The 144,179-nt window shown below is 40.1% G+C and overlaps 1 protein-coding gene across 5 annotated transcripts; it reads left to right on the top strand.

Moving 5' to 3' along the window:
- The first annotated feature begins 24,577 nt into the window (after positions 1-24,577).
- Positions 24,578-136,740, top strand: AKAP10 (A-kinase anchoring protein 10). 5 transcript variants are annotated; one of them, XM_036278310.1, is made up of 16 exons: positions 24,777-24,813; positions 39,341-39,361; positions 40,342-40,386; positions 42,942-43,124; positions 46,268-46,825; positions 78,610-78,708; positions 87,236-87,320; positions 88,124-88,247; positions 89,294-89,430; positions 92,400-92,544; positions 104,413-104,586; positions 116,802-116,911; positions 120,656-120,738; positions 129,455-129,507; positions 130,135-130,230; positions 134,619-135,972. In XM_036278310.1, the coding sequence occupies exons 1-16, from the start codon at positions 24,792-24,794 to the stop codon at positions 134,622-134,624; spliced, it is 1,941 nt and encodes a 646-aa protein (XP_036134203.1). In that variant the 5' UTR covers positions 24,777-24,791; the 3' UTR covers positions 134,625-135,972. The 5 variants fall into 5 exon arrangements, with proteins under 5 accessions (XP_036134204.1, XP_036134203.1, XP_036134205.1 ...); XM_036278311.1 differs by lacking the exon at positions 39,341-39,361 and having other exon boundaries at positions 24,578-24,813; positions 134,619-136,740; XM_036278313.1 differs by lacking the exons at positions 24,777-24,813; positions 39,341-39,361 and adding an exon at positions 41,585-41,704 and having other exon boundaries at positions 40,360-40,386; positions 134,619-135,971.
- The last annotated feature ends 7,439 nt before the right edge of the window (positions 136,741-144,179 follow it).

The raw sequence follows: 144,179 nt of genomic DNA, 5'->3' as shown, positions 1-144,179 counted from the left end.
GGTAGAACACAGGCAGTGGATGACCCTGCCCCAGAGCCAGCACACCCAGTGGACAGCTTCAGACCACATCGAAGCACCACCATCCAACCACCTCCACAAGTGACACACTCAAGGAGTGGACTCAGTGGGTACCAGAGCCCTGCTGAAGAAAGTCATGCTCTGTGTAGTGGGCCCCTGCACAGCTGATCACCCAAGGGACTCAGAGGCCAGTGGGCAGTGGGCATAGACAGTCTTTACAGCTGATAAGCCTGAGTAAATCCCTCCCATTGATGTGCCAACAGCAATCAAGACTCAATTACAGCAGAAGGGTATATCATCCACACTAGGGGTATACCTCAAGGGCCCAGCTGGGGTGATCAAGGAGGCTGTACCACCAGACCCTACAGGACACCTATTGCAATAGGCCACTCTACGAAGCCTAGGAGACATAGCAACTCTACCTAATACATAGAAACAAGCACAGGAAAACAGCAAAAATGAGGAGACAAAGAAACATGTCCCAAATGAAAGAACAGAATAAAACTCCAGGAAAAGAACTAAACAAAATGGAGATAAGCAATCAATCAGATGCAGAGTTCAAAACACTGGTTATAATGATGCTCAAGGAACTTAGTGAGAACTTCAAAGAACTTAAGGAGAACTCCAAGGAACTTAGTGAGAACATCAACAACACAAAAAAGGACCAGTCAAAAATGAAGGATGCACTAACTGAAATAAAGAATAATTTACAGAGAATCAATAGTAGAGTAGGTAAAACCAAGAAGCGAACCATCAATTTGGAATATAAGGAAGCAAAAACAATACCCAATCAGATCAGAAAAAAGCAAAAAGAATCCAAAAAAAATGAGGACAGTGTAAGAAGCCTCTGGGACAACTTCAGGCATACCAACATTTGCATCATGGTGGTGAAGAGACAAGAGAGAGCAGGAAACTGAAAATCTATTTGAAAAAATAACAGAAAACTTCCCTAACGTGGTGAAGGAAACACACATACAAGTCCAGGAAGCACAGAGAGTCTCAAACAAGATGAACCCCAAGAGGTCCACAGAAAATACATCATCATCAAAATGCCAAAGGTTAAAGACAAAGAGAGAATAGTAAAAGTAGCAAGAGAAACGCAGTTCATTACCCATAAAGGAGCTCCCATAAGACTGTCAGCTGATTTCTCAAAAGAAACTTTGCAGGCCAGAAAGGAGTGGCAAGAGATATTCAAGGTGTTGAAAAGCAACAACCTACAACTTAAACTACTTTATCCTGCAAAGCTATCATTTAGAATCAATGGACATATCAAGAGTTTCCCAGACAACAAAAAGCTAAAGGAGTTCATCACTACCAAATGAGTATTATATGAAATGTTGAAGGGTCTTCTTGAAGGAAAAGAAGAACAAAAATATGAACAATAAAATGACAATTAATACATTTCTACCAACAATTGAAACTACAAACAAAATGAGCAAGCAGAACAGAAACAGACTCGTAGATGCAGAGAACTTTCTGTTGCTTGCCAGATGGGCGGGGGGATGGGTGAAAAAGATGAAGGAATTAAGAAGTACAAATTGGTTGTTAGACTGATGCACCTCAAAGGGAAGGGGGGAAGGAAGGCGAGATAAGAGAAACCAAAGAACTTCTATGCATATATGCATAACCAATGGACACCGACAATAGTGTGAGGAAGGCGGAGGTGGGTGGGATTGGGGTCAATGGGGAAAAAAAGAGGGAACATCTGTAATACATTCAACAATAAAGATAAATTTTAAAATGTTATAAGTGGGCTAGTATATTTGAAATTTAGGCATGCCTACAAAAGTTGGATTATAGCCCTGGCCGGTTTGGCTCAGAGGTTAGTGTGTCAGCCTGCGGTCCAGAGACACCTGGGTTCGGTTCCCACTAAGGGCACGTACCTTGGTCGCAGTTTTTCCCGGCCCTGGTTGGTCATGCGGGTGGCAGCCACTTGATGTGTCTCTTTCATGTGGATGTTTCTTTCTCTCTTTCTCTCTCTCCCACTCTATCTGAACAAAAATGAAAACATGTCCTCGGGTAAGGATAAAAAAAAAATGCAAAAGTTAGATTACAATATATATATATATATATATATATATATATATTTTTTTTTTTTTTCATCCTCACCCAAGGACATTTTTTTTTCCATTTATTTTCAGACAGAGTGAGGGAGAGAGAGAGAGAGAGAGAGAGAGAGAGAGAGAGACATCGATGTGAGGGAGACACATTGACTTGTTGCCTCCTGCGTGACCCCAACCAGGGCCGGGGACTGAACCACAACGGAGGTACGCGCCCTTGACTGGAATTGAACCCACGACTTCATGGTCCATGGGCCGACGCTCTAACCACTGAGCAAACTGGCCAGGGCTATAATACATCTTTTTAAAAATCATCTTTTCAGTTGTTAACTTTTTATCTTGATTATGTTTACTTATAAAAAATAATTGATAGTGCCCGGCTGGTGTGGCTCAGTGGTTGAGCGTCGACCCATACACCAAGAGGTCACCAGTTTGATTCCCGGTCAGGGCACATGCCAGGATGTGGGCCCGATCCCAAGTGGGAGACAAGCAGGAGGCGGCCAATCAATGTTCTCTCCTATCAATGTTCCTATCTTTTTCTCCCTCTTCCTTCCTTTCTTTCTAAAAATCAATAAAGAAAAAAAATAATTGATAGTAACTTGATCAAGTGCTCATTTCTGAAGAGAATTAGCCTTTGTTTAGACAGTTGATGAGAACTGTAAGATATCAATCAATAAAGGGTGGGGCAAAAGTAGGTTTAAAGTTGTTTTGGAAATTGGAACCAAGGTTTGACTGCCTGCTGGGGTGTGGGGCAAAGTAGCAACACCCACCAGATCACTAATCCTGGGTTTATGATGAAACAATCCAGGGGCAGGGTTTTTGGTGGCCCAAGAGGGAATAGCTGAGTAATCTAATATCCTGGAAACCCAGGGATTAGTGTGATTTCATCTTGATTGTGGCTTTGAGTGACAAATGCAACACTGAATGTGGTTAGTGGTTGAGGCTATGGTCTGGGAGATTGTAAAGAAAGCCTTTTCTTCCAAGGCAGCTTCCTACGGAGTCAGAAAGAGGATGGAGAATCATGAAAATTGTGTTCTTATTGTCATTTAGCTTTAGTAGAACTCTTTTTTAAACAATGGTATGGAAGTTCTCCTTCGGGGATACAGGTCCAATTTTCTGGACTGGGGTGGTCCTCTTCAGGTGAGGCTCTCGTTGAGCGGGTATGATGTGTTCAAGGCTTGATTCCTGTTAATTGTACAGATGTATGGGTGAGGAGTGGTATGTCCCAGGGGCCAGTCCATTGTTTGGCAAGTTATTGTTCTGGTGCCTGGATCTTTTACATCTTCAGTAGGGTTTGGTCTCCCTGTTGGAAAGGGTGCAATGGCTCCTCTGTGGAAGGAAGACCTGGAAAGGGCCCATTTATGCAAGGTAATTAAAACTTGCCCTAAGTGTTGTGCATATTGCTTGATTATGTTGCTGTTAATCCTCACCTGAGGATATTTTTTCCATTGATTTTTAGAGAGAGTGGAAGAGAGGGAGGAACTGGGAGAGGGAGACAGAAACACCAGTGTGAAAGAGACACATAGATTGGTTGTCTCCCCCACATGCCCCAGGCACCAGGGATCAAACCTGCAACCCAGGTATGCACCCTTGACCAGGAATCAAACCTACAACCCTTCAGTGCGCAGGCTGACGCTCTAAGCACTGAGCCTCATGGGCCAGGAATTGCGTGATTTTTGTCTCTTGTTTTTTTTTTGTTTTGTTTTATCCTCACCTGAGGACATTTTTCCACTTTTTGTTCAGATAGAGTGGGAGGGGGAGAGAGAGAGAGAGAGAGAGAGAGAGAGAGAGAAACATCGACACGAGAGAGACACATCGAGTGGTTGCCACCCACACAACCCAACCAGGGCCGGGGACAAACTACAACTGAGGTACGTGCCCTTAGCGGGAACCAAACCCAGGTCTCTCTGGACCACAGGCCGACGCTCTAACCACTGAACCAAACCAGCCAGGGCTTGTCTTTTGTTTTAATTCAATGAGTGGGTTCCCTCGAAAGGGCTCAATTCGAGCCCACTTCCAGGTGCTACCTGAATCCAGAGAAGAACAATAGGAAGCATCTGACCTCATTTCAGATGCCTTTTGACATAGTTCTGTCATAGTTTTCAAGGTATGGTTCATTTTTTCAGTTTTTCCAGTAGATTGAGGTCTCCAAGATGGGTGCAGTCTTCATCAGATTTGCAGTGTTTAACATCTTTTGAGTGACTTAAGGAATAAATGATGATTTATTATCATTCTGAATGTTGTTAGGAAGTCCAAATCTAGGAATCAGTTTTCTGAGTAAAATCTTGACAATTTCAGTTGCTTTTTTGGTTTTAGTTGGGTATGCTTCAACCCATTCTAAAAATGTGTCTACAAAAATTAACTGGAATTTGAAATTCCTGGTGGTCCTGGGAATTTGGGTAAAGTCACCTTGCCTCTTTTCAAAGGGATATACTCCTTTGTATTGTACTCTCTTTGCAGCGGGGCTTTAGTCTGTCTTAGGGTTATTTTTAGCACTTAATTGGCAACCTATGTTATTCTTTGAATTGTCCTTTGTAATTGTGGCCCCTTTAAGTAAAGCCGAATTAACTCAGCTAGGGCATCTCACCCATAGTGTGTTCCTTCATGCAGATGTTTTAGGGCTAGGTATATTAGGGCTTTGGAAAGCAGAATCATGCCGTAAAGATTAGAGTCAGTATTAGTGAATCTCCATTCATGGCCCACTCTTCGTCCTGCTCTGTGTGATGAAGTCTGAAATTTGATAAATCCAGGTCATGTATTAAAGGTTCTATTAATGGAGTCTCCCAGACTTCTTGCTTTATTGGCTTCTTGATTTCCTTTAGTTGTTTAGGAACTGTCTTTCTGATGCCCTGGGCACTGCATAATGGCAACTTGAGTTGGTAATTTCCTGCTTCAAGCAGGTTTAAGACTTCTGATGGGTATTTAATAGTCTTATTTCCTGAAGTCCATAATCCCCTCTCTTTCCAAATTGCTTCCTGAGTATATAGTATTATAAAATTGTATTTGGAGGCTGTGTATATGTTAACCCTTTCATTTTACAATAGTTCTAATACCCTCATGATAGCAATTAATTCACCCTTCTGTGCTGAGTACCCAAGGGTAGGGCGTGTGTTTCTATTACCTTGTCAATGATCACTACTGCACATCTGGCTCTTTGTCCATTTTCCATGAAGCTGCTTCCATCAGTGAATAACTCCCAGTCAGTGTGCCAACGGCTGATTTGACAGGTTCAGCCAACTGGAACAAATCTGGTCAGTAATTTCTAAAAAGTTATGTTGGAGGTCTGAGCCTGCCTCTGTGGTTGGAAGTAGAGTGGCTGGGTTTAATGTAGCAGGTGCTTGCAAAGCAACATTTGGGTTGTCTAACAGGATGGCCTGATATTTGCCTATCCGTCCAGCTGTTCACCAATAACCCCTTTTCTGCTCTAACAAGGTTAGCACCTGGTGGGGCATGAGCACTGTGATGACTGTTCCAGGGTAAACTTTCTGCTTTGTGAAGGACACCAGTTTTCTGCCACCTCTCTAAGTCAGGGAGACCAGCCTTTGGTACTATGATCCAATTTCTTTCTTTTATTTTTATTTTATTTTTGTTGTTGTTGTTTGTTTTACTTTTTTTATCTTTATTGTTGACTGTATTACAGATGTTCCTCATTTTTCCCCCATTGACCCTCCTCCTCCCCCCTCCCACCCCACTCCTGCCTTTTCCCACACTGTTGTCTGTGCCCATTGCTTATGCATATAAGTTCTTTGGTTTATTTCTTCCCACCCCCTAACCCCTTCTTTTTGAGGTTTGTCAGTCTAGCAACCAATCTGTTCTTCTTAATCTCTTCACCTTTTTCACTCATTCCCCCAACCCACCTCCTATCTGGCAACCAACAAAATGTTCTCTGTATCTATGAGAATGTTTCTGTTCTGCTTGTTAATTTTGTTTGTAGATTCTATTGTCGATAGCTATGTATTCATTGCCATTTTGATTGTTCATATATTTTATCTTTTTCTTCAAAAAGACCCTTCAACATTTCATATAATAATGATTTGGTGGTGATGAACTCCTTTAACTTTTTCTTGTCTGGGAAACTCTTTATATGGCCATCAATTCAATTCTAAATGACAGCTTTGCAGGATAGAGTACTCTTGGTTGCAGGTTCTTGCTTTTCATACTCTGAATATTTCTTGCCACTCCCTTCTGGCCTGCAAAGTTTTTTTGAGAAATCAGCTGACAGTCTAATGGGAGCTCCCTTGTAAGTAACTAACTGCTTTTCTCCTGCTGCTTTTAAGATTCTCTCTTTGTCCTGAACCTTTTGCATTTTGATGATGATGTGTCTTGGTGTGGGCCTCTTGGGTGGGGTTCATCTTGTTTGGGACTCTCTGTGCTTCCTGGACTTGTATGTCTGTTTCTTCCACCAAGTTAGGGAATTTTTCTGCCATTATTGTTTCAAATAGGTTTTCAATTTCTTGTTCTCTCTCTTCTCCTTCTGGCACCTCCAAGATGCAGATGTTGGCATGCTTGAAATTGTCCTTACACTATCCTCATTATTTTGGATTCTTTTTTCTTTTTACTGTTCTGATTGGGTGTATTTTGCTTTCTTATATTCCAAATCGATGGTTTGCTTCTTGGCTTTACCTACTCTACTATTGAATCTGTGTAAATTATTCTTTATTTCAGTCAATGCCTCCTTCATTTCTAACTGGTCATTTTTTATGCTCTTGAGGCCCTCACTAAGTTCGCTGAAATTCTCACTAAGTTCATTGAACATCCTTATAAGCAGTATTTTGAACTCAGCATCTGTTAGGTTGCTTATCTCCATTTCTCTTAGTTCTTTTCCTGGAGGTTTTTTCTGTTCTTTCATTTGGGACCTGTTTATTTTTCTCCTCATTTTGGCTGCCTCCCTGTGTTTGTTTCTATGTATTAGTTAACGAGAGGTACGGGGCTAGCTGAGACCAGATGCTGCTTGTTTGAAAGAATTTAGGAAAACCTGAAGCAGGATCCAAGACAGGCCAATCCTATGGTTAAGCAACTGGCAACAGCTTGGGTGGGCCTGAAAGTTGGGTGGGCCTGAAAGTTGGGTGGCGCTGAAAGTTGGGTGGGGTGGGGCGGGGCGGGGCGGGCCCTCAGGGAATCACCAGGGCAGGGCATCCAGTGTGAGCCAGGTTGCTGGAGTCCTAGATATGGTGGCTGTCTGCCGCCCCAGGGAAGGGCTCACCAAAGGAACAAAGGCCTCTGACAGCATGTCTGTCCCGGAGAAAGCCCCCTCTCCAGCCCTCGCTCCAGTGCCAAACAGCTCAGTTCTTCCCTGTATGTCTCTGGCACCCCTTGAGCTGCCTCCCCTCCAAGCTCAGAGGGAGAGAGTCCGATAGGTCCGTGCGCGGGCCCTTTAAGGAGCTACCTGGGGCTCCAGCCACCTCAGCCTCCCTGAGCCTCAGTTCCCGCTGGTTTTTCCAGCCAGAAGTTATGGAGATTCTCTTCCTGGCACTGGAACCCTGAGCGGGGCGTCTGGTGTGGGATGGGGACTCCTCAGTCCTCAGGAAGGACCTTCCCAGCCGAGGGATCCTCCTGATTTTTATCCGCCACACGTGGGTGTGGGACCAGCCTGTCTACCTCCGCCTCTCCCACCAGTCTCGAGGTGGCTGCTTCTTTAATTTCGTAGTTGTAGGACTTCCATTCAGCTCGATTTCAGGCGGTTTTGAATGATGATTGTTTTGTAGTTTAGTTGTAACTATGATGTGGTTGTGGGAGAACGTGATACCGCGTTTACCTACGCTGCCATCTTGACTGGAAGTCATGATCCAATTTCTTAGAGAAGTATGCTATGGGTTGTGAGGAGCTTTTTAACATCTGGATAAACACCCCAAGTCCAATTCTCTGCTTTTTATGTACATACAATTTAAAAGGCTTTGGGGTGTTGGGCAATCCTCACACAGGGACTGAAATTAGTTTTATTTTTTTAGAGTTTCAAAAGCCCTCTGACATCCTGCATCCCATTGCAGGGGCTCTGTGTTGCACCTCTTCAAAAAGTCATAGAGTGCCTTAGCTCTTAAGTCCTTGGCTATAAAGTGAGGAATCCAAATGCAGCAGAATCCTGCCATTCCAAGGAAACCCTGCAGTTGCCTTCGGTTTCCAGGAGTCCTAGTGCAGCCATAGCTTGCTTGTGGTCTGCCCTAAGACCTCTCTTTCCTGGCTTCAAGTTGAAATCTAAATTAGATACTTCTTGTTTGCAAATCTGTGCCTTGTAAGGGGAAATTTTATAGCCATAAGACACAAGATGATTAAGAACCTTGACAGTAGTTTTCAAACAAGAGTTGCAGGTTACGAGCAGGTCATCAACATATTGTAAAAGTATTCCAGAATCTAACTGTAGGTTTCTGAAGTCCTTGGCTGGTAGTTCCCCCAAAGACCATGGGGGAATTCTTAAATCTTTAGTGGCAATATGGTCCAACAATATTGGGTAGTAGTCTTATTTGTTGGATCCTGCCATTTAAAGGCAAATAGCAGTTGGACCTGCTTATCAATTAGAATATAAAAGAAAGCATCCTTGCCCTGGACAGTTTTGCTCAGCAGTTAGAGTGTCGGCCTGTGGACCAAAGTCTTGGGTTCAATTCCAGTCAAGGTTACATACCTCAGTTGCAGTTCGTCCCCAGCCCTGGTCAGGGTCATGTGGGAGGCGACCAGTCGATGAGTCTCTCTCGCATCAATGTTTCTCCCTCTCTTTCCCACTCTCTCTCCCTCCTACTCTATCTAAAGATGAATAGAAAAATATCCTCGATGAGGATTACAAAAAAAAAAAAAGCAAAAAGCCAGTTCTTATAGAACCCTTCCAGCAGTTAGATATGTATTAAAGAATAAATAAATAAGATCAAATAAAGCATCCTTAAAGACAGAAAAACAGGTGCTGTCCCTTGGCATAGGTGTTAAAACCAGGTACTGTCCCCTGGCATAGGTGTTAGCAAAGTGTAAGGGTGGGGGACAGTTGCATGAATGTCCTGAGTAATCTCATTAATAGCCCGCAGGTCCTGAACAAAATGATATTTGTCTGAATTTGGCTTCTTAACAGGTAAGATGGGCATATTGTAGGGTGATCTACAAGGCCTAATCAGTCCAGATTTCAGGAACTTTTGCAAAACTGGTTGCAGCCCTTGGAGTCCCATTGGCCCATAGAGCCTTACTCACTTGTTTGGAGATCTCCGATGGAAAAAGTTTTCCACGGGCTCTTGGGTGTAGGGGAGGAGCACCTGTAGCCTTGGCACATGTTCTGGAGGTATTTGTAGGTGGAGCTGTTGTTCTTCTGGAGAAAAAGTTACCTGAGCATGCACTTTACATAACAAGTCTCCTCAAGCAGCGGGATGGACAGTCGGCTTGTAAAGAAAGCTGTGTGTTAGCTTGAGGTCTCCCAGTTGACATTACAGAGGCTTATTGTTGAGGCTTCTCCGAGACCCCGTCACTGCTACTGAAGTGGAACTGTATGGTGCTAATTTAGTATTCAGGACCCAGTAAGTTGCTCCTGTGTCTATAAGAAAGTCTTTTGGTTTGCTCCCCACTGTCAATTGTACCCGAGGTTCCTATGGGGCGGGGGGATGACATTGAGCCAAGCAATGTCTAATGGAGCCCCTGGGCCCCATCAGTCCTCATCCAAGTCTTCACCCCAATCTATTATTATCTTTTGGGGTTCATACCCTCTTTTCGTTCTGGGAGCATTCTTGCCATTATTCTCAGGGCATTTCCTCTTCCAGTGCCCCTCATCCTTACAATAGGTTGGTTCCCAGCGCCTTGGATTCCTTTTTCCTTTTTCCTTTCCATCCAGAGCCCCGAGCCGTCTCAAGGAAAATTGTTACTGCTTTGTCTCTTCATTTCTCTTCCACGGTAGAGTTTAAAGGCAATATCTACCAACTGGGAGGGGTTCAGTCCTATAGCCTCTTCAATTCATTGGAGCTTTCTCCTAATACCAGGGGTGCTCTGGCTCATGAAGGTCATGTTGACCACTCGCACATTCTCAGCCACTTAAGGATCTATATCAGTATACTTTCGATAGGCTTAATAGATCCTCTCTTGGAAGGTGGAGGGTCCTCGTTGGGCTATTGTTGTACAGCCTGTACCACATTTAAACTTTTCTGTTTTTGCACACCTCTCTTCAGGTGCTTTAAGAGGCATCTCTTATAATGCTCTAGATAGACGTGGTGGCCCCCCACTGTTGGGGTCCCGATCTGGTTCAACAAAATGTATGGCCCTGGCTGGGTTTGGGGTCCCATCATTATTCTCCTAAGAAGCCGTTGGGCCTCCTCTTTAGCTTTGTTTATGACCAGTCTCCTTTCATCAGCTGTCAGTAAGATGCTAAGGAGGGCCTGTTTATCTGCCCATTTTGGGTCGTGTGTGGCAAAAATGGATGTAATTAGATCAGTCATTTTTTGTGGATCCTCTCAATAGAAAGTATGCGAGTTTTTCCAACTAAGTACATCTGAGGTGGAAAACGGGGTTATGTGGCGAATCGTATCCCATAGGTTGACTCTGTTGCTTTCTACCTCCAACAGGAAATTACCGTAGAGGTTATTTCCCAGCTCGAATTTGGAGAGCTCCTGGTCCAAATTGGGTGCCCTGTTGGTCTTAGAAGGGGAGACAGTTCCCTCATTATATAAAGGAGAGGCAATAGCCTCCCCGCCGCCCCTGAACCCTGCTCTAAAAGTTCAGTTGGAGCCCTGGCCAGTTTGGATCAGCGGTAGAGCGTCGGCCTGCGGTCCAGAGAGACCCGGGTTCGGTTCCCGCTAAGGGCACGTACCTTGGTTGCAGTTTGTTCCCGGCCCTGGTTGGATTGTGTGGGTGGCAACCAATCGATGTGTCCCTTTCGCATCGATGTTTCTCTCTGTCTCTCCCTCCCTCCCCACTCTATCTGAACAAAAAATGGAAAAATGTCCTCGGGTGAGAATAAAAATAAATAAATAAATAAATAAATAGTTCAGTTGGAGGTGGAGGCAGTGCCTGCCTCGGGGTTTCAGGATTTCAGACATTAAGTAATGTCATTTTCTCTTTGTCTTTTTCCCCCCTGTGTCTTACTATCTGGGAGAGAGGCCTTGGTGAGTCCCCTTTCTGTACCATTAACTTGCTCTCCTTTTTTGTTGCATCCTGATTATGAAAAGACATAAAGGCTTGTACATATGGGATCTCATCCCATTTCCCAGATCTCTAACAGTACAATTCTGGTTGTAAAATAGTATAATAATTCAAAGAACCATTCAGGGGCCATCGCTTTTCAGACCCCAGAACATACATTGGCCAAGCTGTGTTACAATGGAAAATCATCTCTTCCTTGGTCGCTGGCTCATAGCCACAGGTGGATCAGTTAGCCAAAATAGGTCCCAGGGTCCAAAGGACTCTGAGGCTCCCGTGATGGAGAGTCAAGTGTTACATACAAAATGACTCATAGATAAATAGGAAGGAGCAAGCAACTATATAGCTGTATGATTCCTATGCAAATTTTTCTAAGCAGCAATATCCCAAATTTATTTTTTATTTTTTATTTTTTTTTATTTTTTTTGCATTTTTTTTGTTGTTGTTGTTCAGGTAGAGTGGGAGGGAGAGAGAGGAACAGAGAGAGAGGAAGAGAGAGAGAGAGAAACATCGATGTGAAAGGGACACATCGAGTGGCTGCCACCTGCCCAACCGACCAGGGCCGGGGACAAACTGCAACCGAGGTACGCGCCCTTCGCGGGAACCGAACCCGGGTCTCTCTGGACCGCAGGCCGACGCTCTAACCGCTGAACCAAACCGGCCAGGGCATATCCCAAATTTAAAACACAACTATTAAGGTACCCCACAAGCCCAGCTGTTGTGGCTCAGTGGTTGAGCGTCGACCTATGTGCCAAGAAGTCACCGGTTTGATTCCTGGTCAAGGCACGTGCACGGGTTGTGGGCCAAATCCCCAGTGGGGGGCATGCAGGAGGCGGCCAATTAATGTTCTCTCTCATCGATGTTTCTCTCCCTCTCCCTTCTTCTCTCTTTCTAAAAAAATAAAAAAGACACTCCACAAGATGTAGGCAACAAGAAAAGCAAACAATACCCCAAAATCCAAATACCAAAACCAAAAAATCACTCCAACCAAATTCCACATTGGGAAACTGGGATTTTTCTTAGTCACTGAGCCATACCTACTACCATGCAGTAGCTATTGATTCCTACAGAATCCCAAATGGTTCAAAGAACCCCAAGTGGCAGGGCAGGGGCTCCTGGTGTACACACCAGAGACTTACTGAGTTTAGGCTTGTCAGCCCACCAACAACCCATTTCTTTCCTCCAGCCAGGCATAGCAGGTGACCAGCAATGAGAGAGAGCGAAGGTCAGTCCCCAAGTAAATTCAATGGGCAGCTAGCTGCTAGGGACTCCCAAGTTCTCTCATGGGATTGGTCAGCCACAGGCAGCCTGGGACATCCCTCCAAGGTCCAGGGATTTCCTGGAGGGTTCCCATTTGCTCCTGGCTGGCAAACTCATGAGATAGGTGCTGGTTAAAAAGTAATAGGATGCCCTGGCTGGTTTGGCTCAGCGGTTAGAGTGTCGGCCTGTGTTCCAGAGAGACCCAGGTTCGGTTCCCGCTAAGGGCATGTACCTCGGTTGCTGTTTCTCTCTCTCTCTCTCTCTCTTTCTCTCTCTCTCTCTCTCTCTCTCTCCCTCTCTGCCTCTCTCTCCCTCTCACTCTATCTGAACAAAAAAAATTGAAAAATATCCTCGAGTGAGGATAAAAAAAAAAAAAGGAAGAGGTTAAGCCCTGACTGATGTGGCTAAGTGGTAGAGCGTTGGCCTGCACACCAAAGGGTTGTGGGTTTGATTCTCAGTCAAGGGCATGTACCTGGGTTGCAGGTTAAATCCTCTGCCCTGGTTGGGGTGTGTGTGGGAGGCAACCAATTGACTTGTCTCTCACATTGATATTTCTCTCTCTCTCTCTCTCTCTCTCTCTCTCTTTCTCTCTTTTATCCTCATCCAAGGACATTTTTCTATTTTTTGTTCAGATAGAGTGGGAGGGAGAGAGAGGCAGAGAGAGAGAGAAACATCGACATGAAAGGGACACATCGAGTGGCTGCCTCCTGCACGACCCAACCAGGGCTGGGGACAAACTGCAACCGAGGTACATGCCCTTAGCGAGAGCCAAACCCAGGTCTCTCTGGACCGCAGGCCGACGCTCTAACCACTGAGCCAAACCGTCCAGGGCTGTTTCTCTCTCTTTCTTCCTCTCTTTCTACCCCTCCATCCCTCCCTTCCACTCTCTCTTAAAAAAAAAAAAATCAATGGCAAAATTATTCTCTGGTGAGGATTAACCAAAAGAAAAAGAAGAAAGCTTTGTTTGAGTGCTGGCTTGTTGAGAAGATGGAGGACTCTTGTCCAAAGCCTATCTTCTCATCTCGGTCAGGCAGAGGTTTTATGAGGAGAGGGAAAGCAGAACAAAGAAACCAAGGGGAAGGGGTTGCAAAGTGCTCTGTGTGAAGGCCATATGGATTTCAAAACCGGTCAAGTGACGGTCTGGTGTCCGCCATCCCGGTCTTCGTCAGCTCGGTTCTACGTTTGAAGGTCAGCAAATCACCCGGAACTGGGTTGACTGAAGGTTGGAGTCTGTTTCTTCTGATGTTAGTCCCTAAGATTTTTATACAAACGTGCTGTATATTTACCAGCTATGTATTAGTCAGAGTCACCATTGACAGAAACAATGTCAAAGAATGGTGGAGCGGGTTACATTTGTATGAAAAAGAGTACAATAATTAATAATAATATAAGAATAAACTCGTGTTTCATGTACCCACAGCTGCTAAGACTACTTATGCCCCACCTGTATGTATTCTGGCTCTTGTCATAAATCTATGTTTGTTTTCATCTAAAAAAGAACACGGAACTTTCTTTTTCTATAATATCAGAAGATTTGTTTAAATAGTTTCCTTGAGGATATGAATGGTTGATATAGAAAAGTACATGTTAGAGTGTTTGTTATAGAACAGTTCATTAGATTTGTAAACAGTTTGTCATAGATTAACTTCACATGTAAATTAAAGTGACTCTAGCAAATTAACTTGAAAATGCAATGTAGAGTATTAGTTTGCCACAATTAGGTATTTGGGCTAAAGGAATATTCTTTTATTTTTGTTTATTTTTATTTTATTTATTTTTTTCTCTAATTTTTATTAATTTATTTTTGTTATAGATGTTTCTCTTTTTCACCCCCTAGACTCCCTCCTCCCCATCCCACCCCTTCCACCCCCCTAGCATTATTGTCTATGTCTATTGGTTATGAATACATGCATATAAGTTCTTTGGTTCATCTCATCCATCACCCCACCCCCACCCCCACTACTCTGAGGTTTGTCAGTCTGAACCATACTCCTTTCTCTGTCTCTGGGTCTATTTCGTTCATCAGCCCACCTTGTTCATTATATTCCACAAATAAGTGAGATCATGTGGTATTTGCCTTTCTCTGATTGGCTTATTTCATTTAGCATAATACTCTTGAGGTCCCTCCATGTTGTCTCAAAGGATAAGATATCTTTCTTTCTTACAGCTGCATAGTACTCCATTGTATATATGTACTACAGCACTACAGCTTTTTTTTTTAATCCATTCATCTATTGATGGACACTTGGGCTATTTCCAGATCTTAGCGATTATAAATAGTGCTGCTATGAACAGAGGAGTACATATATTCTTTCTGATTGGTGTTTCAGGCTTCTTAGAAAATATTCCTAGAAGTGGGATCACTGGGTCAAAAGGCTATTTTGTTTTATTTTAACTTATTTTATTTTATTAAATTTATTAGGGTGACATTGATCATATAGATTTCAAGTGTACATTTCTATGACACATGATCTGTGTATTGCATTGTGTGCTCACCACACAAAGTCAAATCACCTTCCATCACCATATATTTGACCCCATTTACTTTTCACTACCCTCAATTCCCTTCCCTCTGGTAACCACCATACTGTTGTCTGTGTCAATGAGTTTCAGTGTTATATCCCATAGATGAGTGAAATCAAATGGTTCTTAGCTTTTTATGACTAACCTATTTCGCTTAGCACAATATTCTCAACATCCATCCATGTTGTCGCAAATGGCAGTACAGTATTTCATCTTTTCTTATGGCTGAGTAGTGTTTCATAGCATATCTGTACCACATCTTTTTTATCCAGTCCTCTATGGAAGGACACTTTGGTTGTCTCCATGTCTTGGCTACTGTGAATAATGCTGCATTGAACATAGGGGTGCATATATGTTTATGAATAAATGTTTTTGAGTTTTTTGGGTAGATTTCCAGAAGAGGGAATGGTGAGTCATATGTAACTCTATTTTTAGTTCTTTGAGGAACCGCCATACTGTTTTCCATAGTGGCTGTACCAGTTTACATTTCCACCAGCAGTGGATGAGGGTTCCTTTTTCTCCACAACCTCTCCAACACCTGTTATTACCTGTCTTGTTGATAATAGCCATTCTAACAGGTACGAGGTGGTATCACATTGTAGTTTTGATTTGTATTTTCCTAGTAGCTAGTGAAATCGAACATATTTTCATATATCTAGTGGCTGTTTGTATGTCTTCCTGAGAGAGGTATCTGTTCAGGTCCTCTGCTCATTTTTTAAATTGGATTGTTCGGTGTTGAATTGTATGAGTTCTTTATTTTTTTTATCCTCACTTGAGGACATTTTTCTATTTTTGTTCAGATAGAGTGGGAGGGAGAGAGAAGAAGAGAGAGAAAGAAACATCAACGTGAATGGGACACATTGAGTGGCTGCCACCTGCACAACCCAACCAGGGCCGGGGACAAACCGCAACCGAGGTACATGCCCTTAGTGAGAACCGAACGCTTTTGGCTCCTTTGTCAAAAATTATTTACCCGCATACATGTGGTTTTATTTCTGGCATCTGAATTATGTTCCACTGATCTGTGTGTCTGTTTTTCTGCCAATACCATGCTGTTTTGATTACTATAGTTCTGTACTATAATTTTAAGTCAGGTAGTGTGATACCTCCAGCTTCTTTTTTTTTTTTTTTTTCTCTCAGGATTGCTTTGGCTATTTGGGGTCTTTTGTGGTTCCATACAAATCTGACAATTTTTTGTTCTATTTCTTTAAAAAATAACATTGTAATTTTTATGGGGATTGCATTAAATCTGTATATTACATTGGGTAATATGGCCATTTTAACTATGTTGATTCTTTCAATCATGAACATAGAATATCTTTCCATTTCATTATGTCTTTTTCAATTTCTTTTAATAATGCTTTGTACTTTTTACTATATAGGTCCTTCACATACTTTGTTAAGTTTATTTCTAGGTATTTTATTCTTCTTGTTGCAATTGAAAATGGATTTTTTTTTTCATTTCTTTTTCTGAAGTTTTATTGTTAGTATATAGGAATGTAGTGAGTTTTTTGTTCTTTTTTTTTTTTTTTTTTTTGGTATTTGCCCCTAACGGGAACCAAACCTGAGACTCTCTGGTCCACAGGCTGATGTTCCAACCACTGAACCAAACTGGCCAGGGCGTTTTTTGTTCTTTTTAAATCCTCACCCAAGGACATTTTTGCATTTATGTTCAGATGGAGTGGGAGGAAGAGAGGGAAGAAGAAAGAGAGAGAAACATTGATGTGAGAGAGACACATTGAGTGGTTGCCACCCACATGACCCTATCAGAGGCTGGGGACAAACTGCAACCAAGGTACATGCCCTTAGCAGGAACCAAACCCAGGACTCTCTGGTCCATGGGCCCATGCTCTAACCGCTGAGCCAAACCAGCCAGGGCTGTAGTGGGTTTTTACACATTGATTTTGTATCCACAACTTTACTGTATTTGTTTATTGTTTCTAACAGTGTGTTGGTGGATTCTTTAGGGTTTTCTATGTACAGAATCATATCATCTGCAAAAAGTGACACTTTTACTTCTTCCTTCCCAATTTAGATGCTTTTTCTTTCTTTCTCTTGCCTGATTGCTCTGGCTAGGATTTCCAGAACTATGTTGAATAAATGGTGAGAGTGGGCATCCTTGTCTTCTTCCTGATTTTAGAGGAAAAGCTTCAATGTTTCACCATTGAGTATGATATTGACTGAGAGTTTGTCATATATTGTCAAGCCTTAATTATACTGAGGTACTTTCCTTCTATAGTATCGAATCTATACCCACTTTATTGGGCATTTTAGTCATAAATCGATGTGTCTTATCAAATACATTTTCTGCATCTATTGATGAGATCATATGATCTTTATCCTTTGTTTTGTTAATGTGGTGTATCACATTGATTGGTTTGCTTATGTTAAACCATCCTTCTGCCCTAGAATGAACCCCATTTGATCACGTGTATGTGTGTGTGTGTTTAATATATCATTGTATTCCAGTTGCTAGTATTTTGTTTAGACTTTTTTGCATCTGTATTCATCAGATATTGGTCTGTAGTTTTCTTTTTTCGTGCTATCCTTGCCAGGTTTTGGTATCAGGATTATGTTGGCCTCATAAAATGTGTTAGGAAGTATTGCCTCTTCTTCAATTTTTTGAAAGCGTTTGAAAAGGAAGGATAGATATTTAATTTTCTTTAAATGTTTTGTAGTAAACTTTACTAATGAAGCCACAAGGTCCTGGAGGTTTTTTGGGGGGCGGGAGTTGATAGTTGTTTCATTTTCCTCACTGTTGATCGGTCTATTTAGATTTTCCATTTCTTCATGATTCAGTCTCTAGGCCGGTTACATATTTCTAGGAACTTGTCCATTTCTTCTAGATTATTGAATTTGTTGGCAAACAGTCTTTCATAGTATTCTAGTATGATCCTTTGTATTTCTGTGATATCTGTGATAACATATTTTCTTTCATTTCTGATTTTGTTTATATGAGTCTTTTCTCTTTTTTCCTTAGTGAGTCTAGCCAGGGGTTTGTCAATGTATTAATCTTTTCAAAGAACCAGCTCTTTGTTGTATTAATTTTTGGTACAGTCATTTTGTTCTCTATTTCATTAAATTCTGCTCTAATTTTTATTATTTCCATTTTTCTGCTGACTTTGGGTTGCTTTTATTCTTCTTTTTATAGTTGTTTAAGATATAATGTTAGGCCCTGGTCAGTGTTGCTAAGTGGTTAGAGCATTGGCCTGCAGACCAAAGGGCACGTACCTGGGTTTCAGGTTCAATCCCCAGCCCCGGTCCAGGCGTGTGCAGGAGGCAACCAATCAATGTGTCTCTCTCACATTGATGGTTCTCTCTCTCTCTCCCCCTCCCTTCCTCCCTCCCTTCTACTCTCTAAAAAGCAATGGAAAAAATATCCTCAGGTGAAGATTAACAAAAACATTTTTTTTTAATGTAATGTTAGGTTGTTTACTTTTAATTCCTCTTGCTTCTTGATATAGACCTGCAATGATATAAACTTCCCTCTTATTGCTGCCTTCACTGCATGCCAGAAGTTCTGATATGTCACACTGTCATTCTCATCTGTTTCTATATATCTTTTGATCTCACCTTTTATTTCTTCTTTGATACAGTCATTTACTGGTAGTATGTTGTTTAATATTCACACATTTGTGGGTTTCTTTACTTTCTTCATGCAGTTGATTTCTGATCTCAAAGCATTGTGGTTAAAGACTATGCTTGGTATAATTTCAATCTTCTTGAATTGGTTGAGGCTAGTTTTGTGACCCAACATATGGTCTATCCTTGAAAACGTTCCATTTGCACTGGAGAAGAATGTATAATATGATGTTCTGGGATGAAAGGCTCTGTAAATGTCAGTTATGTCCATTTGGTCCAATGTGTCATTTAAGGCCAAAAATTTTTTTTCATTTTCTGTTTGGATTATCTGTCTAGAGCTGTCAATGGAGTATTAGGTCCCCAACTATGATTATGTTTGTGTCTGTTTCTCACTTTAGTTTCATTAGTAGTTGCTTTATATATTTTGATGTTCCCTGATTGGGTGCATATATATTCAGAAGTGTTATATCTTCTTTAGATAGTGTCCCCTTTATCATTATAAAATGTCCATCTTTTTCTCTTATCAGCTTTGTTGTCTTGACATCTATTTTGTCAGGTATAAGTATGGCTACATCTGCTTTTCGGTGGATAGTATTTGCTTGGAGAATCATTTTCCACCTTTTCACTTTGAATCTACCTTTGCCTTTGCTTTTAGATGTGTTTCCTGAAGGCAGCATATGGTTGGGTTTTGGGTTTTGATCCGATCTGGTACTCTGTGCCTCTGTATTGGTGAATTCTGTCCATTGACCTTTATGGTAATTATTGATATATAAGAAGTTCCTATAGCCATTTTTTTAAATCCTCACTTGAAGATATTTTTCCATTTATATTCAGATAGAGTGAGAGGGTGGAGAGGAAGAACGAGAGAGAGAGAGAGAGAGAGAGAGAGAGAAACATCAATGTGAGAGAGACACATCAACCAGACCAAGGCCAGAGACCAAACCACAACCGAAGTATGTGCCCCTGACTGGAATCGAACCCATGACTCTTTGGTCCGCAGGCCAACACTCTAACTGCTAAGTCAAATTGGCAAGAGCATCCTATAGCCATTTTTATCTTTTGTTTTCTGGTAGTTCTGTGCCTCCATTGGTTCTTTTCCTTTGTGTTTCTGTCTGTTCTTTTTGCTTGGTGGTATTTCATACTTCTTTCCTCTGTTTTCCCTTTTCCTATGCTATGTGTCTCAGTGGTGTGTGTGTGTGATTACCATTAGATTTATAAAAAAGAATGTTTCTTATATACAGTAGCCCTTTTTCTTTTCAACACATCTGATCTCCATCCTCGTTGCACATCCAGACCTTCCCCCTCCCCTTTTATGTTTTTGTTGTCACAAATTATCCCTATTTATGCTCTAAGTTTATTGGTGATGTTATTGGTAGTGTTGTGACCTTTTCTTCGTTTCAGGTAGAATGACCCCCTTGAGTATTTCCTGCAATGGAGGTCTTTTGGTGATAAATTCCCTCAGCTTATGTATGTCTGGAAAATTCTTTATTTCTTCTTCATATTTAAAGGATAACTTTGCTGGTTATATCATTCTTGGCTGGTAATTTCTTTCTTCCAGTAGTTTGAATATTTGGTTCCACTCTCTTCTGGCTTGTAGAGGTTCTGCTGAGAAGTCTGATGGTAACCCAGTGGACTTTTGTTTATAGGTTACTTTCTTCTTTTCCCTGGCTGCCTTGAGAATTCTTTCATCATTTATTTTTGACAGTTTTAATACAATGTACTTTGAAGAAGGCGTTTTTGGATTAAGGTAACTAGGTGTTCTGTTTGCTTCTTGGCTTAGAGGGTATAGTTCTTGCCATAGGTTTGGGATGTTCTCATCCACTATTTGTTTGTTTGAATAGGATCTCCATTCTTTGCTCCCGCTCTTCTTCTTGTGGTATGCCTATGATTCTTATGTTGTTCTTTCTGATGGAGTCAGGTAGTTCTCGTAGAGCTCTTTCATTGTTATCATGCTCAGGGCTCCCTCTTCTTCCCTCTGAGCCATTCCTAGATTTCTATCTTTGATATCACCAATCCTTTCCTCCATTTGGTTTGCTCTATTTCCTGCGTTCACTAGTACATTCTTCATCTTTTTGTTGTTCTTGTTGTCACCCCAGGATATTTTTCCATTGATTTTTAGATATGGTGGAAGGGTGGGAGGGGGAGAGAGAGGGAGAGAAATATTGATGTGAGAGAGACACATTGATTGGCTGCCTCCCGCACAACCCCAACCAGGGCCAGGGATCGAAACTATGACCCAGCTCGGCTGGTGTGGCTCAGTGGTTGAGCATCGACCCATATACCAAGAGGTCACTGGTTCAATTCCCGGTCAGGGCACATGCCCAGGTTGTGTGTCTAATCCCTAGTGGGGGACATGCAGGAGGTGGCCGGCCAATCAATGTTCTCTCTCGATGTTTCTGTCTCTCTCTCCCTCTCTCTTTCTCTCGCCCTAAAAATCAATAAAGAAAAAAAAGTTAAAATGAAACTACAACCCAGGTACATACCCTTGAGTGAGAATCAAACCCGTGATCCTTTGGTTCAAGGGCTGAGTCTCCAACGACTGAGCCAAATCAGCCAGGGCAATTCTTTATCTCTTTTATTGAATTATTCATACACAGAATTTCTGTTTGGTTTTTTTGTATGTCTGTTTCTATATATTTGATAAAGTACTTGTTTTGTTTGTTAATTTATCTTCTGAGTGCATTAAATTGCCTGTCTGTATTTTCTTGCATCTTGTTGAGTATTTTCAGAGCTGCAGTCTTGACTTCTGTCACTTCTGTCACATATTTCCACGTCTCTGAGTTTGTCCTCTGGAAAAATTGTTTTCTTTTTGTTCTGCCTCACTACCATGGTTATTCATGGTATTTGATGGATTCTTTCTCAATGTAGGCATCAATGTGTGAGTGGCATTTCTCCAGAAAGAGGTATTTCTATTATTTTCCAGTAGGTGGTGCTGAATCACAGGTTTTCTTTAGTTCTGGGAAAACCCAGTGCCAACCGGCCTTCTCTGGCTGCTATCAGTGTAAACCTCAGGGGTTGGGAGGGCTGGGGAACCCACCAGATTCTTTGTCGTTCTGCCCTCCCAGTAATGGCAACCTAGGTCCTCCACAGGGTTGCCCCTACACCCTGGCCCCAGGACCGGTCACAGAGTACACCCTTTGCTCAGGGAGAAATGTTATTCTGTAGTACTAGTTCTTGGTTTCACAGATAATGTGCTCCACAACCCAACACCAAAGGGAGGCCTGTTCTGGGAGGTTAAGGGGAGGCTAAGAGGAGGTGGCCATGCTCTGTGGCTTTGTTTCTCTGTCTGAAATGCCAACTGCACAACCACCGCGGCAGCACTCTCATGCTGTGTGTCTTTACCCAGGTCTCTGGTGCTGTCCGCCCAGGGCTCTCAGCTCAGTTACAGCTCATACTGTTTACTCCTGCGGGAGTGCCACTGAGTCTCTTTGCTCCTCCTGGCTGAAAGGAGTGTCAGCCACAACCGAATTCCTCCTCTCTCCAGCAGTTTCACCATGAGCTCTGGGCTGCCAGACTGAATCCCTGACTGTATCAGCCTCTCTCCCTTTTCCCCTCCCTCTTTTGCTCCATTTGCCCGCTTTAGATGTTTCAGTGCATGGATCTCTCAGGCATAATTGTGCACTGAGCAGGGAGTCCTTTATGGAGTTACAGCTGTTCAAATTGTTGAAACTTCAAGGGGAGAGACCAAGGGGATCTTTCATGCTCCATTCTTTCTCTATTTTAATGTAATTCATATGTGGATCACCAAATTTCAAAAGATTAAATGACAAAACTATTAAAGCTTCTCTAAGTATATATATATACTTTAATGGGAGATGATTCAGAAGGCATCTGCACTGCTAGAAATCACTCATTCCCTTATATTTGCTCGATAAAATAGATCTCCCATGCTGGAATATTGGATAAATGAGTATTAGCTGGGGGTGGAGGGAAAGTTGGAGGCAATGGTATAAGGAAATGACTTTGGAGTCAGACTGACAGTGATTGCAATCCTGTCTCTATCCCTTACTAGTCTTGTGATCCTCTGTAAATTACTCTGAGCCTCAGGTTCATTGTCTGAAATTTGAGGGTAATGATGGTAGCCATCTCACAGGGTCTTTCACAGGGAAGAAGGTAAAGAATTAAATGAGATTGTGATTATAAAGCACTTAATACATTTGAGAGCATATAACAAGTATTTAGTAAATAACAATGGCGGTTATTACATGACTGGGATTCATCCAGCTGCCTGGGATAATAAAGGCAGCTTCAGAATTTCTGTTAGGAGGAGCTCAAGAGCAGCAATCACATTGGCAGGTGGGTAGGACATTGCTATTACATTGATTCTATGCTTAATCGGAGAGGAGGAGGAAGAACTTGAGAAGATTTTGCTAAGAGTGTCTAGATGCCTGTGTTTACACCAGATATCACTTCTCCCTTTATACTGACCTAGCAGAGAAATCCCACTTAGCACCCAGCGCTGCTTCTCCTTGACTTCATTGAAAGTCTCCATTTGGGGGGGGGGAGGGGAGGAAAGGGGGTTTGCTCTGTGGTTTTATTGGTCACAGACAGCAGAGTGGTCGCTCCTGAGCACAGGCTGGTTTCCAGGACCTTGTCTGACCCCCAGGGACACCAATCAGACCCTTCTGCAACCTTATCTGAGGCCTGCAGGACACAGCCGGACAGATGTCTATTCTCAGCACCAGTTCAGGTTGAATATATACTGGGGCATGGAGAGCCTTGGCCAATCTCTCTTGCTCCTGCTGGGACACACTCCTCTTACCCAAAGAGAAGCTTGACCTTGGGTTCTGGAGGCCCATTCTCTATGTTTGAAATCCACCTTTAGTTAGCTTGTGATCTTTGGTCAGGTTATTTTTATGTGCCTAGTTTTCCCCATACCAAGACTGATTCCAAAGACTATTATTAATCTGGAGGGTTTAGTACAGAACCTGCACATAGTAAAATTTCAATAAATATCAACCGTGATTACTGTACATGCCCCAAATCCTTAGCTAGGGCAAGGGTCTCAAGGTCTGGGCCATTCTTACTGAAGGCTACTCTTGCTAAATGCAAAAAAAATGTAAAATGTAGCATAGCATTTTGCAGACCAGCTGTAAATAGGACAAAATTGACAGGAGCCTAATTGGTAAGTGTTACCACCCGAAGAAACCTACACGTAATTGACCAAATAGTGTATATAAGCAATGGCTAAGCCTCCCTTCAGGGTGACAGGGCTTTGGTTACAATCCTGTTTCCTTTACTTGCTACAAGGGGGAGAAAAAAAAAACTACCTTGTAACGTCTTATTCTTGAATAGAACAGCCAAGAGGTGAACCACTTGAGTTGGTAACAAAACCAAAATAGACAAATCAATTAATTTGCTCTGATTATATGGTGAAAGAGCCTTCGTTGTAGTTATAGTCTCGACGCTGACACACTGCATAATCTTAGACAAGATGCCTCTCTCTCTGGACCTCAGTTTCCCTATCTGTCACCTGATAAGACTTCATAAATTTAAAAAACCCAGTCAACATTTACTGAGTTGCTGTCATTTTCCAGGCTCTTAGCAGTGGGAGCTCAGGGTTACAGTAATTACCCAGGCCCTGAACACACTCATGGGGCGGGGAGGGGCACTGAAAGTGGGAGGCTTGTTTCACTCTGCTTGGGGGTAAGTGGAAAAAGGCATTTGAACAACGCTTGAAGGATGATTCACTGGAATTTGCTGAGTGGATACTGGCGAGGCTTTGGTTTCCGTGCCTTTCAAAGCTGAGTTTTCCCAGGGCCTGCATTCCGACGTAAGTCCAATCCGTTACCGCTGCCGAGTTCACGGGAGGTCGGCACCAGGGAAGCCGCACAGCACCGGCGGCCGCTCGGCGGAGGGCCAGGCCCGGTCCGCGCGAGGGGCGCAGGCCTCACGGGCTGAGCGGGCGGGCGGGCGGCGCGGGGACGAGCGCGGGCGGCGCGGGGACGAGCGCGGGCCGCCGCACGCTCCGGAGGGGGCAGGGGGCAGGGGGCGGGGCCGGCCGGCCTCCCGTGAAGCCTCGCGCGGGGACGGACCGGAACTCCGGGCCGGCGGCTTGTTGATAATATGGCGGCAGGAGGTGCCTGGGCATCTCGAGGAGGCGGTGGGGCCCACACCTCGAGGAAGGGTCTCTTTTCGGGCTAGTGCGGCGGCCGCTGCGGGCCCGAAGTCCGGGCCGGTTGCTGAATGAGGGGAGCCGGGCCCTCCCCGCGACAGTCCCCCCGCGCCCTCCGACCCGACCCGGGCCCCGCCATGTCCTTCTTCCGGCGGAAAGGTAGCAGAGGGGCGCGGGCGGAGCGCCTGTCCGGCCTCGGGCGGCGGCGGGGCTGGGGGGCCTCCGAGGGCTTCCCACGGGGGCGGGAGCGGGGCCCTGGGCCTCCCGGAGACGCCCCCTGCGTGCGTGCGCTGCTCCAGGACGCGGGAGGGAGAGGGCCTCCGCGCGGGGTCGCTGGGGAATTGCCCCCCGCTCCAAAACTGTTTGCGGAAATGTGCACCAGTTAATGCCTCTTCGCCTAAGGATAGCTTTTCGGGTGCGTGCCTGTGTGAGTGTGTGTACACGTGTGTGTGTACACTGTGGATCAAGGAAAAGGAAATTCCTTTAGGACCTGGTTGCGGAAGTCGCTGACTTTTCAGAATATTGGGGGTTTTATGTCTAAAAGCAACATGTGAACAAATTGTTTTCTTCAACTAGTGCTACTTTCCGGTTTTCCCTTTCTTGGGGGTTGGGGGAGCTGCTGTTCCTAAAATGACATTACTTAACTTACTGCTAAAAGTTCCCTAATGAAGAAGACTAATTCTTTTCATGACTTAGCAAGTTTACTAACTACTGGAACGCTAACTTTATAAGCAAACCACTTATATTTCTGATTTTTAATTTCAGTCATAGCTGCCCAGTTTTTAAGTAAAGAGGTAGCATGATTGTGTGTGTGTACTGGATTGCTGCATTTAATTTAAAAACAAAAACAAAAAAAACACACCCAACGAGATGACAGGGGTTCTTGTATCAATTTTTGCTGCTTCAGAGAAAATGTACCAGACAAAAAATGGTTTTGGGAAAAGCACTAAACTAAATCAGGGACCGGTTCACATGACAGCCCTTCCTACTAACTGTGTAACCTAGGACAGATAAGTGTTAACCAGCTTTGCTCTCCTCTGTCAACTGAGAATTAGATGTTCTCTAGAGGCCCCATTCAACTGTGACTATGAATTAAAGAATTCCTTTTCACTACATACAAAGTGTGGTGAATGAGTGGAAACAGTGCTAAATAAATGAAATCCAGTAAAGTGGTACCAAGGAAGTAAGGTGCCTTGTAGTTGATACCTGTCTAGTTGTTTTCTTTTTGTTGTGGTTGTTTTTACAGGGGCAGGGGGAAGCATTTTATTTATAATGAGACAAATTGCATGTTGCACAACAGACTGTTGTCTCTATTGAACAAATACTTTTCAGTGTCTGCTGTTTGCCAGGCACTATGCTAGGCCCCTAGCATAGAGCACTGAACTAGACAAAGTCCCAGAACCCATGGAGCTTATTGTCTGCTGGAGCAGGCAGTCAGTCTCTCTCTCCTACTGTGTTTTGAAAGAGGTAACTGGACAGAAGAAATATTTAGGTTGGATGTTAGAGAAAGGCCTCAGTAGGTGGCCTTGAAATGTAGAGCTGAGAGATCAGCAAGAGGCAACATGTAGAGGCCAGGGAGGAGCATTCTATGCATAGAAGAGCGTGTTCAAAGGTGGGGAGGCAAGAAAATTTGGTGTCCTTCAAAAAAGGAAAGAAGGATATGTGACAGGCTTGGAGAGGTAGATGAGTCAGATGATCAGAGGTTTATAGACCGTGGTTAGGTTTTATTCCATCTGCAGAGACAATATTATTTTAAAAAGTTTAAAGAGGAGTGTTTTGACCTTATTTTATGTTTTGAAAAGATTATTGTAGATGTTTTGTGGAGACTGGATGTGAAGAGAGCAGAAGCTAGAGATGGCCTTCTTTATTTAGGGACCCCATCCAGTCTTTAATTACCGTTTTAAATACTACCCTTGTGGCCCTGGCCAGTTTGCCTCAGTGGTTAGAGCATCAGTCAGTGGACCAAGGAGTCACGGGTTTGATTCTGGTCAAGGGCACGGTTGCAGTTCGTCCCTGCCCTGGTCCGGTCCAGCCAGTTGATATGTCTCTATCACGTTGATGTTTCTCTCTGTCTCTCTGTCTCTGTCTGTCTGTCTGTCTGTCTGTCTCTCTCTCTCTCTCTCTCTCTCTCTCCCCCTCCCCCACTCTGTCTGATAATAAGTAGAAAAATATCCTCAGGCAAGGAATAAAATAAAAAATACTACCCATATGCTGATGACTCCCAGATTTATGACTCCACCTTGGATTGTCTCCATTGAATTCAGACTGGCATATACTGTTGTCAGTCTACTTTATACCTCTGCCTAATAGATATCTAATAAATAGACTATTGATAGTTATCACTATTGATAGATAAAATAAGGTATCTAATAGATAAATTTTTACCTTAATATATCTACCACTTAACTCCAGATTTAGTTCATAGCTTTTCTCATCTCAATAAGTTTCATTTCTGGCCTTTAAATTGCCCAGGCAAAAATTTTAGTACATTTTTGGACCTCTCTTTCACTCCTACTCTATATCTAATTTATTAGCAATCTGTTAGGTCTATCTCAGAACATATCCAAATTCAACCACTTCTCACCATCCCTGAGCTTACCACCCTCACCTAGGCTATCATCTCTATTTAGATTGGGTGGTTAAGGAAGTCCTCTGAGAGGATGCCATTCCTATCTCAGCTTAAATGAGAAGAGGAAGCAGGTTTTATGAAAATTGAGAAGCAGCATTATTTTGCTTACAATTAGGTTTCTCTTCTTCCATCCTTGACCCCTATGATATATTTTCAAAATGTCTCTGCTCAGATTCCTCCAGTGGCTTTCTATACATGACCCTCCATAATCTAGGTCTTATTTCCTCTTTATGTCCATCTCCTGGTCTCCTTCCATTTATGTTGCCCTCCTTGTTGTCAAGTGTATTCCCAACTCAGTGCCTTTGCGCTTGTTTTCTCTGCCTGTAAACCTTTTCCCGCAGATACCCTCCAGTTTTGCTTCCTCATTTCTTTCAAGTTTTTGATCAGTTGGCATCTTAGTGAAGCTTTCTTTGACCATCCTGCTTGAGATTGCAGTCCCTGGCCTCTGCATTTTCATCCTCTTGCCCTACTTTATTTTTTCTCTATAGCATTTATCACCATCTGCTTTACTATGTATTTTATTAGGATAGAAGCCTTTTGTTTTTTTAATGGCCTTATCTATGTCTAGGTCAGTGCCTGGAATATCGTTAGAAATTTAGTAAAGATTTGCTGAATAAGTGAATAAAAAATAAATAAATAAAGTATCTGCTAGCAATAAGTGCTGTGCAGGGAATTTAAACAGTGATGTGGGAGCAGAACACTGGATAACAATTTACTTTCAAGGGACAGCTTCTCTGTCAAGATGGTATTTAACTAAGATCTGAATGAAGAGAGAGAGCCAGTCTTGTGAAGATAAAAGGAACTGCATTCTAGCCAGAGAGAACTGGTAGTACAAATGTCCTGAGGCAGGAATGAGCTCCACGTGTTCCGTGTTCGAGGAACAAAAGGCTGGGACTCACTTGGAGAGGAGGGGAGTGATAGCATAGAGGTAGAGATAGCATGACTTGAATAGTAATTGAAGCAAAGTAAAACTAGAAAAGCTTTTGGCTTAGAGCTTGGGGTAGGAGGAATCAGGAATTCTCTTTTGGCTGTTGTGACTTTGCAATAACTTTTGGACATCCATGTGGATATGCCAAGGAAGCAGTTGGATGTACAAGTCTGTAGTTCTGGAAGAGGTCAGAACTCGAGATCTGGATCTGGATTTAGAATTAACTTTGCATAAATGATAATTAAAGACATGGGACAAGATGAGATCGCCTAAAGAGTGCATATAATATATGTAGACTTCTTTGACCACCCAATCACCCAAACTAAATAGAGATCGACTGACTAGGTGAGGGTGTTAAGGTCATGGTGTTATGTTGAAAGGTTAAATTACCATAACAAAGAGACACTAAGGTGCAATGGCTCAAACAAGATAGGCTTTTATTTTTCTCTTGTGTAACAGTCCAGGTTCCTGGTCATCAGGTGGCTTTGCTTCACGATCATTCAAGGATCCTTTTTTTCCCATCTTGTTATTTCTCTTTCCCTTGGGTTGTGGTTTGTTTTATCAAAGGCAGGTCATAGCTTCTTCTGTCTGTTCTCAGTCCTCTCACCCATAATAAGGGGGGAATGTATGAAGGAAAGAGAAGCTTTGGCCAGCAAATGGCACATACCATTTCTATTCACACGCTAGTCACATGATCATAGATATCTGCAAAGGCTTCTAGGAAATGAAGAGTAGCTAGCCAATTATGTGCTGGGCTATAACTAATAAGGGGAGAATAAGTTCCGAGGCCAGGTAGCATCTCCTGCCATACTGTAGACAAGAAAGGAGCCTAGGAGAGGGCTCTGAGGTTAATCCAAATTTTAGAAGTTGAGAAACATACACCATTAGAAAGGAGAATTACTGGATTTCCGGTCAAGATGGCGGGTAGGTAAACACGGTATCGCGCCCTCCCACATCCACATCAAAGTTACAACTAAACTACAGAACAACCATCATTCAAAGCTGCCTGAAATCAAGCTGAATGGAAGTCCTACAACTACAGAATTAAAGAAGCAGCCACATGGAGACTGGTAGGAGGGGCGGAGGCAGACAGGCTGGTCCCACACCCACGTGTGGCGGATAAAAATCAGGGGAAGGTCCTCTCTGAGGACTGAGGGGTCCCCATCCCACACCAGGTGCCCCGCTCAGGGTTCCGGTGCCAGGAAGAGAATCCCCATAACTTCTGGCTGGAAAAACCAGCGGGAACTGAGGCTCAGGGAGGCTGAGGCGGCTGAGGCGGCTGGAGCCCCAGGCAGCTCCTCTTAAAGGGCCCGCACACGGACTTAACGGACTTGCTCCCTCTAAGCTTGGAGGGGAGGCAGCTCGTGGGGTGCCAGAGACATACAGGGAAGAACTGAGCTGTTTGGCACTGGAGTGAGGGCTGGAGAGGGGGCTTTCTCCGGGACAAACATGCTGTCAGAGGCTTTTGTTCCTTTGGTGAGCCCTTCCCTGGGGCGGCAGACAGCTGCCATATCTGGGACTCTAGCAACCTGGCTCACACTGGTGATTCCCTGAGGCCCTGCTCAACCCAGTTTTCAGGACCAACCAAGCTGTTGCCAGTGGCTTAACCATAGGATTGGCCTGTCTTGGCTCCTGCTTCAGGTTTTTCTAAATTCTTTCAAACAAGCAGCATCTGGCCTCAGCGAGTCCTGTACCTCTCATTAAGTAATACATAGAAACAAACACAGGAAGGCATCCAAAATGAGGAGACAAAGAAACAGGTCCCAAATGAAAGAACAGAACAAAACCCCAGGAAAAGAACTAAGCGAAATGGAGATAAGCAACCTAACAGATGCTGAGTTCAAAATACTGCTTATAAGGATGTTCAATGAACTTAGTGAGAATCTCAGTGAACTTGTGAGGGCCTCAAGAGCATAAAAAAGGACCAGTCAGAAATGAAGGAGGCACTAACTGAAAAAAAGAATAATTTACACGGGTTCAATAGTAGAGTAGGTAAAGCCAAGAAGCAAACCATCGATTTGCAATATGAGGTAGCAAAAACACCCAATCAGAACAGCAAAAAGAAAAAAGAATTCAAAAAAATGAGGATAGTGTAAGGAGCCTCTGGGACAATTTCAAGCGTGCCAACATTCGCATCTTGGGTGTACCAGAAGGAGAAGAGAGAGAACAAGAAATTGAAAACCTATTTGAAACAATAATGGCAGAAAACGTCCCTAACTTGGTGAAGGAAACAGACATACAAGTCCAGGAAGCACAGAAAGTCCCAAACAAGATGAACCCCACCCAAGAGGCCCACACCAAGACACATCATCATCAAAATGCAAAAGGTTCAAGACAAAGAGAGAATCTTAAAAGCTGCAGGAGAAAAGCAGTTAGTTACCTACAAGGGAGTTCCCATAAGACTGTCAGCTGATTTCTCAAAAGAAACTTTGCCGGCCAGAAGGGAGTGGCAAGAAATATTCAGAGTGATGAAAAGCGAGAATCTACAACCAAGATTACTCTATCCTGCAAAGCTGTCATTTAGAATGGATAGCCGTATAAAGAGTTCCCCAGACAAGAAAAAGCTAGAGGGGTTCATCACCACCAAACCATCATTATATGAAATGTTGAAGGGTCTTCTTGATTAAAAAGATTAAAAAATATGAACAAACAAAATGGTAATGAATACATAGCTATGGACAATGGAATCTACAACAAAATGAACAGGCAGAACAGAAGCACTCTCATAGATACAGAGAAGATTTTGTTGGGTGCCTGATGGGAGGGGGTTGGGGGAATGGGTGAAAAGGTGAAGGGATTAAGAAGTACAAATTGGTTGTTAGACTGACAAACTTCAAAGGGAAGGGGAGTGGCGGGGTTGGAAGAGATAAACCAAAGAACTTCTATGTATATATTTATAACCAATGGACACAGACAACAGAAAGGCAGGAGGTGGGGTGGGAGTGGGAAGGAGGGTGTCAATAGGGGAAAAATGAGGAACTTCTGTAATACATTCAACAATAAAGATAACTTTAAAAAAATAAAAAGAAAAAAGAATTAAAAATAAAATGTCACTAATGTATGCGTATAATGTCATGGAAGCTAAGGGAAGATAATATTTCAAAAAGGAGGGAGTATTGTTTTGAATGTCACCTGCAAGGTCAAGATAAATAGAAATAGCTACTCAGTTTGATAATGTGGACATAATGACTTTTGTGTAAGAGTGGTGTCAGTAGAGTGGGTTGAGGGAAGAATGTGAAGTGAGGAAAATAGAAGGAGTAACTAAACAAACCTTTTCAAGAAGCTTTGCAGTGAAAAGTAACAAAAATGGCAATAGCTGGAAGGGCATATTGGGTTGAGGTGTTTTTTTTATTTTTTAAGATAAAACATACCAGAGCATGTTTGTATGCTGATAGGAATGATCCATTAGGGAGAAAAGGATAAAGAAGAGAAGGTTTTACATACATGAGTGAAGTTCTTAAAAAGACCTGTGGAGTTGGGATTAAAGCCTGAGTATACCAAGATTGGTTAGGGTACCACTGCTACTGGAAATGTCAATTGGTACAACTGCTTATATGAAGTTTAAAAACCTCAAGCAGTACTGTATATTGTTCCTAGAAACATAAACCTGTTAAGGAGTAAAAATGCTGTATAAATATTCAATTTGTGAAATTGTTTCTGTAGGGAGAGGAGTAATAAAATCGGTGACATTTCAGTTACACCTGCAGTGTTTTATTCCTTTTAAAAATTCTTCTGAAGCAAATGTTAAGATTTGATAAACCTGAAAATTCTTCATATTGAGATCTGGTTTTTACATTTTAAATGTTTCATAATGAAATATGTATACAAATAAGAAAAACATAGTCAGTAGTACAAAATAAGATGGCAGAAAAAAACCTAAATGGATCAATAATCACAATAAATGTAAATAGATTAAAATCTATATGGCTAAAACTCTAGTAAAAGTCCATATAGTTAAATGATAAAGACTCAAGTTGGATGATAAACCAAAATCCATCCATAAGCTATATACCAAAGATATAATCAAAACATAAAGGCATAAAGAAATTGAAAATAAATGGATAAATTTACTAGACAAATGTTCACTAGAAGAAAGTTTTTGTGGCAGATGTAATACTTTAAAGCATAAAGCCTTGTTAGGGCAAAAATGGTAACTATTATGATAAAATGATCAGGGTACAAGGAAGATAAAATTCTGAACTAGTTTGCACCTGATGTCAGTCTCAAAATATACAGCAAAATATACAGAATTACAGTATCAGGAAAAATCAACAAGTTCGTAGTCGTAGTTCATTTTAAGAATGCTCTGTTTTAGAAATAAACAGAAATGGGCTAACTCAGGCAGTAAAAAGATGGTGAGCTTCAGACTGGATCCCTGCTATATATTGTTTAAACATAAAAAAGATCATGGTAAGGTTAAAAGTAAAAGGATGGGAAAATACATCACAGATATACAAACAAAAACAAAGCTAATGTAGTCTTTAAAAAAGCACATACATGAAAAAAAGAAGGAAAAATTAAGTTTGGGAGGGGAGGGGAACAAAGAGTCATTATTTTCAGGTAATGTGATTGTATACATAGAAAATTCAAGAGAATCACATACCATTATAACTCATAAAAGAATTTGGCTGGGTTTTTTAAATATCTAAGTATTTAAAACTCAATGGTATTCCGGTGTTCAGTGAAAACAAAAGACTCAAAACCTTAAGGAATTTACAGAACATAATTGGACTTAAAAGGAGAAACAAATAAATGGGAAGGTATACTGTATTCATGGATAAAAAGATTTAATACCAGAAAGATGTGAAGTCTCTCAAGTTAAACATTAAGTCAGTTATGTTTATAAAGAAATTCCCATGGGGGTTTAGGATAAGCAGAAGTTGATCCTATAATTAATATTGAAGATAGTTTTGAAAAAGAATAAGGTAGAGAAGTTGGCCGTGCCAGAGGCTTATTATATTGGTACAGTAATTAAGACAGGCAAATTGAATGCTCAGAAACTGACCAGGCATGTATGGGAACTTGGTAAATAGGAGTTCCTATTCACTTGGGAAAAGTTGGACTGGGTGATGCTTATTATTCCCCTGGCAAAAAGAAATTAAGGTTCCCTGACTCCTGTCATTTACATTCAGGGTTAAACAAACTTTTCCTGTAAAAGGCCAGAGAGTAAATATTGAGGCTTTGCAGGCCATATGGTCTCTGGCTTACTCTCCTCTATCCTTATAGCCATAGACAGCATATAAACAAACGGACATGGCTGTGCTAGATAAAGCATTCTACTTTTTATTTATTTTTTAAACTGGTGGTGGGATGGATTTGACCCATGGGCTGTAGTTTGCTAATCCTTGATATACAGAAATAATTTCCAGGTAGATAAGAGCCAGAATTTGAAAAAGCGAAACTTAAAATCATGTTAAAAAGGGGGTTGTGTAATTTGATATGGGGCCGGAAGGGATATTTTAATTTTTTTTCACCCTCACCCAAAGATATTTTTCCATTTATCTTTAGATAGAGTGGGAGGGAGGAGAGAGAGAAACATTGACATGAGAGAGACACATTGATTGGTTGCCTCCTGCATGATGACCATGACCAGGGCCGGGGACTGAACTGCAACCAAGGTACATGCCCATGACTGGAATTGAACCCGTGACTCTTTTGACTGTGGGCTGATGCTCTGACTGCTGAGCCAAACCAGCCAGGGCATAGAAGGGATATTTTATCTATCTATCTATCTATCTATCTATCTATCTATCTATCTATCTATCTATCTATCTATCTATTTTTTATCCTCATCCGAGGACATTTTTACATTTATCTTCAGATAGAGCAAGAGGGAGGGAGGGAGGGGGAGAGAGAGAGAGAGAGAGAGAGAGAGAGAGAGAGAGAGAGAGAGAGAGACGTCTATGTGAGAGAGACACATTGAGTAGTTGCCATCCACATGACCCCAACCGGGGCCAGGGACAATTGCAACCGAGGTACGTGCCCTTAGCGGGAACCGAACCCAGGAATATCCGGTCCGCAGGCCGATGCTCTAACCGCTGAGCCAAACCGGCCAGGGCTGGAGGGGATATTTTAAAAATAAGACAGGAAAATAAATACAATTCACATAATGTAAATTTGACTATGTTAAAAAAAACAACAACAACTCATACAGCTCTGGCCAGTGTGGCCTGGTAGTTAGAGTGTAATCAGCCCATGCACTGAAGGGTCACAGATTTGATTCCTGGTTAAGTGTGCGTACCTGGGTTGCAAATTTGATCCCCAGCCCGGTCAGGGTGCATGTGGGAGGTGACAATCGATATGTCTCTCTCACATCGATATTTCTCTCTCTCTCTCTCCCCCCCCCCCCCCGCTTCCCTTCCTCCTCCTTTTTCTCCCCCTCCCTTCCTCCCTCCTACTCCCTAAAAATCAGTGGAAAAGATATTCTTGGGTGAGGATTAACAACAACAACAAAAAATTAAAGGATGTTACGTCAATGGAAATTAAGAAAACGAATTACAAACACCATCAAATACCATTTGAAAACTATTGAATTAACAAAAGTAAAGCTACCAAGGGTGGGAAAATGAAGCATGGAGGTAGTGTAAATTGATTGATATAGCTTCTTTCGTAAAAAAAAAATGTACATAATTTGTTACCTAGCAGTTCCATTACTAGGAATTTATCCTAGAGAAATTATTACATATAGACATAAGAAGCCATGTACTAGAATGTTCATCACATCAATGTTTGTGAAAACTAGAAAATGGTTAAATAAAGGTATATTTATCTAAAGGTATTAAGCAGCTAAAATAAACTAGAGCTACATGAAAACTAGATTTGCATCCATACAGACAAATGTCGAATTATTATATGAATACAAATGTAAGATGTGTAGAAGAATACAAGCATACCTCAGAGATATGTGGGTTTGGTTTCAGACTACAGCAGTAAAGTGAATATCATGATAAAGTGAGTCACACTAATATTTTGGTTTCCCAGTGCATAAAAAGTTATCTTTATGCTATAGTCTATGAAGCGTGCAAGCCAACAACATTATGTTTAAAGAAAAAGGTACATACCTTAATTAAAAAATACTTTATTGCTTAAAAAGGCTATCCATGCCCTGGCTGGTTTGGCTCAGTGGTTTGAGCATCAGCCTGCAGACCGAAGGATTGTGGGTTCAATTCTATGTCAAGGGCACATTCCGAGGTTGCAGATTCAGTCCCCAGCCCTGGTCGGGGTCATGTGAGAGGCTGGAACTTCTTTCAAAATTGAAGTCAGTCTCAAACCCTGGTACTGCTATATCAACTAGGTTTATGTAATATTCTAAATCCTTTGTTGTCATTTCAAAAATTTTCACATCTTCACCAGAGTAGGTTCCATCTCAGGAAACCACTTTCTTTACTCATCTATAAGAATCAGCTGCTCATCTGTTAAAGTCTTATCATAAGATTGCAGCAATTTAATCACATCTTCAGGCTCCACTTGTAATTCTTTTGCTGTTTCCATCACATCTGCAGTTACTTCCTCCACTGAAGTCTTGAACCACTCAAAGTCATCCATGAGGGCTGGAATCACCTTCAAAACTCCTGTTAAATTACTGTGTTGACCTCTTCTCGTGAATCACAAATGTACTTTTATTTTGTTAATCCTCACCCAACTGATATTTTTCTATTGATTTGTAGACAGAGTGGGAGGGAGGGATGAGGGAGGGAGGGGTGGAGAGAGAGAGAGAGAGACACACACACACACACAGACACCCATGTGAGATACATTGATTGGTTGCCTCCTGCACGACCCCAACTGGGGCTGGGGATCAAACTTGCAACCCAGGTACATGCCATTGACCTGGAATCAAACCTGCAACCCTTTGGTCCATAGGCTGACGCTCTAACCACTGAGCAAGATTGGTCAGGGCACAAATGTTCTTAATGGCATCTAGAATGGTAAATCATTTCCAGAAGATTTTCAGTTTACTTTGGCAGCAATAGCCTTAGAAAATGTATTTCTTAAATAATAAGGCTTGAAAGTCAAAATTAGTCCTTGATCTATGGGCCAGGTGTTGTGTTAGCAGTCTTGAAAACAACAGTAATCTCATTGTACATCTCCACAAGAACTCTTGGGTGGCCAGGTGCATTGTCAGTGAGCAGTAATATTTTGGAAGGGATCTTTTTTTCTGAGCAGTAGGTCTGAACAGTGGGTTTCAAATATTCAATAAACATGTAAACAGATGTGCTGTCATCCAGACTTTGTTGTTCCATTTACAGGCAGGGTAGATTTAGTGTAATTCTAAAGGGCCCTAGGAGTTTTGGATGGAAAATGAGCATTGGTTTCAACTTGAAGTAACCAGCTGCATTTGCCCCTAACAAGAGAGTCAGCCTGTCCTTTGAAGCTTTGAAACCAGGCATTGACTTCTCTTCTCTAACTATGAAAGTCCTAGATGACATCTTCTTCCATTATAAGGCTGTTTTGTGTACACTAAGAATCAGGTGTTTAGTGTAGCCACCTTCATCAATGATCTTAGATCTTCGGATAACTTGCCGCACTGTCTACATCAGCACTTGTACTATTATGTTATGGAGATGGCTTCTTTCCTTAAAGCTCATGAACCTCTTAAACCTCTGCTAGCTCTCAATTTTCCTTCTGCAGCTTCTTCACCTTTCCCAGCCTTCATAGAATTGAAGAGAGTTAGAACCTTGTTCTGAGTTAGGCTTTGGCTTAAGGGAATGTTGTGGCTGGTTTGATCTTATCCAGACCACTTATAACTTTCTCTATGTCAGCAATAAGGCTGTTTTTCTTTCTCTATCATTTGTCTGTTCACTAGAATAGCACTTTTTAATTTTAAAGTATTTTTAAGCCCGGTCAGTGTGGCTCAGTGGATTGAGCATCGTTCCACGGACTGAGAAGTCCCGGTTCGATTCCCAGTCAGGGCACATGCCCAGGTTGCAGGCTTGATCCCCAGTAGGGGGTGTGCAGGAGACAAGCCAATCAGTGTTTCTCCCTCACATCAGTGTTTCTCTCTCCCTTAAAAAAAAAAAAAATTCAATAAAAACATTAAAAAATTTATTTTAATTTGTCTTTATTGTTGAGTGTATTATAGACGTCCCCCATTTTTCTCTCATTTACTTCTCCACCTAGCTCCTGCCCCACCCCAGGCCTTCACTGACTGCACCATTGTCTGTGTCCATGGGTTATGCCTATGTGCATATAAGTTCTTTGGTTACTCTTCTTCAAGAACTTTTCCTTTGCATTCACAACTTGGCCAACTCTTTGGCATAAGAGGCTTAGTTTTTGGACTAGCTTTGGCCTATCTTGGCTTTTGACTTGCTTTCCTCACTAAGTTCAGTCATTTCTAGATTTTGATTTAAAGTGAGACTTTCTAATTAAAAAAATAAAGTGATACTTTCTTTCACTTGAACACTTAGAGGCCATTGTAGGATTATTAATTGGCCTTATTTTAATATTGTTGTGTGTCAGGGAATAGGGAGGTCCCAGGAGAGGGAGAGAGACAGGGCAGTGCCTGGTTGGTGGAGCAGTCAGAAGACAAACACTATCAATTAAATTCATTGTCTTATATGGGAGCTATTCAAGGCATCCTCAAAACAATTACAATAGTATCATCAAAGATCACTGGTCACAGATCACCATAACAAACATAGTAATAATGAAAAAGTTTGAAGTATCACTGGAATTACCAAAATGAGACACAAAGACACAAAATGAGCAAAAGTTTTTGGAAAAATGGTGCCTAGAAACTTGGCTAGACGCAGGGTTGCCATAGGCCGTAGGTTTATAAAAAACGCAGTATCTGCCAAGTATAGTTAAGTGCAGTGCAATTAAACAAGGTATGCCTGTACCATTTACGTAATTTTTAAAAACGTGCAGAATAATACCATGTTTTACTTTTTTTTTTTTTTTTTTATCCTCACCTGAGAACATTTTTCCATTTTTTGTTCAGGTAGAGTGGGAGGGAGAGAGAGGAACAGAGAGAGAGAGAGAGAAACATCAGTGTGAAAGGAACACATCGAGTGGCTGCCACCCACACGACCGACCGGGGCCGGGGACAAACTGCAACCGAGGTACGTACCCTTAGCGGGAACCAAACCCGGGTCTCTCAGGACCGCAGGCCGGCTGCTGAGCCAAACCGGCCAGGACTGTTTTACTTTTTTATACATTCATAATAATAACAGTCTAAAAACATGCATGGTAGTAAACGCATCTGATTTAGGATATATTGATCTCTGGGAAGGGAGTAAGAACATTGAGATCAGGTAGTGATTCGTAGGAACCTTTAACTGTGTATAATATTGAGAAAGGAAAGGGAAATAAGGCAGAATGCTAATATTTGATAGTCATGTTGTGCGTGTACTTTTATGTTTGAAATATTGAATAGGAGGTCTGATAGGTAAGGTAACAATGCATTGAGTGTGGCAAAGGGGAACTGTGGAGGTATATTTTGGTGGTAGTAAATGGTTTGGGTGTAGGAAGTTAGGGAGACAATGTTAAGGATGACTCCCAGATTTTGGTTGGTGTTGGTTTGTCATTTATGAGAGAACGCAAAGACTGTGATAGGAACAATTTAGGAACAGTTTTGGGAAAAGATGGTATATTTCGCTTTGAACAAAGGGAACTCTAGATGTCAGGTAGGTGGTTAACTATCTGAATTTAAGATAAAAAAGGATTTAGACTAGAGACAAATTTAGGAAAGTCATGGATAAGATTGTCCAGGAAATACATATATATACAGGGTTGGCAAAAGTAGGTTTACAGTTGAAATACAAATCAAGAATACAATAAATAATAAATGAGTACAAGAATAAACTCTGTTTTGTACTCACAGCTGTAAACCCACTTTTGCCCACCCCTGTATGTAGTGTAAAGAAAGGGGATCCAAACTCTTTCCCTTAGAACCTCCCAGAGGGCAGAGAAGCCTGCAAAGGGATAAACTGAGGAGGAGTGGCTAGAAAACCAGGAGGAGAGGGGAGTATCCTGGAAGCCAGGACAAGTTCATGTTTTAAGCAGCAGTCGTCTGATGCAGTGCAAAAACCAGTCACTCTACCACAGTTCCTTATTTTGTTTTCCTGACAGCAGTGATCTGTACCTGAAATGATCCTAACCTATTTTTGTCTGTGTTTGTCTCCACACAGTTGCATGTGGGCTTCTTGAAGGTAGGACTATTTTTCTGAGCCAGTTGAATATCTGGTACATAATAGGTACTAAAATGTTTGTTGATGGATTGATTTATCAGATACGACAAGAGCTAGTTATTTCCTGCTACTAGTCTTTAATGTTTAAGAGCACAAATAGAGAGATGATTACATTTTAGGATTTATTTTTATAGGCTTGTCATGGTGAAGTTAAAGAAAATTTAATGTTAGAAAAGCACAAGAGAAGTAAAGAAGGTTAAAAATAGTCTTATGTTAGATCCTGTAAGAGTTCACACTTGTCTTACAGCTGCCATGCACCTTCCTTTCTTGGAAATATTGTTAGTGCATCTGCAGTAGAATTTCTACTGTTTTGTGTGATAGAGGAGAGATTGTATAATTTTTTAAGAGACAAGTTGTCAAACCTTGAGTATGAGAAGTTTGGAATGTTTGTGTTTGATGCTGTTGGGAGAATACACAAGAAATAAGATATGATATACAACCAAAGAACTCTTTCTTCAACATGCCTCTAGTAGTGGGTGATACATGGTGATAATACTAGCTAACATCCTAAATTTACTGTGTGGTAGTTATTCTTCTAAGCCCTTTACAAGTATTTATTTTTTTCATCCACAGCCCTCCAAGGTGGGTATTATTATTATTTACCTAATTGTATGAATCAATTGAAATTGAGACCCAGAGGAGTAAACTAACTTGTCTATGATCATCACATGGCTAATAGGTGGCAGGGCCAGAATTTGGACCCAGGTATTCTAACATTGTCTCTCCATAGCATACTCAGTGTTCTTGGCTGAATGCTGTTCAGAAGTCACTTAGAGAAACTTCCCTGATGATGCATGCCCTGCCCCCCCCCCTCGGCAATTTACCCTCACTGTAGAATTTTGAATACTCAGCTGTTAGAATAAAGCTTGTCTAATTTTTACAATGTTTAGAATGTATCTTTTTTACTGTAAAGGTTGATCATGAAGCTCTTTTTCTTTTAGTGAAAGGCAAAGAAGATAAGACCTCAGATGCCAAGTCAATTAAAGGTGAGTTCAGCAACATTCTATTGTGTTAAAAAGTGATGTGCTTTGCATTTATAAGCCCTTCCATCCTGTTATCTTCTCCCGTCTTTTGCCATTAATAATTTTTGCCTTTTTTTAAAAGAATTATTTATGATTGGCTTATTTCCCTGTTTAACTTTTATATACCCCAACACCTAGCATATATAGGCTTTTGCTAAGCATCTGTTGGCTGTTCTAGTGGTTACAGTGAACTAGTGCCTTCCTTATTAATCATACATCTGATTGTTCCCTAAAAGCGGTTAGTTGACTTTATTTTAAATCAACAAAAAGGGAAAAATACTCTTAACTGACAACTGAGTGAAAGCACTGCCACTTGCAAGGTTTGGTTATCTGTTTGTCCACAAGTGTGGATGGTTATAGTTTTCACTTCGTTCCTTTGAATGAATGGCTTTGACTTGAAATTTATTCTGAGTACTTTATTGGAATCAATATATTGTCCCTATTTATATGATATTCTTAGATTATAATCTCTACTGTAGTTTTGACTGATTTCATTCTGTTGATGTACAAAGATTAGGATGGGAAAGTTATAATGGAAATTATTTTCATAGCCATTACATATAAATTTTATAAATGGCACCTGCTGGGGATCTGGCCCACAACCTGGGCATGTGCCCTGACTGGGAATTGAACCAGTGACCTCTTGGTGCATGAGTCGATGCTCAACCACTGAGCCACACCGGCCGGGTAGTATAAATGGAATTTATTTATATGAAATCTGTGAATTGCTACTTATTTAGATTTTTCTTTCAAATGTTTATATGTTGTGTGATTAGCATTGAGTATTAACTCTATATGCTCAATTTGCTGAAGAGAGATTAATTATAATTTGAGATCTGTAAGATTATTTCCTGCTTATTTCTGATCATTTAAAGCCAAAGGGGTTCCACATTAGTTTATATTGGCCTCTAATTTGATTGACATTGATAGAGGATGAAAGCCCTTAGCAAGCAGAGGCTTGTGAAGACTAGATCTGATTGTAGTAGGAAGGAGGGACCTTGATGTCCCAGGCATACCAGTCTTCTAACACTAAAGTATAACTTTGGAAATTATGTAACTTTCTTTAGATTCTTCATTTGTAGAATGAGAGGACTGGCCTACCTAACTTCTACATCTGTACCAGGCTAATAAAAGTTCCATGCTTGTACTCTATTTATGACAGTATATAATCTGTGCTTAGCATTCCTGACTTAACTGAAAAAAATCATTTGAAGACAGCTTCATTGCATAATTCTCCCAGCGCTTATTGAATGAACGATAAATATAGATACCTAGAAAACAGGTATGGATATTCATGTTTTTATCTACTTTATTCTGTAAACATATCTCAAGGAGTAATAGACTAAATTACAGTACGTTGTATTCTTCATAGGAACTGTTACCAAATATTACTCAGATTCTGTGTTTGGAATGGTTTACTAAGATTGAGAGCACCTGTTTGTTGACTGCTCAATAAAATAAGTGGTGCTAATAGATACAAGTTTAGTATCTGAGAGTATCTTGAGGGTGTGGAATGCTAAGAGACCTGTATTGTTTCTGTCCTTTCTATAGCAATATGCTAAACCAAAACTCATTAAAATCCTTTAATAAGAGTCTTTGATATTTGTGTGAAATGAATAGGATAGGTAGAATTTTAATTCAGCTGTAGTGACAAGTTCATAGTGTTACTTTATAGTATTGTAATATCGAGTTGACTGTTTCCTATTAACACATTGGTAACCTCTTTATTCTGAAGTCAAAAGGATGATATATATTTCTTCAGAAAATATATTTTGTGAATTTTTAAATGTACTCTTTGAAAGCACTTTGAACTTTGATCATAAGTGTTTTTTATTAGATGGAGAAATTTTGTTACTCAATTAAAAAGTGAAATAAGTGTTCTGAAGAGTACTTTAAAAAAAAAGAAATTCCCCCCACTAATCTTAGTTTTTTTTTTATCCTCACCCAAGGACACTTTTCCATTTTTTGTTCAGATAGAGTGGGAAGGGGAGAGAGAGAGCAACATAGACGTGAAAGGGAGACATTGAGTGGTTGCCACCCACATGACCCAACCAAGGCCAGGGACAAACTGCAACCGAGGTACGTGCCCTTAGCGGGAACCAAACCGGGTCTCTCCGGACCGCAGGCCGACGCTCCAACTGCTGAGCCAAACCAGCCAGGGCATCTTAGTTTTGTTCCTTGGGCAAAAGGGTTCATTTTTCAGAATGTTTCCTGGCTTAGGTACTGTCTATCCTCAGTCGAACTTCTCAAAGGAAGATCTCTCTTTCAAGTTCCATTTTTGGCACAGTATTTTGAAAGTTATAAATAATAATAGAACTTTTTTTTTCCCACTTTTCTGCTACTTGATTAATTTACCTTTGCCTTAAGTCTTGTTGAGTATGCTTACATAAGAGAGGTGTTACAAAACTGAATTTTTGAAGTTCTCTTAAAGCCCTCTTTTGAGAAAAAAGAACTTTTAAGATAGTTTTGAGAAACTATCAAATTTTAATTTTCCACAATTTTTTTTTGAAAAATTACAGCCTCAATATCTGTACATTCCCCACAAAAAAGCACTAAAAATCATGCCTTGCTGGAGGCCGCGGGACCAAGTCATGTTGCAATCAATGCCATTTCTGCCAACATGGACTCCTTTTCAAGTAGCAGGACAGCAACACTTAAGAAGCAGCCAAGCCACATGGAGGCCGCTCATTTTGGTGACTTGGGTAAGTGACATTTACTTTTTGTTAACTTACAATAGGAGGAAGGAGTTGAGTATAATATATGAAACTCCTGCCAAAGGATACTGAACTATATAATTAGAAGAGGCTTTGAAAAAAATGTATTTAAATTAAAATAACAGCTATAAGTGTAATGGAAGCCCCGTGTTTTGTTCCTATGAATACAAAATATAAAGCATGCCCAATAGAAAAATTACTGTTTCTTATAGAAGAAGAAATGCATTTGGCTTAACTCTGTGAAAAAGATGCCTTATTTCACTGATGCTCAGGGAAATGTACATTAAAATAAGTAAGCCCTGGCCCATTTGGCTCAGCGGTTAGAGCGTCGGCCAGCAGACCAGAGTCCTGGGTTCGGGTTCCCACTAAGGGCATGTACCCGGTTGGGGTCATGTGGGTGGCAACCAGTTGATGTGTCTCTCTCACGTCGATGTTTCTCTCTCTCTCTCTTCCTGCCTCTCCCCCTCCCGCTCTATCTGAAGATAAATGCCAAAAAAAAAAAGTAAATAAAAAAAAATATGTCTGGCTGGTGTGGCTCAGTGATTGATCATCGACCCATGCACCCAGAGGTCGCTGGTTTGATTCGGGTCAGGACGACATGCCCAGGTTGTGGGCCCGATCCCCAGTGGGGGCATGCAGGAAGCAGCCAGTCGATGTTCTCTCTCATTGATGTTTTAGTTTCTCTCTCTCCCTTTCACTTTTTCTCTAAAATCAATAAAGGAAAAAGAAAAAGAAATAAAAATAGCCCTGGCTGATTTGCTCAGTGGTTAGAGCATCAGCCCACGGACCAATGAGTCGCGGGTTCAATTCCGGTCAAGGGCACATACCTCAATTGTAATTCATCCCGGGCCCTGGTTGGGGTTGTGCGGGAGACAGCCACTTGATATGCCCCTTTCACGTCAATGTTTCTCTCTCTCCCTCTCTTCCTCTTTCTCCTTCCCACTCTGTCTGAACAAAAAATGGAAAAATGGCCTCGGATGAGGATTTAAAAATAAAAATAAGTAAATATTTAAGTTTGATAATTTGAATGTTAACATAGATACAGAGAAATAGGCACTTCTTTTTAGTGGAAATGTAAATTGAAGATTTTTTAGAAGGCAGTTTGGAGGTATTTATCAAAATATGTAATCTACAGTCTAGTCCTCAGCTATGCTCACATATATGCACAAAGATGTATACATAAGTATGTGTAAGGCTGTTCATTGCAGTATTATTTGTGATAGGAAAAAATCAGGAACAACATATAAAAACCCATAGTAGAGAAATAGTCAAAATTTGGTGTGCCCATTTCTGGAATACTGTGTAACCATTTAAAGTCTGAAAAAGAAATGTCTAAGATATGTTAAAATGAAAAAAGCAGGTTACACAGCAGTATGTATAGTAGGATCCCTGGTGTGTAAAATAACTCCTTTCACTCCCAACACCCTGCAAAATGGAAAAAAAAAAGATATGCAAGAGATTTCTTAAAACTGTGCATGAATCTACTATATCTCAAAAATAAAAGTTTAATTAAGAAAAATTGTAGGTCTTTCAGGGGATCATGATTTCCTGAAGTTCACAAAACTGATACCTACAGAAAGATGGACTAATTAACATTGTCAATAAGATAGTCAACAAAGATGACATGTAAAGTGTTGCAAAGGAAAATGGTTTGAGTAGCAAAGGATTAAGAAAAGCCCTATTGAAAAATTGATGAAACTATCAGTAAATTTTATGAAAATGCACCTCTTTATGTCATCTTGTAACAGTTAAAAAAAAATACTTGATTTTTTTGTTTTCTAATAGCTGTGGTTATAATCATAACTTAAATCTAGTTAAGTGTAAAACAAACTTTTTAAAATTAAGTTTAGTTTTATTTTTTAAGATAAAGTTCCACATTTTTGCATTTATCTTCAGATAGAGCAGGTGGGAGAGAGGGAGGAAGAGAGAGAGAAACATTGATGTGAGAGAGACACATCAAGTGGTTGCCACCCACGTGACCCCAACCAGGGCCGGGGACAAACTGCAACTGAGGTACGTGCCCTTAGCGGGAACCGAACCTGGAACTATCTGGTCTGCAGGCTCACGCTCTAACCGCTGAGCAAAACCAGCCAGGGCCAGAGCTACTCATTATTCTGTTTTAAATAATACTGAGAGCTCATAACACTTTCCTAGCTATATCCACACATCCACAATTGCTTTTCAGGATAAGTTCCTAGAAATGGAGTGCTTGGATTGGAAATCTTACAGATTGCTAAGGTTTGCTCTCTGTTACTAAATGATCCTCCATAAAGGTTTTGCCAGTTTACATTCTCATCATCAGTGGTGAGAGTGCTTCCTGTTTTGTTGTGCCCTGATTAGTGCTTGTTACTATTTTTGAAAAAATATCCTCCAGTTGGATAGGCAAACATTTATCTTGTATTAATTTGCTTTTCTGGGATTTTGTTGTTGCTGTTGTTACTTGTCACCAGAGGATATTTTTAGAGAGAGTGGAAGGGAGGGAAGGAGGGAGAAACATCCACTGATTGGTTGCCTCCTGTATGACCCCAACTGGGCCAGAGATTGAACCTGCAACCCAGGTACATGCCCTTGACAGGAATCAAACCTGTGACGCTTCAGTCCATGGGCCAACACTAACTGCTGAGCCAAATCGGCCAGGGCAGCTTTCCTAGGATTTTTTATTTTTTATTTTATTTTATTTTTTTTTTCAATATTTTGTTCAGATGGAGTGGGGGTGGGGGAGAGAGATGAAAGAGACCCCAAGCCGACGCTCTAACCGCTGAGCCAAATCAGCCAGGTCTTTCCTGGGATTTTTAATGAGGTTGATAGACTATTTAAAAAAAATTTTATTGGCCTTTTTTTTTTTAAATTGTGCTAGTATCATAAGAATCTTTTAAAAGAATTTATATGGTCTGAATTGCTATTAAAAGAGAGATGAAGATTATTTGAGTAACAAAGAGCTTTTGAATAATTTAAATAAGTTTTGGACAGTTGTTTTTTTGCTTGTTTAGAAACCAAAACCATACTATTTCTAGTTCATCCATTTAAGTTGCTAAGAAAAATTTATTTAACTTTTATGCTAAAGGTTCCTGACTAATCTGTCAATCTTAAATTATTTGTTACTGAACTGCTAATTCTTTTGCTTTTTTTAGGCAGGTCTTGTCTGGACTACCAGATTCAAGAGGCCAAATCAAGTCTTTCAAAGACCCTTGAACAAGTCTTGCGTGACACTATTGTCCTCCCTTATTTCATTCAATTTATGGAACTTCGGAGAATGGAGCATTTGGTTAAATTTTGGTTAGAAGCTGAAAGTTTTCATTCTACAACTTGGTCCCGTATAAGAGCACACAGTCTGAACACAGTGAAGCAGAGCTCGCTGGCTGAGCCTGTCTCCCCATCTAAAAAGCAAGAACCTGCAGCATCTTTTATAACTGAGTCTCTTGACAAGAGATTAGAGGATTCTAGCTCAGCCCAATTGCTTATCACTCAATCAGAAGGAATTGACCTGAATAATAGAACTAGCAACACCCAGAATCACTTGCTCCTTTCCCAGGACTGTGACAGTGCCCATCCCCTCCATCTTGAAATGGCCAGAAGAGAAACTCATCAGATTTCCATGCAAACCCAAGAATCCTTCTCCAGACTTACAGTTGCCAGTAGAAATAGTCTCTCTTCTCCACTAAAGGAATTATCAGGAAAACTAATGAAAAGTAAGTGTGCAATTTCCATCTTTCTCTTTGTTCTGTTTTGTTTTGTTTTGTTTTGTTCTTTAGTCAACATACAAAGTGGAACTTGAGGTGGAGAATGAAAGAATTGGACTAATTTTTTCTCCCATACCCACTTTCAAATTTGGGAGGATTTAGAGAGTGCCCTGGAGTAGAATCAGTGTATAAAAAAGGAACAGAAGGGATAGCTATAGTGATTGGATCCTCTAAGAAGAATGTTAATAGAATTAACAAATGAAGAAGAGTCAAGTATCATTCTACTTATCCTTCCACAGATTTTGAAATCAAAGCATTATCCACATAGACTTAGTCCCTCCTGCCTGTCTTAATTTTATTGTAATTTTACTGTACTTTGCAGATAAATTTATTTTTTAATTGCTAGTATTTGACACTTATTGAGTTCTGTGCTAAATGCTATACTTAGATTTTATTTTATAGTCAGCACCTCTGTGAGGTAGGCATTATTATTCTGTTTTGCAAGAGAAAACCATGGCTTAAAAAGGTTAAGGAACTTGCCCTAGGTTTTTTTTTTTTTTTTAATATTTTTTCTTTATTGATTTTAGAAAGAGAGGAAGGGAGAGAGAGATAGAAATATCAATGAGAGAGAACATCAATTGGCCGCTTCCTGCATGCCCCACACTGGGGATCAGGCCCACAACCTGGGCATGTGCCCTGGCCAGCAATCGAACTGGAGAACCTCTTGGTGCATGGGTTGACGCTCAACCACTGAGCCACACTGGCCGGGCTGCCCTAGGCTTTATACTCAGTGGGAAGCTAGAATTGTAGCCCAGGCATTTCACGACAGCCCCTTACTTTTTTATTCTTTATTTGGAAATTATGTGCTCTTATTTTTCAATTATCACTTGGAAATCTAATTACATAGTCTTTGTGTTTTTATTCTATTTGTTCTTTGTTTCTCAGAGGGCTTGGTGATTTCCTTTTGTTTTCTTCTTGTTTGCCTTTTTTTTTTTTCTATTAAGACTTTATTTTTTTAGACTAAAGTTCACAGCAACATTGTAGGGAAAGTGCAGATTTCATATATACTGTCTAGGCATTGTGGTTTGATCTTCTACCCATTTTGAGCCCTGGGCAACTGTCTTTGAAACTGCAAGTTCTAAGTCTCTTGAAGTTGGTGGTCTTTCTCAGGTAAATGCCCTCCCTGTCTTGCACTTTTACCCATACTGATTTGCACTGGCTTCTATAGGTCCGTAATTCCTTATCTACAATTCCAGAAATCCAGAAAGCATTGTCTGCCACAAGTTATTTTTAAAATGAACAAAACTTTACCTGAACTGGTATGAATCCATTATAGAAATATGAATGTGTTTGATTATGGGGTATTGATAACAGTATAAATAAATATTGTGTATTACCTCTGTAACCCCTCCACCCCCAATTTTTAATTCTAAAATGTTGCCAGCCCCAGAGGTTTCAGATAAGGGAGCTGCCTATACTTGTTTCTACCTCTCATTTCCCGTACTTTACCACAAGCTCTGATATACTTTTTTAAAGCATTTTAGGAATTTCTTTGACTATCTAGTCTGGCCTGTTTCTGGAAATGGAAGTCCAAAGTCTGTTTCTTTATTTGTAATATACTTTATTGTTTTTGGAAACTATCTTTGTTTTGGTGGTTCTTCATTTCAGTAAAAAATAGAAATAGTAGTAGATTTATTTTAAAAGTACTTTTTTTCCTTTTTTATTATTTTAAAAATTTATGTGCAGTGAATTGACCTTTTTGATGTGTACTTGTATGAATTTGGACACATGCATAGATTCTTGTAACTGTCATCACAAGTAGGAGAAAGATAGTTTTGTCACCTTCATAGTTAAATTCCTCTGTATCCCAACACTTGCAACCTTGCATTCTCTGTCTCTAACTTTGCCTTTTCCAGAGTGCCATGTAAGTGAACTTTATAGTATGTAGCTTTTGAGTCTGGTTTCTTTTGCTCAGCATAATGGCTTTGAAGTTCATCCATGTTCCTTACAACAGTAGTTTATTGCTAAGTAGTATTCTACTGTATGGATATACTATCTATTTACCTGTTCAAGAACATGTGGGTTGTTTCCAGTTGCCAATGATTATGAATAAAGCTGTTATAAACATTTGTTTACAGGCTTTTGTGTGGGCAAAGTTTTATTTCTCTAGGGCAAATACTTAATGGGGGTGCTGGATTATGTGGTAAGTGTGTATTATCTGAAAAACTGCCGGACTCTTTTGTAGAGTGGCTGTACCATTTTGCATTCCTACCAGCAATATATGAGAGTTCTATTTGCTTGTTTCTTTGCCACAACTTGGTATAATTGGCTTTTTGTTTATTTAGGTTTTTTTTTTTAAGCCATTGTAACAGATGTATAGTGGTATCTCATTTTGGTTTTACTTTACATTTCCCTAATGGTTAATGATATTGAATCATGTACATATTTGCCATCTGTATATCTTTGGTGAATTGTTGAGATCTTCCCCCATATTTTGTTTGATTGTTTGTTTTATTGTTATTGCATTTTGAGAGTTCTTTATATGTTCTGGATATAAGACCTTGATTTGCAAATGTTTTCTCCTAGTTTATAGCTTGACTTCATTTAACAGAATCTTTCACAGAGCAAAAGAACTTTTTCATTAAATCCATTTTATCAACTTCTCCTTTATGGATTGTGCTTTTGGTGACATAACTAAGAGCTCTTTGCCTAATAAAATGTCATGAAGATTTTCTCCTGTTTTCTTTGAAAATATTATTGTATTTTATACTTTACATTTAGATATGTAATTCGTTTGGAATCAGTATTGTGTAAGATGTGAAGGTTAGGCCAAATTTTTTGTGTTTTTTTTTTAATGTGGATACCTGATTGTTCTAACACAATTAATTGAAAAGACTACTCTTAATACATTGAATGAATTGCCTCTGTACTATGGCCATATTAGTGTGGGTCTGTTTCTGGACTCTGTTTTGTTCCATTGTTTTATGTGTCTATTTCTTCACCAATACCACATTATAGATTTATAATAAGTCTTAAAATTGGGTAGTATGAGTCTTCAACTGTGTTCGTCCCTCCATCCTTCCTTCCTTCCTCACCCAAGGAAATATTTCCATTGAGTTTTAGATAGATTGGAAGGGAGGGAGAGGAAAAAAAACATTGGTGTGAGAGAGATACATTGATTGCCTCCCGATCGACCCAGACAGGGGCCGAGGATCGAACCTGGAACCCCAGGTATGTGCCTTGACTGGGAGTTGAACCCATGACCTTTCCGTCCCAGGACCAACACTCTAACCACTGAGCCAAACTGACCAGGGCTGTTCTTTCTTTTTCAAATTGTTTTGTATGCTCTAGCTTCTTTTATTTTCATATAAATTTTAATTTTTTTTTTCTTTATTGATTTTTAAAGAGAGAAGAAGGGAGAGGGAGAAAGGGATAGAAACATTGATGAGAGAGAACCTCAATTGGCCACCTCCTGCATGCCCCCCACTGAGGATTTGGCCCACAACCTGGGCATGTGCATTGACTGGGAATCAAAGCAGTGTTCTCTTGGTGCGTGGGTCGACCCTTAACCACTGAGCCACACCAGCTGGGTGATTTTTTTCATATAAATTTTCGAATAATCTTATCTGTATCTATAAGAGAAACCCTGCTGGAATTTTCATTGGAATTGCATTCAGACAATAGGTCAGTCTGGGGAAAATTTACACCTTAACTATAGGGTTACAATCCATAGGCCCTTCATTTATTTATATGTGCCTCTTCATTTATTTAGGTCTTTGATTTCTTTCATCAGCATTTTGTAGTTTTCAGCATAAAGATTCTTTACATGTTTTGTTAGACTTAGATATCTAAGCGTTTATTTTTGGTGCTATTGTGAATGGTATTTAAAAATTTTTTGTTTCTAATTTTTTAATGCTAGTTTATAGAAATATGATTGACTTTTCTATGTCAACCTATTCTGTGACCTACTAAACTCACAACTTTTAGGAGCTTTTTTGGTAGATTCTCGGGATTTTCTACATAGACATTCACATTATCTGTGAATAGAGACTTTTATTATTTATTTTTTTTTCTTGCTTTATTCACTAGCTGGGACTTCCTGTACCATGTTGATTAGGAATGGTGAGAACACAGTCACTATTAAGTTTGAAATTAGCTATGGAGTTTTGAAAATGCCCTTTTATCAGATTGGTGAGATTCTCTTTTAATAGTTTACTGAGAGTTGTTGTTTGAATCATGAATGGTGTTGAATTTTGTCAAATGTTTTTGTGTGTGTCGTTTTATATAACCATGTGATTTTCTTTTTTTTGTCTGTTAATCTAACATAGATTGATTTTTAATACTGAATAAGCTTGCATTCTCACAGTAATATTCATTTGATTGCGGCATATTGTTCTTTTTATTTTACTGGATTTGGTTTCCTAAGCATTTTTATTTTTAGGCTCATGATGCATATTGGTCTGTAGTTTTCGTATACTGCATTGGGTATCTGTGATTGTGGCCCTGTAAAATGAATTGGGAAGTTTCCCACTTCTCTTGTTTTCCAGAAGAAATTGTGTAGAATTGCTGTTAAATGTTTGGAAGAATTTGCAAGGGCCTGGAATTTTGTTTTTCAGAATGTTTCAAACTTTGAATTCAGTTTCTTTAGTAGATATAAGACTGATCAGATTATTAATTTTTATCTTGAGTGAATTTTAATAGTTTATGATTTTTAAGGAATTGTTATTTCATCAAATTCTTGACTATATGGACATGTAATTATCTACCATTACCTTAACATCTTTTTAATCTTGAGTTTATAGTGATATCCATCTCTTTCATTTCTGATGCTAGTAATTTTATCTTTTTTCTTTGTAAGTATGTATAAGGGTTTATTTGTCCTTTTCAAGGAATCAGCTTTTTATTTAATCAACTTTTATCTGTTGTTTTTCTGTTTTCAAGTTCATGATTTTTTTTAATCCTCACCTAAGGATATGTTTTTTGTTGACTTTTTAGGGGAGGGGGGCATCGATATGAGAGAAACATTGACCGGTTGCTTCCTGTATGCGTCCTGACTGGGGATTGAACCCACAACCTAGGTATGTGCCCTGACTGGGAATTGAACCTGTAACCTTTAGGTGTACAGGACAGTGCTCCAACCAACTGAGACACCTGGCCAGGGCCAGTTTCATGAATTTTATGCTCTATTTTTATTCTTTCCTCCTGCTTGCTTTGGATTAATTTTATTCTTTTTCTAGTTTCTTAAGATGGAAACTTAGATTGCTGATTTGAGATCCTTCTTTTTTAAGATAAGCATTTAATGCTATACATTTTCTTCTAACTACTGCTTTAGCTACAGCCCACACATTCAGAGCAAAAATGAAATGTCTAATTTCCCTTGGTTCTTTCCCTTTAGCCCATGGATTGTTTAGAAATATGTTGAGAGGATTCAAGATGGCAGCGGAGGAGGTGGAACTTACACTCACCTCCTCCCAGGACCAAACTGGAATTAACAACTAAAATATAGAACAGTCAATCTGAATAACCAACTGAAGACTAGCTGAACAAAAGTCTTATAACCAAGGATTTACAGAAGCCACATCAAGGCTGGAGATGTGAAAAGTGCTGGCCCTGTATCCATGTGCATTGGCTGAGAAGCCAGAGGGATATCTCAGCTGTAAAGGTTCCCCTTAAGGAGGTGGCGTCTCAATCCCACGCTAGTCTTCTCAGCCTAGAGCAACAGAGCTGAGCAAGAGGAGCCCACAATACATCTGGCTGTGAATTCAGTGGAGATTCTATCCACTAGGGAAAGATAGGGGTCTGCTACAAACCCAGTGCCCTCCAAAAGGTCCAGTGCACAAAATCTCATTTTCAGCCAATCATGCAGGGCTCTCAGGTAGAGGGAGGGTGGCTCAGAGGGCACTGGAGTCACGTGAGGAGAGACTGGGTCGTGCGGCTCTGGGGAGAGTTGAAGGGACAGCCACAAGTCCTTGTGCTGAATTTCTCTCCCACACATAGCCCACAGATGAGGTCTTTCTTGGGACAGACACTCCCCTCCCTGTGGCATCATCCTGGGTGAATGCAATAGCCCCACTTTCCTGACTCCCTGTCACCCTGCCATGCGGACTCACACCCTGCAGAGGAGTTAGCTGCTTGGACCCCTGGTATAGAGGTCTGGACAGACTCGGAGGATGTCAAAGACTGAGCTATGTGGCTCTGGCAAAGGGGCCATGCCCCACCCCTCCCGGGAGCCTGACCAGCGTTCCCTCCACCCACACTGGAGATTCACTAGCTTGACCCTCCTGACTCCCAAAGCCATGCTTGCCAAACTCCAGCTCTCAAGGCATTCCAGACAGAATTTGAGACAGGCAGAATTGTGTGGCTCTAGGGCAGGGGCCACTTTCCCCTTGCATGCCTGACCAGTGCAGGGCCCTACCTTCCCATGGCCAAATCTTGGTCTGTTAGGGCCTGATAAACTTTGCTGGCTTCACCCTGATGACTCCCTGAGACCCTGCCTCACAACAGAGGTCTTCAAGCATGCAGCAGGGTGGCAGCTGGCCTTGGGACTTTTGCAAGTAGACTTAGACCCAGCACTTACACTGAGTTTGAACCTGTATCAGTCTGGTGAAGACCACTCATCCCTTCCTGGTGACTCATTGAGAGCCTACCTCATACAACTCAAGTACTACCAGAGACTCTTTGAGTGACTGAGCTTAATAGGCAACCAGCAGGCAGAGGCAGATGAAAGAGGATCTCGAGGTGCCTTCTGACTTTTGCTGACCTGCACCCAAACTCAGTGCAGGTAGAAGCCAGTTTGGGTACACAGCTTGGCCCTTCCCAAACATTCCCAGGCCCAGCAGAGGCAGCCACAAAACTGGATTGCTTTGCAGCTCAAAACAGGTTACACAGGGCTAGTCATAGACAGTGTATGGCATTGACCTGCACTGGAGTCCCTAATGAAGCCCCCAAACCAACACACCCAGTATTGGACCTGAGACAACATCAGAACAGGACCCAATTAGCTCCACAAGCAGCACATCCAAAGGAAGATCTTAGAGGCACCAGATCCTGCTGAGTTCAATTCTGCTTCATGGTCAGCACCTGAACAGCAGCTTGTACACTGTGCTTGGGGTCAGTCTTTCTTATAGTCAGCTAGCCTGAGGGTCAACCCCATGCATGGATGGGCCAACAGCAATCAAAACTCAACTACAATAGGAGGGCCTACATAACCCACACAAAGACATTCATGGAGCACCCATATCAGGTGATCAGGGAGACTGTGCCTCAGTCCCACAGAACATCTACTTGACAAGGCCATCCTACCAAGACTGGGAGACATAGCAGATCTGCCCAGTACACAGAAATAAACATACACAGGCAGCTACAATTTAAAGACAAAGAAACAGGCTCCAAATGAAGGAACAGGAGAAATTCTCAGAAAAAGAACTAACTGAAATGGAGGCAAGCAGTCTACCAACATAGAGTTCAAAACAGTGGTCATAACGATGCTCAAGGAACTTAGTGAAAAATTCAGCATCATGAAAACTGACATAGAAATCATAATAAGGAAAGTCAGAAATGAAAAATATAATATCTGGAATGAAGAATATACTAGAAGGAATCACCAGTAGGTTAGATGAAGCAGAAGATTAAATCAGTAATTGGGAAGACAAAGTATCAGAGAATACCCAATTGGAGCAGCAGAAATGAAAAAGAATACAAAAAAAGAGAGAGAATAGTTTAGGGGACCTTTGGGATAACATCAAGCATAACAACATCTGCAGCATAGGGGTACAGAAGGAGAAGAGAGAACAAGGGATAGAGAACCTATTTGAAGAAATAATGACTAAAAATTTTCCTAACCTGGTGAAGAAAAAGACAAGTCTGGCAGGCACAGAGAATGCCAGACAAGATCAGTCCAAAGAAGTCAACACCATGAAACATCATAATTAAAATAGCAAAAGTGTAAGACAGAATCTTCAAAGCAGCAAGAGAGCCGGGCCAGTGTGGCTCAGTGGTTGAGCATCAACCCATGCACCAAGAGATCACCGGTTCAATTCCTGGACAGGGCACATGCATGCCCAGGTGGTGGACCAAATCCTCAGTGGGGGGCATGCAGGAGGCGACCAGTCAGTGCTCTCCCATTTCAATGTTTCCATCTCTCTCTCCCTTCCTCACTCTCTAAAATCATAAGGGGGAAAAAAAATTTTTTTTAAGGCAGCAAGAGAGACAGTTACCTGCAAGACAAGTCCCATAAAACTTGTGTCAGCTGATTTCTCAATAGAAACATTTCAAGCCAGAAGGGATAAAAGCAAGGACCTACAGCCCAGCCAGTGTAACTCAATGGATTGAGCATCACCCCATGGACTGAGAGGTCCTGGTTTGATTCCTGGTCAGGGCATATTCCTGGGTTGTGGGCCTGATCCCCAGTAGGGCACGTGCAGGAGGGAGCTGATCAACAGTTCTCTCATACATCAATATTTCATCTCTCCCTTCCTCTCTAAAAACATCAATAAAAATAGCCCTGGCTGGGTTAATTTCCAATATATATATATATTCCTAGAAGAAGTGGGATCACTGGGTCAAATTGAACTTCCATTTGACCTAGTGGTCCCACTTATAGGAATATACCCTAAGAAACCTGAAACACCAGTCAGAAAGAATATATGTACCCCCATGTTTGTAGCAGCACTATTTACAATAGCTAAGATCTGGAAACAGCCCAAATGCCCATCAGTAGATGAATGGATAAAAAAGCTGTGGTACCTATACACAAAGGAGTACTATGCAGCTGTAAGAAAGAAAGATCTCTTATCCTTTGAGATGACATGGAGGGACCTGGAAAGTATTATCCTAAGTAAAACAAGCAAAACAGAGAAAGACAGGTATCATATGATCTCACTTATTTGTGGAATATAATGAACATAACTGTGGAATGGGGTAGCCCCAGAGACGTGGAAGTGGGGTACAGACTGACAATCCCCAGAAAAGGTAGAGATAAACCACAGCACTTATATACATGTATGCATGAGCAATGGACATGGACAACAAAGCAGTGGACAGAGCGGGGGGTATAATCAGTGGGGGGAAAAGAAACATCTGTAACAAAAATAAATTAATTAATAAAAAAAAAAAAAAAAATAGCCCTGGCTAGATTGGCTCAGCGATTAGAGCATCAGCCCGCGGTCCAGAGAGACTTGGGGTTGGTTCCTGCTAAGGGCACATACCTTGCTTGCAGTTTGTCCCCAGCCCTGGTTGGGTTGTGCAGGTGGCAGTCACTCAGTGTGTCCCTTTCATGTCGTTTCTTTCTCTCTCTTCCTCTTTCTCCCTCCCACTCTATCTGAACAAAAAAGTGGAGAAATGTCCTCGGGTGAGGATTAAAAAATAATAATAAAAGATGGCCATTATTCTTGGACACTGTTTTAGAAGAGAAGAAAAGAAAAGAAAAGAAAAGAAGAGAGAAAAGACCTACAGCCAAGGCTACTCTACCTAGCAAGGCTGTCATTTAAAAATGACGTAGAAATAAACAGCTTCCTAGATACAAAAATGTAAAGGAGTTCATTACCACCAAACCACCATTACAAGAAATGTTAGAGGAACTTTTAAGAAGAAGGAAGGGGGCCCTGGCTGGTTTGACTCAGCAGTTAGAGCGTCAGCTTATAATCTAGAGAGACCCAGGTACGGTTTCCGCTAAGGGTGCATAACTCGGTTGCAGTTTGTCTCCGGTCCTGGTTGGGTCATATAGGTGGCAGCCACTTGATGTGTCCCTTTCACATTGATGTTTCTTTCTTTTTCTCTCTCTCTCTCTCTCCCTCTCTCTCTCTTCTTCTCTCCCCCTCACATTCTGTCTGAACAAAAATGGAAAATGTCTTCAGGTGATGATAAAAACAAAACAAAAAAGGAAGGAAGGGGGGAAAAGTAGAACATAGTTAATAAAGAATAAAATTGCAATAAGTACATAACCTATCAATAAGCACTTTAAATGTAAATGGCCTAAATGCTCCAATAAAAAAATATAGGACAGCTGAATGGATAAGAGGACAATACCAATATATATGTGCTGTGTACAAGAGACCTACCTCAGAATGAAAGATACACACAAACTGAAAATAAAGGGATGGAAAAATATATTTTATGCAAATGAAAAAGTAAAACCATGGGGTATGAATACTTACATCAGACAAAATAGACTTTAAATCAAAGGAAATAATAAGAGACAAAGAAGGACACTACATAATGATAAAGAGCAGTACAACAAGAGAATATAACCCGTGTATGCATCTAACATAGGAGCACCTAAACACATAAAGCAAATCATGATGGGCATAAAGGGAGAGATAGACAGTAATACAGTCTTAGTAGGAGATTTTAACACCTCATTAACATCAGTGGATCTTCTTTGTTTTCAGCTGGGGGTTGCAGAGAAGGGGGAGAGTACATATGTCTGAGGTGACCATGGAAGACTTCCTGGCTCTCATAGGCTCTCTAGCTCACTCTCTTTTTTTTCATTAAATAATTTATTTATATTACAGATGTTTCTCCTCCCCCCCCCCCAGACACCCTCTTTCCTATCCTGCCCTCAACCCCCACTCTGCAAGCATTGTTGTCTGTTCATTGGTTATGCATACATGCATATAAGTTCTTTGGTTTATCTTATCCCTTCCCTACCGCCCTCCTCCTGTGAAGTTTCTCAGTCTGACCATATTCCTTTTTACGACTCTGGGTCTGTTTTGTTCATCAGCTTTTTTGTTCATTATATTCCACAAATAAGTGAGATCATGTGGTATTTGTCTTTCTCTGATTGGCTTATTTTGCTTATCATAATACTCTCTAGGTACCTCCATGTTGTCTCAAAGAATACAAGATATTTCTTACAGTTGCATAGTGTTCCATTGTGTATATGTACCACAGCTTTTTTATCCATTCATCTATTGATAGATACTTGGGCTGTTCCCAGATCTTAGCCATTGTAAATAGTGCTGCTATGAACATAGGGGTATACATATACTTTCTGATTGTTGTTTCAGGCTTCTTAGGATATATTTCTAGAAGTGAGACCACTGGGTCAAATGGCAGTTCAATTCTTAATTTTTTGAGGAAATACCATATTGATTTACATAGTGGCTGCACCAGTGTGCATTCCCACCAGCAGGGTACTAGAGTCCCCTTTTCTCCACACCCTCGCCAGCACTTGTTGTTTGATGATTTGTTGATGACAGCCATTCTGACAGGTGTGAGGTGCTACGTCATAGTTGTTTTCATTTGCATCTCTCTGATGATTAGTGATATTGAGCATTTCTTCATATGTCTCTTGGCCATTTGTATGTCCTGTTTGGAGAGGTGTCTATGTCCTCTGCTCATTTTTTAATTGGGTTCTTTGTCTTCCTTTTGTTGAGTTGTATGAGCGCTCGATATATTTTAGAAATTAACCCCTTATCTGATACATCATTGGCGATTATGGTCTCCCAAATAATGGTATCTCTTTCCATTTTGGTGGTTGTTTCTTTTGCTGTACAGAAGCTTTTAGTTTGATGTGATCCCATGTGTTCATTTTTTTCTTTGTTTCTGTTGACTTAGGTGACGTATCAGTGAATATTCTGCTGCATATGATGTCTGAAATTTTGTTGCCTACATTTTCTTCTAGAATTTTTATGCATTTCCGAGTTACATTTAAGTCTTTTATCCATTTTGAGTTCATTCTTGTGTATGGTGTAAGTTGGTGGTCTAGCTTCATTTTTTTGCAAGTAGCTGTCTAATTTTTCCAACACCATTTATTGAAGAAGCTGTCTTTACTCCATTTCATACTTTTGCCACCTTTGTCAAATATTAAGTGAGCATATTGTCTTGGTTCAGTTTCTGGGTTCTCTATTCTGTTCCATTAATCTATCTGCCTGTTCTTGTGCTAGTACCAGACTGTTTGATTAAAGTCGCTTTGTAGTATAACCTGAAATTCTTCAGAAGTTTTTTAATATATTTTGGTGTTCGTATATTGGGTGCATAAATGTTTACTAAGCTTATGTCTTACTGTTGGATAGATCCTTTCAATATTATGTAGTGGCCTTCTTTGTCTCTAGTTATGGACTTCATTTTGAAGTCTACTTTATCGGATATGAGTATTGCTACCCCAGCTCTTTAAAACAAAAATTTTTTATTGACATTTAGAGAGAGAGGAAGTGAGAGGTAGAAAGAGATAGAAACATCAATGAGAGAGAAATAAAATCAATTGGCTGCCTCCTACATGCCCCGCACTGGGGAATTGGCCCACAACCTGGACATGTGCCCTGACTGGGAATTGAATCAGCGACCTCTTGGTGCATGGGTTGATGCTCAACACTGAGCTGAAGCAGCCGGGATACCGCAGCTCTTTTTTCCTTTCAGTTTGCTTTGGAGATATTTTTTCATCTTTTCACTTTCAACCTATGTGAGTCTTTTGTTGTGAGGTGGGTCTCTTATAAACAACATATATATGCTTTCTAATCCAATCAGGTACTCTGTGTCTATTGATCAGAGCCTTTAATTCATTTCCATTTAAGGTTATTATTGATATGTACTTATTTATTGCCATTTTTGTGTATTGTGGTTATATTTTTCTTCCTCTTTCTTCTATTAATTACAGCAGTCCTTTTAACATTTCTTGCAGTGCTGGTTTGGTGCTGATATATTCCCTTGGCCTTTTTTTTTTTTGTCTGGGAAGCTCATTATTTCACCTATTTTGAATGATATTCTTGCTGGATAGAGTGGTCTTGGATTCAGATCCTTGTTTTTCATTATCTTGATTACTTTATGCCATTCCCTTCTGGAATGTAGTGTTTCTGTTGAGAAGTCAGCTGATAGCCTTATGAGGGTTCCTTTGTAGGTAACCTGTTGTTTATCTCTTGCTGCCTTTAGGATTCTCTCTTTGTCTTTAATTTTTGGCATTTTAATTATGATGTGTCTTGTGGTGGACCTGTTTGATTTCTTCTTACTTGGGGCTCTGTGTGCTTCTTGAACTTGTATGCCTTTTTCCTTTACCAAGTTAGAGAAGTTTTCTGTCACTATTTCTTCAAATATCTTTTCTAACCCTTGTTCATTTTCTTCTTCGGGAACTCCTATGATGCTGATGTTGTTACGTTTCCGTAGTCCCACAGTTCTCTTAGGCTGTCTTCCTTTTTTTTTTATCCTTACTCGAGGACATTTTGCATTTATCTTGAGATTCAGTACGAGGGAGAGAGGGAGGCATAGAGAGAGAAACATCGATGTGAGAGAGACACATCGAGTGGTTGCCACCCACATGACCTTGACCAGGGCCTGGGACAAACTGCAACTGAGGTACGTGCTTTTAGCGGGAACTGAACCTGGGCCTCTCTGGTCCATGAGCTGACACTAACTGCTGAGCCAAACTGGCCAGGCTTTCTTCCTCTTTTTTAATTGTTCTTTTTATTTTGGTACTCTGGGCAATTTTTTTCTACCTTGTCTTCTAATTCTCTGATCTGATCTTCAGCCTCCTCTATTCTGCTGGTTATTCCTTCTGTGTGTTTCTGGGTTTTTTTAATTCTCACTCTAGGATACTGTTTCATTTATTTTTAGACAGAGTGGGAGTGGGGAGCGCACACGCAAGGGAGAGAGAGGGAGAAACATTGATGTGAGATAGATACATCAACTTGTTGCCCTCTGCAGGATTACAACGAGGCCCGGGGACCAAACCACAACCAAAGTACGTGCGCTTGACTAGACTCGAACCCATGACTTGCTGGTCCGCAGGCCGACACTCTAACCACTGAGTTAAACTGGCTAGAGCCCAATGTGTTCTTCATTTCTGCTATGTCATTCTTGATTTTCATTTGGTTGGTTTTCAATGCTTCTCTATCTTTACTCATGCTGTTGAGCTTCTTCATGATTAGTACTCTGAACTCTATGTCTTGCTCAATTCCCTTTCATTTATTTCATCTTCTAATTATCTTGTTCTTTCTTTTGGGATTTGTTTCTTTGTTTCAGCATTTTGGTTATCTCAGTGAGTTTTGGAACCTGCCTAATTTTCCCTGTGGGTGTTGGTGTTCCACTCGTTTTGGCTCCCTCTCCTGGATTTGAATGAATGTGAAAGGACCCACGTTAAATGCCACTCCCAAGTTTTACTTTCTTGGGTAGATTTGCAAGCCCAGGAAAGGTTCAGTTATCCTCTAGCTTTTTGCCTAGAAGGTATAACTCTCAATTATTTGATGAGCCTTGGGTTTTGGCCCTCAGCTGAGGGAAAATAATCCCTCTGGTATTCAGGGTGAGAAGATTTCCAGTGGGTGGGTTAGATACTTGCTGGCTGTTAATGAGCCTCAATTTGCATTTCTCTTGCTTGCCTGGCTGGTTTTAAGTTCCTGAGGGAGAGACTGTTGCTGCTCCCCAGGGCTCTGTGTAGGGACTCTTTGAGTAATATGGCTACTGTCCTGTTAGGGAGTGATTCAACATAAAATTCCCAGTGCTCTCCAAATCCCAAGTCTTTTCACACAATTCCAGTCTAGTCTGCCCTCCCTCTGCTGGAGCCCCGATGAGTGGCTGTGGCTAATTTAGTGCTTTGTCATGGCCCTCTGCACTGTGGAGTCGGCTTGGGATTTTAACCCCAAGGGAGGTACTCACAACTAAAACAGCTGCTGTCCGTGGGCTCCCAGCCCACCCTCTCACACCTCTACAGTTCCTACCAGGCTCATGGTTCTGCAGGTCCTCCCTAGCTGCTTTTCTGTTGGTTTTTCCAAGCAATTTGTCCTTATTTTAGTTGTAATTCCAGTTTGCTCCTGGGAGATGGTCTGTGTAGCTTCCATTCACTCTTCCACCATTTTGGAATATCTCAGTGGATAGATCTTACAGACAGGAAATCCACAAGGAAACAGCACCCTTAAATGACACACTAGGCCAGATGGATTTAATTGATATTTTTAGAGTATTCATCCCAAAGAAGCAGAACATACATTCTTTTCAAGTGTACATGGAACATTTTCCAGATTAGACCACATGTTATGTCTCAGAACAAGTCTTAGGATGTTTTCTGAACACAATAGTATGAAATTTGAAATCAACTGCAAGAAGAATACTGAAAAACGCACAAACACATGGAGACTGAATAACATGTTACTAAACAATGAATGGCTTAATAATGAGATCAAGGAAGAAATCAAAAGATACCTTTACACAAATCAAAATTAAAACACAACAAACCCAAATTGATGGGCCACAGCAAAAGTAGTTCTAAGAAGAAAATTCATAGCATTACAGAATCATGAAACATCTCAAATGAACAATCTTACCTTACATATAAAGGAACCAGAAAAAGAACAACAAAGCCCAAAAGGAAGTAATAAAGATCAGAGTGGAAATAAACTAGAGTCTAACCAAAACAATAGGAAAGATCAATGAAACTAAGAGCTGGTTCTTTGTAAAGATAAACAAGATTGATAAACCTTTAACCAAATTCATCAAGAAAAAATAAGAGAGGATTCAAGTAAATGATATCAGCAATGAAAGAGAAGTAACAACTGACACCGCAGAAATACAAAGGATTATAATACTGTGGCCATGGCTGGGTGGCTTAGTTAATTGGAGCATCTTGTTGTACACCAAATAGGTTGTAGGTTCAATTCCCAGTAAGGGCACATACCTAGGTTGTGGGTTTTGTACCTTTTCAGGGTATGTACATGAGGCAACTGATCAGTGTTCCTCTCTCTCTCTCTGTTCCTCTCCCTCTCTAAGACAAAAAACAACATATCCTCAGGTGAGAATTTTTTTTAAAGTATAGCAAATTTTTAAAAAAAGTATTGCGAACAGCTACATGCCAACAAATGGACAATCTGGAAGAAATTAATAAAATTCTAGAAACATACAGTCTTCCAAAATTGAATAAAAATGAAACAGAAAATCCATAGACCGATTATAAGTAATGAAATTGAAGTAGCAATAAAAAAAAACAAACTGTCAACAAACAAAAGTCCGGGACCATATGGTTTTACTGGTGAATTTTACCAGACATTCAAAGAACTACCACCTACTCTTCTCAAACTATTCCAGAAATTTGAGAGGAGGAAAGACTCCCAAGTTTATTTTATGAGACCAGCAGTATCCCAATTCCAAAACCAAATAAAGACACTGCAAAGAAAGAAATTTATAGAATGTACCTGATGAACATAGATGCAGAAATCCTCACACTGAATTGAGGAATACATTAATAGTATGATCCAGTGGGATTTATTCCTGAGATGCAAAGTTAGCTCAATATTTGCAAATCAATTAATGTGATAAATCACATCAAATGAAGGATAAAAACCATATGATCACATCAGTAGATGCAGAAAAAGCTTTTGACAAAATCCAGCACCCATTTGTGATAAAAACTCTTAGTAAAGTAGAAATAGAGGGAATATATCTCAACGTAATAAAAACCATAGGTAACATCACACTTAATGTGGAAAATCTGAAACTGTTTCCCTTAAGATTAAGAGGATGTGTACTTTACCACTCTTATTCAACATAGAACTGATAGTTTTTAGTCACAGCAATCAGGCAAGAAAAAAAAATAAAAGGTATCCAAATTATAAAGACAGAAGTGAAACTCATTATTTGCAAATGACATAATGCTGTATATAGAGAACCTAAAAGTTCCACCAAGAACCTACTAGAACTAAGAAATGAATTTCGTAAATAGCAGGGTACAAAAAAATATCCGGAAACAATTGCATTTGTATACACCAGTAGTGAACTATCAGAATGGAAAGCTAAGAAAACAATCTCATTTATAACTGCATTAAAAAAACAAACAAACAAAAAAAACTTACTGCCCTGTTCTGTTTGGCTCAGGTAGCACATTGGCCCACGGAACTAAGGGTTGTGGGTCCGATTCTGGTCAAGTGCACCTACCTGGGTTGCAGTTTCGATCCCCGGCCCCAATAGGGGTTGTGCAGGAGGCAACTAATCAAATGTGTCTCTTTTACATTGATGTTTCTCTCTCTCTCTCTTCCTCTCTCTCTCCCTCCTGCTCTATCTGAAGGTAAATGCAAAAATGTCCTCAGGTGAGGATTAAAACAAAACAAAGTATCAATAGTGTTTTTTACAGAACTAGAACAAATAATCCAGAATTTTACTTGGAACCAGAAAAGACCCCGAATAGCCACAGCAATTTTAAGAAAGAAGAATAAAGTTGGAGAAATCATGCTACCTAGTATCAAACTATACTACAAGGCCATAGTAATCAAAACAGCATGGTACTGGCATAAAAAGAGACATAAATCAATGGAACAGAATAGAGAGCTCAGAATAAAATCCACTCCTGTATGGTCGATTAATATTTGACAAAGGAGACAAGAACATATAATGGGATATAGATGGTCTGTTCAGTAAATGGTGTTGGGAAGATTGGATAGATGCATGCAAAAAATGAAACACCACCACCTTGTGCTATATACTAGAATAAAATTAAAATGGTTTAAAGACTTAAATGTAAGACTCAAAACCATAAAACATTTTGTACATTTGTCTTAGTAATATTTTTTTCTGATATATCTCAGGCAAGTGAAATAAAATAAACAAATGAGATTATATTAAACTAAAGTGCTTTTGCACAGCTAAGGAAACCATTAATTAAAATGAAAATGCAACCCATTGAAAGGGAGAAGATATTTGCTAGTGATACATCTGATAAGGGGTTAATATGCAAAATTTATAAAGAACTCATACAACTAACTCAATACCAGAAACCTTAACCAATTTAAAAATGGGCAAAGGACCTGACTAGACACTTCTCCAAATGACATACAAATAGACAGTAGACATGAAAAGATGCTCAACGTCACTAATCATTAGAGAAATGCAAATTAATACCACCAGGAGTTCATCACTTTGCACCTGTCAGAGTGTCTGTCAGTAAATCAACAAGAAACAAGTGTTGGCGAGAATGTGGAGAAAAGGGAACCCTCGTGCACTGTTGGTGGGAATGCAGACTGGTGCAGCCAGTGTAGAAAGCAGTATGAAGGGTCCTCAAAAAATTAAAAATGGAACTGCCTATGACCTAGCAATTCTACCTCTATGTTCATATTTGAAGAAACTCAAAACACTCATTCCACAGAATTTATGTACCCTATGTTCATTGCAGCATTATTTGCAATAGCCAAAATAGGGAAGCAACACAAGTTTCTGTCAGTTGATGATTGCAAAAAGAATTGGTACACGTGCCCTGGCCAGTTTGGCTCAGCGGTTAGAGCGTCGGCCTGCGGTCCAGAGAGACCCAGGTTCATTTCCCGCTAAGGGCATGTACCTCGGTTGCAGTTTGTCCCCGGCCCTGTTTGGGTTGTGTGGGTGGCAGCCACTTGATGTGTCCCTTTCACCTCTCTCTCTCTCTCTCTGTCTCCCTCCCACTCTGAACAATAAAATGAAAAAATGTCCTCGGGTGAGGATTAAAAAAAAAAAAAGAATTGGTACATGTATACAATGGAATATTACTCGGCCTAAAAGAAGAATGAAACCATACCATTTGCGACAGCATAAATGGACCTAGAGGGTATTAAATGCAAAGTGAAATAAGTCAATCAGAGAAAGACAAATATGACTTCAATCATGTAGAATCCAAAGTAAATGAACAAACAAAACAGAAAGACTCATAGTTACAGAGAATAAACTGATAGTGCCAGAAGGGAGGGGTATTGGGGGACTAAGTGAAAAAGGTGAAGGAATTGAGAAGTACAAATTGGTGATTACAAAATAGTCATGGGAATGTAAAGTAGAGCATAGGAGATACAGTCAATAATATTGTAATAGCTGTGTATGGTGCTAGGTGGGTACTGGACATAACTGGGGAAACACTTTATAACGTATATGATTCCCTAAACCACAATGCCACAATGCTGTACACTGGAACTAATGCAAAATAAAATTGAATGTAAACTGTAATTGAAAGAAATAAAAAATACCTAAAGAAATATGTTGTTTAGTTTCTAAGTATTTGAAGAAATTTTTTCCTGGCTTTTTTGGGGGAGGGTGGGGTTTTCTGTATGATTTGTTACTTATATTTTAGTCAGAGAATATATTTTGAATGACTTCAATTTTTTTTAATTTGTTAAAAATTTTAATGACCTAGGACATGGTATGTCTTGGTGAATATCTCATGTACAATGTAAAGAATGTATATTCTGCTGTTTTTTGATGATGTGTTATAAATGTCAATTTATGAGGTGGTTGATAATGGTATGCAGTTTTTTGGTATCCTTGCCAATATTTTGTATAATTGTTCTGTTTATTAGTGAGGGAGGAGTGTGAAGTAAGTCTCCAACCATAATTGTGGATTTTTCTAATTCTACTTTTGGTTTTATCCATTTTTGATTCATGTATTTTGAGGCTCTGTTGTTAGGTGTGTGCATACTTGGAATCATTATATCTTTTGGGTGAATTAACTATTTTATCAGTGTATATCGTGTTCTTTTTATCTGTGGAAAGTTCCTTTGTTCTTAAGAAATATCTGCTGCCTGATTTATATATAGGCACTCCAGTTTTACTTGATTAGTGTTTACATGGTATCTTTTTCCATCTCTTTACTTTTTTTTTTCTTTATTGATATTAGAGAAAGAGAGGAGGTGAGAGGGAGAGAGAGAGAGAAACATTGATGAGAGAGAATATAGACTGGCCGTCTCCTACACACCCCCCACTGGGGATTGGGCCCACAACCTGGGCATGTTCCCTGACTGGGAATCGAACTCTAGTGACCTCTTGGTGCATGGGTTGATGCTCAACCACTAAGCCACACCAGCCAGGCCATCTCTTTACTTTTGACCTACCTTTATCATTCATTGTTTTCAAAGTGAGTTTTTTGTAAGTAGGATATAGTTGGGTAATGTTTGTTTGTTTTTTTAAATTTATTCTGACTATTTTTTTTTGTTGGTAAATTTATTTCGGTATAAGTTTTAGAGTAATTATTTACATTAAATGTAACATGATGGTGTGATTATTTGCTTTGTAATATGTAAATATAATTATTAACATTTGTTATTATAACTTAAATGTAATTGTACTAAGTGTAATGTTTGAATTTAGTCTACCATTTTATTATTTGTTTTTTTGTTTGTTTTTTTATTTTATTTTTTATTAATCCTCACCTGACAATATTTTTCTGTTTCTCTTCAGATAGAGTGGAAGGGAGGGAGGGAGAGAGAGAGAAACATCGATGTGAGAGAGACACATCAACTGGTTGCTTTCTGCACAACCCTGTGCCCTAGACCAGAATCAAACCTAGACTCATTTGTCCGCAGGCCAACGCTCTAACTGCTGAACCAAACTGGCCAGGGCTATTATTTGTGTTTTGTATGTTCCCTGTGTTTTTGATTTCTTGATTTTGTAGTTTCTGATTATTGTGGATTGTTTAAGTTTTTAGAATTTATCTATTGAGTTCTTGATTATATCTCTTGCTATAGGTTTTTTAGTGGTTTCTCTAGGGATTACAATACACATAATTTTCACAGCCTGCTTAAAATGAATACTTTATCACTTCCAGTGGAATGTAGAAACTTTACAACTTTACGTGTTGTTGTGATCTACGTATGTTTAAAACCCCATCAGACAATGTCATACATTTTGCTTTCAACTGTCATACGTAATTTAAAGAATTTAAGAGAAGAAAAAATTGTCTATTTTATTTATACCAGATATTTGCTGTGTGTGTGTACCTTCATTTCTGAAGTTCAATGATCATTTCTGTAATTTCACTAGTGTCTCAAGAATTTCCCTTAGCATTTTTTTTAGAGCAGGTCTGCCTAAGAATTCCCTATTACCCTCCATCTGAGACCTCTTCAGTTTGCTTTACTTGAGAGAGAATTCTAGGCTGATAGTTCTTTTCTTTTACCACTTTAAAAATGTTTTTCACTGCCTGTGTCCTCCATGTTTTCTGGTGAGAAAGTTGCAGTCTTGGAATCATTATTGTCTTACATTTAACATGGGTTTGGGCGTGTGTGTGTGTGGCCATTTTCAAGATATTTTCCTTGTGCAGTTTCCTTACAGTGTCTGGACATGGATTTTTTTTTTTTTTTTTTTTTTAGTTTTTTTTATTTGCAGTTCGCTGTGCTTCTTGCTTGATTTTATAAGTTGGGTTTTGTGCCATATTTGGGGGAGTTTTTAGTCAGTGTTTCTTCAGATACATATTTTTTGGCACTGTAATTTTTCCCTTTTTTCTTCTGGAACTTTAACAACCTAATTGGTATGTCTTTGTCATTCCCCTCTAAGACCCTGAGGCTCTGTTTCCTTTTTTCTAAATTTTTTTCTTGGAAAATTTCTGTTCATCTATCCCCAAATTTACTGATTCTTTCCTCTGTTGTTTCAATCGTGCTTTGTCTTTACAATGAATTTTAAGTTTGGGTTTTTATGTTTTTGAGTTCTAAAACTTTCTCTTTTTTTTAATTTTCTGTTTCTCTGTAGAGGCAGCCTTTATTTGTTCCAAGAGTGTTTTACCTTCTTGGAACATGACTATAATAGCTTCTTTAAAAATAATGATGTTAAGAACTTACTTTTTAAAAAATATATTTTTATTGATTTTAGAAAGAGAAACATTGATGTGAGAGAAACACTGATCAGTTGCCTCCAGTATGCACCCCAATTGGGAATCGAAATGGTGACCTTTTCGGTACACGGCATCCAACCAGTTGAGCCACACTAGCCAGGGCTATAATAGCTTCTTTAAAAAAAATTGTTTTGTTGTTATATAATTCCAGCATCTGCATCATCTTGTTAAATTTAGGCTACAAGTTCCAACCAGCATTCTGTAGGCTGTGGTCCAGAGTCAGTTCAATTTTGAACATTACTTGCATATATGCCTCCCAGTGTCTAGTGTGGGTACTGGCTAGTGGACAGGTCATAGTTTAGTTCTCAAACTTTCGGGGAATGATCTTACAGTCAGGTTCGTGCATGCTCATCTCGGGGGTGAGCCCAAGAGTATACATATAACCAAGCTTTCATCCCTCCTTTCTGTGATCTGACACTTTTTGGTTCCTACGGACACCACCTTCGTAGTTGTCTGGCTACAAAACTAGAGGTTTGGCTTCCTTATACTTCAACACACTTTTCACAACTGTGTCAGCCTCTTTGGCCAAGCTGCAGGAGTGTAGAGGATAAAACAAATAGGGATTCTCCCGTCCTACTGGGATTATAGTTTCTCTGTCAAAGAAGAGGGTGTTTGGAGCTTTGGGAGCTGCCTGGATGCTGCTGCCATTGCCTCCATTGCTACTGCTGGGAGCCAAGAATGAAGAAAGGGAAAAACAGAAGAGCCCAGAGGATTGAGTTCCCCACTCTCTTATCCACAGGAACCCCATTTCCTGCTCCTTGGACCAGAAATAGAGGGCTTCTCTAGAGCTTTTACTTGGTGTATCTGGTGTACATTTTCAACTTTTCAGGCCAGGCTAGGAGATATTGGAGAAACAAAAAGTGGGAAACTTGCCTCCAATGTGGCGGTACTTTGACTTCTGCTTTCCTTTCTCCGGCTGCCTTGCTGCCATTTCATACACACTTGTCCACTGTTTTTAGTTGCATTCTGTGGGAGAAATGGAGTGGAGTGTGCTCATTTCATCTTGACCTACTTTGTAGTATTTCAAATAAAATAAAAGGATAATGTTTTCTATATGGATTTATTTTTTTCACCGGAGAAAGCAAATATATTAAATAGATACTGGTTTGCTTGCTTCTCGTGTTTCCTATTTTTATTGTATTAAAACCTTTTCTGGAGCCTAGAAATTTCTACTCTCTTCCTCCTGGTTCCAATTGTCATTTTTCATAAAGAATAGAAAGTCTCTTGCCCTGGCCGGTTTGGCGCAGCAGTTAGAGCGTCGGCCTGCGGTCCTGAGAGTCCCGGGTTCGGTTTCCGCTAAGGGCATGTACCTCGGTTGTAGTTTGTCCCCGGCCCTGGTCGGTTGTGCGGGTGGCAGCCACTCGATGTGTCCCTTTCACATCGATGTTTCTCTCTCTCTCTCTGTTCCTCTCTCTCCCTCCCACTCTACCTGAACAAAAAATGGAAAAATGTCCTCGGGTGAGGATAAAAAAAAAAAAGAATAAAAAGTCTCTTTTTAGAATAAACCTTTTTATATTTGCACATAAAAGCCTGGGGGTTGAGTGTTTTCTGAATATGTCCTTTAAGATATACTGATGTTTTATACTTCGTTTAAAAAGATAATACATTTGGTTTTAGGATATTTATGCATAGCGGTAGAGGTTAACAAAATAATTTCTTCTGAGCTGACTTTGAGAAATGTATTAATTTTGTATTTTGCTACTAATACACATTCTCCTTAATAGCCACTTGGTTGACTAATGTATGGTCTTTAGGAATAGGCTTACCTGTTCCTTGTGCTGGAGCTTCATTTCCCTTGGTTATCTTCTCTGCTTTAAGCTGCCTTTATCATAAAATTGTTTAACTAAAAAGCATTCCTGACCTCAGATTTTTTATAAAGATGCTGCTAATAATTTTAAATAATGAAAAAAAATATGGTTATATGAGGTAGACTTTGGTAAGTTTATTCTTTTAACAAATATTTATTAAGGTTCCAGAGATGCAAAAATAAATGAAATTTCACAGATTGGGCAGAAAATTTTTGTCTATTGCAAAAAGTTTGTAGTCCAAAAAATTTCTTTATGAATTTAAAACTTATCTTTTGTACTGTAACTGTTTATATTTAAATCTGTTTTTTAATGTGCCCTGAAACTATCTTATCATAGCTTTGTCTTTAAAATTTTAATGAAATATTGTTGTATCTTGGTTACATGAAAGTCTTGAGTAAAGTTCTAGATATATTTGTATTATCTTGTGGAGTCAGTTGGTATTTTATGTTTTTAGGTTTGTTGTGGTTAAACATTAGTTTCAATTAAAAGACAAGGTTTGAGCCATTTGAATATTTTAAAACTTCTTATTGAAACACTTACTGTAGTTTAATGAAATATTTAATGTAGTTTTAAATATCACTGAAATAATTGAAGGGGGAAGTTCTTTATTTCTTGTGATCTGGTCTCAAGTTCCTAAAAGTTATGTTTTTAAAAAACAAAACAGATGTTTTAAGTAATTTATGTGTTTTTTTATTCTCTTATTAATGAGTATTAGAAATTGGACCAAAGCATTTATCTTAGCCCAGTACTTATTGGGTTAAAAATGTTCAATTTATTAAAGTATAAATGTTTTTGCTCTGGCCTGTTTTGCTCAGCAGTTAGAGCATCAGCCCACGGACCAGAGTCGCGGGTTCAATTCCAGTCAAGGGCACAAACCTCCATTGCGGTTCATCCCTGGCCCTGGTCGGGCTTGTGCAGGAGGCAGCCAATCGATGTTTCTCTCTCTCTCTCTCTCTCTCTCTCTCTCTTTGTCCCCCTCCCACTCTGTCTGGAAGTAAATGGGAAAATATCCTTGGATGAGGATTAAAAAATAAGAAGAAATAAAATATATTATTGTTTTTTATTCTTAAATAAATGGAAACTGAGTTTTCTGGATCTAAAAGAAGGGTAGTGTATCCACATTCTGTGTTTCTGAAATAAAATATAGTTAATATTTTATTTAAGGGTATCAAAACTTCTTTTAATGAGTTTAATCCCCCAGAAAATAAATGTGCTTTAGCATCTATACAGGTTGTTACAGCATTTGTCTGGGATTGGCAACTGTTTTAAGTTAGTGGAAAAGTAAGAATTTAGAAACTACTCAAGTATTTATTTTTAGCTTTTTGACAGCTTTTTCTGCAAAACCAATGTCTTGGTTCTGGTTGGCAGTTTATTTATACTTGTTACACAATAAATGTTGAAAGAATGGAGTTGGCTTGGGTTATTTTATTTTATTTTTTTATTTAATTTATTTATTTTTGTTACAGATGTTTCTCCTTTTTCCCACTGATTTCACCCTTCCCCTCCCTCCCCACCCTGTCCCCAGCTTTGTTGTCCATGTCCATTGCTCATGCATACATGCATATAAATTCTGTGGTTTATCTGTCCCCCACCATCCCCTCTTCTGGAGATTGTCAATCTGTACCCCACTTCCACGTCTCTGGGACTACCCCATTTCTCAGACTGTTATGTTCATTATATTCCACAAATAAGTGAGATCATACGATATCTGTCTTTCTCTGTTTGGCTTTTTTCGCTTAGGATGACACTTTCCAGGTCCCTCCATGTTTTCTCAAAGGATAAGAGATCTTTCTTTCTTACAGCTGCATAGTACTCCACTGTGTATATGTACCACTGCTTTTTTATCCATTCGTCTACTGATGGACATTTGGGCTGTTTCTAGATCTTAGCTATTGTAAATAGTGCTTCTACAAACATGGGGGTACATATATTCTTTCTGATTGGTGTTTTCAGGCTTCTTAGGGTATATTCCTAGAAGTGGGATCACTGGGTCAAATGGAAGTTCAATTTTTAATTTTTAGAGGTAACACCATATTGTTTTCCATAGTGACTGAATCAGTCTGCATTCCCACCAGCAGTGTACTAGAGTCCCTTTGTCTCCATACCCTCACCAACACTTGTTATTTGATGATTTGTTGATGGCAGCCATTCTGACTGGTGTGAGGTGATACCTTAGTGTTTTAATTTGTAAGTAGAGTCATGCAGTGTTTGTTTTTCTGTGCCTGGCTTATTACACTTAGAATAATGTCCTCAAGGTCATCCATGTTGTCACATATGGAAGGATATCGTTCTTTTTTATGACTGAACAATACTGAATTATATATGTGTGTGTGTGTTTGTGTGTGTGTGTATTATATCACATTTTATTTATCTATTGATGAACATTTGGTTGTTTCCATATCTTGGCTATTGTAAAAAATGCTGCAATGCAGTGGGAGTGCAATATTGCGTCAAGTTTCTAATTTCAGTTATTTTGTATAAATACCGAGAAATGGCATTGCTAGATCATATAATAGTTCTTCTATTTTTAATTTTGTGAAGACTCTCCATACTGTTTTTCATAGTAGCTACACCATTTTACCTTCCCACCAACAGTGTACAAAGGGCCCCAATTTCTCCACATTCCACCAACATTTGTTTTATGTTTTTTTGATAAATGGCCATCCTAACTGGTTTTGTTCCATTGGTCTATATGTCTGTCTTTTCCCGTACCATACTGTTTTCATTACTGTGCCTTCAGCTTTGTGCTTTCTCAAAACTGTTGTGGTTATTTGGGTCCTTTGTGGTTCTGTATGAATTTGAGGATTGTTTTTTTTTCTATTTATGTAAAAAATACTGAGATTTTGATACGGATTACATTGAATCTGTAGATCACTTTGGATAGTATTGTTTTGCTTCTAATTATTTTTTTTTAGATAGTATTGACATCTTAACAATATTAAGTCAATTCATGAACATAGAATGTCTTTCTGTTTATTTATGTCTTTAGTATCTTTCAGTGATGTGTTATACCTTTCAGTGTACAAATCTTCACTTTCTTGGTTAAATTTATCCCTATGTATTTTATTCTTTTTGATGCATTTTTTTTTTTAGAGAGAGAGGAAGGGAGAGAGAGAAACATCAGTGTGAGAGAGAAACATCAATTGGCTGCCTACTTCACACCCCCTACTGGGGATTGAACCTGAAATCCGGGCATGTGCCCTGACCAGGAATCAAACTGGGACCTCTCAGTTTCATGGGATGACGCTCAGTCCATTGAGCCACACTGGCTATTGTAAATGGGATTGTTTTCTTAATTTCTTTTTTTGGTAAGATAGTTCATTGTTAGTATATAGAAATGCAACTGATTTTTGTGTGTTGATTTTGTATCCTGTAAGTAGTAATTCATCTATTCTATTTTTCATAGAGTCTTTTAGGGTTTTTACATGAGATGATGTCATCTGCAAAGAGATAATTTTGCTTCTTCCTTTCCAATTTGGATACCATTTTTTTTCTTGCCTCATTGCCTTAGCTAGGAATTCTAGTATTATGTTGAGTAAAAGTGATGAGAGTAGGCATCTTGCCTTGTACCTAATCTTAGAGTTGAAAAACTCTTAGTTTCTCACCATTGAGTATAATGTTAGCTGTGAGGTTTTCATATATGGCCTTTATTACATTGAGTTAATTTTCTTCTAGTTTAGTGTGTTGAGAGTTTTAAATTATGAAAGAGTGTTGAATTTTGTCACATGCTTTTTCTGCATCTGTTGAGTTTGATCATGTGATTTTTTTTTTTTTTAAGAGAGAGGGAGAGGTAGGAAGAGAGAGACATCGATGTGAGAGTGCAACATCGATTTGTTGCCTCCTATCCAGGATCAAACACACAATATAGGCATGTGCCCTAACAGGGAACCAAACCAGCAACCCTTCAGTGCATGGGATGACACCCAACCAACTGAGCCACACTGTCCAGGGCTGATTATGTGATTTTTATCTTTCAATTTATTGATGTGGTATATCACCTTCATTAATTTCTTTTTCTGTTGAACCATCCTTTCATCCCAGGGATGAATCCCACTTGGTCATGGTATGCGATCCTATTAATGTACTATTGAATTCTGTTTGCTAGTATTTGGGGTTGTTTTTTTTTAAATCCTCACCTGAGGACATTTTTTCCATTTTTTGTTCAGATAGAGTGGGAGGGAGAGAGAGAGAGAGAGAAACATCGACGTGAAAGGGACACGTCGAGTGGTTGCCACCCACATGACCCAACCAGGGCTGGGGACAAATTGCAGCCAAGGTGCATGCCCTTAGCGGGAACCGAACCCCGGTCTCTCAGGACCGCAGGCCAACGCTCTAACCGCTGAGCCAAACCGGCCAGGGCTGGGGGGGAATTTTTGCATCTATGTCCATAGTGATATTGTTCTGTAGTTGTTGTTTTGTTGTTTTTTAATTTTCTCTATTAATTCTTAGAGAAAGGGAGAGGGAGAGAGAGATTGAAACATCAATGAGAGAGAACATCGATCTGCCCCTGCACTGGGGATTGGGCCCACAACCTAGGCACGTGCCCTGACCTGGAATCAAATGGTGACCTCTTGGTGCATGGGTCTACGCTCAACTGCTGAACTACACCAATTGGGCTGTTCTGTAGTTTTCTTGTAGTGTTTTAGTCTGGTGTTGGTTAGGGTTAATGTAAGCATTTATAGTTTTCAACATCCCTCTTAGTACTGTTTTTGGTATATCCCATAATTTTGGTATATTGTATTTTCATTTTTACTTGTCTTTAAATTTTCTTTTTTATTTCTTCTTTGACTCATTGGTTGTTGAAAAGTATACTGTTTAATTTCCACATATTTGTGAATTTTCCCGTTTTCTTTCTGTTGCTGATTTCTGATTTCATTCCATTGTGGTCAGAAGAGACACTTGGTACAATTTCTGTCTTCTTAAGTTTGAGAATTGTTTTGTGACCTAACATGTGATCTATCCTGGAGAATGATCTAAATACATTGAAAAGAATGTTCTTATATGTCTGTTAGGTCCATTAGGTCTGTGATGTTGAACGTTCAAGTTCTTTGTTTCCTTCATGACTCTCTGCCTGAGTGTGCTCTTAGTTGAAAGTGGGGTATTGAAGTCTCCTGGTATTATTGTATTGCTCTTTTTTTCTTCCTTCGCTTTTGTCCATTTTTGCTTTATATATTTAGGTGCTCTCATGTTGAGTACATATGTATTTGTGATTGTTATGTCTTCATGGTGGACTGACCCCTTTATCATTAGATAATGCCATGTTTTGTCTTTTAGGACTGTTTTTGACTTAAAGTTGTTTTTTGTCTGATAGAGTTTGGCCCTCCCCCACTCTCTTTTTGTTACTACATTATTTGAATGGAATATCTTTTTGTATCTCTCTACTTCCAACCATTGTCTTTTGGGGTGTTGAATCTATTTACATTTAAAATATTTGTTGATAGGGTGGTGTTTACTATTGCCATCTGTTGTTTTCTGAGTATCTTTTAGGTCTTTTGTCCCTTTTCCTCTCCCTGTCTTCGTGTGTGCATGTGTGTGTGCGTGTGTGTAACATGTTTTCAATCCTCTCGTTTTCTTTTGCATATCTTCTATATGCATTTTCATTGTGGTTATCATGGGGCTTACATAAAAGATCTTACAATAATGACAGTCTGTTTTAAACTGATAACAACTTAACTTTAATCACATACAAAAACTCTATGCTTTTACTTCTCCCTGGCCCTCCTTCTCACTTCAGCACTTTTGACTCAAATGTCATTTTAATGTTTTGTACATAAGTTTCTTTTCTATAAAAATAGGAATAAGGTATTCTGCTAACCCACAGGTTCTCATAGTGTTGTTTGTATACCCATAGAGGGTCCTTGAGACTTTTTCAAGGGGTCCATATGATCAAAACAGTTTCCACAAGAATTCTAGGATACTATTTGTCTTTTTCCTCTGTTCACATTTTTAATGGTGGTGGAAAGGCACCTGTGGGAAAACCTGCTGGTCCGAACCAACTTCTACATTGTGTGCTGCCACACACTCTCAGGAAAACAAAGTGCCACTTTCACTCATATGTGTCTTTGGAGAAGGAGATGCTTTTATTAAATCTAAACACTTAAGTACATGTCTTTTTATTGTGTGTGATGGTGTGGAAAATACTCAGAAGGACTTCTGCATACAGATGCACACTATTTATTTATGCTAAGGAAAAGTATATGTGTACGTAGTTGATTATTTTTGTGAGTTCAAGTAGCAGCTTTTTAAACGGAATACGATTTTTACTTGTAAGAATGGCTGTTGGCAATCTGGTTATTCAGACTTGGATATTTGGCAGACATTTTCTTGAGAATGAATGAAGTAAACTTGTTATTTCAAAGAGAACAGCTGACAGTATTTGTTGTCCAGTGGTACAATTTAAGCTCTTTAAGTGAACATTACAATTTTGGGAAACTTGTGTTCACCACTATGTGCTTTGACAGCTTTGCAGAGTGTTCCAATGAGATCATTGGTGATGCTAATGTTGTGATTTCTTTTTCTACCCTGTGTAATGCAGTATATCAACATTTGGAAGACCTGACCAGGCCATAAACCAATATTTTCAAAAATATTTGGAAATATATGATGTTATAAAATTATGAGTAAAATATCCATTAAATATGGGAGATAGACCAGTGGATTTTAATGTAACAGAATACAAGTTCATTGATATGGCTTCAAATTCTACATTCTAACTAACCTTTAAGAAAGTACCACTTGTCAAGTTTGGGTGTAGAATTGAAGAGGAATGTATTCACAATGATCTCAAAAAACTATTCAAGCACTCCTTTTCCAACTACACATCTCTGAGGTCTGATTTTCTTAATATATATAAAAGAAATCTGATTCTTTATTCTCAGTACTTCTGATACCAAATATATACTCTTTAATTCTCTGTGGATAGTCAGTAACTGGAAATCCTACAGTTTTACTGGTTCTGACATTACCTGGAGTCGGTGCAAACCCACAGGTGGAGGGCGCAATCTCCCGGCTCCTCCCCACCACTTCAGAGGCCAGTTACAGCCCCAAGTTGTCCCCTGTGCTCCTGGCCAGCCAGCTGTAAATCAGGGTTTTCACAGCACCTTCCTTTTTGTTCAGTGATTTGCATTAATGGCTCACAGAACTTAAGGAAACATTTTATACAATATACAAATGAACAGCCAGATGAAAACATGCATAGGGCAAGGTCCAGAAAGGTCTCAAGTGCAGGAGCTATTGTCTCTGGAGTTCTAGTGTGCTACCCTTTTGGCACATGGATGCATTTACCAACCTGGAAACTGAACATTGAGGGTTTTTGTGGTTCCAGTATATGAGCATGATTGATTAAATTATTGACCACTGGTTTTAATTATATGATACCCAGACTTTTTTATTTTTAATCCTCACCTGAGGATATTTTTTCTATTGATTTTTTGTTTGTTTGTTTGTTTGTTTGTTTGTTTTAGAGTGGGAGGAAGGGAAGGAGAGAGAGAGAGAGAAACATTGATGTGAGAGAGACACAACAATTGGTTACCTCCCACATGACCCCAACTGCAGTGGGGATTGAACCTGCAGCCAAGGTTTGTGCCCTTGACCAGGAACCGAACCCATGACTCTGGTCCAAGGGCTGACGCTCTAACCACTGAGCAAAACCAGCCAGGACGACCTCTAGACTTTCTGCTTTCCCCAGAGGTCTGGCAACCAGCCCCCATTCTACCAGTATGTCATTACTATAAACTTTCCTATGAGTGAGAGGGGCCATTATGAATAACAGAGCTCATATCGCCCCTACCACTCAGGAAATTCCAAAGATTTTAGAGGCTCTGTACCAGGCAACAGTATGAAATATATGTATATGTTTTTTCCATTTATCTTCAGATAGAGTGGAAGGGAGGGAAGGAGAGAGAGAGAAAGACCCCGCACGACACCCACCAGGGCCGGGGACAAACTGCCACCGAGATATGTGCCCTTGACCAGATCAAACCTGCAACTCATTGGTCCGCGAGCGGACACTCTAACCACTGAGCCAAACCAGCCTGGGCGTGTAAAATATTTTAAATATAGATTTATAAATAATCTTTGAGCTCCTACTAATATTGCTGTGCAAGCCCTTCCTCAGACTTTGAGGAAGAGACCTGGAAAGAGAACATACATCTATTATTGCTGTTAAGGAGCTTGTTAACTTAGATGAGGAATAAGGGGGGAATTCACATGTAATTCCTCTGTTCTACAAACCAAACAATGGAAAAGCAACATTATAATAAGGCTTGTTTTGTCCTAAATATATTTATATATATATTTGTATTTGTGATATAAATCAGGTGTGTGCGTGTACATGAGTGTACATGCACACGTGCTTAGGCTTACAGCAGACTTAACGGCTGCTATTAGTGAATGTAGTCCATTAGTAGTTTAAGTTGTGTTTTGGTTTTTGAAGTTTTCCCTTTCTTCCCTTGCAGGTATAGAACAAGATGCAGTGAATACTTTCACCAAATATATATCTCCAGATGCTGCTAAACCAATACCAATTACAGAAGCAATGAGAAATGATATCATAGGTAAGCAGTGCTTGAAGCTATGGCCAAAAATATACCTGTTTTTGGTTGTTGATTAAGGGAATGTTGTATGCGCATGGAATATTTTTAAAATTTATTTCTTTTTTATTTATTAATTTTTGTTACAGATGTTTCTTATTTTTCCCCCATTGACACCCTCCTCCCCTTCCCCCCCATCCCATCCTCAGCTTTGTTGTCTATGTTCATTGGTCATGCATATATGCATGTAAGTTCTGTGGTTTATCTCCCCCCCACACCCCAACCCTCCCTCCCTCTGAGGCTTGTCAGTCTGTACTCCACCTCTATGTCTCTGGGTTAATTTTTTTCAGCAGTTTGTTTAGTTCATTATATTCCACAAATAAGTGAGATCATGTAATATTTGTCTTTCTCTGCTTGGCTTGTTTCACTTAGCATAATACTCTCCAGGTCCTTCCATGCCATCTCAAAGGATAAGAGATCTTTCTTCCTTACAGCTGCGTAGTATTCCATTTGTACATGTACCACAGCTTTTTTATCCATTCGTCTACTGATGGACACTTGGGCTGTTTCCAGATCTTAGCCATTGTAAATAGTGCTGCTGTGAACATGGGGGTACATATATTCTTTCTGATTGGTGTTTCAGGTTTCTTAGGCTATATTCCTAAAAGTGGGATCACTGGGTCAAATGGAAGTTCAATTTTTAACTTTTTGAGGTAACACCATAGTGTTTTCCACAATGGCTGCACCAGTCTGCATTCCCACCAGCAGTGTACTAGAGTCCCCTTTTCTCCACACCCTCACCAACACTTGTTGTTTGATGATTTGTTGATGGCGGCCATTCTGACAGGTGTGAGGTGATACATCATTGTTGTTTTAATTTGCATCTCTCTGATGATCAGTGATGTTGAGCATTTCTTCATATGTCTCTTGGCCATTCATATGTCCTTTTTGGAGAGGTGTCTATTTAGGTCCTCTGCCCATTTTTTACTTGGATTTTTTGTCTTCCTTTTGTTGAGTTGTATCAGCACTCTATATTTTGGAGATTAACCCCTTATCTGATATATCATTGGCAATTATGGTTGCCTTTCCATTTTGATGGTTGTTTCTTTTGCTGTGCAGAAATTTTTAAGTTTGATGTAGTCCCATGTGTTCATTTTTTCTTTGTTTCTGTTGCCTTAGGTGATGTGTCACTAAAAATTCTGCTGCATATGATGTCTGAGATTTTGTTGACTACATTTTTTTCTAGAATTGTTATGGATTCACGAGTTATATTTAAGTCTTATCCATTTTGAGTTCATTCTCGTGTATGGTGTAAGTTGTTGTTCTGGCTTCATTTTTTTGCAGGTAGCTGTCCAATTTTCCCAATACCATTTATTGAAGAGACTGTCAATGAGCATGGAATTTAATATATCCTTTCCTAGTCTACTTTCAGTTATCTGATTGTAGCTCACTTACAAACTTTCTGTCTAATATATTAGACCAAATTCTTAGACTTGATAACAACAAAAAAGAATAAAATCACACATTTATTGAGTACTTACTGTGTCCCAGACAATATTCTAAGTACTTGCCATGGATAAACTCATTTAATCTTCTAAAGAACCTTGCAGCATATAGTTATTATTTGATAGATGAGGAAACTGAAGCACAGAGGGTAAAGTAGTTTCCCCAATGTAATAGAGCTCAAACATGGCAGAGTCAGGGTTTGAAACCAGACCCCTACACATTAAGTAGTATGCTATTTGGCAATGTTTTTCAAACTGTGAATTGAGGTCAATCTCTGTGTTCTCATCCCACTGCCAAAGGAATATTAGAATAGAAAAATCAAAGTCCTTCATAGTAGTAAGGCCAAAGAAACATGATTTCAGGAAATTGTTTCCATTATATATGCATATATGTATGTGTATACTGAGTCACATAAATATGTTTCCCTGCAAATCATAGTAAAAAAAAATGTTTGAAAGTTTTTACCATGTTGTATCAGCAAGACCTTAGGTGTACCTGTAATCACAGATAAACGTGGTTCATTTTCTCATTGAATAGATATATTCCCATCAAGTCCTAGTGGTAAGTTTAATATGTTTGTTACAAAAAATAGTATTTTTGTTTTATGAAATACAGCATGTTGTTCTACTACTAACAAATTCTTCCCAATGCGAGGCTCTTTCAGTCCTTACTGCTGGTCCTTTGTGCTCACTCATTATTGGAGACAGCAAAACCTCCTGCAGTCTCAGCTGTGGTTCCTAATTGACCCACCATAGTTTCCAGTGAACAACTGTTGGCTCTTTTGGGGTCCATCAGATGCTGCCCCCATTGTTTTTCTTTTCTTTTTCCCACACAGACACTTAGAACACATAGGTCTTAATGATTCTTGGTGGTTTGTTCATATCTGCTTGTATTTTGAGATTTTTCACCTAGTTTTGTTGTAAATGTCATGAGATTTTGGTTTTTCTATGTAGTTACTTTGTCTGTTTTTAAGTGGGAATTTGTTGCTACCTTCTTCCAGTCTTCCCTAGATTTACTTGTTTTTTTTCTTTTTTCATCCTCACCCAAGGATATTTTTCTGTTTATCTTCAGGTAGAGAGAGAGAGAAACATCGATGTAAGGGAGACACATCGACTGGTTGCTTCCCGCACCACGCAGCCCAGGGCCGGGGACGAACTGCAACCGAGGTACATGCCCTTGGCTGGAATTGAACCCGGGACTCATTAATCCGAGGACCGATGTTCTACCTTCCGCTGAGCCAAACTGGCCAAGCAGGTTTTTCTCTTTTTATTTATACTTTTTAATTTTTTTTTTTTTTGTAGGGAGAGAAATACAAATATCGATGAGAGAGAAATATTCATCAGCTGCCTCCTGCACCCCACAATGAGAATTGAGCTCACAGCCTGGGCATGTGCCCTGACCAGGAATCAAACTGGGACCTCTCGGTTCATGGGATAACTCTCAATCCACTGAGCTATACCGGCTGGACTAGACTGACTTTTTCTAATAATGCAACTGGGGTGTCTTAACTGACTCAATTTGGCTGTTTAAGGAACTGGTTGGCTAGTGATTCCTTAGGAGGTTTGTTTGTACTAATTCATAACCAAGCTGGGGTAGGAGAGAAAAGGAGGGAATTTTGAACCATATAAAACATTTGAAAATGAATGTTATTGCAATTCTAATTTTTCTTTTCTTAAACTTGATCTCATTAATTATGTAATCCCATGAGGGGAAAAATCTTCTGAAGGATCAAGTTGATGATATTTAGAGATCAAGGCAAAGTTTCCATCCAGCGTCTGTTATGCATTTTAAAATGTTAATTACCTACATATCTTTACAACAATCACTTTTCCTTTTTGAAATTCATTCTTCTGAATCCTGGCCTAATTATTTTTCTCCTATTTCAGTTGGACTATTTTACTATAGCTGTACTTTAAGTAATTTATCATTTGACGAAGTTTCCACATTAGCTATTATTATTTTGTGTCCCACCTGCCTACTTTTTTGTAAATGTTATCAGTGGGTTTTTGGTGTTGCTCTATAATTGCTCTGTTTTTATGTGGGGGTTTAGAATAACCCAGAAACTATGCTACCACAGCCTCCTCCATTTTCCACAAATCCTTGAAGTTGTGGAATTCTAAAAATACTTAGAATGTATGGCTGACAGATTTTGCTATTGATTAGGAAGCGAGGGGTGTGAGAGGAAAAAGGAATCAAGCATGACTGAAGACCTGGGAGAGTGGGGTTGCCATTCACAAGACGAGGAAGAGTGGAATCGCTTGTGAGTGAATCAGGAGTTTGTGTTTTAGACATCCAAATGGTGGGTGCCAAGCAGGCAGTTGGATTTTTACATTAGGAGTTCAGGAGAGCGTTCCAGGTTGGAGATATATGTTTGAAAGTCATCAGCATATAAATGGGCTTAGAGTAATGAAACCAGATTACCATCAATGTGACTGTAGAGAGTAAAGACAAGAGGTCTAAGGACTGAATTCTGGGGCAGGCCTAACATCTAGAGTCTGTCAGATGAGGAAGAACTAGCAAAGGAGACTTAGAAGTAACAGCCAGTAGTAATGTAGACCCTTCTACATCAACTATGTATCAAAAGAGTTTTTTTTTTCTGGAAGCCAGGTTTAAAATGTTTCTGGGAGGAAGGGAGTGATCAAAGGTGTTAAATTATGCTGATAGGTTAAATAAGATGAATGGTAGGAATGGAATGGATTTGGCAGCCCTATGGACAACTGGGTCACTGGTCATCTTGATTAGAGTAGACCTTTAGGGACAAAAAAAAATTGGGGGGGGTACCAAATTACTTTATTTGAAGGAATGGTACAAATGAAAAGATGTAAGTGGATGATTTGGTACAAGTTATAGAAAAGGTAAAGGTAACTCCAACATGCATGTACTGCTTTGGTGACCAGGGAAGTCACCCCCATGGCTATGGGAAGCCAGCCTAAGGCTTAGCTCTCGTCACTGTCTCCCAGGGTGTGCTTGTCAAAGAGATACTCTGCCAGGCCAGTTTCAGGGGCCCCCAATCTGTGCAAGTTGGTTACGTGGTCACCCAGTTCTTTGATGGATTTCACCTGCTCATTCAGGTAGTGAGTTTCAAGGAAGTCACACAAGTGAGGGTCATTTCTGTTAGTGGCCAGTTTGTGCAAGTCTAGTAGTGACTGATTCACATTTTTTTTCCAAGTGTAATGCATACTCCATCACATTCAGTCCATTCTCCCAGTCATCAGGTCTGGTTTCTTGATATCCTGGAGGAAGATTCGGCCACCTCGTTGGTTCTGCAGCTTCATCAGTTTCTCAGCATGTTCCCTATCTTCATGATATTGGTGAAGAAAATATTTGGCAAAGTTCTTCAAAGCCACATCATCATGGTCAAAGTAGTGAGACATGGACAGGTAGACATAGGAAGCGTAGAGCTCCAGGTTGATCTGGAGGTTGATGGCGGCCTCTGAGTCCTGATGGTAGTTCTGGCGCAACTGCCAGGTGGACACGGTGGACGTCATGGTGGGCAGCTAAGGAGAGGCGGCTGCGCGGCGCTGGAGTGGGGGCCTTGGGGATGTCCGAGGCGCTGTGAGGAGGTGGCCGAAGGCTGGATCAGGTGGCTGAGGGGGATGGGTCGAGTGCCGGGTTCTGTCCAAGCACTGTTGAAGCAGGAAACCACGGGGACTCTCCGTGAAGACTGTCAGGGACAAAAAAATTTAATTGCAGGAAGCTGAGAGAGAATAGGAGGAAGAATAAAGACAGCAACTATGGGCAACTCTTATGAGACATTTTGCTCTAAAGATGAACTGTAAAGGGGATGTTAAGTCAAGGGACAGTTTTGTTTTGTTTTGTTTTGTTTTGTTTTGTTTTGTTTTGTTTATCCTCACCTGAGGACATTTCCTTATTTATCTTCAGACAGAGTGGGAGGGAGAGAAATAGAGAAACATCAATGTGAGAGGGACACACCACCTGGTTGCCACCCACACAACACCAACCAGGGCCAAGGACAAACTGCAACCAAGGTACAAGCTCTTAGTGGGAACCGAACCTGTGGGCTGATGCTCTAACCGCTGAGCCAAACCGTCCAGAGCTGTTTGTTTAAGTGACATGTTATAAACTTAAAAGGTGTATGATCACGTACAAACAAGTGTACAGTGTATATAGCTGCTGAGAATAAGGCAGTAGCAAAGAAAAATTTGATGCAGGAGAGGAGGGACAGTTGCTATAGGAAAGAAGTATTGAGAAGGCAAAAGAGGATGCAGTCCAGTGCTCGAGTAGAGTGTTGCTCAGAGAGGAGTGAGAACAGTTTATCTGTAGTAACAGGAGAGATGAATAAGATGCGGGTGGGTTGATTGATGTGGTGGTAAGTGGTAGAAATAATTTTCTGATTGCTTCTATTTTCTTAGTGAAGTAGGAATCAAAATTATTAGCAAAGAGAATAAGAGAAGAGGTATTAAGATATTCAAGGAGAGAGGATAAGATGTGTCATGTATTATCTAGGAGAATATGAGTAAATCGACCAGGAAACTGTAGTATGATCCTTGGGTTTCTTTAAGGTCCCGCTGAGGTCATGAAGTTAAAGTGAAACCAGCCATCATGGTTTTTTCTAGCCATGTTTAATAGCTAAACAGCTTATTGATGTGCTATAGTTTATTTAGGCAATTCCTAATGTTAACATATTTTATGTTTTTAATTTTCTATTGAATAACATTTTGATAAACTTTTTTCTTTTTTATTGAATTTATTGGGGTAACATTGTTTAGTAAAATTATATAGGTTTCAGGTGTACAATTCTATAATACATCTATGTATTGTATTGTGTGCATCACTCCAAGTCAAGTCTCCTTCATCGCCATTTATCCACCCTGTGCCCCCTTCTTCCACCCCCACCCCCTTCCCTCTGGGAGTCACCATACTGTTGTCTGTGTCTATGAGGAGTCTTTTTATTTTATTCATTCCTTCTCCTTTTTCACCTAGACCATAACCCTCCTCCTCCCTGATAGCTGTCAGTCTGTTCTCTGTGAGTCTGTTTCTGTTTTGTTAGTTTATTTTGTTCATTAGATTCCACATATGAGTGAAATCATATGGTACTGGTCTTTCTCTGACTGGCTTATTTCGCTTAGCATAATACCTTCTAGATCCATTCATGCTGTTGTAAAAGGTAAGATTTCCTTTTTACGGCTGAGTATTCCACTGTGTAGAGGTACCACAGCTGTTTTATCCACTCATTCACTAATAGATATTTGGGCTGCTTCTATATCTTGGCTATCATAAGTAATACTGCAGTGAACATAGGAGTGTGTACAGTTTTTTTTTTAATCCTCACCTGAAGATATTTTTCCATTGATTTTCAGATAGAGTGGGAGGGAGGGAGGGAGGAAGGAGAGAGAGAAACATTGATGTGAGAGAGACATATCGATTGGTTGCCTCCCACACGTGCCCCCACAAGGGCCAGAATCGAACCTGCAACTCTTTGGTCTGCGGCCCAACACTGCAACCGCTGAGCCAAACCAGCCAGGGTGAGGAGTGCATATAGTCTTTTGAATTGGTGTTTTGTGTTTCTTTGGATATATACCCAGAAGTGGAGTTGCTGTGAGATAGTTCAATTTTTAATTTTTTGAGGTAACTCCATACTGTGTTCACAGTGGCTACACCAGTCTGCATTCCCACCAACAGTGCATAAGGGTTTTCTTTTCTCCATAACCTCACCAACACTTGTTGTTTGTTGATTTATTGATGATAGCCATTCTGACCAATGGGAAGTAATACCTCATTGCAGTTTTAATTTGCATTTCTCTGATGATTAGTGATGTTGAACATTTTTTCATATGTCTATTCGCCATCTGTGTATCCTCTTTGGAGAAGTGTCTGTTCAGGTCCTTTGCTTTTTTTTTTACCCTCACCCAAGGACATTTTTTCATTTTTTGTTCAGATAGAATGGAAGGGAGAGAGAGGAAGAGAGAGAGAGAGAAACATCGACGTGAAAGGGACACATCAAGTGGCTGCCACCCACACGACCCAACCAGGGTCGGGGACAAACAGCAACCAAGATACGCGCCCTTAGCAGGAACCGGACCCTTGTCTCTCTGGACCGCAGTCCGATGCTCTAACTGCTGAGCCAAACTGGCCAGGGCCCTTTGCTTATTTTTTAATTGAATTGTTTGGTTTACTTTGTGTTGAATTTTATAACTTCTTTATAAATTTTGTACATTAACCCCTTTTCAGAGGTATCATTGGCAAATATGCTCTTCCATTGAGTGGGTTGTCTTTTCATTTTATTGATGGTTTCCTTTCCTGTGCAAAAACTTTTTAGTTTGATGTAGTCCCATTTGCTTATTGATAAATCTTTTCACAAAGCCATAATTCTTTAGGTTACAGTCCTAAAAATGAAATTGCTGATTGGAAGGATATGTTCATTGTTATAGCTTTTGCAAGAAACTGCCAAATGGCTATCCAGAAACATATACCACTTTATATTCCCACCAACAGTAGTGTCAGTTTTCTCATGGCTTTGCTAAAACGTTTGTATTGTTAAGCAATTAAACATATGGATTGTTAAAATACTTTTGTGCCTGTTTACTAGACAAAAGGTGGCGTGCCTTCTTATTTTAATCTATAATTATATTTATTTGATTACTAGTGAGCATTCATGTCTTTACATATTGGCCATTTTATATTTGTTCTTTTCTTAATTGTCTTTTAATGTTCTTTGCTCTTTTTTCTTTTGGGACATTTCTTATTTTGTATAAACTCTTGATGTATGAATCATAATCTGTCATACATAGAGGAAACTGTCGTACATGCGGCAAGTTTTTTTCCCTAGTTTGCCTTTTTGTTTTGTTTTTGGGGTGTTTTAATGTATAGAATTAATTTTATGTTAAATCTTTGGGTTCTGTTTTTGCATATGTATATGTTTAGAAAGATTTTCTGTACCTCAAGATCAGCTATTCACCTGTGTTTTCTTGTAGTTCCATTTAAAACCTAATTTATATGCCTTTACAGTCATTTCCTACTTTGATTCACAAATGTGTACATTTGGATTTAATTGAAATTTAATTATTTACTATTTCTTTTACAGCAAAGATTTGTGGAGAAGATGGACAGGTGGATCCCAACTGTTTTGTTTCGGCACAGTCCATAGTCTTTAGTGCAATGGAGCAAGAGTAAGTTGATTTCATACTTTCACATTTTGCCTTCTTGAGAATTTGGGTTTAGTGTTGGAATGGGCTTCACACAACTAAAAACAAACTATCTCTGAGGGTTTAAGTATTTTGAATGTTTATAGGATCTTACAGATACACTCTAAGTCTATCTTGGTTAATGATTTTTTTTTAATGTAAATTATGAACTCTATTAAAGATTTAAAGTTTGCATTTTTAATGTTAGTATTTTCTTAGTTAACAGAATTTGTTTTTGATTCTGAAATCATTTGGAGGTGATTGTGATTATTAGAATTAGTGTATTAAACAATATGTGTCTTCAGATGAATAATTTGTTAGTGCATGCTTTAAGCTTAATGTATGCCGTAGTACTAAATCCACATAGATTTGTTGAAACTGCCTCCAAAAGTGTTTTTATTTATTAATTACTGCTGCATGACCTTAAAAATAATCTACGTATTCTTTCTTTCATTTAACATTTGTGAAAATGGTACTCTGTGCAAGTCATAGCTAGATACAGTACCTGCCAGAAAGGAGGTTACAACCTAATAAGAGAAATAGGGCATGTTCTTTTGTTACTGTAATATGAGGTAGCATGTATTAAATATCAGAGAGCTACAAAGTCATTATGAAGCGGGAAAGATTACTTAAGGTAGACCAATCAGGAACAAAACCATGGGAGGGAAGGTTGTGTTGACCTAGGGTTTTAAGATACAATAGGCACAGTATGGAAAGAGTATATTTTTTTCAGTTAAGCTCTTTCCTTTGGTCATTCCCTCAAATTGTCCCCTTTTGTCCATGTGCAGGCACTTTAGTGAGTTTCTGCGAAGTCACCATTTCTGTAAATACCAGATTGAAGTGCTGACCAGTGGAACTGTTTACCTGGCTGACATTCTCTTCTGTGAGTCAGCCCTCTTTTATTTCTCTGAGGTAAAGTCTGCATTTCCTTTCATACTCTGTTAGAGCATTTCAGCCTCTAAACTAAATGCTGGGGCCCTGTCTATAGAAAACCACAAAGAAGAGATGAATCATTTCCCAAAAGATCAGTTGGATTTAAAGAATTTTATTATTGTTTTAAATTGTATGTAATGGCAAGAGAACTTTAATGACACATTAGTCAGATTAAAGAGAGAACATAAAAATTCAATGTAAAGTAACTCTTAATTTGGAAAAACCTAATTAAGAGCATGCACATCTTTAATTATCTGTAGCTATTTTAAACCACAGGGTTTGATACTTGATCCTGTGTACAAATATTTGCAGACCAGACTTCAGAAGAGAGAAAGAAAAGTAATAAATTTTTTCCTAGTATCATCACCTTTGCTTTCGCCACTTGATAGGATTGCCCAATAAAGCATTTGCAGAAAGCAGTGAGTATATTAATGTCTTTGAGGCATACATTATAATATAATTGTATTTGAAGGTTTCAGCAAATGAAATTCTTTTGTTGCAAAGCAAATGACTATTAAATAGAGATAAGAGTATTCCCAGTCTTACAAAGCAGTAACTTTAAATACACACTAGCAAGAATGTGAAGAAGTAGAACTTCCACTCCCTTTCTTGCCACAAGTTTAAGGGAGCAATCGTTCAGGTTATTATGGCTGCATGGAATGATGGAAATGATCAAGTATAAACTATTTGGTCTGGTTACTTGACTCTGTGTGTGTTTGCCAGTGAGGAACAGCTAATCCACCTTTACTGTCACTTTTCCTCCAGTTCACTAAAGTTTCCATTCAGCTATGAAGTGGTTGTATCTTTGTTAGCTATTTTTGTTGTTGTTTCCCCCTAAAAGAATGTTTTCAAACTTTTCGATCTCTAATGACTGTTGTTGACTGGCATTAACTAAACAAATGGACCTGTTAGGTTACTTTGTTTGTTTTGCTTTTATATTTTAATAGTTAGGGCTTATAAATTAGGGATGATGAGAGAAACGTGTTTATCGTCTTATTTTCCTCCTTTGAATCTTTCCTTCCCAGTACATGGAGAAAGAAGATGCTGTGAATATCTTGCAGTTCTGGTTGGCAGCAGATAATTTCCAGTCTCAGCTTGCTGCCAAAAAGGGCCAGTATGATGGACAGGAGGCACAGAACGATGCCATGATTTTATATGACAAGTGAGTTTTATTTACTGAGTATTTGATATGTACTTCAGAAATGAAGATGAATAAACTCAGTCTTTCCTATCAGGGAACTCATAGGGAACAGCATAACAGCTGCTTTTCATGTGGTGTGTGTCAAGTTTTGGGGTTCTTAGAACCAAACTTTCTGCTGGAGAAAGGGGGAAGTTTGTGTGCGGTAGGCAGGACCATGATGTAGGGAGGGTTTCACAGAAGAAAGATTTAAATTGGGTTCTGAAGAATGAATTGAAGTTTGCTAGCCAGAGAAGGCAGAAAAGAACATTCTGGGCAGAGGCACTGGCACAAGCAAAGTCATAGAAACTAGCAGGAATGTGGCACTTTCCAGAAACTTAAGTTTGGATAACTAAGACATGGGTATGGAGTATTAGAGGAAGATGCAATTAATTGGAATATGTTGTAAAGGGTCCTGAATATCTGTGTATGAGTGTACCATATTTTCTGGTGCAAATCCGCCCAGCCAGTTTAACTATTCAGTGACAGTGAATAATAGTTATTCGTTAATCTTCACTGAAAAGGAGAGAGTGTCTCAATCTTCCAGTGAACAGAATTGAAAACATCAGGCAAGTGGCAAAGCTGTGACTTTAACTTTTCTTATTTTGTAAAGAAGAGGATAGTGCTATCTGTATCCACAGGCAGGTGCTAAGAGGATACCTTGAAGGTAGAGAAAACTCCTCGGATGTTAGGATCGGAAGACAGCTGAGACATCTAGGTCAGTGGTTCCTGAACGTTTCTCTCCAGGCACGTGCTGGGCTGTCTGCATAAGAATCACCTGGGCGCTTTTTAAAGATAGGTGTCTAGTCCTCCTCTCTCAGAAATAACTGTTTCAGCAGGTTTGAGTTGTGACCCAGGAATCTTTATTTTTAGAAGACACTCCAGATGATTCTGATGAATAGCCATATTAGGGATATAGTCTGATTTTCTTATTTGCAGATAAGAAAACTAAGGCCCAGAGAGTTAGTGGTTTTCTCAAAATCACAGGGCAAGTTAGTGGCAGCACTTATACTGGAATGCAGTTCCTGTTTGCCTAGCATTTATTTTAGTATATTTGTGGAAAATATGATATAAGAAACATTGTTATATGGTCATTGAAATAGCAGGTGTTAACATTTAAAAATTTAGTCTAGGGTGCCCAAAAATTCAAATCATAGAGGAATACTTATGAACTTAATTTGTTATAAGATGGAAAACTCACTTTTCTGCATGCTGTACAGAAGAGCAGCACTAGTAAGGTCCAGGCTGGAACCAGGAACCACATAGCATTTTTCCCACTGGACCCATTTTTCTATTGGCAGCCTTTTCTAAATGAAGTTACTGTTGAGTATCCCATTTGACATCATTTTGACAAGTTCATTATGCCATATTGACTTTACCAGTCCCAACTTGTTTGTTTTTATAGCTTTATGTATGCATCATCATAATCATGCCTCATCAGGCTTTATGTATTTGTATTATAGACAGGAGTTCGAAGTCACTGGAATGCATGGAAAGGAACAAATATATGCTTTTCTCCTTTAATGCTTTTATTTAGTATCTACTTTATAATCAGTTTACCAAAACACTAGTTGCATTCTATCCTGGTAAGTTAAACATCTTTGATGTTATTGCCTTGGCCGGCTGGTTCAGTTGGTAGGAGTGTCGTCCCATACATCAAAAGGTTGCAGGTTAGCCCTGGCTGGTTTTGCTCAGCGGTTAGAGCATTGGCCTGCGGTCCAGAAAGACCTGGGTTTGGTTCCCACTAAGGGCATGTACCTTGGTTGCAGTTTGTCCCTGGCCCTGGTTGGGTCAGGTGGCAGCCACTCAGTGTGTCCCTTTCACGTCAATGTTTCTCTCTCTCTCTCCCTCCTGCCCTGTCTGAACAAAAAATGGAAAAATGTCCTCTGGTGAGGATTAAAAAAAAAAAAAAAAATTCAAAAGGTTGCAGGTTTATTCCCAGTCAGTGCACATACGTAGGTTGTGGGTTTGAAATCGGGTCAGGGTGTGTGCAAGAGGTAACCTATTGATGTTTCTTCTCTCTCTCTCTCTCTCTTTTTTTTTTAATCCTCACCTGAGGACATTTTTTCATTTTTGTTCAGATAGAGTGGGAGGGAGAGAGAGAGAGAGAGAGAAACATTGACATGAAAGGGACACATCGAGTGACCTCCTCCAGCACAACCTGAACCGGGGCTGGGGACAAACTGCAACTGAGGTATGTGCCCTTAACGGGAACCGAACTTGGGTCTCTCTGAACCGTGGGCCGACACTCCAAGTGCTGAGCCAAATCGGCCAGGGCTCTTCTCTTTCTTTCTCTCCCCCATCCTTCCCCCCCCCCCATCTCTTTCTCCCTCTCTGAAAATCAATAAATACATATCCTTGGGTTAGGACTAAGAAAAAAAATCTTTGAGTGATCTTTGGTTACTCCTTTACCTTTATATACCAAATCATCAGCAAGTCCTGTTATTCTACCCAAATACATCAAATCCATCCACTTCACCCTCAGTGCTATTATCTTTTGAATGTCTACATGTAAATTATGTAATGCTTCATAGTTGTGATGGTGCGTTTTCACTGAACCCTGTGCAGGGATTTTTTTCTGCTCTGTTTCTAGGGGAAATGACAGTGTCTTATCCTCTTAAATCCATTTTTTTCTACTAAGTGCTGAACAGAAAATAGGTTTCCATTAAATATGTGTGATTGATTGATTTTTTTGCCTCGGTTGTAGCTTGGCCCTCGAAAATCTTAAACAGAACTAAGTACGATGGAAGGCAAATAGGCAGTAGCAGGTAGACTCTGATATCTTTGTAGGACTAGGGATAAATTTGCAGCAAGACCATTACTGTGCAGCTCTATAGTACTAGGTCTGGAGGCCGAATCAAGTGCCCTCTTAGAAGATTCTCTGGCATGTGTGTCAGGGGTTGCTTATATTTGCTGTGGAATTTGGTTTTACTTTGACTGTCTTTCTATCATAGGTACTTCTCCCTGCAGGCCACACATCCTCTTGGATTTGATGATGTTGTAAGATTAGAAATTGAATCTAATATCTGCAGGGAAGGTGGTCCACTCCCCAATTGTTTTACAACTCCATTACGTCAGGCCTGGACAACCATGGAGAAGGTAACCAAGAACTTCAAAGTATTAAACTATCAGAAGTTTCTACTGTTGGAACCCAGAAAATAGAGCATGAGAAAAACCAAATGTAACAGGACAGTAGAAAGTTTAAGTAATGAAGCATAATTATTAAGAACAGAGTCTTTGATTCTGACTTGGTATATATTAATCTTAACCTTTATAGGCTAAGTAGCTTCAGGCAGTTACTGAAATTCTTTAATGACATTTTTTTCCTCATCTGTAAAATGAGTGTAAGACATCATAAAGTTATTTTGAGGATAAAAATGAGGTAAGATATCTATAAATAAAGTGCTTATTAATTAGATAGCAGTATTAGGCAAAGTTAGCTTAGGGATGATCCAAATGTTTCTCCGGTCTCCCTCAACAGTGTTGGAGCACTAGTTTTGTGTAGTATTATGATCACTTATTAGGGTATCACTAGTACTTTATTAACAATAAAGTATTAGAATTTGTGAATGATTTATTCTTCTAATGAACTACAACAGCTTTTACCACAAATTGCACAGAGCGCAGGAGAAGCTCGTAAAGTTATGTTGCTTATATATGTCATGTGTATCTAGGTGGAAGGCGTTAGGTAAGCACTGTTGTATAATACCCACATAAAAACTGAATTCCAGGAATAGGGAAGACTTACATATAAAAATCAAATCATATAAACTGAACAGAGAATCAGCTGTTGCCCCAGAATAATAATTATTTCATGTTTAAATTAAAATCTTTCTGATGGTAAAGGGAACATTTCAGGTCTGTATTATATAAAGAATGTAAACTTTCTGAGTAATAAAGAAAATTAAAATACAGAGAAAAACAAAATCTAAAACAAATTTCTTACCAAATATGTGTATGTAAAGAATTTATACTAAATTTAAGAATCAAGTAGATAAATGGAAAAAAAGTCAAAGATGATTTATTCCCCAGTGCTTTAAGTCTGTCCTAGCTGTAAGCATTAGAGTGGAAAACAAGAAAAACACGGTTTCTGCCCTCCCAGAGCTCTGTCTTCAAAGAAGGCACATATTAAATACAGACATAAATATTTACAGTTGTGCTAGGAAGGAAAGTTGGTAATAGCAAATGCCAATAATAAACATGGGAATTTATTCAGCATCATTCATAATTTCTAAATGTGAATACAAACATCTATGTATTATTAGGCATTTATTTAACAATGACTTGAAAAGCACAACCTGGTGTTTGAACGCCTGTGTCAAAACAGATATCTTTCTTTTTAAAGACGGCTGCAGTCTAGGGAAGTTCCGTCTGCTTGCTCCCAGCACTGGAACAGACTTGTGGCTAAACTGCAGAACATTCAACTTGAAAAACCAGCTGAAAAATAGCTGATCTGAGATAATGAGTGCAGGGAGCATGGAGAAGGGGACTGGAGAAGACATGGAGTGGGTGAGCCAACTTGTGCAGCTGTGCAGCACAGCTCTGCCCCCTGGGATTGTGGGGTCTCAGCCCCACACAGGGATCCCCAAACCAGAACAACAAAGAAGGGAGGGGGAGCACACAGCATTGGACAGTGGAAATCAGTGGTGATTCGGTCCACCAGGGGGCTCAGACTGCACTCTCCCTGGCAGAAAGTGAGTGCTCATTTACAACACCAGCCTGGGAAGCTTGCAGTGATCAGTGTCTGCAGGAGGGGCCACACACTAGAACTCTAGACCTGAACAGATCACCCAGAAATGAACCTGAGGGGACGATTATTCTCTGAAGAACTTTCGGAAGAGAGCAGGATGAGGGCCAGTCAGAGTGCCCTGGAAAAGAGCCACAATCCTCCCCACCTGGAGCAAAGAGGAGGTGCCTCTTCCCCTAGCTGTAGATCAGCTCTGGGCTGGAAATTTGCACCCGTTCACCTGGACCTGGTAACAGGAGGACTCATATCTGGCCTGGTGGAAGCCTGGGCAGAAGCCCCACCCAGTAAGAGCTACAGTGCTGAAAGATCAGAGAGCTGAGCAGGAATAGGGGGGTTTTTGGATTTTTTAAAAATCCCTTCCTGCTTGGGTTGGCAATAAGAGGGTGCCAGTGACCCAGACAGAGCTGATGTATTGGAAGTAGAGGAAGTGCCCACCAGCCCCTCCTACAAGCTGTGAGCACCATCCCCAACGTGGATCAGTTTAACCCATCTTGACTGGGACCGGATACCCAACAGAACCTAGCTCAGTTAGAGAAGGGGAAGTAGCTCAGAACAAGGACATTCAAGGGGCAACTCCCAAAGCACACACAACCTCTATGCTAGGGAGGCCCCACCCACCGGACTGCTTGGGGATCTGTCCTGCAGCACTTCGGTCAGGTTGCCCAAGGCCAGGCAGGGACAGTGTTGGCCTGCACCAGAGAACTGCCCAGGAGGCCTGGGAACCACACACCAAGGGGTCAGATCCAACAATATCTGGGCAAAATCCAGCGAGCTCCATAAATAGCAGATCTAATCATTTTTTTATGTTTGTTTGTTTGTTTGTTTTGGTTTTTCTTTCTCTTCTGTATTTTTTTCCACATTCTCTTATTGCTATATTTCATTTTAGTTTTTTTTCTCATTCTCTTCTTTATTTCTATTTTTAAATTAATTTTTTTATTTTCCTATTCTATATTTTATTCAGCATGATTACTTTAAAAGTATTATTTTATTTATTTTCTTCTACCTTTTATTTTTTATACTTATTCTATTTCTAGTCTTTACTTTCTTTGCTTTTATATTTTCTTCTTTTTGTTTTTGGCTCCTCTTAATTCTTTTGATCTCATGCCTTCCAGTAAGTAGTCTTTGTGTTTTGTTTGTTTCTTTGTTTGTTTGTATGTCTTTTAGTCTTTTTGTTGTTTTTATTATTCTGGTTGGGTTTTTCTTGTTTGTTTGTTTTTTAATATTTGTGATTTGATTTGTTTTTGTCTTGTTTTCTTGTGTCAACACCTGTGTAACAGTTGCCACAACATGGTCGTGGTCAGGGTTGGGACTCACAGTCAACAAGTCTGAGGGCTGAGCACACACCCAAAGGTGGGACAACAGTAATCAAGACCCAAATTCAACAGGAGAGCCAACATAACCCACACAAAGGTCATTCCTAGAGCATCCAGCACAGAAGATTAAGGAGACTACACCGCTGAGTCCCACAAGATGGCCACACCACCAGAAGCATAGCAGTCTTATCTGATACACAGAAACAAACACACAAAAACCAGCAAAAATAGAGAAACAAAGAAACACCCCAAATGAAAGAGCAGGAGGAATCTCCAGAAAAAAAGAGCTAAATGAAATAGAGGCAAGCAATTTATCAGATACAGAGTTCAAAGTAATAGTTATAAGAATGCTCAAGCAACTTAGTGAGAACTATAAGGAACTCAATGAAACTACATCAGCATGAAAACAGATATAGAAACCATGAATAAGAACCAATGGAAAATGAAGACAGACAGCTGATATAAGGAATACCCTGGGAGGAATCAACACTAGATTAGAAGAAACTGAAGACGAATCAGCAAGTTAGGAGACAAGGTAGCACCCTGGCTGGTTTGGCTTAGCAGTTAGAGCATTTGTCTGTGAACCAAAGAGTTGCAGGTTTGATTTCAGTCAAGGGCACCTACCTCAGTTGCAGTTCATTCCTGGTCAGGGTCATGCAGGAGGTAACCAATCAATGTGTCTCTCTCACATTGATGTTTCTCTCCCTCCACCCCACACTCTATCTGAAGATAAATGAAAAAATATCTTTGGGTAAGGATTAAAAAAAAAAAAGACAAGGTAGAAAAAAAATCACTCAATTAGAGTGGCAAAAAGAAAACAATACTTAAAAAGCCTGAGGGCAGTGTAAGGAAACTGGGACAACATGAAACAGAGCAACATCTACCTCATAGGGTCTAACCAGAGGTAAAAGAAAGCAAGCAAGGGATAGAGAACCTGTTTGAAGAAATATTGGCAGAAAACTTCCCTGGCCTCATGAAGGAAAAAGTCATACAAGTTCAGGAAGCACAGAGAGTCCCAATCAAAATGAACACAGAGGGAACCACAACAAGACACATCATAGTTAAAATGACAAACGTTAAAGACAAAGATAGAATTTTATGGGCAGAAAGAGAGAGAGTCAGTTATCTACAAGGGACCTCCCATAAGGCTATCAACTAATTTCTCAACAGAAACACTACAGGCCAGAAGAGAATGACATGAAGTATTCAAAGTAATGAAAAGCAAGTATCTGAAACCAAGACTACTCTATCTAGCAAGGCTATCATTCAAAATTGAAGGTGAAGCCCTGGCCAGTTTTGCTCAGCGGTTAGAGCATCAGCCCTTGGACCAAAGAGTTGTGGATTCATTTTTGATCAAGGGCATATACCTTGGTTGCAGGTTTGATCCCCGGCCCCAGTTGGGGTGGTGCAAGAGGCAGCCAATCGATGTGTCTCTCTCACATTGATGTTTCTCTCTCTTTCTCTCTCTGTCTCTCTCCCTCCCTCCTTCCCTTCCATTCTAACTAAAAAAAAAAAATCAGTGGAGCCCAGCCATTGTGGCTAGTGATTGAGCGTCAACCCATGCACCAAGAGTCTGCCGGTTCAATTCCTGGCCAGGGCACATGCCTAGGTTGTGGGCCTGATCCCCAGTGGGGGGCATGCAAGAGATGGCCAATCGATGTTCTCGCTCATCGATGTTTCTGTCTCTCTTCTCCCTTCTTCTCTCTCTAAAATCAATAAGGAAAAAAAATGTTTTAATCAATGGAAAAATATCCTCAGGTGAGGATAAAAAATAAATAAATAAAAGGTGAAATAAAGAGCTTTTCCAGCCCTGGCTGGTTTGGCTCAGCGGTTAGAGCGTCAGCCTGCGGTCCCGAGAGACCCGGGTTCAGTTCCCGCTAAGGGCATGTACCTCAGTTGCAGTGTGTCCCCGGCCCTGGTTGGGTTGTGCGGGTGGCAACTACTCAATATGTCCGTTTCACGTCGTTCTCTCTCTCTTCTTTTCTCTCTCCCTCCCACTCTATTTGAACAAAATATTTAAAAAAAAATGTCCTCGGGTGAGGATAAAAATAAAAAGAGCTTTTCCAGACTAAAAAGGCTAAAGGAGTTTATTACCACCATACCAGCACTTAAAGAAATCCTAAAGGGCCCTGGCCGGTTTGGCTCAGCAGTTAGAGCGTCGGCCTGTGGTCCAGAGACCCAGATTCGGTTCCCACTGAGGGCACGTGCCTCGGTTGCAGTTTGTCCCCAGCCCTGGTTGGTCGTGCGGATGGCGACCACTCGATGTGTCCCTTTCACGTTGATGTTTCTCTCTCTCTCCCTCCTCCAACTCTATCTGAACAAAATATCAAAAAATGTCCTCGGGTGAGGATTAAAAAAAAAATCCTAAAGGGACTCTTGTAAGAAAAAGAAATGACAGAGAGACAGACAGATATAGGTATAAAGAATGAAAATGGCCCAGCCGGTGTGGCTCAGTAAATTGAACATGGCCCCATGAACTGAGAGGTCGGGTTCGATTCCTAGTCAGGGCACATGCCTGAGTTGTGGACTTGATCCCTAGTGAGGGTTTTCAGGAGGCAGCCAATCGCTGTTTATCACATTTATGTTTCTATCTTGCTCTTCCTTTCACTCTAAAAAGAAAATCAATAAAAACATTTTTAAAAAATTGTTTTAAAAAGAATGAAAATGGCAATAAATAAGTACCTATCAATAATAACCTTATGTTAATGAATTAAATACTCCAATCAAAAGATATAGGGTAGCTAAATGGGTAAGAAAACATGATCCATATATGTGCTGTCTAAAAGAGAACCACCTCAGAACAAAAGATTCACACAGGATAAAAATGAACAGATGGAAAATAATTTTCCATGCAAATGGAAACGAAATAAAAGCTGGAGTAGCCGTACTCATATCTGACAAAATAGACTTCAAAATGAAGGCCATAACAAGAGATAAGAAGATCACTACATAATACTACAGGGATCAATCCAATAAGAGGATATAACCCTTGTAAACATATATGCACCCAATATAGGTACACCAAAATATTTAAAAATTGGAAGACTTTAAAGGAGAGATCGACAGCAATATACTTATAGTAGGGGACTTTATTTATTGTTAATCCTCACTCGAGGATATTTTCCATTGATTTCTAGACAGAGTGGGAGGGGGAGAGAGAGAGAAACATCAACGTGAGAGAGACATATCAGTTGCCTCCTGCATGACCCAGACTGGGACTGGGAATTGAAACCACAACCTAGGTATGTGCCTTTGACCATAAATCAAACCCATGACCCTACCATCCACCAGCCAGTGATCTAACCACTGAGCCAAACCAGCCAGGGGCACAGTAGGGGACTGTAACACCTTACTAACCACTAGGTACACCTTCCAGACAAAAAAAATCAACAAGGAAACAGCGACCTTAAACGACACAATAAATCAGATGGATTTTTCCCAGCAGGTGTGGCTCAGTGGACTTCATCCCATGGACTGAAAGGTTCTGGCTCAATTCCCAGTAAGGACACATGCCAGGATTGCAGACTTGATACTGTAGTGGACCTACAGGAGGCAGCCGATTGATGTTTCTCTCTCACACTGAAGTTTCTATCTCTACCCCCAAAGGGGGTAACAAAATTCAATAAACTGTGTTTTTTTTAAATTCATTTCTAAAAATCAGATGGATTTTATTGATGTCTACAGAACATTTCATCCCAAAGCTGCAGAATACACATTCTTCTCAAGTGCACATGGAACATTCACATAGACCACATGTCAGAACACAAAACGAGTCTTTACAAGTTCAAGAACATTGAAATTATATCAAGCATCTTCTCAGACCGCAACGGCATGAAAATTAGAAATCTACAACAACAACAAAACTCAAAAACATGGGGTCTAAATGGCATGTTATTCGACAAAGAATGCATTACAAATGAGATTAAGGAAGAAATGTAAAACTACATGGATCAAATGAAAATGAACACACAACCCCAAATCTATGGGAAACAATGGAAGCACTCCTGAGAGGGACGTTCATAGCATTACAGACCTTCCTCAAGAAACACGAAAGAGCTCAATTAAACTAACCCTACAACTAAAAGAATTATAGAAGACAAGAAAAGTCCAGAGCAAGTAGAGAAAGGAAATAATTACCAGAATGGAAAAAAATGACATAGAGACTAGCCCGGCCGGTATGGCTCAGTGGTTGAGCATCAACCCCTGCACCAAGAGGTCGCCAGTACGATTCCCAGTCAGGGCACATGCCCAGGTTGTGGGCCCGATCCCCAGTGGAAGGCATGCAGGAGGTGGCCAATTGATGTTCTCTCTCATCGATGTTTCTGTCTCTCCTCCCTACCTCTCTCTCTAAAACCAATAAAAAGAAAATAAAATTTTAATTGACATAGAGACTAAAAAAACAATACAAAAGATCAATGAAACCATTGATTGAGCTGGTTCTTTGAAAACATAAACAAGATTGATGAACCTTTAGCCAGACTCATCAAGAAACAAAGAGATAAAATAAATAAAATCAGTAACAAGTGAGGTGAAGTAATAACTGATGCCACAGAAATACAAAAGATTGTAAGAAAGAACTATGAACAACTATATGCCAACCAAATGGAAAACCTAGGTGAAAGGGACAAATTCCTGGAAACATACTATCTACCAAAACTCAGTCAGGAAAAATCAGAAAACCTGAATAGGCATATAAGAACTCATGAAATTGAAGCAGTAATTAAAACAAAAAACTTTTATCAAACAAAAGTCCTCAACCAGATGGCATCACAAGCAAGTTATACCAGATATTCAAAGAGGAGCTAACACCTACCCTCCTCAAACTATTCCAGAGATTCTGGAGGAAGGAAGACTTTCAAGCTCTTTTTACAAAGCAAGCGTTATCCTAATTCCAAAACCAGATGAAGACACTACAAAGAAAGAAAATTACATGCCAGTATCTTTGTTGAATATAGATGCTAAAATCTTCAACAAATATAAGCAAATCGAATCCAGCAATACTTTATAAAAATCATACATTATGACCAGGTGGGGTTTATTCCTGGCATGCAAGGGTGGTACAATATTTGCAAATCAATAAATGTGATACACCACATAAACAAAATAAAGGATAAAAATCACATGATCATATCAATAGATGCAGTAAAAGCATTCAACAAAATCCACATCCATTTTTCTTTAATCCTCACCCAAGGATATTTTTCTATTTATCTTCAGATAAAGTGGGAGAGGAGAGAAAGAGAGAGAGAGAAACATTGATGTGAGAGAGACACATTGACTGGTTGCCTCCCGCATGACCCCGACCAGGGGCAAACTGCAACTGAGGTACGTGCCCTTGACGAGAATCAAACCCTCGACTCTTTGGTCCATGGGCCGACGCTCTAACCACTGAACAACCAGCCAGCACCACACCATTTTTTATAAAACTCAGCAGAGTGGAGTCATACTTAAACATAATAAATGCCGTATATCACAGACCTATAGCCAGCATCATTCTCAATGGGCAAAAATATAAAGCATTTCCCTTGAGACAAACAAGACAGGAATGTCTGCTTTCACCGCTCTTATTCAACATAGTACTGGAAGTCCTAGCCACAGTAATCAGATAAGAAGAAAAACTAAAAGGGTCCAGATTAGAAAGGAGGAAGTAAAACTGTCATGTACAGATGACATGATACTGTACATGGAAAAACCTAAAGACTTTACCAGAATACTACTAGATTTAATAAATGAATTTGGCAAAGTAGCTGGATACAAAATTAACATCAAGAAATCAATGGCATTTTTATAAGCCAATAACGAACTCTCAGAAAGAAAGTGAAAATAATCCCATTTATCTTTGCAACAAAATAATAAGAAACTTAGGAATAAACATAAGCAAGGAGGGAAAAGACCTGTACTTGGAAAACTGTAGGACATTGGAAAAAGAAATAGAGGAAGATACAAAGTAGTAGAATCATATACTATGTTCATGGATTGGAAGAATCAACATCATTAAAATGTTCGTGCTACCCAAAGCAATCTACATGTTCAGTGCAATCACTATTAAAATAGCATTGGCATAGTCTGGCCGGTGTGGTTCAGGGGATTGAGCATCATCCCATGGAATGAGAGGTCCCAGTTTAATTCCCGGTCAGGGCCCATGTCCAAGTTGTAGGCTCAATCCCCAGTAAGGAACATGCAGGAGGCAGCTGATCAATGTTTCTCTCTCACATTAATGTGTCTATCTCTTCTCTTAAAAAAAAAAAAAAATCAGTAAACATATTTTTAAATAGCATTGACATATTTCACAGATTTAGAAGAAATATTTCTAAAATTTATATGGAACCCAAAAAGACCCCGAATAGCCACAGCAATCTTGAGAAAAAAAGGAAGGATCACAATAACAGACACTACACTTTACTACAAAGCCATTGTAATCAAAACATTCTGGTACTGGCACAAGAACAGGCATGTAGATAAATGGAACAGAACAGAGACCCCGAAATCGACTCGTGCCATTATGGTCAATTACTTTTTGACAAATGAAGCAAGAGCATGCAATGGAGTAAAGACAGGCTATTCAGTAAATAGTGTTGGGAAAATTGCACAGATACATACAAAAAAAAATGAAATGACCACCGACTTACACCATACACAAGAACAAACTCAAAATGAAATCATTACTAGACCTAGGAGAAAATATAGGCAGTAAAATCTCAGGCATCTCACATAGCAGAATTTTCACTGATACGTCTCCTAGGGCAAGAGAAAGGAAAAAAATAAAAAGGAATTCATCAAACTAAAAAGCTTCTGCATGGCAAAAGAAACCATCAACAAAATGAAAAGGGAACCCATGGTATGGATGAACATATTCGCCAATAATACATCTGATCAAGGGTTAATTTCCAAAATATATAAAGAATTCATACAACTCAACAAAAGGCAAACTGTCTAATTTAAAAATTAGCAAAGGACCTGAATAGGCACTTCTCCAATGAGGACCTACAGATGACCAACAGACATATGAAAAGATGTGCAACATCACTAATCATCAGATGGAAATCAACAAACAGGTGCCTGTGAGGATATGGAGAAAAGGGTACCCTAGTACACTGTTGGTGGGAATGCTGTGGAAAACAGTATGGAGTCTCCTCAAAAAAGTTAAAAATGGAACTGCCATTTGACCCAGCAATCCCACTTCTGGGAATATATCCTAAAAATCCCAAAACTCCCATCAGAAAGAATATATGCAGTCCTATTTTTATAGCAGTGTTATTTACAATAGCTAAGCTTTGGAAACAGCCCAAGTGTCCATCAGTAGATAGATGAGTGGATAAAAAAAAGCTGTGGAACATTTACACAATGGAATACAGGGCAGACATAAAAAAGAAGGATATCTTAACTTTTGTGACAGCGTGGATGGACCTGGAGATTATTAAGCCAGTCAGAGAAAGACAAATGTCATGTAATCTCACTTATATGTGGAATCTAATGAACAAAATAAACTGATGAACAACATAGGTCTAGAGGCATGGGTGCATAAAAACAGACTGACAGAAATCAGCAGGGACAGGAAGAAATTAACCAGTGAACTTCTATACATATATGTATAGTCCAAGGACACAGACAATAGTGTGGTGAAGGTCTGGTGTGGGGTGGGAGCTGGGTAGAGGAGGATGTGGTGGGAAAATAGGGGACAATAATGTCAACAATAAAAAAAAATTTTTTAAAAAAGAATCTCCAATTTGGGATGCGATGAAAAAAGATACCTTGTCCTTGCTGGTTGAGTGTCATCCTATACACCAAAAGTTCCCTGATTCAATTCCCAGTCAGGGCGCATTGCCCTGTTGTGAGTTCGATCCTGGGTAGGGATGTGTGTGGGAGGCAGCCAATCAATATTTCTCTCTAAAAAGTCTATTTAAAAAAGAAAGTAGCCCTGGCCGGTTTGGCTCAGCGGTTAGAGCGTCGGCCTGCGGTCTGGAGAGACCCGGGTTCAGTTCCCGCTAAGGGCACGTACTTCGGTTGCAGTTTGTCCCCGGCCCTGGTTGGTCGTGCGGGTGGCAGCCACTCGATGTGTCCCTTCACGTCGATGTTAATCTCTCTCTCTCCCTTCCTCTCTCTCCCACCCACTCTATATCTGTACAAAAAAATATCCTCGGGTGAGGATAAAAAAAAAAAAAGAAGAAAGAAACCAGCCCTGGCCAGTTTGGCTCAGCGGTTGGAGTGTCGGCCTGCGGTCCAGAGAGACCCCAGTTCGGTTCCCCCTCAGGGCACGTACTTCAGTTGCAGTTTGTCCCCGGCCCTGGTTGGGTTGTGCGGGTGGCAGCCACTCAATGTCTCACTTTCATGTCGATGTTTCTCTCTCTCTCTCTTCCTCTCTTTCCTTCCCACTTTATCTGAACAAAAAATGGAAAAAATGTCCTCAGGTGAGGATAAAAAAATAAAAGGAAAGAAAGAAAGCAGATGTTTTGCTAATGAAACAAATTGACAGCATCCTTCTGAAGAGTAAATTGCCCATGTATATGAAACCTAAATTGTTCATACTATTAAACTCAGTAATCACACTGCTAGTCATTTATCATAAGGAAATCAGTTCAAAAGTAAAAATCAATATATGCATAAAGATTTTAATATTTATAACAAACCAAAAAAATCTTATTTAAATATATATCTAATCCGTATTTTCTGGTCACTGAGAAGTCCAAATATCAAATGTATGTAATAGTTTCATGGCAAGAGATTTTTTGGGGGGAGGCGGGAACCTATAAATTGTATATGTTGTAATTTTAGTTACAGTGTAAACTGTATAAAGGGGTATTACTTGGAGCATAAAAAGAAGTAAAATCATTTGTAAAATTTGGTTTAAAATAAAGTTTTAGTTGGATTTGAATTCAGCTTTAAAATAATGCTTGTCTTCTCTTTCAGGTGTTTTTGCCTGGCTTTCTGTCCAGCAATCTTTATTATAAATATTTGAATGATCTCATCCATTCAGTTCGAGGGGATGAATTTCTGGGAGGGAATGTCTCACTGACCGCTCATGGCTCTGTTGGTGCCCCTGACGACTCTCACCAAGGTGGTTCTGACAGCTCAGCCTCTCAGGTATTAACCGGGTTTGCCTTTGCCATTAGAAAGAAAGGTGTACAAATCCTTTTCTTTACATAACAGTAACAGATCCCATTTGTGAGTTTTAAGTTGTCGAAGAAACAAAGGCGAAATAAAATTAGCCTACTTACTACATATTTTAGTCAAAGTATTTATGTATATTATATTGTAAGGTATCCTGCTGTTTTCACTCGGCCCGTTTTGCTGCTTAACATTAGCTGTTGCTTTTAATAATCACATCATATGATATAAATTTAATAATCACATCATATGATATAAATTTATAGCCACTGAAGAGCTCTTTGTGCAGTGGTTTGGGAAATTTTAGTAACTATATTTGGGGTGCTATTTTGTAGAGTAATTGAGAGAACTGTTAACTGTATTTCACTGAAGAGCTCTTGATTTCATTTGAACTATAGTACTATTGTACACTTCCTAATCTTTTTTGGGTTTGGAGTGCTTTCATATATCAAACTGATTCTCCCCCACATCACATGAAGTGGGTTATCCTCAAGAGAGGACATCTAAGGAAGTATTAAGAAGTTAATTGAGCCCTGGCCGGTTTGGCTCAGCAGTTAGAGGGTTGGCCTGTGGACCAGTGAGTCTCAGGTTCAATTCCGGTCAAGGGCACGTACCTCAGTTGCGGTTTGTCCCAAGCCCTGGTCGGGTCGTACAGGAGGCAACCAGTTGATATGTCTCTCACATCAGTGTTTCTCTCTCTCTCCCTCCCTATCCCTCCCTCCCACTCTATTTGATGATAAATAGAAAAATATCCTCGGGTGAGGATTTCTTTTAAAAAGATGTTAATTGATTTTATGAAAGTCACACAGTAAGTGGTAGAGCCAGAACTATATTCCTGTCTGGTGTCCTTCACTGTAAGTTTAATAATATAGCATAATTAGTTTCTCATTACTGTTGACAAATAAATAAATAATACTTTGGATTTTGACACTGGGCCTTGGACAAATTTTCTTAAGTACTATTTTATTGCCATCAACAAGGCTCTTCTTGATACATTTTCCTCCTCTAAGGTTACATAGGCGCTAACCTGCTGGATGTGGTTGCTATTTTGTGTTGTTTTCTGTGTGTGTGTGTGTGTGTGTGTGTGTGTGTGTGTATACTGGAATGTTTGGAGTTTTTAGGCACTTTAAAGGTCTAGGTGCAGCCCTGGCCAGTTAGCCAAGTGGTTAGAGCATCATCCGCTAACCAGAGGGTTGTGGGTTTGATTCCCTGTCAAGGGCATGTACCTGGGTTGCAGGTTCGATCTCTGCCTTGGCCGAGGTTGCCCAAGAGACAACCAATCCATGTGTCTCTCAAACTTCAAAGTCTCTCTCTCTCCCTCTCCTCTTCTCTCCCTCTCTCTCCCTCCCTCCCTCCCTCCCTACTATTCTATCTAAAAATCAATTGAAAAATATCCTCAGATGAGGATTAACCAATAAATAAATAAAGGTCTAGGTACTACTATATTTTTACACTTTTGGTTGAAGTATAGTATACATACAGAAAACTCAGCATTATCATAACTAACTATATACAGCTTGAAGACTTTTCATAAACAGAACTTACCCATGTTACCAGCATCCAGATCAAGAAACAGGACTTTATCAGTATGTCAGAAACTCTCTTGTATCCCCTAGCCTCCCCTGCCAGGGTGGCTGCTATCCAACTGTTGATGGCATAGGTTAGTGATACCATTTCTTGTTATTTTATAATTGTATTATTTTTTCTTTCTTTTTGTTGCAGATTTATTGAGATATAATTCACATACCATACAATTCACCCATTTACATTGTATGATTCAGTGGTGTTTAGTATATTCATAGAGTTGCTTAACTGTCACCACAATTCATTTAGGAGCATTTTGTTTCACCCAAGAAAGAAATCCTGTATCCTTTAACTGTCACCCTCCAAATCTTCCATTCCTCCAGGCTACTGCTAATCTGCTCTCCGTCTCTACTGATTTGCTTATTCTGGATATTTCATATAAATGGAATCATATGACATACGGTCTTTTATGACTAGCTTCTTTTACTTAGATGATTTTTTTTTCTTAGCATAATATTTTGAAAGTTCATTCTTGTTTAGTATATAACAGAACTTTATTCCTTATTGCTAAATAATAGTCCATACCACATTTTGTTTATCCATCATTTTTTTTTTTTAATTTTTTTTTTTTATCCTCACCCGAGGATATTTTTCCATTTTTTTTGTACAGATAGAGTGGGAGGGAGAGAGAGGAAGGGAGAGAGAGAGAGAAACATCGACGTGAAGGGACACATCGAGTGGCTGCCACCCGCACGACCAACCAGGGCCGGGGACAAACTGCAACCGAAGTACGTGCCCTTAGCGGGAACCGAACCCGGGTCTCTCCGGACCGCAGGCTGACGCTCTAACCGCTGAGCCAAACTGGCCAGGGCTGTTTATCCATCATTTGATGGACATTTGGGTTCTTTCTTCCTTTGGCTATTATGAAAATGCTACTGTACATGTTTTTTGTGTGGATGGATATTTTCATTTCTCTTATGTATATACATAGGATAACTGTTTAACTCTGCCTTGATTATTGTTGCTTTGTAATAATTTTGGAAATCAGGAAGTAAAAGTTCTCTGACTTGGTTCTTCTTTTTCAAGATTGTTTTGACTATTTGGAGTCTCTTGAGTTTCCATTTGAATTTTAGGATCAGCTTGTCAGTTTCTCTGAAGAAGCCAGTTAGGATTTGATCGAGAGTGCATTGACTCCATAGATGAATTTGGGGGTATTGCCATCTTAATATTAAATCTTCTGGTGCATGATTATGGGATGTATTTTCATTTACTCACATCTTTTTAATTTCAATAATATTTTGTAGTTTTCAAGTGTAACTTTTGTATTTTTAAAAAATTCATTTTTAAATATTTTATTCTTTTGATGCGATTATAAGTAGAATTGTTTTCTTAATTTTATATTCAGGTTGTTTATTGTAAGTATATAGAAGTACACATAATTTTTTTGCAGTTGAGGCAAAATTCAGTTAACATAAACTTAACCATTATACAGTGTACAATTCAGTGACATTTTGTATATTTAAAAGTGTTATGCAGTCATCACTGCTATCTGGTTCCAGACGTTTTCATCATCCCAAATGGAAACCTCGTGCCCATTAGCAGTCACTTCCTTTGGCCACTTATGTTTTCTTCTGTTTTAGGCCTTTGATCCATTTTCAGTTAGTTTTGCATATTATGTGAGGTAGGGTCCAACTTTATTCTTTTGCATGTGGATATCCAGATGTCCCACCTTCGATTATTGAAAAAAATCTGTTCTTTCACTATTGAATGGTCTTAGTATCCTTGTTAAAAATCATTTGACTGCAGGTGTATGGGTGTATTTCTGGACTCTCACTTTTACTCTATATGTCTATTCTGTGTCAGTACTGCATTGTTTTGATTATTACAGCTTTATAAGTTTTTAAATCAGGAAGTATTTGTCTTCCAACTTTGTTTTTATCTTTTGCAAGATTGTTTTGGCTATTCTGGGTTCCTTGCAATTCCAAATATAAATTTTAGGATCAGCTTTTCCATTTTGATCAGGATTACACTGAATCTGTAGATTGCTTTGGGAGTATTGTCATCTTAACAATAGTACATCTTTCAGTCCATGAACATGGAATGCCATTCTTCTAATTTAAGCTGTCTTTAATTTCAATAATATTTGTTAGTTTTCAGTGTACAAGTCATACACCTTTTTGGATCAGTTTATTCTTAAGTATTATTTTCTTTTTGATGCTGTTACAAATAGAGTTGCTTTTTATTTTTTTCAATTACAGTTTATATTCAATATTATATTAGTTTTAGGTGTACAACATAGAAGTTATTTCAACCATGACTATTTTTTGACTACCAATTTGTACTTCTTAATTCCTTCACCTTTTTCACCCAGCAGAATTGTTGTTTTTTTTAAGTTAACATGCTGTTTATTTCTAGACTATATTATATCTGCCTACTTTTTCAACTTTAAATACTCTAAAGTTTGTTTGCTTGCTTGCTTGTTTTATATTGAGACCCTGAGTAACATTAAGTTGTGGTTATATTTGTCGGTTGCTTATCACTGAGAGGGTTCTTACTGAAAACTTTCTTCTGGGAGTTAATCAGGGCCAGGCAATTAAAGTTTTGCAGTTCAGTTTTTGTGCTTATGTTGTTTTCCCTGAATTTGTAAATATTTTTCTTAAAACTTTCCCTCAAGCTATTACTTCTTTATTTTTTTTTATTTTTTTTATCCTCACCCAAGGACATTTTTGCACTTATCTTCAGATAGAACAGGAGAAAGAGAGAGAGAAAGAGAGAGAGAGAGGAACATCGACGTGAGAGAGACACATAGAATGGTTGCCACCCACATGACCCCAACTGGGGCTGGGGACAAACTGCAACCGAAGTACATGCCCTTAGAGGAAACTGAACCCGGGACTCTCTGGTCTGCAGGCTGATGCTCTAACAGCTGAGCCAAACTGGCCAGGGCGCTATTACTTCTTTTGTTAATTGTATCACATTCTTCATTTCCAAAAATGTTTTTGATGTTTATTCCTTTTTTATTTTATTTTTATTTATTTTTTTTTTTGAGGTCTGGGAGAGCAAACCTTACATAGCTTCTTTGTCTAAAACCATTATGAGACATTGATTATATAAAATTATCTCATTTTTAATTCATTGATAATACATAGAAATAGAACTGCTTTTTGTGTTTGATATACCTTCAACTTTACTAAATTCATTTTCACTCTAATAGTTTTTTTTATGAATTATTTAGGATTTTCTATATACACAGTCATGTCATTTGCAAATAAGAAGTTTTCTTTCTATCCACTTTGGATGCATATTATTCTCTCTTCTTATCTAATTGCTCTGGCTAGAACTTCCAGTAGTGCTGAATAGAAATGGTGAAAGTAGGCATGTTTGTGTTGTTTCTGATCTCAGGGGGAAAGCTTTAAATTTTTCATCATTTAGTAAGATGTTAGCTGTGGATTTATGAAGTTGAGGAAGTTTTCTACTATTTGTAATTTGTTGAATGTTTCTAATCAAGAAAGTGTGTTGGGTTTTGTCAAATTCTCTTTATCAGTTGAGATGATTATGCAGGCTTTTTGTTTTTACTCTTTTTTTTTTTTTTTTTTTTTTATCCTCACTCGAGGATATTTTTCCATTTTTTGTACAGATAGAGTGGGAGGGAGAGAGAGGAAGGGAGAGAGAGAGAGAAACATCGACGTGAAGGGACACATCGAGTGGCTGCCACCCGCACGACCAACCAGGACCGGGGACAAACTGCAACCGAGGTATGTGCCCTTAGCGGGAACCGAACCCGGGTCTCTCCGGACCGCAGGCCGACGCTCTAACCGCTGAGCCAAACTGGCCAGGGCTGTTTTTACTCTTGATAACAGGGTACTACATTAATTGATTACCAGATATTAAACCAACCGTACATTTCTGGAATAAATCTCACTTGGTTGTGGTATATAATTATTTTTGTATGTTTCTAGATTTGGTTTGCTAGTATTTTATAGAGGAGTTTGATCTACACTCAAGAGAGATTGGTCTGTAGTTTCCTTGTGATGTCTCATTTTGGACTGTTAGTAACAGTGGCCTCATAGAAGTGTTCCTTCTTCTTTATTCTGATGCCTCTTTCTTTTTAATTATGTGCCCTTCTGGCTACAAAAAGAGAGCTCTTTCCTCACCTTCACCCCAAAGGATGTTCTATAAGTAATGTTTAATTAATTTGATCTATACCTTAGTCATGGATCTAAATTCTGTTTCTGTCTTTTATTTTATTTTATTTTTTTAAACATTGTTTTATTTATGTTACAGATGTTTCTCCTTTTTCACCCCATAGACACCCTCTTCCCCATTCCCCACCCCCACCCCTTCCCTGGTTTTGTTGTCCGTGTCCATTGGTTATGCGTACATACATATAAGTTCTGTGGTTTATCTCCTCCCTACCCCTTATGACCCCATCTTCCAAGGGTTGTCAGTCTGAACCCTACTTCCACGTCTCTGGGTCAACCCTATTCCTCAGACTGTTATGTTCATTATATTCCACAAATAAGTGAGATCATGTGGTATTTGTCTTTTTCTGCTTGGCTTATTTCGCTTAGGATGTCGTCTCAAAGGATAAGAGATCTTTCTTTCTTACACCTGCATAGTACTCCATTGTGTACATGTACCACAGCTTTTTTATTTATACGTCTACTGATGGACACTTGGGCTGTTTCCACATCTTAGCCATTGTAAATAGTGCTGCTGTGAACATGTGGGTAAATATATTCTTTCTGATTGGTGTTTCAGGCTTCTTAGAGCATATTCCTAGAAGTAGGATCACTGGGTCAAATGGCAATTCAATTTTTAATCTTTTGAGGTAACACCATAGTGTTTTCCATAGCGGCTGCACCAGTCTGCATTGCCACCAGCAGTGTACTAGAGTCCCCTTTTCTCCACACCCTCGCTAACACTTGTTTAATGATTTGTTGATGGCAGCCATTCTGACAGGTGTGAGGTGATACCTCATTGTTGTTTTAATTTGTATCTCTGATGATTAGTGATGTTGAGCATTTCTTCATATGTCTGTTGGCCATTTGTATGTCCTGTTTGGAGAGGTGTCTATTCAGCTCCTCTGCCCATTTTTTAGTTGGATTCTTTGTCTTCCTTTTGTCTACTTCTATGAGTACTCTATATATTTTGGAAATTAACCCCTTATCTGATGTATCATTGGTAGTGATGCTCTCCCATAGAGTGGGTTTCCTTTCCATTTTGATGGTTGTTTCTTTTGCTGTGCAGAAGCTTTTGAGTTTGATGTAGTCCCATATGTTCATTTTCTCCTTTGTTTCTGTTGCCTTAGGTGATGTATCAGTGAAAATTCTGCTGCGTATGATGTTTTGCTGTCTACATTTTTTTCTAGGATTTTTATGGATTCACAAGTCACATTTAAATCTTTTGTCCATTTAGAGTTTATTCTTGTGTATGGTGTAAGTTGATGGACTGGTTTCATTTTTTTGCATGTAGCTGCCCAATTTTCCCAACACCATTTATTAAAGAAGCTGACTTTACTCGATTGTATGCTCTTGCTACCTTTGTCAAATATAAATTGAGCATATTGTCTTGGGTCAATATCCAGGTTCTCTGTTCTGTTCCACTGTTCTATATGTCTGTTCTTGTGCCAGTACCAGGCTGTTTTGATTACAGTAGCTTTGTAGTATAACCTGATATCTGGTATTGTGATCCCACCTGCTTTCTCCTTTTTCAAGATTGCTGTGGCTATTCGGGGTCTTTTTTGGTTTTATATGAACTTTTGAAGTATATGTTTTAGTTCTGTGAAATATATCGTTGGTATTTTGATGGGGAGTGCATTGAATCTATAGATTTCTTTGGATAATATGGACATTTTAATGATGCCAATTCTTCCAATCCATGAACAAGGTATGTGCTTCTACTTTTCTATATCTTTCTCTATTTCTTTTTGCAATGTCCTGTAGTTTTCTGCAAATAGGTCTTTTACTTCTTTGGTTAAGTTTATTTCTGGATATCTTAATTTTTTTGCCACAATGGTAAATGGGATCGTTTTTTTAGTTTCTGTTTCTGTGAGTTCATCATTGGTATATAAGAATATCATCGATTTCTTGACATTAATTTTGTATCCTGCTACTTTTTCAAATTCATTTATTAACTCTAGTAGATTTTTGATGGAGTCTTTAGGGTTTTCTATGTATAATATCATGTCATCTGCAAATAAAGACAGTTCACTTCCTCCTTTACATTATGGATCCCTTTTATTTTTCCTTCATGTCTGATTGCTGTGGCTAAGACTTCCAGTACTATGTTAAATAAGAGTGGCGAAAGTGGGCATCCCTATCTTGTTCCTGTTCTTAAGGGAAATGCTTTTAGTTTTTACCCATTGAGTATGATGTTGGCTGTAGATCTTTCATATGGCCTTTATTATGTCAAGATATGATCTCTCTATTCCCACATTGCTAAGCATTTTTCTCAGAAATAGATGCTGGATTTTGTCGAGTGCTTTTTCAGCATCTGATATGGTCATGTGGTTTTTATTCTTCATTTTGTTTATGTGGTGTATCACATTTATTGATTTGCGAATATTGTGCCAGCCTAGCATCCCTGGGATGAGTCCCACTTGGTCATGGTGAATAACTTTTTTGATGTATTCCTGGATCCGATTTGCTAGTATTTTGTTCAGGATTTTGGCGTCTATGTTCATCAGGGATATTGGCCTGTAGTTTTCTTTGTTTTTAGTGTCTTTATCTGGTTTTGGAATTAGAATTGTGCTGGCCTCATAAAACGAGTTTGGAAGTCTTCCTTCTTCTTGAATTTTTTGAAATAGTTTGAGGAGAATGGGTGTTAGTTATTCTTTGAATGTTCGGTAAAACTCCCCCATGAAGCCATCTGGGCCTGGGCTCTTGTTTGCTGGGAGAGTCTTGATTACATATTAAATTTTCTTAATTGTTATTGGTCTGTTCAAGTTTCCTATCTCTTCGCGGTCCATTTTGGGAGACTGTGTTTTTAGGAATTTGTCCATTTCGCTTAGATTGTCCAATTTTTTGCCATAATATTTGTTAACAATCCTTTGTATTTCTGTGGTGTCAGTTGTTACTTCTCTTTCATTTCTGATTTTGTGTATTTGGGTTCTCTCTCTTTTTTTCTTGGTGAGTCTAGCTAAGGGTCCGTCAATCTTGTTTATCGTTTTGAAAAACCAGCTCTTTGTTTCATTGATCCTTTGAATTATTTTTTTGGTCTCTATGTCATTTATTTCTGCTCTGATCTTTGCTATTCCCTTCCTTCTACTTGCTCTGGGATTTCCTTTTTGTTTGCTTTCTAGTTCTTTAAGTTGTGAGGTTAGATAGTCTATTAGAAATTTTTCTTGTTTCTTGAGGTAGGCCTGTATTGCTATGAACGTCCCTCTCATAACTGCTTTCGCTGCATCCCGTAGATTTTGTGTTGTATCTTCATTTTCATTGGTTTCCAGGAAGTTTTTAATTTCTTCCTTGATCTCCTCGGTAATGCATTCATTATTTAATAGCATGCTATTTAGCTTCCATGTGTTCAAATGTCTTTGCATGTTCTTGTTGCAATTGATTTTTAGTTGCATGCCATTATGATCTGAGAAGATGCTTGATATGATTTCAGTCTTCTTGAACATGTAGAGACTTAGTTTGTGCCCTAACATGTGGTCTATCTTTGAGAATGTCTCATGTGCACTTGAGAAGAATGAATCTGTAGTTTTGGGGTGTAATTCTCTGTAGATATCTATTAAATCCATTTGATCTAGTGCTTCATTTAGAGTCTCTGTTTCTTTGCTAATTTTTTGTATAGAGGATCTATCCAGTGATGTCATCGGGATGTTGAAGTCCCCTACTATGATTGTATTGCTGTTGAGTTCTCCTTCTAAGTCCTCCAGAAGATTTTTAATATATTTTGGTGCATTGGGTGCATATATGTTTATCAAGGTTATATCTTATTGTTGGATAGATCCTTTCCATATTATGTAGTGGCCTTCTTTGTCTCTATTTATGCCCTTCATTTTGAAATCTATTTTATCAGATATGAGTATTGCTACCCCAGCTCGTTTTCCTTTTCGTTTGCTTGGAAGATTTTTTTCCATCCCTTCACTTTTAATCTATGTGAGTCTTTTGTTGTAAGGTGGGTCTCTTGTAATCAACATATGGATTAGTCATGCTTTCTTATCCAGTCAGCTACTCTGTGTCTTTTTATTGGAGCATTCAATCCATTTACATTTAAGGTGATTATTGATATGTACTTATTTATTGCCATTTTTTGTTTAGTGTGGTTCTATTTTTCTTCCTGTTTTTTCTACTAATTACAGCAGTCCTTTTAACATTTTTGCAGTGCTGGTTTGGTGCTAATGTATTCCTATAGACTGTTTTTGTCTGGGAAGCTCTTTATTTGACTTTCTATTTTGAATGATAGCCTTTCTGGGTAGAGTAGTTTTGGATTCAGATCCTTGTTTTTCATAACCTTGATTACCTCAAGCCATTCCCTTCTGGCCTGTAGTGTTTCTTGTGAGAAGTCAGCTGAGAGCCTCTTGGGGTTTCCTTTGTAGGTAACCTGTTGCTTATCTCTTGCTGCTTTTAGGATTCTCTCTTTGTCTTTAATTTTTGGCATTTTAATTACTATGTGTCTTTGTGTGGACCTGTTTGGGTTCTTCTTACTTGGGGCCCTCTGTGCTTCTTGAACTTGAATGCCTTCTTTCTTCATCAAATTAGGGAAGTTTCCTGTCACTGTTTCTTCAAATATATTCTCTAACCCTTGCTCATTTTCTTCTTCTTTGGGTACTTCTATGATGCAAATATTATTATGTTTCCAGTTGTCCCACAGTTCTCTTATGCTGTCTTCCTGTTTTTTAATTGTTTTTTTTTTTTTCTTTTGTTTTTCTGGTTGTTTGATTTTTTTCTACACTGTCTTCTAATTCACTGATCTGGTCCTCAGCTTTCTCTACTTTGCTGTTTACAGCTTCCCATATGTTCTTTATTTCTGCTATGTCATTCTTCATTTCTTCTTGGTGGTTTTTAATTTTCAGTTGGTTGATTTTTAACATTTCTATGTCTTTAGTCATGGTGTTGATGTTCTTACTCATGCTGTTGAGCTTCCTCAAGATCATGGCTCTGAATTCTAGCTCTGTCAGCCTGCTTGACTGCTTCTCATTTATCTCATCTTCCGTAGAGGTCTCTTGTTCTTTCATTTGCATTTGTTTTTTTGTCTCACCATTTTGGCTATTACAGTGGGCTTTGGAGCCTGCCAAATTTTCCCTGTGGGTATTAGTGTTCTCCTATTTGTGGCTCCCTCTCCTGGGTTTGGATGAGCGTGGGAGGACCCACGTTAAGCACCACTGTCAAGTCTTACTTTCCTGGACAGAGTTGCAAGCCCAGGAATGGTTCAGTTATCCCCTAGCTTTTTGCCTAGAGGCTATTAATCCCGGTTACTTGAAGAGCCTTGGAATCTCATTTGAATGAAAAACTCCCTCAGGTGCTCAGCTAAGGATTTCCCAAGGGTGGGTCAGTTGCTGGTTGATAATGATCTTCAGTTTGCATTTATTTGGCCCATCTCGGTGGGGTTGAATCTCCGAGGGAGGGGCCTCCGCCTCTTCCCAGAGCCCTGGGAAGGAGTAAGATGGCTATCCTGGGTGGCTGCAACTCAACAAAAACTCTGAGCGCCCTCCAAATCCCAAGTGTCCCCACACAGTTTCAGTCCAGTCCGCCCTCCCTCTGCCGGAGCCCAAGGTGAGTGGCTGTGGCTATTTTAGGGTCTGTCCTTGCTCCACGCTGTGGAGCCGCTTGGGAATGTAACCCCAAGGGCGCTGCTCACAGCCAAGGCCGCTGCTGTCCGTGGGCTCCCAGCCCCCCTCTTGCGCCTCTGCAGTCCTACCAGGATTGAGTCAATGTCCCTGGTTATGTGGTACTCACAAGCTGCCCCTCTGTTGCTTCTTCCCGAGGACCTGCCCCTATTTTAGTTGTAACTCCAGCTTGGTTCTGGGAGACAGTCTGTGCAGCTTCCATTCACTCCACCGCCATTTTTGATGTTCTGTCTTTCATTTTAAACAGTGCTGCAGTGAATAATCTTGTATATAAGTCATTTTGCATAAGTGTGAGTCTGTAATTGAATTTTTGAAGTGGAATTTTGGGGTCATCTCATGGCTCTGTATTTCCTAGAAATAATCAATTTTGACTTATTTTTTTATGTATGGGTAAAGATAGAATGGTGGAGGGGAATTTTCTACACTTATTCAACTGGTCATTTTAGAAAGTTTTCTCCTGCTTTTCTTTTGTCACATGGCCTCACTGAGAATCAAAAGCATTCTGGTATATCTTGTAAAAGTTTGCCTTTACATTTATTAGTCAAAACAAATGTGCATGGATGGATGGGAGTTTTGCACACTTGGAAACATAATGCTGTTAAGACAGCACATTTGTGGGAACTTAAGAAAAGCAGATTTGTCATGTATATGCATATGTTGTACATTTTAATATTGTGCTTTCCTCCTGTGGTTATATATTGATGTTACGTTACAGAATCATTGTTGTTAAGCATCTCAGTAATGATGGGGTTGAGTTAAAATTGCATGTATTTCAAACACTGAAGATTTTATGCAAATCTATTACATTCCAAACCCAGGAGTGATTTGATTCCTAAATAATATACCACTAATTTTACAATTTCTGTTGTAGTCCAATGTGAAAAAAGCTAGTGTTAAAATTCTGAAAAATTTTGATGAAGCAATAATTGTGGATGCTGCCAGTCTGGATCCAGAATCTTTATATCAACGGACATATGCAGGGTAAGCATGGCACATATCTAGAATTTTATCAAATATAGTAAATTTCGCACATTTTTGTACATTAATCCATTTTTATCTATTATTGCATGTCCAGAACTTTTACATACAGTGTGCAGTAGAACATGGTGAAGAGTGTAGGCTCAGGAATGACTTCCCAGGTTTTAATCTTGCCTCAGCCACTCACTGGCAGGCTGCTTCACCTCTTTGTGTCTCAGTTTCTCATCTATAAAATGAGGATAATATTACTATTTCATTGGGTTGTTGAGGGGATTAAATGAGATAACAGAAAAGCCTTTAAAACATGGCCTGGTAACTAGTAAGCACTCCACAAATATTACCATCATTATTTCATTGCCATATACGAGATTGATGGTGTCATGTTTGTATAGTAGGGCTATTCCATATTTTATTTGATTTATATGTTAGTGATTTCAAAGTTCCTGTCTTAAAAGCAAAAATAAAAGTAAAGTACAGCCCTGGATGGTTTTGCTCAGCGGTTAGAATATCAGCCCACCTACCAAAGGGTTGCGGGTTCAATTCCTGGTCAAGGGCATGCACCTGGGTTGCAGGTTCAATCCTCAGCCCCAGTCGGGGCATGCAGGAGGCAACTAATTTATGTGACTCTCTCACATCAATGTCTCTCTCCTTCCCTCCCTTCCACTGTCTCAAAAAAAAAAAAAAAAAATCAATGGAAAAATATCATCAGGTGAGGAGTAACCAAAAAGTAAAATACAAAGATGCCGATATCATTTATATGGACTATAAAACTAATGCTTGGAAAATTGAATTAAATTATTCTTTCGTATTTACGAAGTAAGTTGGTTGGTTGTTGTATCCTATTACAAAAAGACAGTGATTCATAGGATATACCACTTACTAAACTTTACCACAGATCAAATCATAAAATCACTTCCTCTTCCCTAAAGATAGTTGATTAACACACAGACCTGTGTAAAGGCATGATTATTCCACCCGACTCCAGTCCCAGCAGTGCCATATAAAAGGAATTTCACCATGTTTAATTGCTTTTATCTGAAAGTAACAGGACAGTTGGGAGGCCAAGGAGTCTGAAAGTACCTGGAAATAGATGAACAGTGGTTTGACTGCATTGTTTTTCGAAAGCACACTTCAGCTATGTCAGTGTTATAGTAATCTGTATTTCTTCTTTTAGGAAATGGTGGACAATAAGCCTAAATGAGTTAATTTCCAAAGATGGTATTTTTTCTTAAGGAATGGTTGGTTCATTTATTTTAAACCTTGCTTAAGAAAGTATCAATTGCAAGAAGTTTTACTGCTGTATGTGTTTTTGTGTTTAAATTATAATAATTTTTTTGTTTTGTGAATTGCATTTTTAATTTTTTTCCCATCACCATTTATCCCCTCTATGCCCTCTTCCACCTCTACCTGTTGACCCCCACAACCACTAGTGTTGTCCATGAGTTCTCTCTCTTTCTTTTTCCTAATTTATAAAATGGGTCAGAAGTAGAGATGATTTCTCTCCATCTTTAACGCTAGTTTCCAGTGTTTGTTTTAATTTTATGATTTTAGCATCTTCCTGAAATGTTTCTCAAGGCAAACAGATTTGTATCAGTTGGTATAGTGAACCTATATATGAAGTGATGACTATTAGGAAGCATATCTCTAAAATAAGATCCACTTTGCCTGAAAGGAGATAACATATAGACATTATTAAATTTGTTTTTCTTCTAACTAACTTTTAATTACAAATATGTTTATCTCATAAAAAATGGAATGTATTGATAAGACTAATGTCCTCTTCGATCACACACCAATGCCTATTTTCTCTTCTTCCTGTTCATTGCTATGTTATGGTGTATCTTTTTTGTTTGCTTATTTTTATATACCTGATATTACACTGTATTCTGTATTTTGTGCTTTCATTTTGGTGAGTTTTATAGATTTTTCTGTTAGCCTATATAAATTTCCCTCATTTTAACACTGCTGTAGTTTCTATATATAATATTAATTATAGCTTATAACTGTGACAAAATGTGTTCTGCCACCTTTTGGTCATTTCGATATTGAGTAAGTTGTTTTCAGTTTTTCACTGTTACACATACCCAGTTTAGCAAAGCACTTCCTTTTATATACTTCCTTGTACCAAGAAGCAGATTTGAAACTTTAATAGATCTTACTAATTTACCTTTAAAAGTAATTAATAAAGATACTAATTTTTGCCCTGGCCTGTTTGGCTCTGCAGTTAGAGCATCGGCCCGCGGACCACAGAGTCTCGGGTTCAATCCCGGTCAAGGGCACACACCTTGGTTGCGGTTAGATCCCTGGTCCTGGTCGAGGTCGTGCAGGAGGCAACCAGTCGATGTGTCTCTCTCACATCGTGTCTGTCTCTCTCTCTCTCTCTTTCTTCCTCTCTCTCTCTCCCTCCCTCCCTTCCTTCCTTCCTCCCTCCTTTTCTCCCTCCCTCCCTCTCTATCCGAAAATCAATGGAAAAATATCCTTGGGTGAAGATTAAAAAAAAATACTAATTTTCCCCACATCTTTGTCGGTGCTAAATAATATCAAACTTTTCATTTTTGTAGCAGTCCTGGATTATTGCTCATAAGATGGAGCTTCCTTTGGCATGTTTGGTTGTTGAGGTTTTTCTTTTGTGAACTGACTCATCTCCTTTTCAGTTTTCTGTTGGGTGTTTTTTTTTTATCCTCACCCGAGGACATTTTTCGATATTTTGTTCAGATAGAGTGGGAGGGAGGGAGGGAGGGAGGGAGGGAGGGAGGGAGGGAGAGAGAGAGAGAGAGAGAGAGAGAGAGAGAGAGAGAGAGAGAGAAACATCGATGTGAAAGGGACACATCGAGTGGTCGCCACCCACACGACCCAACCAGGGCCGGGGACAAAGTGCAACCGAGGTATGTGCCCTTAGCGGGAACCAAACCCTGGTCTCTCCAGACCGCAGGCCAACACTCTAACCGCTGAGCCAAACCGGCCAGGGCTGTTGGGTGATTTCTTAATGGCTTGTTGGAATTCTGTATGTTTATGGATATTATTGGTTAGTAATAATCTGCTAAAACTAAGACCTTTTACTGTATGTTCTTTGCCTTTTAACTTTGCTTTAAATTAATACAGCTTTATAGCATATAATTTAATGTTATATGTTACTCTAGTTTTGTAATACATTTTATCCTACCTTTTTGTCTCTTTTACAAATGAGCTTGGCTATTCTTGTGCCTTTTCTCTTCTGTTTGAATTTTAGAAGTGTGAGTTAATTGTCATGTTTCAAAAACCTTAGGGGGATTTTTAAATGGAATTGTATTAATTAAAAATTATTTTGCTTTCTCTGGGGGATTGTTCCATTTAAAATAAGCCTTACTGCCCTGGCCAGTTTGACTCAGTGGTTAGAGCATTGGCCCGCGGTCCAGAGAGACCCGGGTTTGGTTTTCGCTAAGGGCACATACCTCGGTTGCGGTTCGTCCCCGGCCTGGTTGGGGTTGTGTGGGAGGCAGCAACTCGATGTGTTCCTTTTATGTCAGTGTTTCTCTCTCTGTCTCTCTCTTTCTCTCTCTCTCCCTCCCACTCTGAGCAAGAATGGAAAAATGTCCTTGGGTGAGGATTAAAATAAAATAAAATAAAGTAAGCCTTACTTTGAATAACATGGGATAGCCATAAATTGTATTTCTAGCTTTCTAGACTTAGGTGAGATACTTAAACATTGATTTTATTTCTTCTTAATTTAAAATTGATTATTAGAAATTATATTCTTTTCATACGTAGGAAGATGACATTTGGAAGAGTCAGTGACGTGGGGCAATTCATCCGAGAATCTGAGCCTGAACCTGATGTAAAGAAATCAAAAGGTGTGTGCTGTTTTTATACTTCATAGTAAGCCTTTACTCACATTAGTCATTGACTGTAATTGAAGGATCATTAAGATTTAAACTGTTTTATGAAATAATTGCCATATATTTCACCTTGTATTTATAGTCAAAGTTAGTACAAGGACTTCGTATAATCACATCTCTGTATAGTCTTTCTCTCTGAATCAAAAGTTATTGAACTTGCCTGGCTGATTTAGTTCAGCAGTTAGAGTGTCTGCTCGCAGACCAAAGGATCTTGGGTTCAGGAGCACATACCTGGGTTGCAGGTTTGATCCCCACTCTGGTTGGGGTTGTGTGGGAGTCAACCAAGCAATGTGTTTCTCTCACATCGATGTTTCTTTCTCGCGCCCCCCCACCTTCTACTCTCTCTCAAAAATAAATCAATGGAAAATATCCTCAGATGAAGACTAACAAAAAAAATTTATTGAACTTGCCTGGCCAGTGTGACTAAGTGGTTGTGAGCATCAATTCATGCAAGAGGTTGCAGGCTCCATCCCCAGTGTGGGGATGGGGCGGGGGGGTGCGTGAAGGAGGCAGCCAATCGATGTTGATGTTTCTCTCTCATCAATGTTTCGATCTCTCTCCCCCTCTCCCTCTCTTTTTAAAATCAATTTTAATAAAACATATTTTAGCTCTGGCCAGTTTGGCTCAGCGGTTAGAGTGTCAGCCCGTGGACCAGAGAGTCCTGGGTTCGGTTTTTGCTAAGGGCACGTACCATGGTTGCGGTTTGTCCCTGGTCCCGATTGGGGTTATGCAGGTGGCAACCAGTCAATGTGTCTCTCTCACATCGATGTTTCTCTCTCTCTTCCTCTCTCCCTCCTGCTCTATCTGAAGATAAATGCAAAAATGTCAGGTGAGGATAAAAAAAAAAAAAAAAAAATTTTTTTAATTATTGAACTTGCTTTACCATTCAGAAGGCACATCTATATGAAAAAAATACTCATCACCTTTTTATTTAATGACGAAATATCCAGTCCAGATTGGACCTGAGGTTTATCTTGAGATCTTTTATCTCCTTAAATTTCCTCTAAATTGCTGAAAATTACTATGAAATATTTGTGGAAAATATTAATAAGTGAAATTCAAATCCTTTGTTTAATCAGCAGGAGAGTACTTGATCAATTCCAATAGTAAACACAGAAATCCTTGATGAATGCATTTTTTTGTGACTAATTTTGGCTTCCAAACAATTGGTTTACACCAGAAGATTTTGGAAATCCATGTGGATTATTCAGATGATATCAATAAAGTTTTCATTGTGAATGGACTGGCTGTGTTGTTTTGAGTAAAAGATACAAACTTTTATAAGAAGAAAACGCTCCATTTTGATATATGTTTAAAATTATGAGCTATGCCCTGGCCGGTTTGGCTCAGCGGTTAGAGCATTGACCTGCGGTCCAGAGAGACCCAGGTTCGGTTCCCGCTAAGGTCACGGACCTAGGTTGCAGTTTGTCCCTGGCACTGGTTGGGTCGTGCGGGTGGCAACCACTCGATGTGTCTCTTTCACGTCGATGTTTCTTTCTCTCTCTCTCTCCCTCTCTCCCTCCCTCCCTCCCTCCCTCCCTCCCACTCTATCTGAATAAAAATGGAAAAATGTCCTCAGGTGAGGATAAAAAAAAATTATGAGCTATTATTAATTTCCTATTGAATTTAATAGGACTGCATTCCTTTTATTATTATTTTTTTTTTTTTTTTTTTGCATTTATCTTCAGATAGAGTGGGAGGGAGAGAGGGGAGAAGAGAGAGAGAAACATCGATATAAGAGAGACATATCTTATTTTTTAATGCAACTGTTGTTTGGCTAATGACTCATACCACTTTGGTTGATGAACAGTCTCCTTTTGGATTAGATATACATTGACAGAATATGCAAAAAATACAATTATTAAAGTAATTTATACCAAAAAATGGGCCTGTTACCTATTTGGCCTTATTACTTTACCCAAATCATTTTTTTCCTGTTTTGCTAGAGAAATCTGAGCTATGCAGTTGGGAAAAATATAAAGTCTGAAGGAATATATACAGTTAATTCAGTAAATAATTTTTGAGTGCCTCTGTGTACTTATATGCTCAGGGCAGGTCAGAAGATACAAATCTTGCCATTAAGAAACTTATAGTCGCCCTGGCCGGTTTTCTCAGTGGTTAGAGCGTCGGCCTGCGGTCCAGAGAGACCCAGGTTCGGTTCCCGCTAAGGGCATGTATCTCGGTTGCAGTTTGTCCCCGGCCCTGGTTGGTCATGCGGGTGGCAGCCACTCGATGTGTCCCTTTCACATCGATGTTTCTCTGTCTCTCTCTCTCTCTCCCTCTCCCCCCCCCCTCCATCCCTCCCTCCCTCCCTCTCCTTCCCACTATCTGAACAAAAAATGTTCTCAGGTGAGGATAAAAGAAAAAAGAAATTTACAGTCTTGTAGTGTCTTTGACTGAGTGAAAAGGGTGAATACTCGGAAGAGGTCACTGGTGGCCTTGGAGCAGAGGAAGAGCTAGACAACCTCTGAGAGGTCTTGGCCAGGAAGTACTCTACATAATAGAGTAGCTTCTGTCCCTGGAGATAATGGAGTCTCCAATATTCATAGTGTCTCAGATGCTTGGTGGTTGTTTTTTTTAAGCTGGTCTTATTTCTCTGACAGCTCATAAAGAAGCGTTACTGCTCCAGAGCATTAGTGTTGGGTGTTTGCAGTCTGTTTAGTTTGTTTTATATGAATTAGATATTATAAGTAGTTAAAGATAAGAAAATTCTCCCTAAACCAAAATCTCTGCTCATTCTGTTCATTCATTCATTCACTCTAAAATATGAGTGCCTTTTACATGCATCTACCATTCTAGGTATTGGAAAGAAAATACAATAAATTCTTGCCCTCAAGGAGCTTACATTACAGTGGGGGACACAGGAAATAGATAAAGAAATACAGTATATATGCAGGTATTTATATACTTATACATAAACGTATGCAAGCAGAGCAAGTGAAGACTAGTGGGGAGTGCTATTTTAGCAGTGGTTGTCAGGAAAGGTCTCACTGAGGAAGTAGTGTTTTAAATAGAGACTCTAGCAAAATGGGCCAGTGAGCCTTGGCAGTGGTTGGAGGAAGAGTGTTCTTGGCAGAAGGAACTAGAAGAAAGGTCCTGAAGTGTAAGAGTTCAGAATGATCAAGGAAGAACCCACCTGTGCCACTGAGGAGAAGTGAGGGAAGTGATGTGACAGAGGCAAGTTAGGTCGGGAGGGTTACTACAACCCATGGTAGGGACCTGAAAGTGGAGGGCACACATTGCCAGTTGGAGTGGGAAAGTAACATGGTGTGATTTATGTTTCAGAGGGGTGGCTCTCACAGACCTCTGGAAAAGAACAGAGGGGCTTAAGAGGAGTAGCAGGGCAGCAATATTCTTGCCATGATCCACATAAGGGGTGGTGGTGGTGGATTAGGTAGTGAATAATGGTTGTATCTGGTTATACCTGAAGGTAGAGGCAACAGCATGGTGTCCCCAGCAGCAAGCCCATCCAGCAGGTTACGTGCATTACTGATGAGAGACATGCCTCTGTGAAGTAATCAGTTGTCGTTTCTGCAATTGATTTAATACGTGTGCATATCCTGTGCTTGCTTAGTTGTTCAGATGTCTCTTCAAGTCATGTATTTTTTGGCATGTAAATAATGTAATATAGGAGCCTGCAGGTTCAGTTCATTCACTCAGAAGGCACTTAAGTGATTTCTGTGTGCTAGACACTGTGCTAGATGCCATGGAGACATATAAGAGGATGTAGTCTTAGTTTATTTCAATCTACCTTACTCCCATTTTTATGACCCTGACTTGCTCAGCCTATCATGCTAGTTATCTTGTAAAATGCCCAGCCTGCCCTGGCCAGTGCTGCTCAGTGGTTAGAGCATCAGCCTGTGCATGAGAGGTCGCAGGTTCGATCGCCAGCCCTGGGCAGGGTGTGTGTAGAAGGCAGTCAGTTAGTGTGTGTCTCTCACATTAATGTTCCCCTCTCTCTCTCTCTCTCTCTCTCTCTCTCTCACCCTCTTTCTGTCCCCCCTCCCTCCCTCCCTTCCACTCTCTCTAAAACGCAATGAAAATAATATCCTCAGGTGAAGATTAAATAAATAAATAAATAAATAAATAAATAAATAAATAAATAAGAAATGTCAACCTTCTGGATTTTTCTGGTTGTATTATTTAGTTTATTCCTTCCTCCCCTGTATTTCTTATAATCTCGTAGTTGTACCTAAAGTCTTCATGATTTGAGTTACACATTTTGGTTAGAGTACATCTAGATGATGTTGTGTATGGTATATTTAAAAAGATACACATGTCGAGCCATGCACCGGGAGGTCACTGGTTCGATTCCCGGTCAGGGCACATGCCCAGGTTGTGGACCTGATCCCCAGTGCGGGGCGTGCAGGAGGCGGCCAATCGATGTTCATTCTCATTGATGTTTCTATCTCTCTCTCCTTCTCCTTCCTCTCTCTCTAAAATCAATAAAAATATATTTAAAAAAATAAAAGGATACACATAAAGGCTAACATGAGAAGAGGGAGGTACTTTTACTTTTCATTATATCTTTTCCCTTTACTTTTGTTGTTGTTAATCCTCACCCAAGGATATTTTTTCCATTGATTTTTTTTTTTTTTTTATCCTCACCAAAGACATTCTTCCATTTTTTGTTCAGATAGAGTGGGAGGGAGAGAGAGAAACATTGATGTGAAAGGGACACATCGAGTGGCTGCCTCCTGCACGACCCATCCAGGGCCGGGACAAACTGCAACTGAGGTACGTGCCCTTAGTGGGAACCTAACCCAGGTCTCTCTGGACTGCAGGCCGACGCTCTAACCGCTGAGCCAAACCAGCCAGGGCTCCATTGATATTTTGAGAGAGTGTGAGGGAGGGAAGGAGGAGAAGGAGAGAGAAACATCAGTGTGAGGGAGACACCTGGATTGATTGCCTCCCACACGCAGGGATGGAACCCTTTGCGGGGGAGCTGATGACCTGTTGGTGTGTGGGCAGACACTCCAACCACTGTTCTGCTTAATCACCCACCCATCTTCCCCTGTGGCTTCCTCTCACCTCTGCTGTAACCTGTCAGTGTCCCCAGTCTCCCTTTAACCACTCCTTTCACATACTAAGCTCGTCTGTAACTCTCTGAAGTCCCTTCTCATTTAGTGCCTTTGCCGTTGCTGTTGTCCGGCCAGGACAGTCCTGCCGTGGCTTTCACAGCTGCTGTCTCCTCTCATCCGCAGTGTTCTCCCTTCAGAGAGGACCCCCCGTCCAGATGATCTAAAATCATTCAGAACACTAACATGCCACTTCTTCATTTTCTCATTCACTGGCTGAAATTATTTTTTATAAGAAAGTTTATTTAGGAAGTCACAGAGTAGAAGAGGTGAGTCATAGAAGAAATGAGCCCAGGAAACAAGTTACAGAGGCAAAAGAAGGGCCCTTGGAGCTCAGGAGAGAGAAGGGTGAGGGAGACGCGCCTTGGGGAGGAGAGGAGGGCAGGGGGTGCCGGGCCAGCTCCCGGCAGGGAGCGCCGCTGGGTCTCCGGTTGATCTATTTGCGCACTTGTTTTATAGTCTGTTTCTCTTTCATGACTGGAATATCACCTTTCTGAGAGGGAGAACTTTGTCTATCTTACTTGGCATGATATTCTCTGATTCAACAATTTTGCTTTGCACCTGATAGGCACTCACTACATATTTGCTGATTGGATTAATTAATCTGGAAGACTTTCGGTGGAAATTTTGTGGGTGATAAGATTATGGGTCATATCTATTTTATTTAAGAAAAATTATTTTTAAAACTATCATAGATACTAAGTTTTCTTATCCAGATTACTTTAATGTTCTGAGGATACTCATAAAGCCCCACTCCCCCTTCTCATACCCAGAACAGTAGAGATCTTAGCCCAGACTCATGCACATCTTAGATGATACATCTGTGGATACTACCTCCTTATTCCACAAGTGAAGTGGAGAGTGAGAGAAGCTGAGACTTATCAGGAGTCACATGGCAGATCGAGAGCAGCCCCGGGCTTCGGTTCGGGACGCCATTTGGAGCGCAGTTTGCAGTTGGGCCCCACTCTCCCTCCCTGTCCGCCGCCGCGGGCTGCTGCAGAGAGGGTCACCGTTCACCAGTTTGGGTTCAGTTCGGGATCTGAAACCCTGGAGACAGAACACGAGGAAAGGGTTGAGTTTGAGAAGGGTGTATTCAGAAGTTTCTGAGAGTGTGAGAACTTTGCTTGTGGGGCAAGCAAGGTAATTTTATTTTATTTATTCATTTTGTTAATCCTCACTAGAGAATATTTTTCCATTGACTTTTTAGATAAAGTGGAAGAGAGGGAGGTCGGGGTGAGGGGGAGAGAGAGACACACACACATCGATTGGTTGCCTCCTACATGACCCCAGCCGGGACTGGGGAGCAAACCAGCAACTCTAACTGCCAAACTGGCCAGGACAAGCAAGGTAATGGCAGTATGAGAGCATGCCGAGAAGGAATTGTGGAGGATGTGTGAGCACGTGGTCCCCGCAGTGGTGGGAGGTGAAGCTGTCCTACATCGTGCAAGCCCTGGTGCGTATTGAGGGACCTGATTCCTGTCATCTAGGCGCCAGGGACTGCTGCGCAGAATACTGACTAGATGCATTTTTCTGGCAGTTGTATAGGAATGAATTGGAGTTGAGGAGAGACTGATGTTAGAGAAACCAGTCAGTAGGATTAAATAGTAATGTAGATAGAAGAAAAGGAGGATTTGAAGGTAGGTAGTGATAGCAAGAATGAGAAAGAAGGTTTGGGTTATAAGACTTCTAGGGGGCATTTAAGCAACTGCATCCAAGGTAGAATGTGGTGACATTTCATATGGAGAGTAAATGAGGAAGGTAGGTTGAGTTCTATTTTGTTATTGTTTTTTCTCAATTTTTAACCATGCTACATTCATTGTAAAGTGTATTAGAAAAATAAAATGAGCATAACACCCTGGCCAGTTTGGCTCAGCGGTTAGAGCATCGGCCTGCGGTCCGGAGAGACCCGGGTTCGGTTCCCGCTAAGGGCATGTACCTCGGTTGCAGTTTGTCCCCGGCCCTGGTTGGTCGTGCGGGTGGCAGCCACTCGATGTGTCCCTTTCACGTCGATGTTTCTCTCTCCCTCTCTCTTCCTCTCTCCCTCCCACTCTATCTGTGCAAAAAATGGAAAAATGTCCTCGGGTGAGGATAAAAAAAAAAAAATGAGCATAACAAAACTCTGACTTCAGGGATATTGTTGCTTAGACTAAGTAAAAAGTGATTTTGATATTGAACAAACAGTATTACAGAGATAAAATGGATATGACAAAACAATTTTTTTTGAAGGGGGGGGAATGTTTTGGAAACAGTGGCTGAAAAGACACAGTTCCAGTTTTTCTACATGGCACACAGGGTGCCCACCTCTCCGGCCTCATTTCTTGCCACCTTGTGCCTAGCGTTTTTATGCTTTAGCAACAAACAGCAAATACCAGTGGTTTCCCACTCCCCAAACTGCCTTGCCTTCCTAGGCCTGACCTTTTCTTCCTCCTTCCCCTCCACTCTGAATTATCCTTTAGAGCTTTCAGGCAGACGAGACCCCGTGCTTCTGCCGAGTCTGCGCTTACCGCAGTATGTGGGAGAGACGTCTTTTTTGTTTGTTTTTAATGTATCTTTATTGTTGAATAGATTGAGTTTTTAAATATGGGTTCTCTGGATGAAAAAAAATATGTTAATTTTCAGTAGAGGATTAAATTGATTTATGAGGTAGAGGTTAAAAAAATGTAGGTGGGAGACAGATGAGGTCCATTTAGAACATGTTAAGTTTGGGGTGCTTTTAGGACAAATTGTTGGTATAGGTTTGACACCCAAGGATGAGTTTTTTAGTTATTTGCATTTGGAATGAAATTAAAGTCACAGGAGGGGATGAGATGCCCCACCGAGAATGTGTTGAAAGAGAAAAGAAGGCTGGGGATGGGATCCTGGAGAAGCCCCACATTAGGGAGGGAACAGCCCTGCTGGTTTTGCCCACAGACTAAAGGGTCAAGGGTGTATGCCTGGGTTGCAGGTTCGATCTCCAGCCCCGGTTGGGGTCATGCAGGAGGCAACCAATCGATGTGTCTCTCTCACATTAATGTTTCGCTCTCTCTTTCTCTCCCTCCCTCCCTTCCACTGTATCTAAAAATCAATAGAAGAATATTCTCAGGTGAGGATTAACAAAAAAAGAGACACCTCTGCTCTTACCCAGATAATTTATATAGTGTGATAATTTATATAGTGCGTAGCAGCAAAATCTTGAAGCCCTTTTGTGTAGTAGTTGCTCTGGAAGGTTTGGATACATAACCAAGTAGATTGATATCTCCTGAGGTGTTCCTAGATTCTTACCCAAAATTAAATCCAGGTCTTGGTTTTGTTTTTGCTCTTTTAGTTTTCTGCAAATCTAACACTAGATGATAATTTATTTTATCAAGTAAAAGAAAAATCCAGTACTCTGAAACAGCTTTTCAGAGGTTTTTCAAAACATGATGTTTGCACATTAAATACTCTATATAGAGATAACATAATCAGTTTCTATTGATAGCAGTATTCCTTAATGTTTTACAGAAGATTGTACCAAAAAAAAGAATGTGCATGTCTGGAAGTAATTTGTAAGTAAGAGCATTTTTAATGTATTATTCGTCATGAAATCTACATTCAACTTTGGCTTTGTTTACTAGGATCCATGTTCTCACAAGCTATGAAGAAATGGGTGCAAGGAAATACTGATGAGGTAAATTCTACTTTTAGTGTAAAGAGATTCCTGTTTGTAAGTAGCACCTTGTCTGACTAAGGTTTTGAGATTTCTTTCTTTAGTTCCCATGTCGAAGCAGCATGGCACACCCAGGGTGTAACAGGAAAGGGTGGTCCCTTCTTAACATCGAACGATTGCCTGGTGGAGGCCATGTAGGGATCTTCAGTCCAGAGATTCTGGCCACTGAAAAATGTCATGTATCCAGTTTCCATCAACCAGCAGGTGTCAGTAATCAGTGTAGACACAAAAGCTCAAAAGTCTCCTTCTGCAGTGTCGTTTTTACTTTCAGAAGTGGAGGCTTCCTTTTTGAATAGTGGAGAACACTGAGAGATGGGAGTAGAAAAAGAAAAATGTTTTGTTTTGACCATCTAACATGAAAGTTGTGTGATGTTGGGTAGGTACCCAGTAGCTGACTTTGGAAGACAATGATTAGCAGGTTAATATATCATAGCCAGAGGGTGGCCCAGGTTCTTCATACATGGCAGTGTGCTTCTTATCTGCATAAGGAGAAATGACATGCATGTACAGTTGTGTTTAGAGCATTGAAATGTATGTCTTGATTCTTCTCATAAATAGCTTATCAACAGCTTCAATTACTTCTTTTAGGCCCAAGAAGAGCTAGCTTGGAAGATTGCTAAAATGATAGTTAGTGATGTTATGCAGCAGGCACAATATGATCAACCATTAGAGAAGTCTACGAAGGTAAGGATGACTTTTGTTCTGATATAACTGGTTTAAAATGGAAAAGAATTAGATTCCAGATACTGTATATTACAAAAAGACAGGAGAGCTTCTGCTTCTGCCTTTGAAGGATTAACTACTATAGGAATTACCCTCTCATCATAAACACTAGAAAACTAACAAACTAAATGAAACCACCATTTCCAGATACTGGACAGCAGGCAGTAGAGGGCTGTAATCCTTACAAGAAGGATAACATTGAGGTGATCCATAGCTCACTGCTCAGAAGCAATGTTCAAAGTGCAGGTATGGGAAAACCCAACAGAGTTCATTGCCTTCCTGAACTGAGGAGTCAGAAATTGAAGTTTGGAGAGCCCAAGTCAAAGTGGCTAGAAGTCATAGAACAGGGTACCAGAAAAGGAGCTACACAGAAAGAGAGCTCCAAAGAGATTTAGAGAGGTCGCTTCAAGTCCTCGGTTGAGTACTACATGTGTTGGTTGACAATGTCCATGGTCAGGGAAAGAAGACGGAAAATTATTAGACTGAACAATTTCTAGAACATGTGGATCGGAATAATTGATGTTTCTACTGACCAGTGTGGGCAGATCTTCTAATACACAGGGCATTGGGTAGTGTCCTCAGAAACATACCTTACTACTGGAGCTACATTATTCCTAGAATAAAGTACCTTAACCAAGCTTAAAAACAGTTTTGGAAGGCTCAGACTGCTCTGTAAGTAACAACTGCATGCCAGACAGAGGCCAGCCCTCCTTAAATGAACAACAAAGTTCAGCCTTTAACAGTGTAAAAACATGCCCTGGCCAGTTTGGCTCAGCAGTTAGAGCATCAGCCTGCGGTCTAGAGAGACCCAGGTTCAGTTCCCGCTAAGGGTATGTACCTCGGTTGCAGCTTGTCCCCGGCCCTGGTTGGGCTGTGCGGTTGGCAACCACTCAATGTCTCCCTTTCACGTCGATGTTTCTCTCTCTCCCTCCTACTCTATCTGAACAAAAAGTGGAAAAATGTCCTCAGGTGAGGATTAAATAAGTAAATAAACAAACAAACAGTGTGAAAACACATCCCATCAAAAATTACCAGGCATGCCCTGGCCAGTTCAGCTCAGTGATTAGAGCATCGGAGTGCAGATGAATGAGTTGTGGACTTGACTCTGGTCAAGGGCACGTACCTTGGTTTCACTTCGATACCTGGCCCTGGTCAGGGTTATGCGAGAGGCAACCAATCAGTGTGTCTCCCTCACATTGATGTCTGTCTGTCTCTCTCTCTCTTCTTTCCTTCCCTCACTCCCTCCCACCAAAAAGAAAGAAAATATTACCAGGCATGCAAGGAAGCAGAAAAACTTGACCCATAACCAGGAGAAAACACAATCTGTAGAAAACAAATTCTAAAAAATACCAAACACAAAAGAACCCAGGAAAAAGGAAGAAAGGGAAGAAAGAATCAATGGAACAAATAGAAGACAGATAGCAAAATTGTAGATTTAAACCAAATCATATGAATAATTACATTAAGCATAAATGATTTAAGTAGTCTAGTTGAAACACAGATTGTCAGATTGGATAATAAGGCAGAACCCAATTATATACAGTTCATTCCTGAACTGTATATAGTTGGATTTGAACTGCATAGGCCCACTTGTTCATGAATTTTTTCCATTGACTACAGTTCAGTTGATGCACACAGCTCAAAAACCCGTGTTGTTCAGAAGTCATCTGCAGTTGGAAATGTGTGTATATGGAAGGCTAAGTTATATGCCAATTTTCAACTGCACAAGCCGTTGTGGCCACTAACCCCAGCATTATTCGAGGGTCAACTTGTACTTTCAGAACCCACTTTAAATTTAAAGACAGGTTAAAAATAAAAGGATGGAAAAGAGATATCATGCAGACACTATCAAAAGTAAGCTGCACCCCCCGCCAGTGTGTCTCAGTGGATTGAGCTTCGTCCCATGGGCTGAAAGGTCCCGGTTCGATTCATGGTCAGGAAGCATGCCCAGGTTGTGGGCTCAATTCCCCGTAGAGGGTGTGCAGGAGGCAGCCAATCAGTGTTTCTCTCACATCCATGTTTCTATCTCTCTCTCCCTTCCTCTCTCTCTAAAAAAAACATTAATAAAAACATATTTTTTAAAAAGTAAGCTGTAATAGCTATATTACTATAAGTCTAAGTAAACTCTAAAAAACAAGGAATATTATCATGCACAAAAAAGGACATTTTATATGATAAAAAGGTCAGTTCCTCAAGGACCTAAGTGACATTTGTACACTTGTTCACAAAGGAATTAAACAGTAAATCAGTAACAGAAAGATATGTGGAAAATCCCCAAATATTTGAAAATTATACAGCATACTTCTAATGAAACTCATTAGTCAAAATAAAAATCAAAAAGGATGTTGTAAAATATTTTTGACTAAATTAAAATGAAAATAAAATAGTATTTTGGGTATACTGTTAAAGCAGTTCTTAGATGGAAATTTATAGCATTAAATATATTAGATAAGAAGAAAGATCTCAGTCTATTTTAAGAAACTAGGAAATGAGTAAATTAAACCCATAAAAGCAGAAAGAAGGCAATGATAAAGATAAAAGTGATTATCAATTACATAGAAAACAGGCAGACAATAGAGAAAAATCAACAGCTGGTTCTTTGAAGACACCAATTAAATTGATAAACCTCTAGCCAGACTAATTGTGGGTGGGGGAGATTAGTATGAATTACCAATACCAGGATTGAAAGAGGGGACATCACTATAGATCCTACAGTTATTAAAATGATAATAGGGGGATCTTATGAACAACTTCATGCTAATAAATTCAACAGCTTGGCCAGAATGGAAAAATTTCTTAAAGATGTAAATTCCTTGAAAGCAAAAATAAAGTACACTCAAGAAGAAATAGATCCTTAATAATGCTGAATTTGAGGGGTTAATAGCCAAAATATATACGGAATTTATATAACTCAATAGCCCAAAAAGTCCAAATATTCCAATTAAAAAATTGGCAAGAATCATCTCAGTGAAAGGATCAAAATTAAACCAAGCTCTGTATATCAACTGTAATTGGGAGGAGAAAAAAAAAATTAATCCAAGCTCTGGTAATGACAGTACTTAGAGTGAAAAGCTGACTAGAAAGTTAAGGAAAGGGTGGTATTGGACCTAGATCTAAATTCAAGCGCTCCAAACTACTGAGGGTTATATGGGATGTTAATGGAACATATTTAACTCTGATTCCTAACTAATGTAAATGACAGAAGCATTTAATAACTTTCTTAAAAAGTGAAACATAAACTAGCCAGGTTTCCTTAGGAACTAAGTTCTTTATTCTTGGACTGATCATACTCTCCAGAGAAAACTCTTATCAGTCTCCTGCCTGGAGGATTAAGACCAGGCTACTGGTGTACCGGTGTTCTAGGAGCCAAGTAGGAAAGAGCTAGAGAAGTCTCAGTACACCTCCCCACCCCTTAATCTCTTTCTTTTCACTATAGCACCCTTGTCCTTGGTCATTCGTAATGTATGACCCTGAATTTTAGTCTGCTCAGAGAAGCAATCTTAAATTGTTCTGCTTGGGTTGGTTTTTGGGCAGGGGCAGTCAGTTGGCTGATCAGAATTACAAAACAATAACTGTAGAGTGTTAATTTCTAAAAACAAGGACCGTGTCTTTATGTTTGTTTCCTCTCCGGTCCTGCAAGTAAACAAGGACTCAGCCTTCAAAGCTGGTCATTTTTTTTTTGCTGGGGCATTTGAGTATTTCATATTGTGGCTCTTTCTTCAGTTAATGAATTTCCCAATTACAAACAATATTTTAATGACTATCTGTGTATGTAAGTCTTTGCCCTCTCTTATGACTATACTGTTGGGTTAAGTCCTAGAAGCAGAATTACTCTGTCAAAAAAGTACATATTTTGGCCCTGGCTGGTTTGGCTCAGCAGTTAGAACATCGGCATCGGCCTCTGGTCCAGAGAGCCCCAGGTTCAGTCCCCGCTAAGGGCACGTACCTCCATTGCAGTTTGTCCCCAGCCCTGGTTGAGTCGTGCGGGTGGCAGCCACTCCATGTGTCCCTTTCACGTTGATGTTTCTCTCTCTCTCTCCCTCCCACTCTATCTGAACAAAAAATGGAAAAAATGTTCTTGGGTGAGGATAAAAAAAAAAGTAGATATTTTGTTCTAATATCTATTGCCAAAACAGAAAGATAAAAGCAATTCTGGGTGCCAGACCTTCTTATGTAACCTTAGGGTGAGTTGTGGGACCTCTAAGCTTCCATTCACACATTTGTAAATGAAAATTATTGTAGTATTTTATCTCACATTCACTAAGTGTTGGTTCCCTTCTTCTTTATCTGTAACATGTGTCACTGGTTATAGAAATGTACCTTACATTTTTCTTTTTCTTTTTTTCCAGCTATGACTCGATACCTGAGATAAAGGAAATCTGCTTTTGAACAATAAGAGAACGTTCTTCCTTTGGTTGGATTCTTAACACAGCCAATGAAAACAAAGCACTGTATTTCTTTCAACTGTTACTCCCAACAAAGAACGGCAGACAATCCTAGACTTCCACCATAAGCAGAGTGACATGTAGACATATTTGCTGACATGATGTTCACAAGCGAAAGTCATAAGGAGACAAAGTGGTATTGTTTACATTACTAGAAAATTAGTAGTTTTTCAATGGCAATAACCATTTATGAGAGAGTTTTAGTCCACTGGAATGACAGGACCACATGCTGTGGCAGGCTGGTAAGTGTAGAGCTGGTCTCCGATGCACTTCTGCAGGGTGACCCATCCTTAGCAGCAGCATCAAGCAGGTACCAGAGGTGCTTTGCTTGGGCCTCTCCAAGCAAACGGGAGTCAGCTGCTCCGAGAGGCAGCGGCTCAGGGCGGCCGTGCGGTGCTAGCAGATTGCTTTTCTCCATCAGAACAGGGTGAAGGCTCATCGTGTGTCTGCCTTCACAGCAGCATTAGTTGGGAAGGAAGCTGGTATGTCACAGGTCAAGTATCAGTGACTTTGTCCTTCCTTTTGGTGACAGTATACAATTTTCACATTTTAATACTCCTGAGATGCAGTATACTTCAAACCAGTCTTTTCCCCCTGCTAACCAAAGGGTGAATGTCCGCACTGGAGCATTAGGACTCGCCCCTCTGGAATTCTGCTCCAGGTCGTTTAACTTTCCCTTCAAATACAAATAACGATCACTCCAGTGTTCCCCTGTGGCACCTTGAACAAAATGTTTATTCCCAGATTGTATGATTGTTTTATTTTGTTTAAGAAGGTGAGAGGGCAGGGTTGAGGGGCGGAGAAGCACTCGGTTGTGACTGCCTCCCCTTTCTTTGCTCTGAGCTGGAAAGGATGCAGTGGGTGGCCTCTTCCTTCTGTCTTCAGGACGGGAAGAGACTTCCTCGCTGCACTTCTTCCCAGTTGCTCCTGCGTCTGCACTGTGCTGCCATCAGCAGAGCTACCCCTTGGCACCACACTGCACTGGCCAGGCGACGCCAGTGCCTCCCCACCATGTGACTGCTGGAGGGGAGAGAGTGCTCGCAGGTGTGACTGCTTTTGCTCAGACTTTGCAAAAAACATATATATATATAATTATTAATCACCTCTGTCCTTGAGAGAGTCTTGAATGAATAGAGAATTTATCCCATTGCAATATGTGATTGTATAGAGAGGCACACTGTTTCATCAACAGAAGAAGCGAGAAGGCTGTGTATAGTTTTTGGTACTATGTACCACCTCTGTTATTCTTCTAGAGCTGAAGTATTCATGTACTTAAACCATATTCTATTTAATTGTGTTTGATTTTAAATATATATATATGAATTATATTTAAAATTGTGTCAACTTTCTGCTTTGGGGGCATTTATAGCTCTTCTATTAAAATTGTTGATTCTTCCAAATATTTCCGTTTGCTTTACAAAAACCCAGAAAATGAACCACAGCTGGACTTAGCCGATGTTTGGTGTGTATGGTATAGACCTGAGGTTTTATGAGGTGTATGTTCTGTGACTAACTCATTTTGTTCTTTTAACAAAATGTTTCCATCCATTTCACTTTGCTTCAATCTTTAAATAACAGAAAAGCAATATAAAGGTCATAGAATAAAGAGTGGTTTTGGGTGACTCTTGCTGCCTCTGCATGTTTCGAAATAACAATTTCTGTGAAGCTCTGGACTATTTAAAGCAGTGCTGTCAGTTAAGGTACTATTTAGCCATTTCTTTGTATACATTTTGTGCTTCTGAGCTTGAGATGTCAGTTGTTGTGGGGTTCTTCTAAGAAGAATAGCAAGTTTGAGACTCAAAGTTACTTTTTTTCTGCCTTACCTGCCATGGGACACAGAAGCAGAATGTGACCTGAAATGTGAGCCAGATTTAATATGTGATCTAAAGTAGATCCTTGTACTTATTTTTTAATTGGAATTGGATTCATCTAACCTTGATCACCCACTGTGTTCCAGGCTGTGTGCCGTGTGTCCACAAAATATGATTCCGTGGCAGGGTTTTCACAGGTGCAAGGAATGAGTTGAATATCCATCTTATTATGTTGTTGAGATCAACATAAATTGTTAGAAAAAGTGTTAGTGGGAAAGGGGTACCTTTTGTAACTTGATCTGTCTATCACTCCTGTAAGATTTGATGAAAGTAAAGAGCAAGCATGCGCCTTTCCAGCGAAGAGCAGCAGGACAGGAGGCGGCGCTTTGGAGCTTTCTACGTGGCTTGTGTCCAGTAGAGCTCTCTGAGATGTGAGTAGTTTGCTGCTGGAACTTCAACTGGTTCAAGGGCATTTGGTGGGGAAGGTCACTGAACTGTAAAACATTACATACTTTGCTGTTTCATTTAAGTACTGATAGCTAAGCTCCTGGAGTGGCCAACCTCTCTCTAATGACATTGTTAGGGGTTCCTGTCTGACTCACACTGCTCCCTCCCTCACTCTTACAGGAGTGGGGACCACGTCTGTGCACGGGCCTTTCCCTCCCCTCTCCCACATCCCAGTCCATTGCCCCAGGGTTGAATTCCTAATCTAAACAGGCCCAAGAAAATTCTTTATCTTGGGAATTTTGCAGAGGGAACGAGAGAGACCAGGCACCATCGTAAAAAGTTAGGACCCGTGAGCCAGCACTGGATGGACAGGCAGAGAAGTTTAGAAGTGGACGTACAGAGAGAAAGTGGGTCTGAGAAGCAGCTGCCTGGGTAACCCTGGGACTTGGCTGGGCTCTGGACCTAGCGACCGAGCCTTGCTGTGGACACCATTAACCACTCGGGTAGCCACAGAATGAGTTTTGGCTTTTTGAAAATCGGTCTAATGTGAGCTTTTATTTACATTTACTCAAAAGACCCTTGATTAAAATACTACCAGACTGCTCTGATTACAAATGATTAGTGTGTACTGTGTTTACCAAGTACCACAGAATCCTGGAGAATATTTCTTTAGTAAACCTTGGTCAGTTGTGTATTCTCTCAAAATGGAGTCCTAAACTAATGGAACTAAAAGACACTCCTCGTTTTTGCAGGGAGGAGTTCCTCGGGCCCAGGAAAGGGGGGGTCCTTGACCTGTTTGGAGTGGCCCCCACCAGGCCTGGGGCAGTGGGCCAGGCCTTGCCACACCCGCCACATCCAGCAGGACAGACACCATCGCCACTGTTAGAACTGTACTCAACCCCAAATAGAGGCATTTCTATTAATGAGTAACTGACACAAGTTTCAAATGGTGGAGGGAAATAATTAGAAAATTTGTAAATGCTGATCGTGTCTATGTGCTGGACAAGGGCTCTGGCCATTGGCTGGGTGAAAGTAAAGCCGAACAAAACTCTGCAAGGTTACAGCTTGAGAGAGCCACACTGACAATTACTCTGGGAGCACTGTGGGCACTTGGGGGCCTCTCTGCCCGGGCAGATTGGGGTTGGCCCAGGGTAAGAAGTATGGTACTGTGGATTGTAGACACAGATGGCCATGGAGGGCACTGGGGGGACCCGAGCCAGCAGAGGTCCAGAGGGCATTTCTGTTCAGAGGCAGAAGCCTGTCTGCTTGCCTGTCACATAGGGTGTATTTCTGCCTTCGTAATTGTATGCAGACATCTCAGTCACCAGACTGGCACAGGCAGGGCGTCAGTGCTCGTCTGGAATGAATGAGCCCCTTGCCTCAGAGCCATAGTGCGTCCACACCCCAGGCACCACCCCGGCGCCTGTCAGGGCACAGGCTGGCAGCTGGCCCTCTAGACCCAGCCCATGGTGGGTGGGCAGGGCTTAGTTCAGCTGGAAGGGAGCCAGGATTTGCCAAGAAGCAAATGCCGAGTTCCCGGTCTTGAATGTACCTGTCGGCTCACTCCTAAGTGATTCCAAGCCGGCTTTTGCCTACATCACAGTAACAGTCCCACGTGCCATACTCCTAGCTGAGGAGCACCCTGGGCCTCCGTCCGACTACAGCTCTTACCAGGGCCCGGCCTTGTGGGCTCACCAGACGCCAAGGTCTCCTGGCCGGTGGCTGAGTGAAGACCTGAGATTGGCAGAGAGCAACCGTTGTTCCTTCAAATTACAAAACTACTGGCCTAACCAGTGTTCACCTACTTGGAAGTGTCTTAATGCCTAAGTGCCAGACATTGTTGCAGAGACACAAGAAGGAGTTAAACAAACTTCTGGGCCACTTGGAGCTTCCATTCTACTGAGGAGGAGATAAAAATTGGAAGTTTCATCAAAACTGTGTGCTGGTATTTTTGAGCCAAAATGACCTCTTGAACCTGTTATTCAACACCCTTTCCTTCCAAAGTCCTACTGGAAGTCATCAGGCTTTCCTAACCCATAGGGGGATCCACAAAAAGAGGGGCCCACCCTTCCGTGACCTCTCACCTCACCCTCTTCTGAGCACCTTCCTTCCAGAGCCCCTCGAGGACCTATTTGCTCACTGCAAGAGTAGACACTCAGGTTGAGCACCTGGTGGACAGTAAGGGTCGGACACCTTGCTGTCCGAGGCTGAACAGGGTAAGGCGTAGAGGAGGCCACAGGATCAGTCTGGCCCCGGGGGGCTCTGCAGAGTTGGGAAATGTGAATTCTTCGAACTAGAAAAAAGACTAGTGTAAAGTTACTATGCATGTGATACAAAATCCTGACCTTGGTAAAAACCTAGCTAGCCATTGAAATGATTCCATGAGGTGACTGGCTCCTTCTGAGTTCTATTTTAATGGTAATAATGATAACCAGCATAACTTGAGAATATACTGTGCGTCTGTCAGACACCATCTCATTTGATCCATAGAACAATATCGTAATAGTACTTTTCCCTTGTTACAAATGAGGAGACTGAGGCTTAAGAGGTAAAGGAATTTCTCCAAGGTTTCTCAGCCAGGGACCAAATCCAGGCAGCAAGACCGCCCCCTTCCCCACTATTCTGTACTGCAGATCGTGGGCTCTTCTCATTGGCTGCTCATGCTACTCACTAAAGACTGGCATAGCAGATGCCAAAGGTTTAAGCAGAGGGGATTGTGGCTTTAAAATTAAACACATTCCCCTGTCCCTCTGGTAACCACCATATTGTTGTCTGTGTCTATGAGTATTTGTCTTGTTTTTCATTTGTTGCTGTCAGTTGTATATCTCACGTGGTTCTTGACTTTTTCTGTCTGACTTGTTTTGCTTAGCCTGATATTCTCAGGGTCCATCCATGTTGTTGCAAATGGTGTATTTCATCTTTTCTTATGGCTGAGTAATATTCCATTGTGTATATGCATCACATCTTCTTTATCCCGCCCTCTACTGAAGGACATCTTGGTTTTCTCCATGTCTTGGCCATCATGCTGCAGTGAGCATAGGCGTGCATATATCTGCATTTCCCTAATAGCAATTAAGTTGGTCATGTATGTCTTCTCGGGGAAAATGTCTGTTCAGGTCCTCTACCCATTTTTTAATTGGATTGTTTGTCTTTTTGCTGTTGAGTTGTATGAGTTCTTTATATATTTTGGTGACGAAGCTCTTGTTGGAGCTGTTTGCAAATATCTTCTCCCATTCGGTCAGTTGCCTTTTTATTTTGTGACAGTTTATTTTGCCATGCAGAAGCTTTTTAGTTTGAAATAGTCCCTTTCGTTTATTTTTGCTTTTACTTCCTTTGCCTTTGTGGTCACATTCATAAAATCCTCTCTAAGACCAAGGTCCGTAAGTTTAATACCTATGTAAAGGGTAAAGGGGGTCAAATATATGGGGATGGAAGGAGATTTGGCTTTAAGTGGTCAACATACAGTGCAGTACACAGATGATGTAGCATAGAATTGTACACTTGAAGCCTATATAATTTTATTAACCAATATCTCCCCAGTATATTTAATTTCAGAAAATGTGTGCTCTTTACACACACACACACACACACACAAATTAAGTATATCCCATCCATTACCTTAAAGTAGTTCTTAAACTTTCGCATGTGTCAGGATCCCCTGGAAAACTTGTTAAAGCATGGATTGCTGAATCTCATCCCCAGAGTTTTTGTAGGGTTAGCAGGTCTGAGGTGGAGCATGAGAATTTGCATTTATAACAGATTCCCAGATGATGCCTTGCTGCTCCCAAGAGCACACTTGAGAATCACTGCCGTGAAGTCTCCTGTAAATTGGGAAGTGAATATTTTCAATGGGAAAGCCCATGCTTTACAGAAATGTAATTTGAGACCTATTACTCATGATTCCCTCAAACAAGCACATAAACTCTTTATTAGTATTCAGATGTTTATCAAGCCAAGAACACCCAAACACAACTCCACTGTCTTAGTCGGTGGGCAGGTCAGGCTGTGGAGGCCAGTCTCTCTCCCTGGAACAAGGCTCAGGAGAGGCCACAGACCTCTTAGCCCCATGGTCTTAAGCCCCCAGCCCCCAGTGCCTTTCTGGAGACGGGGCACCTGACATATTCCTCCAGGGTGGGCGGAGACTTTGGGCTGTTGGGGTCACACCCAAGGTCCTAGTGGAGCCTTTTGCACAGATGCTGCCTGGTCCCTGTCCTTTCAGTTTGCCCCCAGGTCCTTGGTGCCAGCTGCCCTCCGAGGCCCCGACCGTCCTTTCCTGACCTGGCTCTCTGCTGTCCTCGAGGCGACTGGTCCCTCGTCCTTTCTTCCCCTCTTCAGTGTTCTCCCTGTGCTTCTTCCTTCAGCACGTGTTTCCTGAGGCCTGTCTTGAGCCTGTTCTGCTTACCGAGGGTATAGCAGCAGTGCCCGGGGCAAGCACACTGCCTGCTCTCCTTGCAGCCTAGAAAGCAAGTAGTGACCTTTCATATGATGCATGTTATGGGAGTGAGCAAGGACACGGGTGGGGGGAGGGGGCAAAGTCTATGTGGACCCCCTCTGTCATCCACAGATTTCCTGATCACCTCAGTTTTTCTCCGAGACATCTGCATGTATCTTTCCCTTCAAGATACTGTAATGTCTTCAGTCCCGACATGAGTGGGCCACTGCTCCCCAACTGGACCAGGACTTTTCCTCAGCACTGTCCATGATCACCCACTCCCGGCCTGGCCAGTGTTTCTGTATCCTTCTCACTTCCTACATTGCTGCCTGGGCGGCGTGCTCTCTGCCACCCGCCTGGCCCCGGGACACTCCTTGCTGCCTCTCTCCAAGTCAGTGAGGCAGCACTCCTCCTCCTGTCAGCCCTTCGTTGTCACCCCAGTCACTCCTCCATGGTCACGCCAGGAAGCACGACCCAGAGCTCTTTGGCCTTTTCTGCCCCCAAGAATATATTTTGCCCTCCAGACACACCCCTGAGCAGACCTTGTCGGCGCCTGCAGCTGCTCTACCTCGTTTCTCCCCGGTTTAGCCCACAGCAGCCTCCAAGGATGCGAGTTTTGCGTGGTTATGATTCCTCCTCTTAGAGTGAGTTAGGAGAGGAGGGAAGACGTTTAGTCATTATTCCAGGGGGCATTCCCTCAACTATCACAAGAGTAAGGTTTTATAAACCAGCCTTTTAAAGAGCAATCTCTAAAGCAATAAGTGAGTACATAGTTGTAAGGATTACAAACATGCACTTCCATGATAAGTTGGGGTGGTGGAGGACTGTCCTAATGGCATGACTTGGGTCAAACTTTCCAGTGACATTGGCATACAGGTGTTAAATGCTGCATCCCAAACAGTTTAGACGCTAGTGAAGGAGACACGCCTCAAGAAGCTGGCTCTAGCTAATGAAGACATGGTGTCCGAGATGCATGCGAGCATTGGGATAAAATTTTTACTTGAAATGTGAATGGAGGAATAAAGCAATATTTTGTATTACTGTATCATTGTATATAATATTATTTTAAACATGCATGTGTAACTAAATTAATAAATTAGATATTATAACTAGACATCTGACTATTTCATCAACATTCTCAAAAATTTACACAAATTGATACCTTAATTATTGTCTTCAATTTTTTTTTTTTTCCCTTTACTGATTTGAGAGAGAGAGAAAAGAGAGATAGAAACATTGATGAGAGAGAACATCGGTTGGCCGCCTCCTGCATGTCCCCCTGGGGGGACTGGGGATCGGGCCCACAACCTGGGCACGTGCCCTGACCAGGAATCAAACCGGCGACCTCCTGGTGCACGTGGGTCAACACTCAACCACTGAGCCACACTGGCTGGGTGATCCCTTAATTTTCATTTGCTTTAAATATAGGATCACAAATCATAAATGAACTCCCTGTTGTCTGCTAAGTAAAGTCCATATTCTTTATTCAGCATTTAAGACCTTGACCTCCGAGATCTTGGAACACTAGACCTTAAACCACCCTCACTCTTTCCATAGTGGCCTTGTACCTCAGAGCCCGTGCCTTTGCTCAAACTGCCCACAGTTTAGAGTGTCCTTCCCCATCGTCTGCCTGAAGCCCTCGCCCGGCCGCTGTGGCTCCGTGGTGGAGCATCGACCCGTGCATCAGGAGGTCGCCGGTTTGATTCCCGGTCAGGGCACATGCCCAGGTTGTGGGCCTGATCCCCAGTGGGGGCATGCAGGAGGTGGCCAATCGATGTTCTCTCTCATTGATGTCTCTAAAATCAATAAAGGAAAAAAAATTAGAAACTTAAAAAGTCCTCACCTTTGAAGGCTGATTCACTCCTCTCCTCCAAACCCCGATTTCCATCTCAGTTCCCTGAAGCGCACCTCGCACAGCACGGGTTTGGCATGAGTGAGGGTGGGTTCTGGACCCATCTGCTCTAGCAGATGTGAGTGAGCACTTCCCAGGAAAGGGCCTGGTTGGACTCGAGAGCATGGCCCAGGAAAGGAAAGTCTGTTTTAAATGAACTAGGCCCAGCTTATCACCTTCCATCTACCCAGCTCAGAACTAAGCCTTCCTATGCCTTACAGGCCGAAGGGCTCCCTACCTGCGCCTAGGAATAGGCTGATGTTAATGTCCCTTGAGTTAGTCCAGCTGTTCACAAAGTGTGATTTGCAGGTGCCTGAGTCCCTGAGACCCTTTTGGGAGGTCTGCAAGGTCAACACTAAGATAGTGTCTTTTTCACCATGTGAATATTTGTACCGATCGTGCAAAAGCAATGATGGGTGAAACTTGGGCACCTTAGCAGGAATCTGGGCGGAGACACCAAATGGCACAGGGAATCGTCCACCAGCATGCACTCGCCACTAGAAAAAAGCTTTGTATCCACACATTGAAATCTGGTGGATGTTGGATTTCAAATGAATCTCACCTTTGTGCATGGTTTTGTACATCACGCATTGGTCATTTGGCAAATATTGATTGGTTGTGCAATCTTCCTAATGTTGATACATTTTGTGGTACAATGTATTTTTTTAAATTTTATGTTTTTATTGATGTTTAGAAAGAGGAAGGGATTGGGAGAGAGAGAAACATCTCTCGATTGGTAGCCTCCTGCATTCCCACTACTGGGGATCAAGCTCAAAACCCAGGCATGTGCCCACACCGGGAATCAAACCAGTGACCTCTTGGTCCATAGGTCCACGCTCAGCCACTGAGCCACATCGGCTGGGCATGATCTCGTGTATTTTTAA

This window comes from Molossus molossus, unplaced genomic scaffold (genome assembly GCF_014108415.1).
Source record: "Molossus molossus isolate mMolMol1 unplaced genomic scaffold, mMolMol1.p scaffold_m16_p_27, whole genome shotgun sequence".
In the NCBI taxonomy this organism is placed as follows: Eukaryota; Metazoa; Chordata; class Mammalia; order Chiroptera; family Molossidae; genus Molossus; species Molossus molossus.
Note: the sequence above shows the minus strand (reverse complement) of the source record. Positions and strands in the feature narration are given on the sequence as shown.

Excerpts from the sequence above, each read along its gene's own strand:
- AKAP10 (XM_036278311.1), top strand. The coding sequence starts at position 24,726 with ATGAGGGGAGCCGGGCCCTCCCCGCGACAGTCCCCCCGCGCCCTCCGA. Across the intron at positions 40,387-42,941 it reads AGATGCCAAGTCAATTAAAG|CCTCAATATCTGTACATTCC; the intron begins GTGAGTTCAGCA and ends GAAAAATTACAG. Across the intron at positions 43,125-46,267 it reads CGCTCATTTTGGTGACTTGG|GCAGGTCTTGTCTGGACTAC; the intron begins GTAAGTGACATT and ends TGCTTTTTTTAG.